At 35.5% G+C, this 136,975-nt stretch overlaps 13 protein-coding genes across 15 annotated transcripts; 5 read left to right on the top strand and 8 right to left on the bottom strand.

Moving 5' to 3' along the window:
* The first annotated feature begins 517 nt into the window (after positions 1-517).
* LOC115964056 (protein NUCLEAR FUSION DEFECTIVE 2) lies at positions 518-2,022 on the top strand. Its single transcript, XM_031083346.1, has 3 exons — positions 518-705; positions 847-941; positions 1,374-2,022. Exons 1-3 carry the CDS (start codon positions 637-639, stop codon positions 1,783-1,785), a joined length of 576 nt encoding a protein of 191 aa, XP_030939206.1. The 5' UTR covers positions 518-636; the 3' UTR covers positions 1,786-2,022.
* Positions 2,023-6,855: 4,833 nt separating this feature from the next.
* LOC115964111 lies at positions 6,856-7,917 on the top strand. Its single transcript, XM_031083436.1, has one exon. The coding sequence runs from the start codon at positions 6,928-6,930 to the stop codon at positions 7,513-7,515; it is 588 nt and encodes a 195-aa protein (XP_030939296.1). The 5' UTR covers positions 6,856-6,927; the 3' UTR covers positions 7,516-7,917.
* Positions 7,918-14,747: 6,830 nt separating this feature from the next.
* On the bottom strand, positions 14,748-21,413 carry LOC115963412 (RNA-dependent RNA polymerase 2). Its single transcript, XM_031082407.1, has 4 exons — positions 20,756-21,413; positions 16,807-18,704; positions 15,753-15,903; positions 14,748-15,647 (listed from the first exon to the last, which is right to left on the bottom strand). Exons 1-4 carry the CDS (start codon positions 21,284-21,286, stop codon positions 14,865-14,867), a joined length of 3,363 nt encoding a protein of 1,120 aa, XP_030938267.1. The 5' UTR covers positions 21,287-21,413; the 3' UTR covers positions 14,748-14,864.
* A 19,638-nt stretch (positions 21,414-41,051) lies between these two features.
* LOC115965587 (RING-H2 finger protein ATL46-like) lies at positions 41,052-42,948 on the bottom strand. The gene is made up of 2 exons (XM_031084844.1): positions 42,714-42,948; positions 41,052-42,472 (listed from the first exon to the last, which is right to left on the bottom strand). Exon 2 carries the CDS (start codon positions 42,361-42,363, stop codon positions 41,239-41,241), a length of 1,125 nt encoding a protein of 374 aa, XP_030940704.1. The 5' UTR covers positions 42,364-42,472; positions 42,714-42,948; the 3' UTR covers positions 41,052-41,238.
* Positions 42,949-48,863: 5,915 nt separating this feature from the next.
* On the bottom strand, positions 48,864-51,661 carry LOC115964368 (probable inactive receptor kinase At2g26730). Its single transcript, XM_031083695.1, has 2 exons — positions 50,362-51,661; positions 48,864-49,471 (listed from the first exon to the last, which is right to left on the bottom strand). The coding sequence occupies exons 1-2, from the start codon at positions 51,659-51,661 to the stop codon at positions 48,864-48,866; spliced, it is 1,908 nt and encodes a 635-aa protein (XP_030939555.1).
* Positions 51,662-58,380: 6,719 nt separating this feature from the next.
* LOC115965589 (germin-like protein subfamily T member 1) lies at positions 58,381-59,158 on the top strand. The gene has a single exon (XM_031084847.1). The coding sequence runs from the start codon at positions 58,432-58,434 to the stop codon at positions 59,098-59,100; it is 669 nt and encodes a 222-aa protein (XP_030940707.1). The 5' UTR covers positions 58,381-58,431; the 3' UTR covers positions 59,101-59,158.
* A 6,475-nt stretch (positions 59,159-65,633) lies between these two features.
* LOC115965590 (ubiquitin-conjugating enzyme E2-23 kDa-like) lies at positions 65,634-70,538 on the bottom strand. Its single transcript, XM_031084848.1, has 8 exons — positions 70,378-70,538; positions 68,576-68,689; positions 68,350-68,423; positions 68,087-68,166; positions 67,470-67,584; positions 67,140-67,192; positions 66,744-66,872; positions 65,634-65,993 (listed from the first exon to the last, which is right to left on the bottom strand). The coding sequence occupies exons 3-8, from the start codon at positions 68,391-68,393 to the stop codon at positions 65,863-65,865; spliced, it is 552 nt and encodes a 183-aa protein (XP_030940708.1). The 5' UTR covers positions 68,394-68,423; positions 68,576-68,689; positions 70,378-70,538; the 3' UTR covers positions 65,634-65,862.
* A 6,075-nt stretch (positions 70,539-76,613) lies between these two features.
* LOC115964365 lies at positions 76,614-77,111 on the bottom strand. Its single transcript, XM_031083694.1, has one exon. It carries the CDS (start codon positions 77,109-77,111, stop codon positions 76,614-76,616), a length of 498 nt encoding a protein of 165 aa, XP_030939554.1.
* Positions 77,112-83,240: 6,129 nt separating this feature from the next.
* On the bottom strand, positions 83,241-101,639 carry LOC115965588 (protein RICE SALT SENSITIVE 3-like). 2 transcript variants are annotated; one of them, XM_031084846.1, is made up of 8 exons: positions 101,467-101,639; positions 101,279-101,332; positions 101,016-101,177; positions 100,806-100,911; positions 100,661-100,699; positions 93,181-93,237; positions 92,616-93,090; positions 83,241-83,395 (listed from the first exon to the last, which is right to left on the bottom strand). In XM_031084846.1, exons 1-7 carry the CDS (start codon positions 101,601-101,603, stop codon positions 92,650-92,652), a joined length of 996 nt encoding a protein of 331 aa, XP_030940706.1. In that variant the 5' UTR covers positions 101,604-101,639; the 3' UTR covers positions 83,241-83,395; positions 92,616-92,649. The 2 variants fall into 2 exon arrangements, with proteins under 2 accessions (XP_030940706.1, XP_030940705.1); XM_031084845.1 differs by lacking the exon at positions 83,241-83,395 and having other exon boundaries at positions 92,507-93,090.
* A 5,938-nt stretch (positions 101,640-107,577) lies between these two features.
* LOC115965591 (RING-H2 finger protein ATL48-like) lies at positions 107,578-111,773 on the bottom strand. Its single transcript, XM_031084849.1, has 2 exons — positions 111,445-111,773; positions 107,578-108,127 (listed from the first exon to the last, which is right to left on the bottom strand). Exons 1-2 carry the CDS (start codon positions 111,527-111,529, stop codon positions 107,955-107,957), a joined length of 258 nt encoding a protein of 85 aa, XP_030940709.1. The 5' UTR covers positions 111,530-111,773; the 3' UTR covers positions 107,578-107,954.
* A 3,601-nt stretch (positions 111,774-115,374) lies between these two features.
* LOC115965933 (WAT1-related protein At4g15540-like) lies at positions 115,375-117,889 on the top strand. 2 transcript variants are annotated; one of them, XM_031085250.1, is made up of 7 exons: positions 115,375-115,673; positions 115,784-115,837; positions 115,942-116,058; positions 116,422-116,677; positions 116,784-116,942; positions 117,041-117,192; positions 117,595-117,889. In XM_031085250.1, exons 1-7 carry the CDS (start codon positions 115,483-115,485, stop codon positions 117,743-117,745), a joined length of 1,080 nt encoding a protein of 359 aa, XP_030941110.1. In that variant the 5' UTR covers positions 115,375-115,482; the 3' UTR covers positions 117,746-117,889. The 2 variants fall into 2 exon arrangements, with proteins under 2 accessions (XP_030941110.1, XP_030941108.1); XM_031085248.1 differs by having other exon boundaries at positions 115,376-115,673; positions 115,775-115,837.
* A 5,234-nt stretch (positions 117,890-123,123) lies between these two features.
* Positions 123,124-124,055, top strand: LOC115965912. Its single transcript, XM_031085221.1, has 2 exons — positions 123,124-123,300; positions 123,410-124,055. Exon 2 carries the CDS (start codon positions 123,428-123,430, stop codon positions 123,965-123,967), a length of 540 nt encoding a protein of 179 aa, XP_030941081.1. The 5' UTR covers positions 123,124-123,300; positions 123,410-123,427; the 3' UTR covers positions 123,968-124,055.
* A 629-nt stretch (positions 124,056-124,684) lies between these two features.
* LOC115964364 lies at positions 124,685-127,119 on the bottom strand. The gene is made up of 4 exons (XM_031083693.1): positions 126,802-127,119; positions 125,246-126,211; positions 124,924-125,151; positions 124,685-124,852 (listed from the first exon to the last, which is right to left on the bottom strand). Exons 1-4 carry the CDS (start codon positions 127,117-127,119, stop codon positions 124,748-124,750), a joined length of 1,617 nt encoding a protein of 538 aa, XP_030939553.1. The 3' UTR covers positions 124,685-124,747.
* Positions 127,120-136,975: the final 9,856 nt, after the last annotated feature.

Below are 136,975 nucleotides of genomic sequence, written 5' to 3'. Positions count from 1 at the left end.
CTTATTTACTAATTTGTGAAATGGTGAGATGACATGTTAGTTTTGGAGGGTGTAATACATCTAGTTTTTATTTTTTATTTTTTTTAGCTACCATTTCATTAAGGCTAAACATAAACAAAGGCAATACAACAATTACGCCTACAAGCTTCCAAAACAGGAGGTAAATTACAATAATAGAGCAATAGCAAGTTTAACAGCATAATGAGCTACTGAGATTAGGGATCTCCCAACCTAGCAAAATTCATAACCAACAGAAGATTAACTTAAATCATAAGCATTACAAATAATAGAAGAGATGGACTAGTCATTGTGTGTGTGTTACACGATTCTAGACTATCTAGTTCTTGTTGAAACTTCATTATAATGCATTGAGAGATAGAGAAAGAGGCTAATAGCTTAAGGAGAAAGGAGTTAAAAAAAAAAAAGGTCTTGAGTCTCTTGACTTTGGTGTAAGACAATCAAGACACAAATAACTTAGGGGGGAAGGAGTCTCTTTTTTTTTTTTTTTTTTTTAAATAAAAAAATAGAAAAAGGTCTTGAGTCTCTTGACTTGGGGCAGTGAAGACACTTTCACAGAACACTAAGGTAGTCCAAAACAAACAAACATCCTTTGGAAAAAAAGAAAAAAAGAAGAAGATGAATTCTGGTCGCTTCGCTTTCACTCTCTCGGTCATTCTCTTCTTCACGATCATTCTCAATATTCAGGTACCTACTCAATTTCCAAAAACATATTTATTGAAATCTTTCTAGAATTATATATTACTAATATATAACTTTTTCTGGGCAACCAAACGGAGAGTAAGCAAAGCAAAAATAGTTTTGTGTAACATTTTGTTTTGTGTGCAGAAGAGCCACGCAGCAAATGAAGTCCATGACCGGATCTTCAAACCCACATCATCGCCATTTTCAACTGCGCTCGAAACCCTTCAGAAGCAAATTGGGTATAACCCTTTTTCGTTCCCGATTCTCGAATCTTTGTCTTCTACATTTGTTTTACTTCATTTTTGGGTTTTCTGATATAAAGAAATGGAAAATGGAAAATTTTGTACAATCATGTAGATGATCAAGAATTTTGAAAACTTTGTGTTATTCTATTCTCTCATGCTTATCAATTGGTCTTAGACTCTTAGTTTTATCATGCTTGTTCTATACATTCATATAATTTTTCAATGCCAAAATACACTGTTGGTCCCCAAAATTTAGAGGTTGAAGTTTAAAGTGATCGCTTTTTCTATCGTGTAATTTTTGGAAATGTTGCTTGCCAATGGCGTCGCGTAATGATGGAGATTATTGGTCCCTTTTCTCATTTAGCATTTCTTATATTTTCTGATTAACCAATTGGGTTCTTACAGTGTTGCTTTCTCTATCTGTAGCTACGATTTCCAGAACATTGGTCTTCTTCGTCGTGCCATGACGCATGGCTCTTTCTCTGAAGAGAACAACCGAGCATTGAGCATTCTGGGTGGGAATGTGATTGAAACATCGGCCTCTCTCCGGTTACTTGGAAAAGACATTGATATTTCTTCAAAAGATCTGAACCGTCGCTTGTCAGAGATCTCCAAAGTGGAATCTTCATGCACTAGTGATGGGATGCGGTTGGGGTTGCAGAAGGTGGTCAGGGTATCTCCCAAGACTAATTCTTCTGCCCCTGGAGTGGTTTGCAGTGCTTTCCGAGCGATGTTTGGTGCTATTGCTCTTGATATTGGGAAGTCAGACGATGCTGGAGACATTTTCTGGAATGTTCATGGTGGTGATGTTGGAGTTGGAGATGCTCTGGCTTGGTAAGTTGGCCTTTCTGTTAGTGTGGTATTAGAAGTTATATGCTAAACTACTATTAGTTTTTATGATTGTAGTCATGGTGGAAGAACCTTTGGTATGTTGCTTGTATCTTAGTTAAGCTAACTCTAGATATGCTTCTGAGAAAAGCTTCTTTGGGCCCTGGGTCTGTAAGGTGTGCTCCATATTTGAGTATGTGGTAGAATGTAAATTGATAAGTTGGAGTGCATTTTTATTCTGGTTTCAGTATCTTTTATCTTATTCTTATCATCTTATGTTTGGATTATTTATGATTTAAAAATTGCTCTTTTTCAATTACTTCAAAGGTTTGCTGGAGTTATTTTGAGAAAATATGTAGGAAAAATGTGTGCTACTGGCTTGGGAATACTCATGCAGAATTTTCATGCCATATAACCTAAATGCAGTTATGCAGATGAACTGCCATTTCCTATTGCATGATTCAATGAAAATGTAATACTCCTATAAGGATAAGTTTCTGATAGAATTCTACTTGTAGAAACCAATGAGAGCCAGAACAAGATAAAGTAGCACTTGTGCATACATACATCTATGTGTTTTTGTCTAAATTTGATTTCTTCATATTTAACACATGAAGATTGACGCATTTATTCTGTTAAGAGTATGGTGAGAGAATGAGCTAAGTTCACATGGGCTTAAAGTCATGTCAGAACTACGATGAATGACTTGAAATCCCCAGTTTCCCCCCGTTCTCTTAATCTTATTTATATAATGTCCTGTAGACCTGTGTTCATGATCAATTCTTCTCTCTCTCTCTCTCTCTCTCTCTCTCTCTCCTTTTTCCCCCTTGTTTTCAGACTAGTCCCTATGGTGGGAACCAAATGAATTTGTAATGAATTTCCAAATCGGTCACAAGAATGTTGTAAACGTTTTTGGTTTTCCCTTGGAGATGGAACAGCTTATGCTTGTCTATAGTAAATGAGATAAGTGAGTTTCATGTAAGATGTGGTTGAGATTTGTAATAGAAATTGTATGTCAAGTTTACCTCAAGCACTTGCAGTATATAAAGTCAAATAGTACATTTGTTTCTCTTCCACAATTGTGCTGTTTCAGATCATCACTTACATAATCCTTCATATTGAGGTAGTGGCAACAATCTTGTATGGTTGTACATATGCTTCCTCGCCTACCTCCTTCAATTATTAGAGGATAGGTAAAGTCCTCTGCAGTCTTTGCAATCTTTGAAGCCTACTTAGTTACATGATAAATCTTTAATCTTGGTTCTTTCTGTCCAATTGAAGTCCGGGAAATTCACGCAAAGTTTGCATCATTTAGATGATGGTATCAACCACTATTAATATTCCACATCCTAATTCCTCTTGAAACATAGTTGTCCAGAAATTCGACCATTAGTGCAGTGTTAATGGGCTTCTGAAAGGTTAGGCCTACATGTTTTCATGGGCTTAAAAATATCATACTCCCATCTGGTAGAATTCAGTTGCTGACTTTGATAAGTTGGGTTCATCAAAATAACAAAATACATCAGCCAAGCAAATCACATGTTTGAGTTTCTTTGTTTTGCAGTTAATCATGTTGTTTTTCTGTTCTTTCATCTTCATTTGCCAAACATTAGGATGGTTGCTACCTCTTTGAGTTGTAGTTTCATGGCTCCATGGCCGGAGGTGAGGTGGCCAGACTATTAAGCATAGCACCCAAGCGACCTGCATCATTTCAAAACAAATGATAAGTCCTTGGTTATATGTGTTTACTATTCAAAGCTGTATTATTTCAAACAAAGAAATCACTTCACAAATTTTTTCGCCATGACCATGAAGAGTGGTGTTATTTTAGTACTTATATCAATGTTTCAGTCTCCATCCTCGTTGTCCTATCCATATAAGAAAAGTTAGATACCAAAAATATCAAGGAAGACTCCCCTATAACTATAAGACAGATGGATATTGAAATATCTAAAGAAGTTGAAATTTCGTTTTCATCTAAAGAAATGTTGACATAAAATTTACGATAAACAATTGAAGTCTTATAGACTGTAAGGGGAAATACATATCTCTACGAAAATCTAAAGTAGTGCAAGCACTTGAAAATGACCAGATGATACCTGAACTAATAAAATATCTTGACCTCAAATGAGAGGTCAAAGATATGAATCATACCTACCCTAAAACCCAGTTAATAGATGCATGATGTTTAGCCCAAAAAAAGAAAAAAAAAAAGAAGTTAATAGATGCATGATGATAAAGCCATAACTAGGATAAATAAATATGTTTGCAGAGGGTTTGTAAGAAAGTTGCTTTCTAATTACAATTTATCATTTTAACAAAGTTCAAATCTAATAAGAGATTGTCATATCAATTTTTTACTTAATACTTAATATATCTTACCGCATTTAATAACACTTTTTTTTTTTTTTTTAATAATGAATGAAAACTTTTTATTACAAAAGGAACTACAAAATACAAGAGTCCTTAACAGGAGCATCCACCAAAGGGGATAGGCAACATGTTACATCAAAGGACCCCACAAAATTACAAGATAGATTCCATTTTGCTAGACTATGAGCTACACCATTCGTACATCTTGGAACCCAAGTGAAAGAAACACTGAAATTGCAAGGAAAGCAGGGAAAATTCCTGCATTATAGAGTTGATTCTCCACGGCATGCTGGCTGTTGGGGAGAAAATAAGAAGTGAGAGCATCTCCAATAAACTCTTTAAAGTCATGTTTGGAGAGCAAACCCACAAAAATCAGTTCCAACAACCAGGAGCATCCACCAAAGGGGATAGGCAACATGTTACATCAAAGGACCCCACAAAATTACAAGATAGATTCCATTTTGCTAGACTATGAGCTACACCATTCGTACATCTTGGAACCCAAGTGAAAGAAACACTGAAATTGCAAGGAAAGCAGGGAAAATTCCTGCATTATAGAGTTGATTCTCCACGGCATGCTGGCTGTTGGGGAGAAAATAAGAAGTGAGAGCATCTCCAATAAACTCTTTAAAGTCATGTTTGGAGAGCAAACCCACAAAAATCAGTTCCAACAACCTCTCCAAAATCTAAAAAATAGAATAGATTAGCCATAGTACTCTCCACACATGAAGATAATAACATGAAGAATTATTATCGCTCTCCAAATGAATTTTTATGACTAAAATATCAGCCTCTTCTCTCCACTAATTAAAATATTCAACTACTCTCTCTTTTTCTATGCACATTAAGAATAAAGAATAAATAAAGAAAGAACAAATAAATGATGAGAAATTAATATTCAAACGTGATAGAGAACAGATAGGGACGGTTTGAAAATGTATTAGAATAAGTACAAATCAGTGTAAAAATTTGACTAGGCTACTAGAAATGCCTCGAGTCTCCTTAAAAAAAATGATAAATTCAACACCTCCATCAACTAATAAAATTCATTACCTATCTTAGAGCATCTCCAACCGGTTTTGCTATCCTAGTTTATTTTACCATCTTAAAAAGTTACTTTATCAATTATAACATATCATTTTACAATACACCCAACATCTCAAAATTCTATTATTTTACCATTTTATTAAAATATTCTATTTTATTCCTTTATTTATTTATTATTTCTCTTTTTCTATTCGTTTTCCTCTCTTTCTCCCTCAACCTCTAGCACCGGTTCAGCCACACACATAGACCCATGATACACCGATCCACCTATCCAAACCCATCACCACACACACACACACACACAAACACAAACCATCAACTGAGCCACACACGCACAAACCATTAAACCAATCAGAGCCAGCAACAGTCACCACTTGGAGTAGAGTTGGACGATCTTGGAATCGTTGCGGATGAGAGCGAACGGACCACCAAATGGGGCTCAGGCGACTTTGTTGCGATTGAGATCGATGTGCCTCCACTGCATCGAGTGGTAGAGTTCCGGTTTCCAGAAATAACGGTCGCCGATGAGTTGCCACTCTGAGAGGTTTGGTTCATGAGAGTTTCGTTTTCATCAGAGAGGTTTGGTTCATGAGATTGGGCGTTTGATCGGAGAGATTTGGTTCATGAGAATTTCATCTTGTTGGTATTATTTTGTTCTTTTGATTTGATGCTTTTGATCTGATAGAAGAAGAAGGCAACAGTGAGCTAATATTTTCTATTAAAATATTATTATAATTTTTACAATCTTGCTACAGTACCATCTTAGAAGTAGGATGGTACTGTAGCAATGTTGTAAAATTTTTTACAATTGACAGAATATGCAAGGTCGACTGCGGATCATTTTAAGAGTTGGATGGTAAAATATATCAAGATATAGGATATGCAAGGCCAGCTGCGGATGCTTTTAGAGTCTCAACTTGTGTCTTAAAAGCTAAAGGCCTTGTAACTGAATTGACAATTTCTCATGCACAAAATGTTTAGGGATCTAAGAAAGAAAGGGTTCGAGGTGCAGAGTTAATAATATATTGTAATTATTTCTCAAAAAAAAAAAACTTCTGCCTTAAAAGGACGGCTAACAACACCTCAGTAGTTTTTTAATTAAAACATGAAATATAGCATTTATTAAGATATCATGTATGATAAGATATATCCATATTTTAATAATATCTTTATTGCAAGGTGTAAATCCATTATTGAATTTAATATATTTAACAAACTATTTAGCAAATAATTAATTTAATAATAATAATGTGCCTAACAGGAAACGCTCCTACCTCGTTTGATTGGGTAGGTAGCAGCGCTGCGCCGCTGTCATATTCCTGATTAGAATTTGTAGGGCCCATTTAAAAAAGTAGACCCAACCTGGCCTACCACACCAAAATTTCCTTCCAATTACACCAAAGCCATGGGACCCACCACCACATTTATTCACTCCTCTTTTATTTGACCAAGTCCACCCAACTCGCAAAACAGTGAAAACACCCAATCATTTACTACACTTCACAACGGCACCAATCACCGAAATTACCAAAACACCCTCCTCCATCACTCTACTAGATAAACTTGTATTACCTGCTACTCCCGGTCTCTCTTCTTGACTACCGGTATTTCCCGGTCACCGCCATTGCCGTTACAATCTTCATGTTTTTCTGAAACCGTATATAAAACCCAGGCCTCAGAGAAATAAGAGAGAGAAAGAGAGAAAGAGAGAGATATCTAGGGTTTGTAGAAAATGGTTGCAGAAACGTCTCACAGTCACAGAGACATTGAAACGAACAGTGAGGATGTAACCAACACACTGATGGGAAACAATCGGTGTTGTTGCTTCCCTTCAATCTTTACTCCGTCATCGCGAAGATCCTCCGCCGTCGGATTATCCTGGTGGGAACGGGTCGGGTCGAGCGACGATAAGTGGTGGTCCGGAGGCTTTCGCGCCTTGAAGAAAGTCCGGGAGTGGTCGGAGATCGTCGCCGGACCGAGATGGAAGACGTTCATTCGCAGATTCAATCGGAGCAAGAGCGGAGGCGGAAGCGGCGGCGGCGGCGGCGTTGGTAGTTATAATCGGCACGGAAAATTCCAATACGATCCGTTGAGTTACGCGCTGAACTTCGACGAAGGCCCGGGGCAGAACGGTAATCTGGACGAAGACGACGATTACCACTTGTTTCGGAACTTCTCGACCCGGTACGCTTCGGTACCGGGTCAGTTGCCGGCGAAATCGGCGAATTCTTCATCATCTTCGACTTCGTCCACGTCGACGAAGTTGTTATCGACGCCGCCGCCTTTGGATTCCGGTAGACACGTGGTAGTATCGACGTAATATGCGGCGTGAACAGCGCAGGTGCTGAGCTGGATGGTGTTGGATGATGACAAGATTACGTAGCGGCGGCAATTACTTTTTTATTTATTTATTTGATATTTAATATTTTATTGTTTGATATTTTATAGATACTTTTTTTGATATATATATATATTAATAAAGAAAAAAAAAATTATGAATGATGCGTGTGTGATTAGGATTAGTGAAACAAAAGGATTGGTTTTGCAAATGGCATTTGCCATTAATTTGGTTAGGTAAAAGGTTGGGTTGTCTTTGTGACGAAAGGTGTAAAGGTGTTGGGTGTACATTTCTATGATATATGAACATATGAGGTTGTCTTATGTTTGAAAAAAGTCAAATAATCCAATAACAATGTTACCTTGCAGATGGGTTTTTGTAAAATTATACTATGTTTTTGTATGTGGATAAGGTATATCATGCTTCGAGTATGCATATCTGAACTCTCACGGACTCATTTATGTATGGACATTACGCGTTGTGAAAAAACAGAAGAAACATAATATCTTTTTGCTTGTTGTAGGTTCTTATAGAAAACACATTAATGTATGGATTTTATGTGTTGTGAGAGAGCAGAAGAAACATAATATCCTCTTGCTCCTCGTTGTATGTTCTTATAGAAGACTCATTAATGTATGGATTTTAAGTGTTGTGAGAGAGCAAAAGAAACATAATACGTTTTGGACAAAATTTAGCTACAAAATTGTTTGTTATCTAAATAAATATTACTACACATTTTGAAAATTTAATTGTTAAATTATATTTTCATCAAGCAGGAAAAAAATACCTTTGAGATGAAAAAATCCACCATGAATCCCTGAACCTTTCCAAGTCCAACTTTTCCAAGTTAATTAAGTTGGAGAAGGCACGCATTCCTCCAGCAGTAATTGCATCACACTTTTTAAAACTCAATGATGTCAAGTTTGAAAGACCTACAGGACAAGGTTACAACGATTATCCTCGTTAACCAACAAAGAACCCAATCTTTAGAAATGTTAAACTGATCCAAAAGATCATTCAAGTGATGATAGTTGAAATTGAAGTGACAAATGACAAAGACAAGGTTGTGTGATTCTCTTTATGCTCTTAATACACATGTCAAATTTTGTGTCAATCAAATATTATTTACTAATTTTAAACTACAAAAACTTTCAATTTAAATAATTTATTGATGGCATAAATATTGATATTTAATTTTCTAAAACTTTTTTAAGGAGAATATAAGAAGAAAATGTAATTCAATAGTGAATTTGTCAAAATTCATCTCCAATAAAAATATGTTGAGCAAAATTATAACAAATTTTGTAACTAAACTTTTTTCATATCTTTTTGTTTGTTGTAGGTTCATAATAACTTTTTGCTTGTTGGTAGTTCTTATGTAGCTTCCAACGCAATTTTCATTTTTCTTTTTTCCATTTTTTTTTTTTTTTTTTGTGTTTTTGCTATGAATTGTGATGTAAATGTGATGCAATTCTTTAGTGAGCTAAATTGTATAGTTCTTTTTCACACTACTTTCCGCGAAAGAAAATTTGTACCATATATCCCTTTTATCCTAATTTAAATGTGTTTTGCTTGACGTTACAAAAAGAAAGTGTCTTGCTTTTTACTTTTCGGATGTTTTAAGATAAATATTTGTTCTCTCCAACCAATGGATAAAAAAGAAGTAAAACGAGGAACATTCCTTTCCCCCTCTACAAAGGCTTCTACAAATGTAAAGACTTGATTTTTTTTTTTTTCATTTCCTTAAACTATTCTTCTTTTTTTAACTTCTTCTATTTTTATTTATTAGTGTTATATATTTTATTTGTAGTTAGTTTAAACCTAAGAAGTCTTAGGCATTAAAAAAGAAGTTCAGTGTAGGCTGAATGCTAGACTAAAATTTAGTTATTTTGTTATGAATGAATTTACAACAATTAGTCTATTTAAAATTTATATTCAATCTCTTTTACTCTTTGACTTCCCAAAAAAATTAATAGTCAATCTCAAACTCTTGTGACTAAAAAATGTTATTGTTGTTGTATTCGTATTATTTAAAAAAATAAAGAAGATTATATGAAGGTTTTTATTTGAAGCTTTCTCCACTTCTAGCATGGTGTTAAGAAGATTCTTTAAAAAAAAAAAGTGTTTTAGACTGGTGTAGGTTGAATGCTAGACTAAAATTAAGTTATTTTGTTATAAATGAATTTACTACAATTAGTCTATTTAAAATTTATATATAGTCAATCTCTTTTACTCTTTGAGTTCCCAAAAAGATTAATAGTCAATCTCAAACTCTTGTGCCTAAAAATGTTATTGTTGTATTTGTATTATTTAGAAAAATAAAGAAGATTATATGTAGGTTTTTATTTGAAACTTTCTCCACTTCTAGCATGGTGTTAAGAAGATTCTTAAAAAAAAAAAGTGTTTTAGACTGGTGTAGGTTGAATGCTAGACTAAAATTTAGTTATTTTGTTATGAATGAATTTACTACAATTAGTCTATTTTAAAATTTATAGTCAATCTCTTTTACTCGTTCACTTCCCAAAAAAATTAGTAGTCAATCTCAAACTCTTGTGACTAAAAATGTTATTGTTGTATTCGTATTGTTTAGAAAAATAAAGAAGATTATATGAAGGTTTTTATCCGAAGCTTTCTCCACTTCTAACATGGTGTTAAGAAGATTCTTAAAAAAAAAAAGGTGTTTTGGACTATTTTATTTTTCATTAATAATCTTGTTATTTATAATCAAGACACATATCTTGGGTGTGATGAACTACCGATCTATGCGAAAGAACAATTAATAATGGCCATCTGAATAGTTCAAACTTTCAACTTTTTTCTTGAATTTTATGAAAGACTTGCACAATTTTTGTATCTTTCTTACTTTTGTCTTATGTACAGTCTGAATAATACTGTAATTCGTATTTCTTTGTCACGTCTTTGTTATGTTACGTCACTTTAAAGTTCGTATTCTTTAGGTCCTACAACAAATGAAAGTTTGTGAAGATACTATGTTGAAGAATGATAAAGTAATGGGTGTGAGTGTTAGCAAGGGCAAAAAAAACCCAAGAAGCCCCTCTCTCTCACCCAAAATGACAAATGCCCCATGGATTGAGAATGTATCTACTACATCAGCCATATGTAATATGCTGTTTACAAACTTTTGGATCTCACATATGAGCATCTTCCATTTAACATCTTTTCCTTCTCACACTCAAAAAGACAAACACCTCCTCAATAGAGAACTTCTGAAAATAATAAGGTCGACAATTGTGAGAGGCATGTTGCATTGATCGGATGCTTGAGAAAATAATTAATCTTGCTAGGTTTAGTATTGGCAAATTCCATGACAATGTAAATCGTTAAGTGTGTCTGTAATAAGTTCATTAAAGTTCAAGACAATTTGTACAAGATGCAGCTCAATAAAGACAATGTTCAATTGTCCTTAGATAGAGGCTCAATTGCCCCTCTATCGAGGCTTGAATGATCAACATTCGATTGCCACTCAATCAAGACTGGACGTTTCAGTTGTGAATGCAAATGAGTAATTTGTGAAGCACTCAAATAATCGGAGAGTTCAAAGGTTTGGAGTAGTAGAATGTTTTTACTATAAGTTATCTACTAGGATTGTAGGGTTAAGGTTAGAGGTTTTAACCTCAATTGTAACAACTTCTCTTGATTACAATGGATAGCTTATTTAGTGGGTTTTCCTTTGGAGTTTGGAGTGTTCTCTATTGGTTTTCTACTTTGTTTAGTTTGTTATTGTATCGTTGTCTCATATTTATTGTGGTTGATTGATTTGCAATTGATGACGCCTCATGCCTATGCTACTTTAAATTGATTACAACTTTATTGGTTAAATTGGCATAATTTGACTTAATCTATAAAATTCACTGTATAATATACAACTGGGGTATAAATTACCTAACATTTATCATACCTTTTAATACTTTTACAATAAATTTTTTAATTTACTTTTAAATTTTATTTTTAATTATTTTATCTTATTAAGATATATTATGCATATCTCCTTACATATCTGTGTTTAAAATTTTGTTTTGACAGTTACCATCTCAATGTGATTCAAAGAGCATGCTTAACCAATTGAATATGTTATAAAGGATGTTGAATATTTTTTTCCCCAACTTCATATTGTGAAACAGATATACTTTTATTCTGATTCTAAAAAAAAGTTATACTTTTATTTAATTTTTTTTTAATATAATTTTGTTATATCGATTATTTTTTCACAATTATTTTTGTTCAATTTTGTCAATTATAACTAAAATTCTACTTCACGACTCAGTTTAATTCTACACATCCATGATCTACCTCAGACTAATTTTGAGAGATTTTAATGTTTATTTTATTTCATAAATATATATTTAGTATTACAAACTTTCATTTAATGTGAAACAAAAAAAAGAAAAAAAAAAGATAATATTTTCAAAGTTAAAATAACTTTGTGGAATATTGTTAACTACAAAATATTTTTTATAACCATTAAGTTGTTAAATTATTACTGATTTTTATAACTACAAAATATTTTATAACTAATGCTAATACTATTTTATTATCTATAATTCAAATGTCACAATTCCTAATGAGAAAACAGTTATGCCTCTAGACTGATTACTTTGTGATGAATGGGTGTTTAAAAGCAACTCAATGCAGATGAACTAACGCAGAACTGAGCTGATTTTGAATTCTAGACGGGTCATAGTTCAACAGAGTAGTGAGGAAAGCTTGGAGGAAATACTGTGAAAAAAAAAAAAAAAAAAGACTTCTAGACGGGTCATAGTTCAACAGAGTAGTGAGTTTTGATGGGCAGACTTGACTACCCTGGCCACAGTCTCTTTCTTTTTTGGGGTCCATCCTGTAACCAGGATTTTGAGAATATTTTGTGTGTCAGCTATGGAAAATGGCCGACATTAAAGTGGCTAGAGGATTCTAATCTTCTTTTTTCTTTGTTAGAGAGAAAGAGGATTCTAATCTAGATGTACTATAACTACAAACTTTTAAAATTAAATGTTTCATCCCCTTTTTTCTTTTCTTTTTTTCCTTTTATCTTTCTTTTTTAGGAAAAAAAAAAAAAAAAACTATCATTCACGTAAGTGAAACATTTACGTCCGAGAAACATTTACGTCAAAGAACAAAACTTCTAAGCAGGAGGAGAAAGATTTTCCATCCAAGTTACATCATTAAAGATATATTTAACAAACTTAATTAAAAAGTGCGCTATTGAATTATCAGATCGATTGACACATGAGAAAAAGCTATCGTGAAGACCGGCATCAATGTCTTTATTTCTTGCAAAATATTTGTTCACATTACATAATTGACTACATATGCACAGCTAGACATCAGTTGCTTGTTTTTAATGTTATCAACATTGCAGTGTCACGCAAATTTTTTTAATATTTTTTTTATTAACAAGATGTCACAGAATTTTTATTTTTCTTTCCCTTTTAGATATCTGTTTTTGAAACTTTATTATAGTTTTTTGGATGATGGTGGTCTATAAAGGTGGTGAATGATGAAGAGGATGTGTGTAGGATAAAGTATTTTTTTATTTGTATTTTTTTAATATATGGAGGTAGAAGACAAACTTTTCTTTGTTGTGTGTTGAGGGAGTTTATTCTATGGGGATAAATTAAATAATGGCCCTAAACTTATCTTAAAAAGAACTATTCTTGAATTTCTTTGTTTGTTAATAAAGATATACAGATACGAATCTAATTTTATGTTATTCTTGAATTGGGCTATTGTGGGTATTTGGATGTTTTAGAAGCATCTTCCATTTACAAATTAGAAAAGAAAGAAATTTAAAATAAATAAATTTAGTATTTTTTTTATGTGAATAATAAATGTAGTAGTTATATCAAAGATATACAACTCCTTGGGAGTAAAATAGTACTAAGTCTTCATGGATTGAACATATGCCCTCCCAAATAAGAGAGTATGGAATTACCTTTGACCCAAATACTCCTTGATTAAAGCATTTATAATTCGAGTATATAATTGTGTAAAAGTCAAGGGCCTCTATTTATTATTATTTTTTATTTAAGGGAGGATAAGGGGAGAGAAAAGAGCCCGTGGTATGAGTACTGGAGACATAGGAAGGTGCCAATTGGATTGTAATCTCATTGTGTTAATGACATTTTTTTTTTTTTTGGTTGTTGTTGTTGTTGTTGTTGTTGTTTACATCAAAGTACCGAATGTGAGATTTGAACCCAAATTTTTTGTAGTAGAATTAGATAATTTTATTGAGTTACAAAACTTTTAACATTATTAAATGAAACTACCTAAACCAATGAAACGGACAACTAGTCCCCCCACCTCCACCTCCCCCAAAAAATAATAAATAAATAAAAAAAATTCATAGGTGCTGTGACTGCTGTCATCTTCAAAGTAATCTGATTTCCAGCCTTAGTTTTCTCAAATACAACCTACACGCAATATACACTTCACTATAACTTTTTCTTGCTTGTACAGTTGTACGTAATCATTATATTTTTTGCCGCAGATTACATCACCAAAAGGGCACATCTGTTGGGTCTGGCTTAGGCCAACCTCAATTCCTAACAAGCACCATTTTCCCTAAAATATATAGTACAAGGTTTGACTAGTACGGTGGATATAAGAAGGAAAAATATAATTTAATTGTAGATTTATTAAAATTCAAATCTAATAAAGTTTGGTTACAAATTTGGTTAGAGTCTTAGTCCTTAACTCATAATATGAAAATGAAGGAAAATGGGGCAGCCTGAGGCATTCTCAGCAAGACAAATTTGTATGATATATGCACACAAGGCATAAAAGGCAGATATACATGATTGTTCAAAATATAAGATATAACCTCTGCATATGACCTCTAACAGGGCCAAAATGTCACAGTAGTACCGTTCACTGAAATATATATCAATCTATCTCTGTTTCGAAAATATATAAAGATCTATCACTTTTTAGGTACTTGAGTTCTATAGAAAAATTTTGTGGCAATTTTGAAGGTAATTTTTTCAGAGAACTCAAATTATACGACAAACTCGAGTTTCACATGAATTTAAAAAAGATGATAGATCCCTACATTTTCAAAATAATGGTAGATTGATATATATTTCGGTAAACAGTAATATTTGGCCAATTTGGCCCTTCTAATGATCATTGGTAGTTTATATCAATGGCCTAAGGCGCATATTTGGGTAACAATCTAAACTTGGGTCATTGCTCATAGGTCATGCTGAAAGAGTCAACTACAAGGGGAAAGTACTTTCCCAATCAATCCAGATTTATACAACAATTCATTATCCTGCAAGGGGTACAACATGAATAAATTCCTGAACACAAACTGGCTACATATGATCTGTTTTTATGCGAACTTTTCTGCCATTCACATTTTTAATGTTCAATAAATAATCACCTACGATCCATGGAAAGCTCAAGTAATTAAGGCCTTCCCGGCAATAAGTAGGGTGATAAGTAACATGATACCATGCTGAGGCCATCTGCTGACGCTCATGCATTTTGCAGCAATCTTCAAACCATTCTTTAGTATCTCTTTGTAGCCTCTTCACTGAGAGCAGAATCCGATCCCTCAAATCACCATATCTCCTGTTATCACGCTGCAAATATGCTGCACGTTTCCGCAGATTACCCGTCAGCAATTCATCCTCACTCTCAGCATCATAATATTTCATTAAGGTACTCATTTTCTCTGTATACTGGTCTTTATGTCTTTCTGCAGTTTCAAGGAAGGCCTCAAAACCGTCCACTTCAAGATCATTATCATAAGCTTCTTTAGCAAACTTCTCCAACCAGACCAAGTTTGGCCTTTCTTGCACTGCTGACTCAACAAAGGCATGGTAGAGCTTCCCCAATACGCTGTTGGAGGTATACATGGGCTTGTCTAGCCTCTCCATGAAATCTGGAAACTCCTTTGGTTTCAGAACCCTAGGCATTTCAGCTGGTGCACCAGTCTTTGCAAAGTCAACGGCCATTGAGTGAAGGTTTGCCAACTCTAGACATTTTTGACTTCGGGCTTTATCTGACTCACGGTCAGCATGAACTAAATGTGCGGTAGAGATGGCACCCAAAGTATCATTGATCATGTAATCAACAAAAAACTTTTGGATTTCCTGCAAGTTCACCAAGACTATGAGAAGAGCAATAAATAAATCACAAAAATATAATTAAACTTCTATTTCAACTCTAAAGGGTAAAACTAAGTTTAGAAAATATACCTCTAAGGTCACATCATGATCCATTTTCCGAGGTCTTCTCCCTGTGTAGTCCATTGGGGGCTCAGTTTGACAGGGGATCAGATCTTTGTCCCAGCTTATGAAGAACTGGTCTCCATCAAGATCACCACCAGAGCATTCATTTGGATGTGGCCTGTGGACACAAATTCTTGACACCATTATTATCTGTTTAAGAACTAACCATCTCTTCATGCCCTATTATGTGTTGTTATAACACACAGCTCAAGACATTGTTGTAGGAAATGACTGCCCAGTGCAGTTAAGTGACTAAACAGAATGAGATGTTAACTGCAAGTAAAGGTGGTTAGACAGAATGAAATGAAAATTTCCATTTCCTGGCAAGGGAAAGTGGGTTTCATAAGTAGCTGCTAACCAGGATGCTAACTAAAAATGCTCCTGTGAGAAGGCATTAGATTGTCACAATCACTAATGAAATGAAAATTTCCTTTTCCTAGCAAGGGAAACTGGGTTTCAAGAGTAGTTGCTAACCAGGATACTATTAAAATTGCTCCTGAGAGAAGGCATTAGATTGTCGCAATCACTAATGACATAAAGTGTAAATGCATCATCTAAAAAAACAAAAAGGAAGTAGTAAAAATAGTAGTAAACTCAGATCAATAATTTTCTTTAACAACAATAATAAACAAGGGAGAACTCCATGAGGAAAGGAATACAGATTTTCCACTAAAACCAAGTCAATATTAACATATCCCTAATATGAAATTAACAGCCTAACTTCACTACACAGTGACATGCCCAAATGTAAACTCTACAGTTCATATGCCGATAGTACCTGTTAACCTGATCTTGTAATTTATAACAATCTGAGGACCTAAATACTTTAGGATAGTCAAATTCGGAAGAGGAGTTTTTCATGATATTGTCAAATCATTGTGGTAAAATAAAGGTTGAGCAATGCAATGGTTCTAATAATTACACCTCACTAATGTACCATATCTGGTGCAGCCATAATAATTGCTGACTCTAATCCAAATATGTAAATTAAAAACAATTAATCTAGAGATGCGAAGTATACCGTTGTCCTTTCTGAGGGAAGATAAGGCAATCCACCAGACCCTTCTCCTCTAATTCCACTTCATAGATAGCCTCAAGAACTCTGATGTCTCCTGGGTGAAGACAAGGGTTTTTGGTCACAACAACCTTCCCTACTACTATACATGTTGTCTCATCCACCTTCCGGAAGAAACTCTGATCCTCAGATTGTAGTTCTGCTTTTGTCATGGTAATGCGGACATACACTTGGCCATAATTTAAAATACCGGTTTCATCCAGGCAACCAATCAGGATTCGACCCTTTGGGACAAATATTCGACATCTACTTTTCAAATCAGACAAGAGGTTCTCATAATGTGCTTGAAGCATCATTGAGAGATAAGGTTCCTGATTTGGCTCATAACCCTGAAGCAGCATTTTTACCAGAATGTTTCTAGAATCTGATCCATTCAATATCTGTAAGACCTTTATAGCTGCCTCTCTATTGGTCAACATTTTGCCCAGCAGACACAGTTGTTCCTTTTGCATTGCCTCAAATGCTTCGTCCTTTACTCCCAAGGTAGACAGGAGGGTAATAATCTCTCGATTCAAATAGCAGGGCATGGAATCACTCCATTTAGTGACATTAAGCATCCTGTTCTTTGATTCAAATTTTTCCATACTTTTACGCAGAGATAGCTTCCGGTAGGAATTACGGTCAACAGCAACAACACCTTTAAATCCACCATATCGAATTTGAAACGCTGAAGGGGTTTTATTTAATCCACACTTTTGAGCAACTAGCCAAGCAAAAGACTGAGAAATTTTTCCAATGCCATCTGAGAAGCAGTACTCAATATCATCCGTGATCACTTTGATATCAGGAATAATCTCTACATCTTGTCCAGGGACCTCAAGTGTTTGCATAGAGGAACTGAACAACTGACCCATCCTTGCTGCACATTTAGATACACTGCGAATCTTGTTGAAACACCCCATCCATTCTCTAATATCTTCTGCTTTTACTTTGTCATTAGAAGCAAACATCCAAACAGAATTTGATCGCAGTTGACTAGCAGAAAAAGCTAAAAACTGAAATCTTTTAGCTCCAATCACAACCCCATCTCGAAGAACAGTCAATATGCGATGATATATTCCAGTTCTAAAAGGTTTGGCAAAAATACCTCGCTGGACACTTGTGGAAATGGCATTTGCAGGAAGCTTACTCCAATCCTCTTCAACAAAAGTAACTCTCATAAAATCTGAAGCATATGTTGCAAAATTCTTCACCACATAATTAGAAGTTTCAAACTCAGGTCCCAAGCAATAAATCTTTGACGGGGTAATTAGTGCTCTATGACAACTCATTACATTTTGATCTTTTAATCTATTGTAGGAAGAGGGGGGAACACTCTTACGGTTTCTTTCTTGGATATGAAATTGAGTCTTTACAAATGGTACAGGCTCATAACAAGTGGAATTTAGCTTGTGCAACTTCTGAAGAACCATAAGAGCAGTTTCAACATCTTTCTTGCTAAGTATCTCAATCAGATCAGTACCTGCAGCAAGGCTAATTTTCTGGGTATGGACAAGGGAATTGAGTTGGAAAAGGATCTCATATGCTAAGTTAGAGGCCAATTTGTATTTCACAAGTGGAACTATCTCAGATTTTGAAGAGAATTCCTCTCCATCCTCTAAAATTAGATCATTCATATCTTCTCTATAATGGGGGAAACTTGTAAAAAAATCTGAACTCGTTAATCCTTCAATTTCCCAACAAAATGAAGTTGAGTGTCCAATTGACTTTTTACTAGAAAAGTCTATCGTGCGAACCCAACGAAAGTCAAAATCTTCCTTGCAGAAATTGTACCGATCAGCACTAAATTTTGAAGTTATATCAGGTCCAGAAATTTTCTGATAGATCCTTGGTCCATACTTGAGCTGAGAGAGTAGATTAGTACAGTTTTGAGTCAGAGTATTCTAAAGCCAGAAACCAATCAACAGGAGTAAGTAATGTCAGAAGATAGCTATAGTTATTGAAAAATGGTAATTTCATCCAAGTGTTCTATGCTACAAACTCCCAGTCCCCACTTATTCCCTCTTTTACAACCCCAAGCAAATGATATTACAAGGTTTGAGTAAAACATCCTTATAAAGTTGCCAGTGTTCATGCATCATCACAGAGACTTTACCAATATAAACACCTAAGAGGGAATTTAATCATTACCAAGCTCATTATGCCTTTACTAATTCATTTGTGAAGCTATCTGCAATAGAGTCAAAACATATACTATTTATAAATAAACTCTATAAATTCATCAATACAAACCTATCCTTGAATCCTAATCAACAAGATAAATTTAGTTAAACTCACTATCGTCTCCACCTCTATGGATTAACTATCAACTTAACTTAATAAAGAATCTTCGAAAAGGTTGTCAGTTACATCATGCAGGTAATTTACTGATGCATTCATTATTTAGTAGAATAAAAAGGAAAAAAAAATCCAGAAACTCCTATAACAAAGGAAAGAAAATTTTTTCAATTTTCATAAATCTTTTGAAACAAAGGGGGCAGGGAACTACCAGAAGGGATAGGCTGCATTATTATGCAAGTATCTACTTCTTGCTTAGCACAAAAATGTGACACAAGCTTTGGCAGCAATTGCAATCATCCATATTGGGTTCACATTCAACTGAATCTACCCAATAATCCTTTATTCCACAATGTAAATCAACTCACAGCCTATTGATCATACATTCTCAAGAGAACCAGGCTAGACAAGACATTTGTCACAAGACACGACAAAAGAATAATAACAGAAATTGAAATGAAAGTGTACTTATTGCACCTCTTCCCTAGAATGTCCCAAATTAAAAACATCTTCTATCCTACATTGTACACCAAGATAGCAGCAAACACAATCAGACAAGGTAACATCAACAAAACCCAAACCAAAAGAAATATCTCAGCATACATATCAGACACTGCCACTCAACAAATTTGAGACAAATCTCAAAACTTTTATTTTGAATTCAAGGAAAACATTGACAGATAAATTGGCAAAATCTTTGTTTTTTTGTTTTAATAAGTACTTGAAAAGGAAAAACAGAAATGTTCCCCGTAAACAAGAAGTGTGGTAGGGAGGCTACAAACATATACCAAGAAATTACTCCAAACTAGAAAAAGAGTGACTGCTTAAAGCAGCCGTCCAATCATACAAAGAATGTACAAACAAATATTTTATCTCCAACAACGACCTTTCAACCCTTTCAAATGTACGTTGACTGATGTTCCCAAATAGTCCACATAATACATAATGGAATCTTCCTATTTTGTAAATTCTCGGGTTGAAAACAACCCCTCTTCCTCCACCAAAATCTCAAAGCTTTTCAATTCGATTTTAAACAGGCTTTTACCACCCATGTTTGGGAAAAAGAAGCAAATTTGAGAGACTACTGCCTCTCCACCCAAGGATCTCCCAATTTAGCTGTTTAACAACAACAAGGGTGATCCATTAAAGGTGCTGATGTTTCCCTAGGGGAAAGCTTTTCGCCAATCAGAGTTTCCCGAAAGCCATAAATCAACCCAATGTACCAATAACATAACATAATTCAATCAACAGATACACTAGCAGAAACCATTAACACCCTATCTAGCTCTGTAACTAAACTAGAGAGTAATAAAAGGCATAAAATTGTTCTCTATTCTCTCATTCTTATTCCTACAAACAATCCAAGACAGACCAAACAATCAATCAAAACTTGCTTCTGTTCATATTTAAAAAAAAAATAATAATAATAATAAAAATAACACACACACACACACAAAAGCTCCAACACATTCATCATTCTTATTACTACAAACAATCAAAACTTGTTTCTTTTCCTACGAAAAACAAACAACAAAATCAGCACAAGCTACAACACATTCATCATAAAACAACAAAGACATACCAAAAAAGCAAGAAAAACAAAAGTAAAAAATCAAACCTTTAAGACCAAGGCATCGCCATCACCATCAGCAAAATGACTCCGAAAAGTATCCAAAACATCATGAAACATAATCTCAAGTTTATAACACTCCCCACCTTGCCAAACCCAGAACTCGACCCTTTCTCTCTCGGGCATAACCCAGACCCTCACACCCTCCCAAGAATCCAACACACTCATGCAACCCTCTCGAGCTATAAAACCCACATGCAAAACACAGTTATCTAGGCGGTGCTTTGGGTTCACGGGGCGTGGGACGATGTCGTCGTAGGTTGTCTCGGAGAGTCTGAGAGTTTGGGACTTGAAGGTGAGAGTGACAGACATGGCCTTGGACTTGGCCTCGAGAGTGGTGAACTGGATTCGACCGAAGCTTCGGGGCTTCCATTGCTTGTGCTCGGTGGAGATTTCGAGGGCGAAGATGGAGTCACCGCCGAGCTGGGATTCGAGGAAGTGACGGAGGTCGTGGGCTGTGATTGTTTGAGGAAGGTTTGAGACCCCAACTGTGGGTCTCTCCGCCGCAACAACACTCATTGGTTTGCTCTGCTTAGTTGCGAATACTGAGAGTATCTAAGCAGTGAAGTAAAGAGTAAAGAGCGAAGAGAGAGAATCTAAAGAGACAGACCCAAGTTTGGGAGCTTTAAACGAGAAAACAGGAAAAAGTTTCGCCCAACACTTGTCTGTGGTGGTTTTTTGTTTTTTTGTTTTTTTTTTTTTTAAATAAAAATCATTTGTCCTTTCCCTTCTTGGAATAAGAATTTTTTTTTTAAGAGACAGTGCGTGGGTTAACATTTTCCATAACTTAATAAACAATAACGAGTGAGAGAAAAAAAAAATTAGGGTCCTTTGGTATGTGTGTTTAAAAAATAGTTTTTAATTTTTTTGAAAATATATGTGGATGAAAAGTGTGTGAAAATACGTATAATATTGTTTAAAAACTAAAAACATGTGTTTGAATTCACGTGCTGAGACCTTATTTTACAAAATGGTATTATAAGAAATTTGTGTGAATCCCACAAATAAAGGTCTCATAAGACACCTTCACCTGGAGGCTAAAGAGACTACTCTTTATATTCTCATTTTCTAAAGGAAGGACTAATAAATTATACTCATCGCAATGAGGCTTTTTTTTTGGGGGGGGGTATGTAATCATAATTTTTTATTTATTCATCCTTTTTCGTGCACTAAAAATCTGTGATGAATTTGAATTTGTTGAATGTCTAGAGTAATTTTTTAAATTTTTTTAAAAAAAATGATAAAAGATGAGGAGGAAAATATGTGTGTCTGTTTAAATTTCAAAAATGATAAGAGATAAGGAGATTACAATGTAATTTTAGAGTGTGCCCATTTATATTTAAAAAATAATAAGAGATGAGAAGAAAAATATGATTCTTCTCTTTTAAATTTCAAAAATGATAAGAGATAAAGATATTGTAAACTGCTAAGAATATGAGTTTAGTAGGAGGTTTTAAATTATGTGCCTTTATTTTATGAATCTGTCCGCCTTCCATAAATGGCTTGGGTTAAAATGGCTTAAAAACCCCTTAAACAGTAATATAAATATAGAAGTTGGATAAGGAATTTAGAATGGTATTTAGGGAAAAATGCCCACATGCCCCTATACCTTCAACTACCGGCCAAAACACTCCATGAATTATTATGTTAGCAAATTTACTGTGTAAACTATACATACTTATCAAATCTGTATTTCAGTTAGTCTAACGTTAAAACATTAACAGAATAAGGGTCTATTTGGATACTGCTTATTTGCTGAAAACTGAAAATTTATTGCTGAAAATACTGTAACAAAATAATTTTTTAAAGATATAAATGGTCATATAGACCATATACCCCTCCTGTCATGCACACTCAATCCCCCTCGTACAGCATTGGTCATATAGACCATATACCACCCCATGGTCACTCCATGTCATTCATGCCCACTCTTGGACTGCATATAGATCCCATGACTACAGGCCTCACTCACATTTCATCTGTTACATCATCCTCCCCCGCAGTTGTAGGATCTTCAATTGTTGGGAGTCAAGCAAAACAGCCAGATGTAAGAATGAGCAGGTAGTTGGGTTACAGTCATCCCCACAAGGTCGACCTAAATGCACAACAAAAGCACCTCCTTGTGGGACAGGTGGTCACAAAGTAGGACACAAGGCTGGCCCCACGGTATGACAAGTCATTTAATGTAATGAATATTGAGTAACTGCTGTTATAGTTGGTATTAGAATTCATGTAATCCATTGTTTGGTTGTAACTCCATCTTTGCAGCAACTCGAGGAGCCTCACTAAGGAGATGCAGTACCCCTTCCCCCACATACCAGACACTATACGAGACAGCATAAAAGTAAAATGTATTAGGATCAACACCCCATCTGAATGTGTATGTAAATTTTGTTATTGGGTTTTCAATTTATTTATTTTAGGCTATATGTAATATATTGGATGACTTTGACCTTTTGACCATCATTGGGAGAGGGGCCTTTGGAGAGGTTAGAGATGTGGATATTTTATAAACTACATACAAGCTTCGTTGTCAAGATCTTCCCCAAAACAGTCTTCGTCTTCGTCTTCAACTACTGGAACTGTAGAGGATTCACCTCGATGTGTACAAAATTGATCTTCATATCTATTTCCAGGTTCGCTCTCAATTGTTGTTGGTGTCTCTTGAAAAGGGGGTGTATAGCCTCCCAATGTGGTGCATCGATCATCTAGGACTGCAAACTGTAGAGATGTAGTTGTTTGTATAATTTCCTCTACGCCGACTTCCGCACGCGGCTCCAAAGTGACGTACAACTCAAAATTTGCTACTTGTTCCCATTTCTACATCTTACTAAACATGAATTTCACATGTTTGTCCTCTGTTATCGCCATATATTTGTAATTAATGCATTAATTGAGGACTTCATGTGGAGAACGGAAAGAAATACGTATGTCATGCAAAGCAAGGTTCACTTGCAACTCTTCCATAATTTTTACTTTCAAATCATTCAAGGTCTTTAGCTTACGGCATATCATCATATAGTAGCACTGGATACCCGGACCTTGAAATGAGAATCCATCATAAGGGTTGACATTGCTAAGGGGTCCACCGTAGTATATATTTATATGGATCATTGTCAACCTATAGATCATCAAGTGCAATGGTGTTAATGACAAATTTATATTGCTCAATCAACATCAATCACAAAACTTTGCGTATGAAATGCCAACAATACTAACCTCAACCAAATTTGCATATACTCACCTCAGGTCACATACAAAAATAGTCATTACCAATTTCATATTCTTTTAAAATTCCAAATCATTCTAGGGGCATGACTTTCAAAACCCATTCAAATAAGTTATGATGAACAAAAATATTATATACCAACCAGTTATCCATTGAAATCTCTGTTACAAATCTTAAATAAATATATCTTGAAATAATTTATGGTAAAAAGACTACAAATACTATCTTAGGTATCAAACTCATAATCCATTTTGTGGTGGGACAATTTTTGGAGCCCAAACCCAATCGTGTGAAGTTTTGATCCAAAAAGCCCAACACAATAAATATAGTAGAGTATGGGTTTAAGAACTAAGGTTAGATAAGTTGGACAAAGACTTGCATGGGACAAAGGTACACATGAGCAAGAACACAAACTATTACGTTGAAAAATCTTCTAGTCCGAGGAGATTCAAAGTTATATTTGTGTATACAGACCAGTGCATTAGAATTTCTTTGCATGCTACAGTCTTCTTGCCTTTTCTTTTCTTTTTTTATCCCCCTCTCTTTTGGGGGTTTCTATACATTATATAAACCCTCTTTGCCATCTGGGCTTTACACTTGTTGATCATCCAAACTTCTATTTGAGCACCCATCCCATCAAACACCTCTTTCAGTTCTTTGTGAGTTACGGTGGCCTAGGCAACACTGTTCAGGAGTCTTCTCCACATTAATGCGGCCAGGAAGGTTGTTGTAGTGCATTCAATGTGGTGGTGATAGCTTTTACTGAGATATTTTGTATTTCCACCCATTTCACGTATTTAGGGGATGAGCTTTAGTGGTTTGGATGTACTTTTGCTCCGGGTTTTCAGTGTCCGAGGAGGAATTCCTCCTCGGACCTTTTTTCTTTATCTCCCGTGATAAGGCTTAAAACGTGAATCGCCCAGAGCCCAACTCGTTATTTTGGGCCGTAGCCCCCACACATTTCATATCCATGATAAAGACCTAAAAGTACTAAATATTCCTAACAATTGATCACAATATTTAGTACTAAATGTTCCCAATAATTAATCATAATATTAATTTTATAAAAAAACTTAGCATATTATCACAATATTTACACTAACAAACAAAACAAAGCAAATATTCCTGTGGGGCCCAAATGATTTATGGGCCAAGCCCATCTACTCGGGGAGAATCCGAAGGCCCAAGCCGAGGAGGGCTATGGCCCAAGCTCGACAAGATAGCCTATGGATACCGCCGAGGACAGTTCAGTCCTCGGCAGACCCAAAGTTCCCCCCTAGAAAAGGGGTAAAGAAGGTATAGGACGGAAACTTGGAGGAAAGATCTAAAATATCCTGGGAAAGCTGCTGTTACTGCCATTTAATGCTCTGAACCTGACAGAGCCGCATTCTTTGGCTTTTACAACCATCCCTAACGACTTTGAGTATGGACTGATAGGACAAGTATCAATCTTGGAAAGTTTAACCCTACGCGTGGACGAAGGACAGTGGACGCGAGCTAGTATAAAAGGAAAAGTAAGTAATCTATGGAGGGGGTTGGGAAAAATGGCCAAAAACCAGAGCCTCCCAGCCCACCTCCAGGAGAAAGACTCCAGGGATGAAGGAAAACTTAAACTCGTACGAACATCGCGAAAAACCCACCGCCTGTCAACCAGGGCCTAACCTTCCAAACCCACACTCTACAAATGATATTGTTAGGGGCCTTTTTACGTGCGAACCCGACACTGTTACGGTCTGCCACGAATCGCGTCCTTACAATTGGCGCCGTCTGTGGGAAAGGCTTGTGTGTTGGTATAGGATGTGGGTCGATAGAGTTTCTTCGTTATTTCTAACCGTTGGTTATAGAGTTCTAGTATAAAGTTCTGCTAGGGGCTACGTTTCTTGACCAGAGGCTTGGCTGAGGAGCTAACTCCCTTAAAGCCAAGGTCTCCCGTAAAGAGCAAACTAGGCACTTGATAGCGTTAATCGTATGGATAAACTCTAGGGGCTTGGTTGAGGAACTAACTCCCCTAAAGCCAAGATCCCACACAAAGAGAAAACTAGGTTTTGGACAGAACCAGGGCATTGTATGGTCCACGGACTCAAGCCTATGGGGAAACCAACTACTTTGATGATGGAAAACTAGGTTTTTGACAGAACTAAGGCATTGCATGGTCCACGGACTCAAGCCTATGGGGAAACCAACTACCTGGATGATGGAAAACTAGGTTTTGGACAGAACCAGGGCATTGTATGGTCCACGGACTCAAGCCTATGGGGAAACCAACTACTTTGATGATGGAAAACTAGGTTTTGGACAGAACCAAGGCATTGCATGGTCCACGGACTCAAGCCTATGGGGAAACCAACTACCTGGATGATGGAAAACTAGGTTTTGGACAGAACCAGGGCATTGTATGGTCCACGGACTCAAGCCTATGGGGAAACCAACTACGTGGATGATGGAAAACTAGGTTTTGGACAGAACCAGGGCATTGTATGGTCCACGGACTCAAGCCTATGGGGAAACCAACTACCTGGATGATGGAAAACTAGGTTTTGGACAGAACCAGGGCATTGTATTGGTCCCACGGACCAAGCCCTATGGGGAAACCAACTACTTGGGATGATGGAAAACTAGGTTTGGACAGAAACCCAAGGCATTGCAATGGTTCCTCGGAACTCAAGCCATGGGGAAACCAACTACTTGGATGAATGAAAATCTAGGTTTTTGGATAGAACCAAGGCATTGCATGGTCCGTTCCAAGCCTATGGGGGAAACCACTACTTGGAATGATGGAAAACTAGGTTTTGGACAGAACAGGGCTTGTAAAGTTTCCATCGACTCAAGGGCCTATGGGAACCAACTACTTGGATATGGAACTAGGTTTATTGGGGACGAACCAGGGCCATTGTATGGTCCACGGACTCAAGCCTATGGGGAAACCACTCCTGGATATGGTAGGTTTTGGACAGAACCAGGGCATTGTAAAGTCCTCGGACTCAAGCCTATGGGGAAACCAACTACTTGGATGATGGAAAACTAGGTTTTGGACAGAACCAAGGCATTGTATGGTCCTCGGACTCAAGCCTATGGGGAAACCAACTACTTGGATGATGGAAAACTAGGTTTTGGACAGAACCAGGGCATTGTATGGTCCTCGGACTCAAGCCTATGGGGAAACCAACTACTTGGATGATGGAAAACTAGGTTTTGGACAGAACCAGGGCATTGTATGGTCCTCAGACTCAAGCCTATGGGGAAACCAACTACTTGGATGATGGAAAACTAGGTTTTGGACAGAACCAAGGCATTGTATGGTCCTCGGACTCAAGCCTATGGGGAAACCAACTACTTGAATGATGGAAAACTAGGTTTTGGACAGAACCAGGGCATTGTATGGTCCTCGGACTCAAGCCTATGGGGAAACCAACTACTTGGAGGAGGAAAGCTAAGTTTTGGACATTGGTCTAGCGTGCATCGCGCAGCACTCAGCAGTTATCCCGGTTAGTTCTAAGAGTTTAATTTACTAAGGATTACCATTGTTATACTTGATAATACTTGTGAGTTTAAACCAATAGGAATCTGTGTTAAAGCATTTTTCTGCCCGGAGTATCATCAAGGGCAAGCTTATATTTAATATTCATGCATAAAGTAGTCGTTACGGAGAAGAAAGATATGTATAGAGAGATAGACACATATTTTATTAAGACAAAGGAACAGTACAGTGTACAATGAAAAGCTGAAACAAAGCCTACACTGAAGCTAACTACGTATGTAACGAAAAATACAAGAGAGTAAAGATAAAGCCGAGGAGGTAGCACAGAGGAGAAGTTGGCTACTGCCTCGAGACCTTATTCCTCCTCAATGCCTTTGCACGCCCATAACTCAGGCAGCAAAAGAACCCGACTCGGGGCCTGCATCGGTGGAGAAAAGGTGCAGGGAACCTGACCTCAGGCTAACACCATCTACAGAAAGGGTGCAGGGAGCCGGAAGTTGGGGAGCCCCCGCAAAAATTTGCCTGCCACAGGGCAGACGGCGCTGATCGCGGAAATTCCTTTTTCTGACCTACCAAAAATCTGGCATGACCAGAACCTGCTTCGGATTTTGACTAAAAGAAAGAGGAATACCATCTTCCTCCTGTCAAGACGGAGGACTGGCTTGAATCTGTGCCATCCTTGTCCGTACCATATCACCTTGAGGATTCGGTGCCTTTGGAGCGTGCGGAGACCTTTCATCCCCATCCGCGCCTCAAACGTCTTGCTTTGAGGCAGTGGCACTAGAAAGAGAGATCGCGGATATGGAAGAAATATGGTTCTGAAGGGAACAGGAGAGGTCATGTGCAAGGGAAGTGATCCTCTATCCCATTTATACCCAGAAGTAAACCGGTGGCATTTAATTCACGCAGCGTCCCAAGGAACGCTACAGACAAAACGTCTCTGGCTCGATTTCCAACGTCGTCTGCAACCCTGAGGTTAAAGGAGTCTCGAGAAGGCGCACCTCGAACACTGGGACGCCAAAAAGTACCGCGTGATCAAAGACTATGGAAATACCTCTTAATTTGTGGGCCCAGTAAATTCGCGGCCCAGACCGGTTCAGCATATGGGCCCAGGGACAGAACCAAGGCATTGCATGGTCCTCGGACTCAAGCCTATGGGGAAACCAAGTACAAAAAAGAAAAAATCACAAGTTTTGGACAGAACCAAGGCATTGCATGGTCCTCGGACTCAAGCCTATGGGGAAACCAAGTACAAAAAGAAAAAATCACAAGTTTTGGACAGAACCAAGGCATTGCAGTTTATGGGGAAACCAAGTACAAAAAAGGAAAAATCACAAGTTTTGGACAGCAAGGCATTGCATGGTCCTCGGACTCAAGCCTATGGGGAAACCAAGTACAAAAAAGAAAAAATCACAAGTTTTGGACAGAACCAAGGCATTGCATGGTCCTCGGACTCAAGCCTATGGGGAAACCAAGTACAAAAAAGGAAAAATCACAAGTTTTGGACAGAACCAAGGCCTTGTATGGTCCTCGGACCCAGGCCAATGGGGAAACCAAATACTTGGACAAGGAAAGGTTTGAATTTTGTAAGATGGGTTACTTGATAAAAATGTCAGGTCACTTCATCCACGGCTTAAACACCATAAAAAGGTTAAGACCAATAAAGTTGTGAGGAAGGTGATGAAACGCCCCAGCATTTAGTCGTATAAGAAGGTTGCTCATTTGGTGGGTGATATATCTTCAAATGGTTATTCCTCACATGGCATCAAACCTTCGTTTTACTCCTCGGCTAGTATGGGGTAAGTATTACTTTTCACTGATCGGCCTTATTGTGCCAAGCGTTTCTGTTAAAGTTATGGCGACATCTTTTTATTATCAAGTATTTTGGTCTTAGTCGTCATTGATTTGGATGTCATATTATTGTGCCGAGTAGCGTTTGTCAATAAAAAAAAAAAGAAAAGGCATAGAGACAAAACATGCGAGATAAAATAACAGCAATTTTTATTAATACGAAAAATTATTACAACGTACAAAGAGGGGCTCAGACGAGCCTATACAAAATGAGAACTGCCTAAGCAACAATTACATCCGTAGTACATATAAGTAAACTATCAGGCGTCTTTTAAACTCGTCTTCAAAGTCCCTCCAATCTCTGTCTCAATACTGCTCATATTACGATAAGAACCTGCTTTAAAAAAAAAAAGAAGAAGAAAAAATGGCGGAGAAGGAAATAGTAAGGAAGAAATCAATGAAGAAGATGGAAGAGATGAATGAAGAAGATGGAGGACATGAGTAAAGAAGGAGGAGAAGAAGAGAGAAGAGATGAAAAGAAAGAAAAAGGAGCAAAAGAGGGAGAAGTGAAAGCACCAGGATGGATCTGGTGCTGGGAAGACTAAGAAAGGGAGACGGAGGATAACCCCAGTGAAGGAAGAGAGGAAGAAGTAGAGACACTTAGTCTCTGCATCGATTCTGACTCCCAACACACTAGAGCCATACTAGGTATGCTTATAGGAGAGCGGTTGGTACTGATGATAGGTGTTCTCGACTCAGTCACGCCGAAAGTTGGGCGTAACAAGTCCCTGCTTCGGATTTTGACTGAAAGAAGGGTGAGGTTGATTCTGAGTCTTCGCCATCCCTGTCCCGATCGAGTCATAATGAGCTTTATTGGAACATGGCGTTTATGGGAGGGGTTTGGCTTCTGCATCACTCGTTGTTATGATAAAGTATACTACGATTTAGTTTGTGAACCAGTGGGTAAAACGAACCCTAGGGGAGGCCAAGTATTTCAAATCTCAGAAGGATGAAAAGGAATTCTTTACGAAAACGATAACCTCCTCCTTTCCTTCTTATACAGAGGGTGGAGCGAGAGACATTTAATAGGTTCAGATCTCTAAAGGAATCTGCCAACGCCAGCATGCCGGTTCCGTTTCTCCACCCCATCAAAACAAACCGCCGAATTAAAGTAGTCTCGTAAATAGTGGTCATTAAAAGCACGTTTTGGGAAACCCAAACGATAAGAGCGCATCAAGCGCGAAGTCAAAAACTGTCTCATAGACCGGCACATTTCCTGGACAGATGAAGAGCCGCCAGCATTATTAATGGGCCAAATTGATTGGGCCGTAGGAAGAGGTTCGGCATCACCAAAACCCCCCTTTCCAACCAAGAGGTTGGACAGCCGGGTTTTGAGGGGCTATTGTGGGGCCCAAATGATTTATGGGCCAGGCCCATCTACCCGGGGAGAATCCGAAGGCCCAAGCCGAGGAGGGCTATGGCCCAAACTCGACAAGATAGCCTATGGATACCGCCGAGGACAGTTCAGTCCTCGGCAGACCCAAAGTTCCCCCCCTAGAAAAGGGGTAAAGAAGGTATAGGACGAAAACTTGGAGGAAAGATCTAAAATATCCTGGGAAAGCTGCTGTTACTGCCATTTAATGCTCTGAACCTGACAGAGCCGCATTCTTTGGCTTTTACAACCATCCCTAACGACTTTGAGTATGGACTGATGGGACAAGTATCAATCTTGGAAAGTTTAACCCTACGCGTGGACGAAGGACAGTGGACGCGAGCTAGTATAAAAGGAAAAGTAAGTAATCTATGGAGGGGGTTGGGAAAAATGGCCAAAAACCAGAGCCTCCCAGCCCACCTCCAGGAGAAAGACTCCAGGGGTGAAGGAAAACTTAAACTCGTACGAACACCGCGAAAAACCCACCGCCTGTCAACCAGGGCCTAGCCTTCCAAACCCACGCTCTACAAATGATATTGTTAGGGGCCTTTTTACGTGCGAACCCGACACTGTTACGGTCCGCCACGAATCGCGTCCTTACAATTCCCATATGTTGTAATAACATAATTAATCACAATATTTGGTACTAAATATTCCCAATAATCACAATATTAATTTTTTTTAAAACTTAGCAAATAATTTAATCACAATATTTACACTAACAAAAAAAAAATTCCCAATATGTTGTAATTTAATCACAATATTTAGTACTGAATATTCCCAATAATTAATCATAATATTACTAGTCATTATAGATATTTTTTCTTAAGTAGATTCATGATCTTATATAAATGTGTCCAAATATTCAGACATTGGTTTGGCGGTAAGTAATCAAGTTCATCATTCAATTGAGCACTAATGTCAAAACTCAAATAGCTTCACTTGTCATGATTAAATGCAAGCTATCAAAATAAAAGGACTGAACAAAACCAATTTCAAGATATGACTAGTTTTTTGGACATAACATGAGTAATTTGAGGGTGATTACACTTTTTATAATTAATCATAATATTAATTTCAAAAAAAAAAAAAAAACTAGCAAATAATCACAATATTGTAAAAACATTACCTGAGATAAGTGTTGTGTGAGATGAGTGTTGTGTGAGACAGTTTAGGAAAGTTGTGAGTGAAGAGAATATATTAAGAACTAAAGGTGTGAGAGTTGAAGAGATAGGTAAGGAGGAAAACAGGTCCCAGCTGAGACCCACGGCAACACGTGGAGGGCTTGGGACCATTCATAGAAATCGAGTCCAGTAGGCTTGATTTCCATCTCAGTACCCACGTGACCAGAAACTGTTGATGTTGTGGGATGAGACTAGTAAATCGAGTCCAGTAGACTCAATTTCTATGAACAAAAACCAAGTCCATCGGACTCGATTTCTATGTACAAAAACCGAGTTCAATGAACTCGATTTCTGGGCGTACGTGGACACTTTGTCCACCTTAGCTGTTGGCAAAATAGGAAACTCGAGTACAATATACTCGATTTATAACCTGAAAATCGAGTCCTCTAGACTCAAATTGTTAGAAACCAAATATGTTTGAAATGTTACCTAACTAATAATATAGTTTGGGTCTTATAGTTATTTAAAAAAAAAATAAAAAATAAAAAATAAAAACCCCAACTTACCCCCTAAACTAATAGAATAAAAGCATGTGAGATGCAGTGTACTTAAAAGCTAACTAAACCACACACTCGATAGAAAGCTGTGTGAGGAGAGACTAGAGATCTGACCGGCAGAGAAAAGAGAGAGAGAGAGGCGATAAAACCAGAGCCACTTCAGAGAGTCTTCCGGTCGTCTCGCCACCCTTGTACTGGCGGCACTTTGGTGGTTTAGCCATGCCGTTCACCACCCACCACCTGGAATTTTTTTTTCCTCTCTTATTGCTATTTAAATCCACAAAGAACTTTTTTTCCATCTCCATGTGCGAATTTCTATAGTAGAAATTATTTGTTTGGTTTAATTTTTGGGTTGGGTCTCTGTGAATTTTTTTTTTTTCTCCATAAGCCATTCACTGGCTGTTCGATTAAATGCCTGAGAGACATATGGCTACTGCTCTAATGGTTTAACCAATGAAGCCTGAAACTGGCTACATGCATCGGTGGGTGTGCAAAATATGCGCCTAATGTCAATGCTGTAATTGTCAAATATGGAACTCTAATAATTTTTTATAGTAATCTTACTTCCATAGATTAATTTTTTACCATGGAAAAAGGAATCAGTCGACGACATTATGCATCCTTCAAACCAGACTTGATAAATGCCAAAACGTGTACTCAGAGTTGGGTCTCTACTGAACTCAAGTTCATGGTTGAACTTCTCTGGGTTTTGGGGAAATGCAGGAAGACTTCAAATTGGTAGACGAATGAATTCAGTATTGAGTGCATTTGGCTCTTGTGGCTGATACTTTTTTTTGTTACTTTTCCTGAAAGGTTTACTTTCCCTACGAATTGCATATGTACTATAGCTTCTCAGTGTATTTCCATATTGGCATCCTATTATGTACTGTAACTTCTCAGTGTATTCCTTAGTGGCATCCTATTCACATTTTGGTGTTGTACTCCAATGTAGTAGCTTTAGAATCACAGCATTGTATTCTATGTTTTATCTCCTGCTTGACAACAGTGTTTTTACAGTCTTATACGCCCACAAAATATTTTTTTAAAATTACTGCTATTATTTATTTGATTTTGTACATTTCTAAATTGTTGCTGTTATCTGCAGAGATTTCTGAATATCTTTACATAGTCACAGCCGAGTCTTTCATAATGGCTGAGGCTTGATTAATAATCAAGTGGTAACACAACATGTACCCATCATATATGATCTTGAGAGGATAAAAAGCAAGGTTGTACATTGCATTTCTTATTGGAATGGAGGGTCCAAATATGAGGTGAAGTATATTTATGGTGGAAGATATGTGGGGATTTGAATGAGAGGACTTGTGATTGTGGGAGATGGGGATTGAGTGGAATCCCATGTTTTCATGCTGCTTCTGCAATAATTGAGCATGGAGAGCAACTTGAGACTTATGTAGACAACACTAGTGGAAGCAAAAAGAATAAGGGAAAGGCTAAGATTCTAGTGGTAGCAAGATAAATAATTTTTTAGTTCAATATTTTGTTTACAGATGGAGCCGGTATACTTTTGTTTTTCAATATTGCTAGAAAAGTGTAATTATTGATTCATTGAGTGTTATTTTTTAGCAAACAATATACTATTTGTAAACACTCATTCTTATTTCAATCCATGGGAGATTGAGACATATTCAGTTTTTGGTGTTTATGGTATGATATTAGTACATTACAAATTTGAATTACTCTAATAACAAGATTTATTTTCTTTTTTCTTTTCTATAGGGATGTAAGGAATTAAAAGTTTATTTATTTATAATAAAGAAATTAAAGAGCCTTAGAGTTATTGCATAAAGTTCAATTCAGACAAGGACTTCATCATCCTTTATTCCAATGCAAAAACAATGGCTTCAAATCTGTTTTAAATTATCTCACATTCTCAGGCTGTCCATCGAGCATGCAAGGCTTAAACTTGGTTAGCAGGAAAAGTCTTAAGCCAAAAAATATTATTTAATAATTGATATCAAAGCTGTAAGGATTCCAATTGTCATTGGGAAGATGATTAACGGCTAATTAAAATTAATTAGATTCACATGCCACTCTCAAATCTTGTGTCCCCATGCATTTAAAAAACTTGAATGCTTTTCTTTGAGGGACACCCCAATATTTTTATTCCCACACTATGAAAAGAAATAATTAAGTTACATAGCCTGCCACCATTCAATCATTCATAAAAATTGCTCTGCTTGCATGATTACACGTAAATAATAACATGGCCACCTGAAAGTTACATGAAATTATATAAAAGTGGCAATTGGGCAAAAGAATATTAAATTCTTCGTAATTTTAAGACCAAATCAAGAAAATAGAAAAGTCTGAAAGAAATTGAAACGTATATTTACAATATTCAGAATTTACAGGAGGCAAGGAGTATAAAGTACAATATGTTTTAAGTACAAAAACAGACTGTTATAACTAAGCATCAAAGTTCACAAGGTACAAAAACCAGCAAGTTCACAAAGAACATAAGTACATCACTAAATTATCAACTCCTAACCCCTGATGCTCCTTAATCTCTTTAATATCTTATTCAATACGATTTTGGTAATGTAGAATCTAATATAGTCTGCTGCAGGTGATCCATCATATCAGATAATGTAGGTTGAGTAGCCTAAGCACTGGATGTAGACAATTTTGAGGGTGGTACATTTAGCATAAAAGGTGGATTTGCAGGGAGAAAAAGTAGACATTCATCCATGGCTACAATACAAAATTAACAAGAAGATTAATAGAAAGAGTCAAAGAGCTGGGGAAAAAAAGAACAATATAGAAATAGGGAAAAAATACACTGAACTCCTCATCCATAAGCTAAACTATTCCCTTAAAGCTAGTATTTTTACCAGTCTACTTATTTAAATAAAACAATATGAAGAATATAATTCATTGCAAATGGTCAATAAAGAGTCAAATGATTAGTAGCTAGATTGCCAATACATCAAACAATATACACACCATGCTGAAAAATCACTTATCAGCAAGCTTGATAAATTGCAATCTAAATTGTGTTTTCCTTCTCTCTTGTTCCACCAGCTGAAAAGAGACCAGAAAGGAAGAAAATGAGTTAGCAATTGAAGGCGTTGAAAATTAAAATGAAGTCTTTAGCCCACAAAAATTACTAGAAACACATCAAAATAAACTTGAATGCAGTAAAAGGACAATTCCTCTCTTCTTGAATGAGGTCTCCAAATAGAATAGAACATAAATTTTAGCATCTAGCCCAGATTCTATAAATAATTATTACAGTTTTGAAAAGACACCTAAATATTCATTTCTTGCTTTTGGAGTGTGTAGAATATTTCAACCTTGAACTAGTCCTAACTTTTTAGATCCAATCCTGAACAACACTCAATGACCCCGAAGGTGGAATCTAAAATCTAATTTTAACAACTTGGAATTGAGTTCTTAAAATAATGCATCGTCTTATGATCTGCAAAATTGACGCAAAATAATCTAAAACAATAATTCTAGCCAATACTAAGTGTGAGGAAGCAGCCACCATGTCCTCTAAGTCTAAGATGATGCAGTAGCCATATCTCACGTAGGCATTTCATCAAATAGTTGTATAGCATACTCAAAAGCAATAATAAAATACACGTTCACTAAATACTGGCCACATAGGCATCAATTGCAAAACAATATAAAAAATATAATTCATTCATCTGATATATATATATATATATATATATATTAATTTCAAGCCCCAAATTTAATGATTGTTTCATTTGTAAATTCCATTAATTTATATGAAACAAACAAAGCAAAAACCTATCCCTAAAAACTAAACCAAACCAAGAAATTTGCACATGGAGATCAGAAAAATAAAGAGTTCTTTGTGGATTTAAACTTAGGCCTCGTTTGGGAGGAGAGAATGGAATGGAATGGAAATGAATGAAAAGAATAATTTTAGAATATTCTTCCCTTCCCTTATTTGGGAATTTTAATGGAGGGAATGGAAAGCTCATTTCCTTGTTTGAGCGTTTAAGTGGGAGGGAATGAAATGGGTAGGAGGGTACACTCATTCCTCTCTATTCCCTTAAAACCTCAAATTTTCATTCCCCCCAAAATTGGGAGGAATGGAAGGAAATGAAATTAGATTTAATAATTTTTTTATTAAAACTCCCAAAATACCCTTATATATTCAACCCTTTATTTTAAAATAGGGGTCTAATAGTAACATTGTCATAAAATGATTCCATTTCATTCCTTCCATGTTGCTCCCAAACAAGATTACTTATATTCCATTCATTTTCATTCCTTTATTTTAAAGCATCCAATCAAGGTTACTTAATTCCATTCCATTCCATTCTTTTCCATTCATTTCCCTTACTTAAATACATTACATTCATTTTCATTCCCTTATGATCATTCCATTCCATTCCACTCCCTTATGAACTCCCAAATGGAACCTTAGGAAAAAAAAAAAAAAAAAAAAAAACGAGGTTCTGGGTATTGAACGGTGCAGTGGAACCACCAAGGCACCGCCGGGACAAAGTTGGCGAGATGGCAAAGAGAAGCTCTGCGGTGGCTCTGGTTCTACCGCCTCTCTCTCTCTCTCTCTCTCTTTTGCCGATCTAAGGTCTCTCCTCTCTCTTTTTTCTACCGTGCAATTGAATTTGTTTTGTAAGGAAGTGGGGAACACATGCATCTTACATGCTTATTTTGTTAGTGTTTTTATGTTAGACTGAAGTACTAATTTGACAAGTATTTATAGTTTAAGAAGTAAATTTGCTAATATAATAGTTCATGGGGTGTTTTGGCTGGTGGTTGGAAGTTTAGGGAGTGCGTGGGCATTTTTCCCTGGTATTTAATTGTATATGTGCACTCCCAATCCGTAGTTACTGGGCCAATTGTATGGTTGGGCTCACAAATTACTTCTTTTTGTGGGTTTATGAATATCCTACAATGGGAAGTTCCCTAAGACAAAGATTAAGGCTCCTATGGATGGCTAATCAAACTGACCGAACACCCTAATTCCTGAGTGTCCTTCTTCTCTCTCTCTTCTTTAGTTTTTCTCTCTTCAGTGTCTAGCCCCTTTTTTCTCCTACCTTTCCTCTATTTATAGCCTTCCTTTAGTGGGTCAGCAATGATTGCTTTCTAACAATCCTCGTGCGGGTGGGGCCTGTTTGTATTATTCCTGACAGAGGTGGACCCCGCTTTAGAAACAGGAATTTGAATATTGGAACTGGTGCTAGACGCCAAATGGTGCTTGGCGGCGATATTCCCTAAGGTACTACCGAGGTATTCCGGGATGCATTCGAGCAATAATGACACAAGGTTTGAATAGGCTTCAGCCTAACCTGCTGTGCATTTCGCACCAACTAGTCCCATCAATGATGGGCCTATGACCGCACAGCGTACAGCCTTGGGCCCAACAACAATGGGCCTGTAGCCGCATACCGTACATTATTTTTTTTTTCTTCATAATAAATTCGATAATTACATTGCGAGAGGGATCTGAACTTTAAACATCTTCGTTAGAAATACCATAAAGTACTTTTTATCTGATAAGTGTATCATATCATCTACACTTATTTTTAATCACTCAAATTGGAAGAAGTTAGAGGGGAAGGGTTCTAGTATATTAATTTTTTAAAAAATTTTACCCTTAACCTTTTCTTTCTTCTTAAACTTACTAACTATAAACTACAACCTAATTATGTTGATCAAATTACTCATCAAGTTTTCTCTTGCTATGAATTCTTCATTTGAGCGCCATCAGTATTCCCATTAGCCTAGTTAAAACATCATTTAGTCTCATTAGCCTAGTTAAAACATCATTTAGTCAAAAAAAATAAGTAAACTCCCTCAAAACTCTCATACTTTAAGCTCAATATTTTGTCTGAAAAACTTGACAATGTACAGCGTGTTAAATTACAATTATTGAGCATTGTTCACTCAATACACCACTCTTTTTTCTTTTTCTTTTTTAATTTTTTTTTTTTTAATTTCCATTCTCTAACACTCTCTTTCCCTTCATTTGTGAATCTCTCTGTCCACAACCCGCGAGGATCTGTAGGCATTTTTCTTCCAACTCTTCAAACTCTCAAATCTCGTAGCAAACTCACAATCACTCCAATCACTCATCCTAAACCATAGCCATTAATCTAAGTTTCAAAGTAAATCACAATCACTCTTAAAACTCACAGAAAAATCACAATCGTAGGCGTTGTGCTTGTATATAAATAGAATAGAGGGAGAGATATTGATGCTGATGTATATGCATGTAACTTGTAAGTCTAAGTTTGTTAAAATGGTAAAAGTGAGGTTTTTAGACCAACTTTGACTAAAATTGGATTGAGGCTTATTTGAATGATGTAATTGCAAAACATTGTGGTACTCTCTCTTGTTAAATTTATGGTACTTAAAACTATTACTCTAATTAAGTTTATGGGTTCTTCCCACAGCAAATTATTTGCAAATAATAAGTAAAGCTAAAAATTTTATGTCTAATTTATTAAGTGCAATGTGCCAATGTCCCTAAGAAACAGCAGATTTTGTTCTAGATTGTAAAGAATCTTATAAACTCAAGCGAATCCATAGTGTTAGACTTACATATGTACAGGAAGAATATCTAGCTACTACCCATTGGTTATGTTAGGATTGTATTTGATGGTATTTTGACTTCAGTAGTCCGTACATTGTTATCATTAAAAATCATGGTATAGTAACTCTCCTACTCCAACCAACAGTTGAATTGCGATGTGGGATTCACGTCAGTAGTGACTTAAATTAGACTCAATTGCAAATTTATTAGCTTTTTAAATGTACTCAACGATGGTCCAATTGTAGCCTTCAAGTCTTCATAATACGTGAAATTATATGCTGTTGGGTATATGTTTCGAGAAATTAATATAACATATTTAGGCTTATAATTTTTTGTTAAGTGATGTAGCCTTAATTGAAGTTTTTCTAACAAGTGACATTCACTTGTTACATCAGAGCCCATGAAAGTCCCTTGCGCAATTGGAGTAAAACAAAGTGTATGTACATTGAATCCACACAAGTGTGCCTCGCATATCCATGGATGAGCATACAAGCCTGGTATGTGGTTTCAAAAATTGGCTTATATGTTATATTAATTAACATTGACAAGTGACAAATAGATTGGCATCAGATTAAGATATATATTTAAAGAGAGACATCAAATTAATCTTTCTTGACTCAGCGAAGGATAGCTAACTATGTCTAGCAAAGTTGGGGCCTCTGTGAATGAGCTAGAAAAGCTCCACTGATACACCAAAGTAAGGCTTCTGCATATATCATTTTTGTTCTGGAAAATACGAACATATAAACAGTAAAGGCATGCTCTTCTAGTGAATATGCACAAAGAAAATAATCAATGCGATTTTTTTTCAGTTGACATCATGCTGCCCAGGTTCCTCCCCATTATATCTTGTTCATTACTTATCAATGAGGTTGCCTGAGAAGAAAGTACCTGACATGAACAATGCTAATGCATTACAACAACATTGTATTGTCTATCTTTTATGCTGCTTATTAGACCAGTTCTCTTGTCATAAAATGTGATTTTGGCAGACCCTAACGGTATTTATTAAGTTTTGGCCATCATAATTTCTGTACTTCTTGTCATACAGGTCCCTCTATTGTTTTGGTGACCATTATTTGTAACATTTTGTTGTAAAATAGCAAAATTTCCTACAAAACCTCTACAAGTTGAATTTCTCTGATCTTTTCTGTAATATTTGCAAGAAATGTAAAGATGAGGTGGGGGGATTAGGATTTCTGGACTTTCTTTCTTGCAAGATGTAATGACTCCTACACTCAGATACTCATTGTAATATAGCGGAACAAAGAGAACTAAGGATGAGAAATAGAAGATACTGGAAAAACCCACCAATACTATCTGTATGAAGCAGAGGCCCAGCCTGAGAGAGAGAGAGAGAGAGAGAGAGCAAAGTTATCATGACCATAAATCTTTCTTACCACTTTCAAGATCTCCCCCTCCTATATCTAATTACAAACAGGAGGACTATAGTTCAAAGGATGAGTTTTTTAGTCATAAAGACAAGGGAAAGAATTCCCAAGCCTCAAAAGCATGATGGAAAAGCAACTGTCAATCATGCTTCCTTTCATTAGCACTTTCACTAAAAGGAAAAACTCTATACACACAACACAACGATACAAACATGAATCTAGCCTCCCTAAATGATTAACCACATACCCAAAATTTCAACCAATTCATATCTTCATGTTGCATTAGATTTTTAGCATAAACATATGAGAAAAAAAAATGTAGGCAAAGCATAGAAAGTTGTAGGTGATAATAGTAAATAAGCCTGTTTTCAAAGGACTGTCTTGACTATTCATTCTCGAAAAGCAAAAGTTTATGCTTAATTAATTGACAGGTTGCAATTAACACCATCTTTGCTAATCTTATTCATGGAATTGTCTTTGACTGAATGCTGCCTAATAAGATAACAAAATGGAAGAGTGGAGAAAAGTAATTATTCAGGTGAAGATCTAAATCACGTGTGTCTCGCTTTTGGGAGCCAAAGACAATTCTAGCTTTAAGAAGGTCCAACGACATCTGAAATGTTAAACAAAAGAGGGCCTTAACTTTCACAAGCTCATTTTTCTACATGCCCCAAAAAATTTACAGAAAAAATAATAATAATAATAAACCAACCTTCTCTAACAATCTTTAATTTCATTACTGCAACATACTGTCCTTGAAACTTTTGGCAAAAGATGAGAAAATTTTTAAATAAGAGTTATATCTTTACATTATAACTAGAAATGAGAAAAACAGAACACAACATTACTAGCTTATACGTGTGTGATTGATTAATCAAGAGAGAACACAAAAAATTTAGTCATGCACCTTCTATACAGCATGAGTTTCATCATTATTAATTGGGAGACTTGCATTAAGAGAAGGCAACAAATCCATACGATTGTTCGAAGAACTTGGAAATCTGCTCTTCTTTGACCAAAGCCAGATCTTGGATACGGAGAAGCTCTCACCTTTGGTGTGGCCAATGATTTTCTTTCCCTCCACATCCCCGGTATCTGAAAAATTTGCAAGGTATCCTCTTTCATTGACATGATTCACATTACTACCTCCATCACCAACACCACTACTATCAGATAATGCCACTTGTAGATTTGAATCATCGACCACATACTGATATGTGCCCATTGAATAACATCTTCTAGCATCCAAATTACAGCTACTTGTTTCCCCTTCTCTCCTTCCACTACCTACCCCATCATCATGTAAGCTTCTGAACTTCCCAAGTCTCACAGAAAATACCCTCTTTTCGCAAACAGCTTCCTCTATATTTATTGGGTTCTGACTACTAGAAGACCTATTCTCTCCATTACTAGGAAACCTATTTGATTGCTCCCTGGAAACAGCAAAATTAAGTGCTGGAATTTCCATAGAATTGCCAGAGGCCGATAGAGTCCCTCTACAAAGAGGGCATGTTGAGTTTGAAAGAAGCCATACATCTATACACTCAGTATGAAAAGCATGACTACACGTTGGAAGCAACCTTAGCTTGTCAAGGTCAGAAAATTCACATAAACAAACAGCACAATCAGATGGCTCCCTCAAACCCATTATATCTTTGTAGTAGAATACTGGTAGAGCATCAATGAAAGCTTGGTCTAGACCTGAGTCATGTAAGCGAAAGAGTTGTTGAAGCTGTCTTTGGAAAGTATGGGAGCCAGAGGTTTCCGGGTATCTATTTGATTGAAAAACAGCTGAAGAAGATGGCACTTTCATACAAAATCTTACAAGTAAATGGAGAAGACCATAGATGAAGAAGATTACTGCTAGAATTACTATAAGCAAAAGAAGTACTGGACTAATTCTGTTGAAAGATGATGTTGGGGTTGCTTCTGTCTCATAGTTAGTACTAAAATATGGAGCAGAGAGAGATGACTGAGGAGGTGGGTATACCAAACTACCATCTTTTTGCTTGATTTCAAATGGAATTTTATACATTTTTGACAGATGGGTACGCTCGAAATCAAATCTTTCTCATAAGTTTCTTGAGCTTAGTCACTTAATCTTTGAAAAGCGCATTGCTTTCAACAACAAGAGACATTCTTTCCTGCATTGAGACCATAGAAGAAAAAAAAGGGAATGCAAGCTAGAAGATATTACAAAGCTAGAATTATGCTATGCTATTGACAACCAGCAAATTCTCTCAGATTTAAGAGGAAAATAAATGCTTTCAGATGGGATTTTGCTGCTATTACATGAAAGCTGAATGATGAAATTATCAAGATTAGAAAGAAGAAGATGGGTTTTTTGGAGAAGCGAGGAAATGTTAAAAGTTGCAGAGTATCTACCTTTTAAGGAGAGTACACTAGAAACCATAGAACTGCAGTGTTTTTTGTTGGTGAAGATGAGATGTTCTTGTTTTGAATTCTTTTTGCGCCACATAATAAGTCCCAAGAGGAAGGGTTTTTTTTTTTATTGGTAGTTTTAATAGTACAAGCCACAAGGGAAGGTGCTGGGTAGGTGAGGTTGATAGTGCCTGTTGAGAGTGGATTGGATAGTAGGAGCCCATAGTGATGATAGCAAAGCTAACATGCTCTAAACTTAGATTTTCCTTATTCTCTCTCTAGGATGGCAAAAATACGAATACCCCAACCCATCGTGCACCACTTGACTGTTTGGTGTGTGTTTTCAAAACTAGTTGTTTAAAGCTTTGTTTGTTTTGTTGTAAAACGTTTTTATTTCATTAAAATATTTTCAGTTATTTTGTGTAACATGTAAAAATTTTCAACCAAAATGATTGCTTCGACAATCAGACTGGCGACCGAGTTACCAGATGGTGGGGGGGGAGGGAACCATGGTGTGTTTTTATAAATATTTTTCCCAAGTTTTTCTTACAATATTTTACAAAGGTGTTTACCAAATTTTACAATGAAATAAATACAGTAAAATGGTCAAAATATTTTATGTAAAACATTTTATTGTGAAACAAACGAAGTGTTAGTGTTTAGAGAATTTATTCTCAAAAAAAAAAAAAAAATTGTTTTCTAGTGTTTTTCCACCCCAAAACACAAGTTGAATTTGTTTGTTACATTGTTTTCTTGTCTAGTTGTTTTTTTCCTTCCCATTCTTCTATTTCATTTTTTTCCTCAATTTTGCCAAGGCCATGGCAACCCCGTGGGCACACTGCGAAGGACATGACATGCATATGGGCATGCTGCCAAGGCCATAGTAGCCCTATAGGCATGTTGCTAATGCCATGGCATGCCCTAGGGGCATGCTGCTACCAAGGCCAAATAACCTCTCTCTCATCTAGTTGCTTTTTCCCTCCCTTTTTTCTATTTCATTTTTTTCTCAATTCCTTTTCTCTTCCAATAAAAAATCTCCACCAGACATCACCACCTGAATCCTATGTAGGTTGAAAACCATATCCACCACCACCAAACCCAAATTTAGGCTAAATTTGATTGGATCCAAGAGAAAAATTGTGTCTCAAAGTGATTGGACTATTTTAGAACTTTCATTATATTCTTCTTCTCTGTTAGCCTAATACCTAACAATTAGAAAAGTTTGTTTTAATTCTTTTATTATTCATTCTCATTTTTTACAAATAATTTAGTAATGTCTTTCTATTACGATTACATGGTTACAAAGGAGAATACAATTTTAAAACTTTCTATCTTACTTAGTAGTGCAAACTAATAAATTAAAAAAAAAACGATAATAGTGGCTAAGCTAATTTATGCCTAGAACATCGTGTCTAAAAACATTTGTTACATCCATTAATAAAATATCCTACAGATGACATATATCGTCTCAAAAGAACATCATAGTTTACACCTCAACCTGATCACTCTCAATATTATGAAATAAATTGATGCTAATAATTAATGTTTAATTCATGTTATAAAATGTTGAATCACCATTCGAATAATATCTTCTTCTTTTTTTCTCTATCTTAAAGTGAAATAGAACTTTCATAAAATTTATTTTATTTACTGATATATGTTGATAAGAACAACATTATCTTTTAGTATTTCCTTGTGATATGATTGTCAGAAGAAACCTTTTTCATAGTTCTCATTTTTACCTCTTGACTAAAAAGACCAATCCATCCCCTCTCCCCTTGTGAGTGTTTGATTCTTTTTATATATATATAAAATCATGATTTCAAAAGATTAATCTATTAACTTTTTCTCTTTTATGAATATCAAAGACCAAGTATAACAAAAAACAATACACACACACACACACACACACACACACATATATATATATATAAAGATCAAGATTAAAGTATAACAAAGGACAAGGCAATTTAAATAGACACATTAGCCAACCACTTAGGAAAAGAGATCTAGGATTTAATTTTCGCCTATATTAAAAATTGAGATTTCTTAGTTTGATGACAGAGAGCTATTATTAGGAGCAGACGCTATATATGTTAAAACTCTAAAAAAAATTAAAAAAAAAAAAAAACACTTAGGAAAGGAAAAAGATACGTCCCAATAGTGAAAGGAATGGAAAAAGGAAATTGTTTAAAACATAGCGATTGGAATTTACTAACCTACCATTGTCTTCAAATGTAGCTATTATTGTTCCCCCCCCCCAAAAAAAAAAAAAAAAAAACTGTAGCTATTATTGTTGTCGAATACATTATAAATTAGAGATTACCAAAACCAAAATAGTTGGAGTCTTGGAGATAACCAATTTAGGTCTAAAAATAAATTGAGAGATTTCTACATTAAACACTTCAATTATAATTTCAAATCCTTTTATAATGGGGAAATTATCATAATATCTTTTTTTAAACTATTTTTTTGCAAAGGAAAACAGTCAATTTTATTAAATCATCCAATTAAGGATATGATCTTAAACCTTGATCTAGATCAAGGCTTAAAATCATATCCTCTCTCTCTCTCTCTCTCTAAGGAAAAAGTTTACCTTTAAGGTTGCGTTTGTTTCGATGGTAAAGGAAATCCGGAAGATATTTTACACCCTTGAGGATGTTTGGATGCACATGAAAATTCAATCAAATTGAAAACCAATTTCAATTGACCGTAAAATAGGCACCCCAACTTTGTAAAACCAATTACATACTCATTTTACCTTCAAATGATTTCCAGCCTCACTTATAACTCAATAACCCCAAAAGAGAGAGAGAGAGAGAGAGAGAGAGAGCACCAGAGGAATCAGACCGCCGTGCAAGTTATGGTCGTCATGCAAGCTTCGTCCATCATCCACAGAGAGAGAGCACCAGAGGAATCAGACCGCCGTGCAAGTTATGGTCGTCATGCAAGCTCCGTCCATCATCCACCGTCTACCTGCAAGCTCCGTCCACCATCTGCCGTCTGCCATGCAAGCTCCATCCACCGTCCCTCTTCTCTTCCTCCTTCATTCTCTCTCTTTTCCTCTGACCAACCATGGCCGAATCTTCAACTGCATGTCACCGATCTACAACCCACCACCCATCACCCACCCCCGCCGTCGCTTCCGCCTCTAGATCAAACCACCGATCTCGTCGCCCAAAGCCCCAAGCTTGATATTGATCTTGACAACTGATCTGGCCGCCATCGATCACCAACCCACTCCACTCCACCCCTAAAACCCACCTGATCTAGTTGCTGCCGTCCTCCATCCACTCCAATCCTCTTTTTCCCTCGTTCTCTCTCTTTCCCGATTTGACGAGTTTGTGAATAAAAAATGTTTTTATTTTGATTTTTGGTTGTGTTAAGCGTTATTTTGAAATTTTCTGTTATAAAATTTGTTTGGGAGCTAAGAAAATGTGAAAATTTTGTAGGAAAATAGCATTTTCAGAATGTTACCAAATACTAGATATCGTTTTCCGGACTATTTTCCATTGTAGAACCAAACACTCGGATTTCATTTTCCTTATAGGAATTCACTTTCCCCTGCATTCATTTTACACTCGGAAAATGATTTATATCGAACCAAACACAGCCTAAATCAGTCCGATGAATCATCCTCTAAATCAGTCCGTTAAATCATCCTTCAACTCACTACGTGGTAGTTGAAAAGATCATTCACGTGTAGGACTTTTAGTCATATGAACTTTTTATGAGTCATGCGACTTGTTTAAATAATACAAATAAATAGTTTTATAAATTACCACCTAATCGGTTAGAGGAAATTCCTATAAACTTGTTTGGTAAAACTTTATCCTAACTCCTAACTATAAGCAAGTATGTGGGGCTATGATTCACAAGGCACAATCCATGAAGCTGCTTTTGGTCTAATTATTAACTAGAAATAATAACCAAACAAGTCTATGCTTCTTCTTTTTGAACCTTTCTTGCGTCACTCATTTTAAGATATAGATGAGTACATGTATTAGTAAAAAGTTAAATGATGTTGACCACATTGCAAGGGAAAATTAGGAATGATTAACAGGTCCACCATTACACACACAATTCGATTGTTCACAGTAGTCTTTGTGACTTCTTTGTTTACCAGAAAATTATCAAAATAATTACCCAGCAATGATGATTTCCTGTATCATTTCTTGCCACTAGCAGATTTTTCCATCAATCCTGGCATGACTTCAGTTTATGAGCCATTCTTGATGGAAAAATCTTGACCAGGAAAAAGGAAAAAGGCATTTTTGATTTGATTAACCATGAGGTATAATTAATAAAAGATTAGCAGAGTTAATAATGATGATGATTTATTAAGGAACAAGACATTTTAAGACTTAAGTAATGGCTACAAAGTAATTCACTCATGCTGAAAAGAACCCTAGCAGTCGGTGTTAGATAATGCCTTATTTTTGGCTCATAAAGAATGAAATAAATTTTAGATTAAATTATAAATTACATCCTCTAAATTTGGTTTGTTTTCAATTTAATCCTTTAGATTTTTTTTTCTAGTCCTTTAATTTCCATTTGTTGTCAATTCAGTCTTTTAATTCACTCTCATTAAGTGGATTGTTGTTAAGTGCTAAAAAAAATAAAAAGCAGCTTTGATATTTTTGAATTTTTTTTTCCAAAAAAAAAATTCATAATAGAAAAATGAATTTGACTTGATTTTCAAACTGATGGAAGAATACAAAGAAGAGGAAAAAAAATTGGTTGTTGTTAATTTTCTTTATGCTTTGGTCCCTTTCATCTACTAAGGGTTCAATATCTTTTATTAGGATTTTTTTTTCAGTTTTTTTTTTTTTTTTTTTTTTTTTTTTTTTTTTTTTTTTTTTTTAAAGAAACAACATATTTGGATTAAACGAGCTATCTTTTAAAATCTTCATTATTTTTACCTTCTTATTAAAAAATTATTTTTAATTTTTTAAAAATTAAAAAATTAAAAAATTATATATATATATATATATATATATTAGTCAATCGCCTTAATATAGATATAGATAAGTGATTATAAGTCTGCTATATACCGACATTAATTTCTCATCAAAATTTTTTTTAACTATTTACCGACATTAATTTTAGCCGTGAGCTTCTCAAAAAAAAAAAAAAAAAATTAGCCATGACACTTCGTGTGGACAAAACGATATATATGATGGGATGAGAGAAAGAAGTTAAAAAATCTCAAAGGTGGACAAAACTTGATGGTGGGGTCCCAGAGTGTTTTTTCTTGCACGCATGGCATTTCACACACCCATGATAGATCGCACTCAAAGTTGGTGGTGATTATATATATGTAACCATGTTAGTTTTTTTGATGGCTTTGACAATTCTGTGAGATTTTCCCTACCAAGATGATTTTGTTTGGTTATTGGCTTTTTAGTTCTAGACTCAAACCTCCAAAATGTAATCATGCTCTATGACTAGCTAGTTTGGTATATGTAATCCATGAGTAATTAGGACCAATAAATGTTTTTAAACACCAACTAAATGGTTTTCAATTATGTGATATATGTAATGTAATCCATGAGCAATGTGTAATGTAGAGGTCTAAAACACAATCTTTTCTGTACATAAAGTTGTCTTCTACTATGAGTACTTTTTATGAATCCTTAAATCACTAATCACACATTTATGCATGTAACTTGTTGATCTGTATTACATAAACCCTCTAGAAGATCACAGTTTAGACTGAGACAGTGCAAGTGTTAACACAGATCTAACACATGTTAGAATTTGTTCACCAAAAGATATGTCTTAAAAGTTAAAAATTTCTTAAATTCTTCTACCATTTTCTTTGTTTGAAGAATTCTATCATTTTCAAATATACTTGATTTTATTTGTTTTTGCCATGGGAATTGAAATTTCCTCTAATATTGTAGGTTCTAGTTTTGGTATAAACCCAACTAGCACCACTGCATATTGATGAAAAGTTAAAAGCATAAAAGATGAGCATTGCCATGAGATGAATATTAATTTTAGCAAATGGCAAATAAAGTTCATTCATAAAATTATATTCATATGTTTAAGTTCAAGAAAAGAATTGTTCTCCATGCAAAGGGATACAGCTTCGCTTGAAACTATGTATTTATTCGGATATAGGGATAAATAGAAAATTTCTGAGTCCTTTCACAGTTGATGGCCCATATATATCCCTGAAGTATCAAAGGAGATTGAACTCTCTTCTTCCTGTTTTAATGTATTTAATGTTACCGCAATATGGTTCATGCTTGGCCTTTCATTTGGGGAAGGATTTATGCAATTCAATGCTACGTGCAACAAGTTCACCATCCTTTCTTCTCTAGCACCTTCTGAGAGCAAAGCTTTGTTAAAGACTTCAACAGTCCATTCCTCTCTAACTACTGAATGCACCCTTGTAGCCAAATCAGTCCCATTGTTCTGGACCAGCTTCCCCGTCAGCAGCTCAAGAAGAATCACACCAAAGGCATAAACATCCAGCTTGAAAGTGTCATGTGTATTGACTCCACTCGGATTATTGTTTTTGAAACTAATGGTTCGGGAAAGATATGGTTGTTCTTCTTTGTCAGCCTCCATTAGACCATATTCACTGATGCACGCATTCATGTTTCTGTCAAACAAAATGTTGGTGGACTTTAGGTTGCCATGAGCAATCTTATCCTCATGCAGCTCCTTGTACATGTATGCCAAGGCCTTGGCAATGCTCGCTGCAACACTTAGTCTGCTTCCCCAGTCAAATTTATGGCCATTTTGTAATTCTGCAGATAAAAAAATGATGCAAATATAGTTACTTGTGCATTTTTTTTGTTTCTGAAAATTTATCTTGTACCTTGTTTTTCCAAGTCAAAATGGGTGTTTAGAGTCTCTAGACCCTGTGAAGAATAAATGGGAGAAAGGAACTGCTAAAAGAAACTAAGGGGTGGATGCAACATTCAACAAATCCCTAGCAGTCTAGAATTTAAAACAGGTTTCATGGCTAGTCAATCTGACGTTGAGTCTAAAATGTTTTTTCAGTTGCACGATTATTGGGATGGTCTCACAATCATCGTCTCCTAGTAAAAATGCAAATCCTAGTCATTCAAGCTCGCTGGCATAGGCTTCTGTCTATGTGTGCATTCTGTTAGAATACAATAGGCTACACTTTATAGAGCATGGTTTTGTATAATATCATAGGCTATAGTGATTCAGTTACCATATTAAGCCTATTGTATTTCTATTTGTATTAGGGTTATAATTATCTACTGCATTTTTATTCTGCATTTCTAATTACACTCTAGGGGTTCATTGTTACACACAAAGCACAACAATAAAGATTAGCTGTTTGGAGCTTTCTGTTGTGGATGTAATCAGCTAAAACTGAATCACATTAATTTTGTGATTTTTTTTTTCTCTTTACTTCTTCCTAATATATTCTTATTCTAAGATAATATCAGGGCATTGTCTCACCTTTTACAAAACCTTCTTTGGTCTCTTATTCTACTCATATTATGCATGTTTTAGTACAAACTAACAGCTGCAAATTTCCCACTTATTTATTGGGGAAAAGAAAGAGGGATGGAGAGGGTGTTTTTTGTTGTGGGGGGGGAGGGGGGGGGGGGGCGGCGCGTGGTGTGGGGTGGCTAGCTATATATTGAGAATGAGAACTTACCATGGAGAAGCTGGAAGAGGCTGCCTTTCTGCTGATATTCGTAGACCAAAAGCTTCTCTTGATTGGAGCAATAAAATGCAACTGGTGGCAATATATTTGGATGCCTCACTTGGTCCATCTTCTGCAGCCTACTATGGAATTCTTCTTCAGAAATTCCCCAATCCTTGATCCTCTTTACAGCCAAAACGACCCCACTATTAAGCACGACTTTATAGAGGCTTCCATGCTTTCCTCTCCCAAGCAATTCAGCTGGAGCTTTAAGCAAGTCCTCAAATTGCAGTTCCTTTGCCAATGGACTCGTGAGAACTAAAAGTGTAGATGGAGTGACTGCACTTTCAAGAGATGTCATTGATAAATCTGACCTGTTTACACCAAACCCAGACTCATTGGAGGATTCACTAGGCTTGTCATCGACAATAATATTCTTTTCAACATCACCCTTTTCTTTTTTAGGCTTGTTTTTGGGAATAAATTTGAGGGCTAATGAGAGCACTATAACCACACCTAGAATTATGTAGCCTAAGTATATAAAAAACCCTTTATATGATGGTGTTGAGTCCTCTGCAGATGGTAAAGGAGCAGGAGAAGGTGGACAAGCAGTTGACAGTTGTTCTCCACATAATTCTGAATTACCAAAAAAGCTATCTGCAGTCAAATGGCCTTGGAGATACAGAATTGGACCGCTGAAATTGTTGTTGGTGACATTAAATTCATATTTTTTGAAGTTTTCAAAATCAAAATTTGGTATTTTCCCACTCAAATGATTGTTCTGGGCTAAGAAGGTTACCAGGCCTGAAATCCTAGGCAGATCAGGAAGCTCACCATTGAAGTTATTGTCAGATATATCAAGCCTCTTCAAGTTAACCAATTGTGAGAGAGAATTAGGAAGGCTACCAGAGAACTTGTTTCCACTTAAATACAAATGAGTTAGCTCCTTGCATTGTCCTATCTCTTCTGGTATTGATCCACTTATTTGGTTCTGCTTCAGACTGAGGATAGTAAGAGAATTTACCATGCAAATAGAACCGGCATCAAAAACTCCAGTGAGATTGTACCCATCAAGTGCTATTTTCCCCACAGACACATTCTCTGGATAGTTGCAATACACTCCCGCCCATTGGCCACTGCAAGGATCTGAACTCATGTTCCAACCCCAGTTGATATTTCTTTGTGAACTTCCTGGTGAAAGTTTGTCCATAAATTGAACTAGCGCCTGCTTCACATCCTCATCTAATGAAATTGACATTGGAGTGATGAGAATGATTAAAATGGGGAGTAACCAGATGGAAATTCGATCCATCTTTCGATGAACAAGTATGATTTTTTTTTTTTTGGGGTACAAATTGCTACTTTGTTTTCCTGTCAATAATGTGGATTTGGTTATTTGTAAAAGAAGAAAAAAGTAACAAGGTTGATGTTCCTTTTTTTCTTCTAAACAACAAGGTAAATGTTGTTTGTTAAATCACTAATGATTTGCAATTTTCTGATATTAATATGTAGTTTGTAAGACCGTATGTGACAACCAATAGGTACTTGTGGAAAAGAGCCAAAAGCCACAGAGTTAACCTTTTAAACAATTAGGAGTCGGCAGCTTGAAATGGTCACATTTTGAATGCAATGTCCTTGTTGGCTTCTCATAGACTTGAATGTTTACTGGTGCTACTAACATATTAATCGTCATATCTTTATGTATGCAAAGAGACCAGCCAAAAAGAACAGTAACTTGTATTCAAGAGCTACATTCCAATTGTTCTAAAGGGGTTCTTACTAAAACAGACTAGATGAATTCGATTGGCTTCTCCTCTCCTTCTTGGAAAAGATTGGAAAAGGTAAATATCAAAGAAATGGCTACTTCAATTGAGCAAACAAATTTGGAATAAAGAATCTAAGAGAGGCACTTGTCAGAATGGTAAAATCTTTGTTCCAACTGCGATAACAGACAAAATCAAAAAATTGCCTACTTCTGCTTATTATATTTTGCATGCAAATGACTTAAAATTATAGATTGATGATTATAATTGGTACCTCTGTGAATCCACAGGGACAAAAAAATGACAAAAACAGCTCAAACTGTAATTTAGAATGGGAAAAGTTAACAAATGCACTAAGAAAACCTTTTTATGAAATAATTTAAAAAAAAAAAAAAAAAACAACTGAATTTCTTGACATACTTTAATATTTTTCATCAAAGTAGTATTAAAACTTTCTTAAAATAATCTATTAACAAATACCACTTTTTTTTTTTTTTTTTTGAGAAAACATTAACAAATGCTCTAAGAGCCTCTGTTAACTGGATCTATTTAAAAATTAGGCCATAACAACTCTTTGCTCTTGTAAAAGCTGGCCACATTCGACCAAAGAAAACCTTTCAAATCTCACTCCACTCCACATATATGAACTATTGGGCACCACTAAAAGTTCTTTTTGTCACAAATTAATTGCAGCAATCTCTCTGCTGAAAAAGGTGTCCTATTTATCTCAGTAAGATTATCTTTCTACCCTTTATTATTTATTAATCAATATAAAGTTCATGTATTGGTGTGCCATGGCTCCAACATTATGTTATGTGAGAGTGATACCAGTAGTTATCACTCGCTTTTTTTTCGTTTTTTTCCAATACGTGGGATAGGTGTGTCATGAACTCATGCGTCCCAATTCCAAGTTGTTTAACAAAATGGCTCATGCCCTATTAACATTCACTATTAATTTACTCTGTCATCAATTATTTGAATCATTACTGCTCATGGATGACTTTATAAATTATGTTGTCATAAAATATTTTGTTACATAATTATGTATTTGACCCAACACACAAGAAAGGGTTAAGGTGTTGAGATCTGATATCCGCTAGAGGAAAGAAAACAAGATTCTTTTTAATTGATATAGGATTTTCTATATTTGCATAAGCCTTGTAGCTTGACCAGTATTTTATGATGTTTCTAACAAAGATTTTTAGGATTTAAATCTCCTCTCTCCTGTTGTAACTATTGAATTTTATAATAACAATAATACTTTCATTTACAGCTTAAAAGCTAATTTAAAGGTTTTGAAAATGCTTTTAATTTCCTAAAATACTTGAACTTGCATGTGATGTAATAGACCTCACACACACATGTATAAAAAAGCTCCTACCTACTAAGTAATAGACCTTTCACATTTATAGTATTATTAAAAGCATAATGAATTGAATCTTTTTATATTTTCTAAGGTTTAGATCCATTAAGTTTTGTGCAAATATACTTAACACATATTCAGAATTTAGAGTATATAATTGGAAGGACAATTTGCATAAAATTAAAGTGTTTAAATTTTGATAAATGCTACATCCACAATATTTTCACAACAAATTTTAAGTAGCAAGCTATTATTGTTGGATAAAAAATTGATGTCAGTGGTGGCTCAGATTAAAACCAGTAATAACTTGTTATTTAAAATTTGATATGAAAAAAATAGGCGAAAACACCATTTTAGTCCCTACATTTTGGGGTCATAGTCAATATGGCCCCTACATTTTGATAGAAGTCAATTTGGTCCCTGTTATTTTTAACTTGCAACCAATTTGGTCCCTACCGTTAAATTGCTAACAGAAAATGTCTATGTGGCAAACGGTTTGCATTGTTGGCGCACACGTGACTATAATAATAATTTAAAATCAAATAATTAAACATTAAAAAAGCCACCTCAGCATTTTAATAAGAATGAAAAGGCCATGTCAAATAATAAAAAGCTGAAAAAATTAATTGAAAAAAAATCAAATAAAATGAATTAAAAAAGAATCAATTTCTTTTCTTTTCTTTTTGTATTCATTCACTTTCTTAGCTACCAAACATTATACCCAGCAAGCAACTAAGTAATCTGAAAACTTTGAAGCTTTATCGGTGCTTCGGTCCACTTTTCGGAGCGCATAGTTTGAAAACTTGAAGCTTTATCTGTGCTTCGATGATTGGGATAAGCTAAAAGAATGAACACCGTGCTTGAGAATTGTTTATCTTTTGAAAACCCTTGAATCGTTCTGATCTGAAAGTTCAAACAACTGTTATTGTGATCGGAGGAGTGGGTTTGTTGTTGCATCGGTACTTGTGATTCATCATGACTCCTATTTGTTGAAGAAGAGAAAATCTAAGTGGTCAGTATTGTAACAATGAGATTTGTATAATATTAAACCTAAGTTGAGCTTTATAACAGTAATATGATCATAACACAAATGCTTCTTGTTAGATCTGTGAATAGTTTTGATAACTGTGTGAATGTGTGATTTGTGTCTTGTTTCTTGCTTGCTGGGTATCATGTTTGGAAGTTAAGAAAGTGAAAGAATGCAAAAGAAAAAAAAAAATTGAAGTTTTTTTAAAAATCCATTTTCTTTGATTTTTTTTTTTTCATTCAAATAATTTTTTCAAAATATGTTATCCAATGTGGCCTTTTTTCTTTCATTAAAAATGCTTAGGTGGCTTTTTCAATGTTTAATTATTTGATTTTATATTATTATTATAGCCACGCGTGTGTCAAGAATGCAAACCATTTGCCACGTAGATATTTTCTGTTAGCAATTTAACTGTAGGGACCGAATTGGTTGCAAGTTGAAAATAACAGGGATCAAATTGATTGCTATCAAAGTGTAGGGACTAAATTGATTATGACCCCAAAATGTAGGGACCAAAATGATGTTTTCGCCAAAAAAAATATTATAAACGTAACATTTCTCTTGAATTTAGACACTTAACATCAAATAGTAGGTCAATTGACATTGAAAAAAGAAAAATGTCAATTAGAATCACACTTGTACAATTAAAATTAGATTCTTGATTGAATTTTCTCTGAGCTCTAACTCTTAAATATAGTATATATAAAATAAATTTTGCACCGGATAAGGTTGTTTAGCTTAAATCATGGGCCTACCGATAAGCTTGATCAGTTCAGGCATGGTGGGTTGGGCCTAATTTCATTTGGACATTTATAGTGGAGTGGGCCTAAATTAATTTGGACCTAAATTTCTTGATCACTGGCCCAAAGAATTTGACGCTAAAAAGTTTTTCTTCTTTTTTAACACTAGGCACTTCTTAAAAGTGGCTAATCAAGTCATCCAAAGTACTTAAGTGTATGTGTTTAACGGTTAGTTTGTTTCTTAAAATAAAAGAATAAAAAAAAAATCATCCAAAGGAGCCCGCAGTTACAACTTACAACCTTTGTTACTTTGGATAACAGTGTGACTTTATTATTTTTATTAATAACTTGATAATTGAGGGGTAAGGGAAATTTAAACCTTAAACATTTTTGTTGCAAAATTAAGAAGTGTCAATTGAGTTATAAAACTCTTAGCAACAATGTGAGATTTTAAATTTGTTTTTTTTGATAAATTTTAAATTTTGTTAATTTGAACAACTGTTATCATAAGTAAAAAAAACCTCAAAACTTCATACTTTCTAAGCTTTAATTAACTATTAACAAGATTGATTCATCCACAATCTTATACTTTTGATTCTCAAATTCTTCTACTCTCACCCTCTCCATTGTCATACCCTTGAGAGGATCTTTAGCCAAATCCTTACCTCACCATATTCATATCAGTGAGAAGGTTATTTGGTGCTTCGGAAGCAGTTCAGAGAGTACCAATTTATTTGGTTGTTGCAATGGGCTTCTTGCGGGATCCGGAAAGCTAAAGAAGACACAATTAGGCTTAACCTTGTTGGAGTAAGAAGTTTGGAGGGTTTAGGCGCATCAGGCAGATTAGGCGCATCAGGCAGATTAGGCTTTAAGGGTTTATTGAGATTCATGTATCCCAACTAATTTTTTAGTGGATCATTTTACCGCTTGGAGGGCGGCGGAGAGGTTCTTCGCCGAGTTTTTCGGTTTCCTCTTTGATAACACGTGCCGGTGTTATCTTATGTTTGCATCTCTGACCCTTACTCTTTGCTTTTAATTACTGTTGTGTTGTGATTAAATTATGACTTAGAGTTATTTGCTTGTTTGGATATAGCTTGTACGTATCATTCTGCACATATATTGAGTATAAGCTTGTGTTGGTAATTTTGAAATTGAAGGTCTAAACATTCACTAGTATTTTACACACCAAGTGAACTTTCACAGCCATTCAGGTTGTGAGCTTTGACAATATTCCCTCATTGCTTGTGATCCAAATATCATTCCAGAAGCATCAAATGGTTGTGCACCAAGCCTAAACACTAAATCAATTCGTTACCAAAGTCATACAGCATATAATTCCAAAAGTCTTCTTTTTGGATCTGTGATACAATTAAAAAAAAAACGATATTCTTTTCACAAGAGGATAACTTAATATTCAAAGCAAATTCTTAGGAGCCTATCCACCAAAAAACCAATGAGTAAGAAAAAACTGACAAGTGTGATTTGGCCCTTGGGAATAAAATACAAGCCAACATTACAAGTTGAACCTAAAGATATAGATATGATAGATGTCCATGTACTAAGGGTATTTGATTTAAAGTATTGAAAGGGATAAATGAAATTGGGGTGGAAGAGTGCACTGATGTCGAAGGGTGGCACCAAATGGTGAGAGGGGTTGGCATAATCATGCACAACAAACCATGCTGTATCTGCATGTATCAGCATAGAATTTCTAAGGAAACACACAATCATGTAGTTACTGCTCATTGAAAATAGGCTCAAGGTTGAAGGAGTCAATGAATTGAAACTGCAAAAGAACCAGGGCCCCATTCACGTTAAGTTATTGAATTGTTTACAGCCATCTACTTCAAGATTAGTTCCGAAGACTCTATTTTAAATTATTGTTTTATTCATCTGACTCTGTCAAAAATAGACAAATGTTCTAGACCATGAAAAAGCTTTAGAAAATAACTAAGGCTGCGTTTGCTTCAGTGTAAAATATTTTTCAAGTGTAAAATATTTTCAGGTAAAAATATTTTTTTGGAAAAGAAAATATTTTCAAGTATTTGGCTACATTATAAAAATTGTTTTAGAAAATGTTTTCAGGTGTTTGGTTGCATTCTAAAAATGCTATTTTCTATTAGTTTCTCACATTTTCTCAGCCATTTTCTCAGCTTCCAAACAAATTTTATAATAGAAAATTTCAGTATATACAGTTAACAACACAAAAATCCATTAGCTCCATTCATTCACAAGCTGAACTCAGTCAAACTGAGAGAGAGGGAGGAAGAAAGAGTGAGAGATTGAGGGAAAGAGAGATAGATCGGGCAAGAGATGGAGATCAGGTCAACGAGATCGGTCTTCAGCAGCGACAACGAGATCGGTCTTGGGTGGGTCGAGAACGAGATCGGTCTTGGGTGGATCGGGTATTGTAGAGGGTGGGTTTGAGAGAAGTATTTCGCCGGCGATGTGGGAGCGACGGATTGGAGATGTTGGAGGAGAGATGGGCTTCGCCGGCGTGAGGGGGGACCTCGGATCAGCGTTTGCGTGTGGGGTGGAGCTATGTTTCTCTCTCGTTGGTGCGTGGGGTGGAGCTGTGAGCTCTCATTGTGGGTGGATCGACGGCGCTCGTCGGACTATGGGTGGAGCTCAGTCACAACTGAGCTTGGAGAGTACCAGTGATGTCTATGAGGAGTGTGTGTGAGAAGTTTCGAGAGTGTGTGAGAAGTGTAAATCATTTGAAGGTAAAATAAGAACGAAAATAGTTTTACGGGCGAGAAGGGTTATTTACAGTCAACGGGGAAAATAATTTCTGTTTAACTCAATTTTCTGTAGGTACCAAACACACAACCTGGTGTAAAATAATTTCTTGAAATCCTTTTTAGACGAAACAAACGCAGCCTAAGACTTTCCATTTTTCTATCTCTATCAAAGCTAATTGATCCTTTGACAGTTTCCAAGAGGGACACGATTTGCTAATACAAAATTTAAAAGATAATTTGATCACAGCCCGCCATCTTCAGTGGACTTTGTTGCTGCTTGTGTCACTACCTATGTCTCAGCATCAGCAAAACTAAGAAGTCATTGGGGTTTTCACATAGAAAGAGTTATATATAGAACCACGATCTTCATTCTTCAACCACAAAACCAACCAAAAACTCATCTTTTTACCATCTTGTACTCTCTAAAGAACAGGAGTCTCTAGCAGCCATGATGAAATCATCAAACTCACCCCTCTACCTGCTATCTTGCCTTCTAATGTTACTGCTTCTCCCGGTGCCTTCCCTATCAGCTGACCCCGATTCGTTACAGGACTTTTGTGTTGCAGATTTGAATGCATCCATATCAATCAATGGATTTCCTTGCATACCTGCCTCAAAAGTTAGTGCAAGTGATTTTTTCTATGATCTGAGCAAAGAGGGTATCACTAACACATCGAACTTAAACTTCAGTGTCACTCCTGCAAATGTCCTTTCATTTCCTGCTGTCAACACTCTTGGGATTGCAATGAACCGTGTAGACTTTGGCCCTGGAGGACTTAATCCACCACACTCTCACCCTCGTGCAACTGAGATGGGTTTGGTTCTTGACGGGAGCATACTTGTGGGGTTTGTGACAACTTCCAATGTGTATTACTCTAAGGTTTTGACTCCTGGAGAGGTCTTTGTCATTCCTAGGGGACTTGTACACTTCCAAAAGAATGTTGGAAACGGGAAAGGCATTGTCTTCACTTCTTTCAATAGTCAAATGCCAGGGGTTGTGATTTCCTCAACAACTCTCTTTGGTTCACAACCCCCAATGCCTAATGAAGTGTTAACTCAGGCGTTCCAAGTAGACGATGCTGTTGTCAATAGCATTAAATCCAAATTTGGTTCTTAAGCCATGGCCTTCCTGATAAGGTCACTTAGATTTGAATATTGTGTAATAATACTTTTGAGATTACCTGCCTCCCTTTGTTGGGCTGTGTTATTCAGGTTATCAGTGTATGTTGTTTTGATTATTGATTGATTTATAAAACTTTGTTATTTTAATGATTGATTTTATGATACCTATGTTGTTATCTTTATAGATGAATTTTATTATAAATGTTTTCACTTGTGAGTTGAAGTATTGAGTTCTAAATAACACAACTGAATCTCCCTCACTGTAACAAAAAAAACAAAAAAAAAAAAAACAAAAAACAAAAAAACCTTGAAGGATATACCTCTGAATCCGGATACAATAATCTAAAAGTGTCCTGTATCAAACCCCACATACAATGATGGCAAATTGTCAAGGAGTATTTATAGCTCAAACTCATTTCCATTTAGTTTCATTTTAAGGGGAGAGTAATGATTCAAATTGGCTTTAATGGCTTCTCTCAAAAAAATAAAAAATAAATCGTCTCCTATGGCATTTGTTAATTGCTCTTTTCTGTACTTCAACATTAGTTCTATTTTAATGACTCCAAAATTTTGCATTATTTGAATTTATTTCATCGCCATTATTGAAGCATGAATTTGTACCAATTAGTAATATATTTAAGAAGGAAAAAGAAATTTTGCAAAGCAAAATTCTCTCATTACAAAGTTTGGCCTGAAATTGTATCAATTAGTAACATATTGTAACAATGAATCAGGAATTCCAAAGTAAGTTCCAAAAAGTAGAATTACGAACTAATTTAACCTAGGAGATTCTGTCTGCATACTAATACAATTAACTAAAGTGTATCCATTAAGATGATACATAAAAAGATTAATGTATTTTCTACATATGATTTCATATTAAAATTTTAGGACATTAAAAGAGACTAGGAAACACACTTCAGCATTAAACATGGAGAAACCTACAACACAACTGCCCTTTGATTATAAATGATTAAGTACTAATTAGTTGAGTTCCCGCACGAAGTGCGGTACAACTTATTATTAGTTTTCTTCAATATTTCGATAAGTTTTGCCAAAAATCTTGTAACTTAACTGATTGGCACCTCAATTTCCAATATAAATATTCAAGATTCAGATCCACACCCCCAACTATCAATGTATAAAAAAGATATATTCAATAAATTTGATTGTAAAAAATTGTAATTTTTAGTTATTTTATATATGTGTGTGTGTGTATTTAAAAATTGAAAATTGAATGATATAGTAGCTAACATAGATAGGCATGTTTCATGCCTACTAAAAAATGCATATATCTTTTATTTTATTTTTTTTATTATTATTTTTTTTTACATTCTTGATTGTGTTTTACTAAAAATATTTTCCCTTTTTTGTTGGACATGGTTTCAATTGTTGCAAAAACAACTAAATTTGAGTAAAAATGTCATATTTCAAATCAATTGTTTCTCACATAAAAAAAATAAATAAATAAACCAATTGTTTCTCATATAAATCTTAGAAAGATGATACTAAAATTTCATTATGCTTAAAACAATTAATATAACAAAATAAACATATTTATTATATTAGTAATTTTTCTAATTACATAGAATACATACTATAGTGTTAGTTCCACACAAATACATACACACGCGCGCGCACACACACAAAGGAGTTAGGAAATTTAAAGGTGTGGGGACACAAGCCCAAATATATATTGGGCTTTGGGCCTTGTCCGAGAAGGCACAATGGTCCGAGAATAGATCAATATCATGAAAGACGTAATACTTCAAACTTCATGAGCAAACTATGACTATAGAGGCTGGGAAAGGTTGTCTGAGGAGGAATATCCCCTCGGCTAAACGCAACGAAGATCAAGATGTGCCTCCTATCATCCAAGGTGACGATCCAGGAGGTTCTATGGATAAAGACATGCACTATGAATGTATGGGAAGGATGGGAGTTAGGAAATATCTAAGGAAAGACTGCTGCCACCGCATTAAATGCTCTGCAGCTAACTTTCTGACTGCATTAATGTGGAGAAGATCCATGAATAGTATTGCCTTGGCTACCCCAACTCACAGAGGACTTGAGAGGGTGTCCGATGGGACAAGCACTTAAGTAGTGGCTTAGATGATCAACAAGTGGAGGGCTAAGATCATCCAAAGGGAACTATATAATGTAAGAGACCCTCCATGGAAAGGGGATCGAGAAATTAAGAGAAAAACACTGTAGCAATTTGGAACAAAATTTGTAATCAAACATATAAGAATTAATCTCCTCAAACTGTGCCGATGACGATTTTCTTTAGTTTAAATCAATCTATCTCCCTATTCTTGTCATTTGAGCCCACTTTACTTGTTGTTCAACTCATTTTTGCCCAGTTTTCCAACCCACTCTCTACAAATTCATTGTTTTGGATTTTTTGGGCCTAGGTTCATCCATCTTTTGGGCTAGGGACTCAAACCTAGTCCTTACAAAAGGATTAAGATTAATTTTAGTGAATTCACAATTATTTTTTTTATGGCTTTTGTGACAATTGTTGTCAAAACAACTAAACATGATTCTAAATTTATTATTATTACTCCAATTAAAAATTATTTTCTTTATAGAGTTTGTAAAAATTATTTTCTATATAAATTCATTTAATATAAATAATTAATGCACATCAATAGATAAGTAATATATGCATTTACTCTATTGGCTAATTTAATGAACTAATACTTTAATATAATCCCCCTCAAAAAAAAAAAAAAAACTTTAATATAAATGCAAACTTTGTCGAAGTAGAAAACTAAATAAAGAGAACTTCAAGGAATATGTCACATGGCACAACCTCATACTCTCCAACATAAGGTCTCTGCTTTTAATACTTTACAATTTAATTTGAAATCATTTTTATGTATATTAAGACCTACATATAATAGTTAATTTGTTGTGTAATATTTATGTTTGCCCACAATATTGTTGAATACTTTGAAACTTGATTTTCTTAATTCATATTTTATTAAAAAATATTGTATAACACTATAAGACTATAACATATTATAGTATTTATCGTTAAAAATAGATTTAATTTTTTAAACCGATTAAATGATTTTGAAATATATAAATAAGAATTTAAAGCATAAAATACTTGTATATCCTAAAATTACATAATTTTAAGCAATCTTCCAAACATTTCCTCAACCACTCTATTCTTATAACCAAATATGGGGACCTTAATTGCAAACACCCAATTCATTATCTCAATGAAATTAGGGAAATTATTTGTAGGTATTGACATAAAGGGAACGTGATAAAATAAAGAGAAATTGGCTAAAAACACATCCATTTATCATTTATTTTTATTTTTATTACTATAGCTTATATTGCACAAAATAGCAGTAAAAAAACTTACAAAGAAACCTATGAATTATGAGTTCTAACACAAAATAAATATAAAAAAAGCTAACTTCATAAATAATCAATTAAAATGTTTCTGTTTCTTTTTCTTTAGCTCTAAAACCAAATACATTTATGACATTCCCAAACCAAAATCCTAAACACCTAAAGACTCAAAGCGAATTAGAACCTTCACAAAATCCACAACGTTCGACTTCAACATCAAAACCATAAGCTACCGTCATTGAATAAAAAATGCAAGTCCCCTTCCTTGGCCATGGTCTACTCATACGGGTTAGGATCAAATGATACCACAATGTTGAGTTATGTAGGTGTCATTGGAAGGTTGAAGGTAATTGACATCGCTTTTTTTTTTTTCCTGATGATTGTATTTGAGATGAAATGTCATGAAGGGTCGTAGGCATGTGTATATAAAAGAGAAAAAGTGAAAATGGTGGATGGAAATGCAAAGAGTTTTTTGTATGTGGGAGAGAGAAGAAGTCTTGAAACATTGAACCAAATTAAATAAATAGTAGTCTTAAAACATTGAATAAAAAATTTAACAAAAAGTAGTCTTGAAACATTGAACCAAAGAAAATAAAGATGCTATATTTTTAAATTTGTTCTAATCTTTAATGTAGTTTAAGAGTATTTCAATTCTTTTCATAAAATATGTCACATGGCAGAACCTCATACTCTCCTACACGAGAACTTTACTTTTATATATATATTAATGATTGATTGATTGATTGATTAAACTAGTAAGTTTCTTGTGCGATGCATGGATATTGTTGTAGTATCTTACATAAGATAGTTTGGAATATGTTGTATATATATTATAATATAATTGTTATAGAATTTTATTAATAATGAGTTCATCATAAAAAGCAACAATTATAAATTATATACACATATCCATTATAATTATTCAATTGAATGAATGAGAAATAAATAAATAAACTTTGGAGGAATATTATAGAATATGTTTTTCTCATTCTCCTTAATTCTAAAACAAAATACACATCCCAAACACCCACAATCAATTACATCATTTAAAAAATCTACGAATCCACAACATCCAACATTAACATAAAAATCGTAATTGTTGTTGCCACTCAATATAAAATGCAAGCTCCCCTTCCTTGGTTCTAGCCAACTCATACGAGTTAAGATTAGATGAAATAATAATGTTAGAGCTAGGTAAGTGTAGACAAAAGATTGAAGGTAAATGACATCGTTTTTGGTCTGTGTGTATTTGATATTGAATGACATGAAGGGCTACGTATAGGTGTATATATATATATATATATATATAAAGGGGTAAAAGTGCAAAATGTGAAAATAGTGAATTAAAATGCAAAGAGTTTTGTATGTATGTATGAGGAATAAAAAATCTTAAAAGATTGAATCAAAGGATACAAAGAATATTTATTTATTTATTTTAATTAAAAAAAGTCTTGAAACATTGAACCAAATAAAAAAAATCAATATTTAATTTATTCTTCTCTCTGATGTGGCACTTGAGAATATTTCAATTACTTTTTTATAAGATATGTCACTTGGTAGAACCTCATACACTTTTACATGACGTCTCTGCTTTTATATATATTTTTACATGAGGCCTCTGCTTATGTATATAAATATATATATATATATATATATTGATTGATACTCAAAATATATATACAAAAACTATAGACACTTGCAACAATCAAGCTGACATTTCCTTTAATACATCTAGTCACAAGAAATTATAAAACCCAACCACACCAATGCAATGACACAAAAACATTGTCATATTTCCTTACAGGTTACAACAAATCAGTAACAAAATTGACACTTGACATTTACTTTAATCAACCATATCAAACAATAGTATAGTCTTTGGTAAAACTTACATTCGGATTTTGGGTCATTTGGATCACATTCCTCAATTTTTATAGATAGTGATCCCACACACAAAACAGTGCTATAGTGAATGACCATAAATTGTGGGAGCCAACATCTATCTCAATTACATATATATAAATTCACCACAATTACTGACCAAATTTTAAATGAAAACAAATATTATTAAGTTTCTACAGCATATTCATTCTACTCCTTGGTTCCTAGTTCCTTTCTTTTCTGTTTTGAAGACAGGAGCCTTAAACTCATTTCTCTATTAGGATTTTATTTTTGTAAATATGAATGTAAATTTTGTCTTACAATAGTCTGTTGGGATGCTTTTTTAAATTGGGATGAGCCAACTTCATCTCATCTCTTCTTTCTTAAGTTCTTGTCCCTAAAGATAGGATGAGTGAGCCCTATCTTATTTCTTAATAGATTTATATTTAATCATTGAAAAATGAAACAAATGTTAAATGCATACTAATGACATAAATGCATGAAAAATTCAAACAAAACCTATCTCGATTTTCAGCATATGTAAACTAAAAAGCATCAAATACAAAGTGAAGTTTAAACCACTTAAAAAGATCAAAGTCATGGTGCACCCAAACCAAACAAAACAAAAATGCAAGTACCCAATTAACTAAATCAAGTTAACCTTGTAACTCTCAAATATAAAGTTTCACAAAGGTATCAAATGTTAATCACTAATAAAGTTTCATATTATAAAAAACATTTCTACCAAAAATAAAAAATTATAACAAACATGCCTCAAATTTCAATGAAGGTACGTTTGTTCCTTAATAGCAAAAACATTTTATTTAATCATTAAGCCAAATCACATAACACACACCAAACCACTTATCTACAAGGTTCAAACATCATGTTAAAATTGAAAGTCATCCATTTAGAGCTAGAGTGTCATTCCCCCAAATCTCAAGGAGATTTGTGCAATTTACCCAAAAATTTAAGCACGCACAAAATTGGGTAATAGCAACTTTAAAAGACAAAAACCTAAAACACGCTTTTAATCCTTAAAGTTTAGAGTTTGTTTTATTTTGGCCATTTATGCTTCAAAATTTTTATAAGCTGGCAAAAGAATCAATAAATAATTAGTTAAATAAATTAATAAAACAAGAAATAGAACATGTACTTAAAAGAGCTGAGTATCTTGTCAATTCCTTCTGGTTCTCAGATGAGAATTTCAGATTATAGCAGGCCAAATAATCAATAAATAAATAATTAATTTAAATTAATTAAAAAAGAAATAGAACATGTAGTAAAAAGAATTGATTAACTTGTCAAGTCCTGTTTCTTTGTTTCTAATTGATCCCTTGTACCTTTAAATATCAGTACGGGCGTTACAATAGTTGTCATGATTCTACAAGCAAATACAATATAGTCATACAACTAGTAACAATTGAACAGGTAAACATATTATAAGGTCCAACTGCTACTGCTATAAGGGCCTTTTAAAATCAGAGAATGAAGCCATTGTGGTTCATTATGGGTCAGCATGTCCAGCAATTTCATCATCACTAGAACCACTTTCCTCATCACTGATGTCCTCATCACTATCCACTTCGGCTGTGGAATTGGTGAGATGCTCCTTCTTTGCGTATCGATCACAGTATTCTGAGTCCACAAATAATAGTAGAAAAACTTATATTTTGCAGTTCCAGATATGACATCTCATCCCACTAGCAGCAAGAGTCAGTAAAAAGTTTCCGCCTCCCTTTTTTTCTCTTTATCAATTTTACTACTAGTAATTGTTAAGAAACTATCTCAAAAAAATATATATTCTAATAACACTTAAATAGCTAAGGTTTTCCATGTCTACTATTCTTTGAAGTATTTGGTAAAAACTTAATACAACAACCACTAAGCATTAGTCCCAATATTTCCTCAACTGTAACGACCCAAACTAACCAAAGTCGATCACACATATTCTTTTCTCTGTCCACTATTCTTCGAAGCTTAATGTGGGAAACAATTCAATATTGAAGTATTTGGAATTGAAAATAAAGTGGAAGAAAACCTAAGAATTTTTAGAAGAAATTTGAATCTGGGCCTCAGGAAGAAATTAATGACACCCCTCTTAATGGGCATTCCTTAGAATATTTGCAGTCAAATCATCTTAATGGGGTTTCCTCTTATACCATCTAAACAAACAAGATATACTAGATAGTCCTAAATCATCTTATTGACCTAAATTCATTTCACATACAGGGAACCTTCTAGCAACCTACCCTCTGTGTCACTGCTGAGCAAGTTCCCAATTTGTGAAATTTCAGTAAGTGGTTGAGATTTTTCCTTGAAGCTGGTTTGCTTCAAAACTCATCAATATAAAAAAGGAAGGAAGATTAGGTAGGAATCAAATTTCACCTTTTACTTTCTGATCATACTGCTTTCGATCCTTCATCATCAATGATGCAGCATCACCATTGAGTGGGTCAGAAGGATTTGGATAAAGCAACAGCTGTGGAAGGAAAACTTCAAACACGTTTAACAGATCTGTTCAAGAAAAAATGGGTATATTATGTGAGGAATCCAAGTGAATCCAAAAGGTTGAGAGAGAGAGTTTGATGATTTGTGCAAGAAAGTAAAGAATACAAAAACATTATACATGATCATTGTAACAAATTCTGATAGGGGAGGGGGGAAATATGAACTCTGACACATTAAAAACATGAATAAAGACACCTATAAAAAAAGAACCTACACAACTGTTGAAGTCTTTTTTTACTAAAAAAAGAATTAGAATTGATAATTGATAATTACCAAACATTGGACTCCAAGATTGATTAATAACATCCAAGCACACAGAACCAGATCTGCAATTAATGAAATAAAAAACCAAAGTCAGCTTTCTTGACAACAAATTTAAGAGGATTGCCTGCAATGAATTTTGACTGCTCATGAAAAAAGTCAGCAAAGTAATCATATTGTCCTTGCTTGATGCTTCTCAAAAAGCAATGGCAAGCCAAAGTGTTTTTAGAATCTAATGAAAAATTTTCATATGACCAAATCTGCCAGATAGCAGTTAAACAATCCCAGGGCAGAAGAGTTTTTGATAAAAGTTAGGTTTGTTTTAAGGTATAAGTTGCTCACAGCTCATCAACATTTGGGTGGTATATCTTGTTCACAAAACCAATAGAAGGAGACTTGTATGGATAAGCATCAGGAAGTTCGACTCGGATTTTCCAAACCCCGCCTTCATAAAGGCCTGAAACCATCACAATCATATAAAATAAAGGATATGATATCAACCAAAACAAAGAAAAATAAGGATCAAAAGTATATTCAAAATTTGAATTAGATTATAATTTTTCCATTATCCTTTAAGCATCATGTAACCCTTGTTTGTTTACAGACATCAATTACAGGATTAAGTGTAACTGGACAAGGAAAGCATCTTAGGGATAACTGGTGATATAGATATTAAGGACCTTTAGCAATTTATGAAGTAATGGATCTATTTTATCTGTTGTAATATTTAAAATTAAACAGACCATAATGTTTTCAGACAGCCAAATCAATATTTTTTTTGGGATTGATCGGCATGTAATATTTCTGAATTTATTCATAGAATTCAATATTAAAATGCACCCAAAAAATAACTGGCCCTGTGCAGGGGGGTGGAGGAGGAGGGAGATCATAGCCATCAAAACAATTGCAAAAGTGCAATACATGAAGGTGAAACAGAAGCATGAGAGTAAGAACAGTACTTTCTTTTGGACCATGGAATTCCACATTGAATTCATTGAGTCCATCATTTATTGTCTCCACAATGTAATCACTCATCATCCTGGACAAGGACAACATGAACACATGTGAGATGTGCCAGAAAGAAAGTCATCACTAATAACTTCAGCATGTGAAAATGCAATTGCAATCCTGAAACAGAACTCATGATACAAGGCCAACTTGGTCAAACTAAAGAGCATATAAATAAAACATTCACACAGAGATGTCACAGTCAACAACTTACAACTTCATGACATCCATCTCTCTCCTCTTGCTTGGAGAAGACATTTTAATTTTTATAAACTAAAATTCCACAACCTGCAAGATCCATCAAAAGAACTTATTTCTTTCAAATTATTACTTAAATAATTAAATTCAATACAAACGAACAAACCTTTGTGTTCAGGAATATTCAGAAATACAAAATGATTGGAGATAAAATAGTTCAACATACAAGAATAAGCACATACCGTCTTTGCAGAAACTCACAAGATGTACTATGAGATAGAAAAGCAGAATACCAAAGTATCAGAAACCTCAAATTTTACTTAACAACCAAAACGAGGAAAAAGGAAGTTGCATATCTGTTGATCCAAAGAAAAAAAAAAGGTCAGTAAATGAAGACTTCTTGCAACAACGTTAGTCAAATCTGCCTAAAACAGAAAGTTGCATCAATAAAATGTGACATCACAAATTCCACCATTAACACCTCCATTTTGTTAACTTTTCAAGTTATGACAACGTTATGCTCAGAAGGATAACTAAAGCACATCTTTAAGGACATCACCATTAAAGCACAAAGTAGAGGTAAGTAATGTCTAAATAGAAAACAAGAAAATAACACAAATCTAACACTAAATAGAAAGAAAATTTAAGACAATGGTAATTAAACCATTAATGAGTCAGCAATGGATGTGTATAACATATGCAAGCAATGGAAACCAATTTCATAGACCTATTATATCATGAAAGAATTAAAGAGTAAGAGAAATAGAGAAAAAATTCACACAATACGATTAAAATGCAACCTAATCCAATTCTAACTCCAGTCATTTCAAAGAAATGGACCTTTTGTATAAGCTAAAAATACAGCTTCTGGATCATATTTCTTCAAAGGCTTCATTGCAGCCACTCAGCCAAGAAAACACTACTAGTCCTAGCCTTCTAGGAAAACCACATACTCCACCATAAAATCTTTTAAATCTTTAGTGCATTAAATCTCGGTGGAACCTGTAGCAGGCCCCATTTAAAGCGATCTTAGATTGTCGAAGCCTTCTGTTAGCTCAATCATAAACTTGAAAGCCTTCACACATTTTAGAAGGACAAATATTTGTACCATCATACAATCTAAAGCCACTGCCCTTCAAATGTCTCCATCTCAAGCTCAAACTAATTACCTTTCTTTATAAAAGAAAGCACCTATGCTATTATATTGTTCAAAAGCTCTATATTAGCATATTTATGTTGTCTTTTTAGCACAACAATTTAGCCCCTAAGCTACAAGCTGATACATTAGCACAGATTATATGTCAAGGATAAACAAACTTCATGAATCAACAAGTGAATTATTATTTAGGTTTCTAATAAAGACCATCACAATGGGGCTGTAAAACAACACCAAAAATATTCCGAAGGGCAAAAACATTCAGGTAAGACAAGTACTGTCAGCAAATTACAAAATCTATGATAGTGCTCACAAGCACTTATGATCATTTTAAACGAAAAGGTTAAATATGTAACCATGACCTGCTCAATTTCCCACTTTTTTTTTTTTAGAAATTATTTCCCACTAAAATTAGAAAGAACACTAACGATACAATCTTTACTCTCCAAATTAACAATTAAAAAAACAATGGGTCATCAACAAATGATAAAAAAAAAGCAATGCACAGTGTTTGATCCACAATGCAACCACTCAATCCACAACCACTTGCACCATTTTCCAGTCATAGAAACTACATGAGACCAACAGCAAAACTGTGAAATCTTTATACAAAAACCAGTTCAAATTTCTCATATTCCATCACTTGCTCAGCAAACAAATAGAGCATCATTGAAGAACATACAAAATTAAAAAATAAAATTGTGGAATTATTTAAAGCCAAAAAAGTTTCATAACTTTTTACACAAAATGAATTGATGACAAGATCTAAGAACTACCTAGGTAACCAAATTGAGAGAGAAACAATGTAAACATATATTTGAGGTCCATTTGATTGAATCCTTATTAAAAGTGAGAGAAAAATACAAAATGAAAACTGGTGTGTCTTACAATTGCCAGTGAATTTCACGGGTTGACGCTTGAGTTCCTGATCGGACCAGAGAAAAAACCCAGAAACTAAAATGGAAAGAGAGATTGGGGAAACTCAAAAAAGTGAAATTTGACGAAGAAAAATGAAAATATACGTAACTGAAGGATAAAGAAAGAGAGAGAGAGAGAGAATGTTATTTATATATACATTGAAGGAGACAAGAGAGAGAGAAAGCGTAGGAGATGGGTGTGTGAGAGTTTCGACGTGTTCAGAGGCACGTGTTAGAAAGTCCGGTTTGCACGTGGCAAGCTAATTTGTGGTAGTCTGATTTGTGGCGGTGATTAATTAAGCAAAAAAAAAAAAAAAAGAGTTACTGTTTACAATATTTTTTTAACAAATTTGAGATAGAAAACTGTTATTGGTAAATAAAAAAGTAATTTTAATAACGGGTTTATATTAGAACTAGTATCAACTTACTATTTAAAATTTTTTGTGAAATTATTGTGAATGTTGCATTACTAGTAGAATAAAATAATTGTCCCTATAAATTAGGACTAGATTTTGGTCTTGCTGCTTTGCATATTGCACTATGACCTCATCTTATCTCCTTTTCAATCTCTTTATCTCTAATCTACACATTAATCCTTTCTTGATGCATTTGGGGCTAAAAAAATAGCTTCAATTTTTAAAAAAAAAAAATTTGTGGTTTGTTAAGAAATTGCAGCTGAACTAACACTTCCTAATATTTAGGGCGTAAACGTTTAAGATTCAAATTCATTCTCCCTAATAACTAAATTATTATAAAAATTTATGATTTAAAAAAATACAATTTCAAACTATTGAAACAAACGAAACCTAGTTTTCTTGTAAATTTTTACTATTATTTAGCTTATTTATAAGTGTAGGGTCACAATTTGGAGCCTAAACTCAAGAGGTATGGGGTCTTGGTCCAAGGAGCCCAAAAACAATGAATTTGTAGAGAGTGAGCCATAGAACTAGGTCTTAGCGAGTTGGACAACGGGCAATATTGGGCTATGCAACGATTAAACGCAAATAAAACATGTTGACATCCATAGATTTTCAGTTTGAGGAGGTAAAATGAATATATATTGATCACCGTTTGAGTATTATGGCAGTTTAGATTGCTACAATATTCTCTTCTTCTTTTTTTTCGTGTTCTTCCTCATGGGGACTCCTCATATTATATAGTCTTCTTGAAACCATCGTGGTCCTACATTTGTCGATCATCTGGATCCCTACTTGAGTACTTGTCTCATCCGACACCCCCTTTCAGCCTTCTGTGAGTTGTGGTGGCCAAGACAGCACTGTTCATAGGTCCTCTCCACATTAATGCGGCCAGAAAAGTAGCTGCAATGCATTTAATGCGGTAGCAGCAACCTCTCCTAGGATATTTGCGTTTCCTTCTTCCCTGTGGGTTTGTGAGTTACGTCTTTATTGCTAATGCCTATTGGGGGGGGGGTCCTTTTGATTGCCAAAGTGCATGTTTGAACTATATTCATCATGTCCGATGAGGCATTCCTCCTCGGATCGTCCTCCAAATGCCCCTTGCCTATGAGAGCTAAGTTGAAAATTCCTTTAGCAACCATTTCCTCTCCTCAGACTTTGCTAATTATCCCGGGTAGGGCTCAAAGCCCACTACATGATTTGGAGTCTTTGCCCCTACAATAGCCCCTCAAAATTCTGGTTTTTCCCTCTTATCCGAGGAGAAAAAAGAGGGATTTTGATATTTAAAGGATAAGTCACTCCAATTCTTTGATTCACACATGTGGGGAGCACCATCTCACACGCCTCATAACTGCTACTGACGCTTCGTAGCCCACAAGGCACCATTAATTGCACTAGGCAGCTCTATGTCCCTTCGCATCCAACGATGAGGCGCTAAATCAACGGCAGATATTCTTCTAAAATTTTGAGCAGGAGTAGTCCCGTTTATTTTCCCTCGCTATATAAGGCTTCTGAGGGAGATCACTTTCCCCTTTTTTTAGAAAAGAAATTCAAGCGTTCCAGAGAATTTCAGTGCCTCCTCTCACAAAATATTCCAAGTCCCTAAGTTCCATAGCTGATTCTGTAAGGATTCCCTGCGGATCTTTTGAAAGTTTGAGAGACTTAGAATACGCACTCCCTTAAGTTTTCATTTCCCCATATTCCCTTCCTTTTTTTTCTTTTTTTGTTCTCCTCGGCCTTCTTTCATTTATAAACATTTCTCTATGCCCTTTCGGGTTATCTGGATGGGTAAGTTTAAGAACCTAGTAGATTCTCCGGTCGGTATAGAGGGTTTTAGGGCCAGGTACCACATCTCGCAAGGAGTGGGTTTAGAGTATTGCCCTTCGGACAAAATTCTAACCAACAGAGAAACGAGGCAGGTCGTCATTCCTATGATCGCTTTCATAGAAGGAGAGATGACCATTCCTATGGGTAGGATAACTAGAGATTACTTGCGTAGCCATAGGTTGGCCCCCCACCAGTGCGCCGCTAATATGTTCCGAATCCTAGGGTACGTAGATGCTTTGAATGACCAGATGAACCTCGGCCTCTCATGGCACGATGTTGTTCACTTGTACGAGTGCCATTGCCTTTCCGGGACGTATTACCTAAAATCCAGGTCCGACGAGGTGAGTCTGATATCTTGCCTTCCCAAGTCCAACAAAGGCTTGAAGGACGATTATCTAGTCGTTTCCGAGAAATGGCACGACAGTCTTCACTGCCCAGTTAGGGCAGGAACACCAGGTGGGACACTCTAGGATCAGGTCCCTTGGTGAGGATCTTAGTCTTTTGAGCTTTCCTCTTACTTGTTTTGGTCTTAGTTTTGGTCACTTATTCTCTCAGACTGATGTAACCTTTCCTTTGGATGTTTTGCAGACAAAGTACACACCACTCCGAGGATCAGTCTGGTCAACATCCAAGCTCTTAACCACCTCTTAAAGTCGGAGATCTTTGTGAGCGAGGACAGGCAGTTGTGGGCCGCTCACCTCATTTTGGACTATGAGCCTCTATCCTATGCATTCGTGGACGTGGGCTAGGCGATAAGGGCTGGGAGTCCTTGATTGGCTCGTATTGACGTTTCTAAACCGAGATTCCTAGCTCAAAGCTGAAATCGATCACTTCCGCTTCAACGAAGAGGGTGAAGTGTCAACAAGGCTCGTAGAACTTTCAAACTCCGGCTCGAATCTTGATCACTTCTCGGCAGCTCACTCCCCGAGACTAATAGTTGCTCGGATCGATACCAGCTAAGAGACTGAAGAAGAAGGCATGGATTTAAAGCCGAGATCTGATCTATAAGGCCTTATGTCCAACAGGAACAAAGGACAATCTTCCAAAGATGCCCCTAAGGAGCAAGCTCCTGTTAGCCTTCCTCCTGCACCTCCACCTCCTCCTCCCACTGACCCCGGACTACAACCCATTCCAAACTTAAGGAGGAAAAGGCTAGTCGATGAACTGGAAGAGGGTGAGGTCGGACCTCAGAAGGCCAAACAACAAAAGAAAGGCAAAGAGCATAAAGATAAAAGGACAAAGTCCATAGACAGTTGAGATGAGGCTGCACACAGGAGGGGGCAGCACACCTGGTCTTCTCGGCTCAAATTGGACGACGTTCCCATCCCTTAGGACGCGACACTTTGGGAATCCTAGCGGGGGCAGGCGACGTATCTTGCCGAGGCTCTGCAGCAGCCCCTCCTCTTGCCTCGTGACATGGATGGGCTTAGGACTATGAGGTAATCGGACTTCTTCATGTCGTTAAAGAGGGATATCGCCATGGTAAAATGAAAACTCTCCATTGTTCAAATTCCTGATTCTATGTTCATTTATTTGTCGTCTATGTTTTGATGATTCTTCCACTATTATTCGGGTTACCCAGCAAATTTACATGGCCAAAGAGTGGGTTAAGAACTCCCGAGAGGAAGTGAACGCTGAGGTTCAGTCCCGCCTCGTAGCTGAGAAAGTTGTCAGAGCCCTTAGGCTGGAGAAAGAGAGCGTAAATGAGAAAGTCAAAGAGGCCATTAAGGCCCAGGACAGCACTGAAGTGGGCCTTAAGACCACAACGAGGCAGGCTGAGGACATGCGCCAGCAGCTACACATAACAGAAATAAACCTGGCCACTGAGAAGCAAGCGGTCCGAGACCTGAAGACGCAGCTACAGCAGGCTAAGGAGGCGGCTCGGGTGGCCAGGGAAGCAGCTAAGGCTGCGATGGCAACCTCTTACGAGCGTGGGGTGAAGGACACCGAGGCCAGGTTGACCGAGGAGGTGGTTGTGGTTTGCAGGGACTATTGCACCGAGTCCTAGGGAGTAGCAATGGACCGGGCGGGAGTTCCTACAGACTCCGAGCTTAGGAGGATCGAGAGTACCTTCTTCCCAGAGGATATTCGAGAGATTCCTGATTCGGACCCTCCTTCTAAGAAGCTCCTTTCTGCCCAGGCCGCCGTTCCTGACCCCATCGTTCTTGGGGGGGAAGGAGTGGATGAGGAGGCTCAGCCACCAACAAAGGACAAGTCATCCAAGGACGCCCTCACAATTAGAGATGTTGTCTTGCGGGCCAAGGATGCTGAGTCTAAATCCAAAGCTGAAGGTGATCATCCCGAGACTGCTGACCCCGTAAAAAGTCCAATAAAAAGCAAGGCTTAGAACTTTAGGCGTAGGGTTTTCTTTTGTTGTTGTTTCGTTTTGTTTTTCATTTCTTTGGCTTTTGCCAATTGTTTCGTTTTGTTTTTCATTTCTTTGGCTTTTGCCAATGCCTGTAAGATAACTTCTCTTCAAGTTTAATGAATGATCTAATTTCCTCTTCTTTGGTCTTTATTTTTACTGTTTTAACTTTATTGTCATCATGAATGAGCCCGAACTGTGCTGCTAGATTTCTAATGGTAATTCATTATTCGTAGTTCAAGAAATATAGCTAAGTATGAACAAGAGAAAAAGATTCTTCACTCGTGATACGAAATGATTCTTACATAGTGGATATGGGACCTGAGGGACGTAAGAGATATCCCTCGTGTCTTGCATTCTGCCTAAGTAATTAATTTCCCCTAAACCTGTGGTTCGAGAAGCCACGCAGTACTCAGATTCTGTTTAATACTTGAGCAAACATACAAAGTGATTAATTTCCCCTAAGCCTGTGGTTCAAGGAGCCACGCAGGACTTAGGTTCTATTCAATACTTAGATAAATGTACGAAGTGATTAATTTTCCCTGAACCTATGGTCCAAGGAGCCACGCAGGACTTAGGTTCTGTTCAATACTTGAGCAAACGTATGAAATGATTAATTTCCCCTGAGCCTGTGGTCCGAGGAGCCATGCAGGACTTAGGTTATGTTCAATACTTTGATAAATGTACGAAGTGATTAATTTTCCCTGAGCCTGTGGTCCGAGGAGCCACGCAGGACGTAGGTTCTGTTTAATACTTGGATAAATATACAGAGTGATTAATTTCCCCTAAGCCTGTGGTCCGAGGAGCCACACAGGACTTAGGTTCTGTTTAATACTTGGATAAATGTACGGAGTGATTAATTTCCCCTGAGCCTGTGGTCCGAGGAGTCACGCAGGACTTAGGTTCTGTTTAATACTTGGATAAATGTACGAAGTGATTAACCACGCAGGAATTAGGTTCTGTTTAATGCTTGAATTGATAAATGAGAAACAAGAAGCGCAAGGGCTTTTCGCAATAGAAGGATTTATCAAGAATGGGAACTTTCATTAATAATAGTACCTTTTCAGGTTATTTACATTCTAAGGGCGTGATACTACATGCTCATCCAAATTTTATAAAAAGTATGCCCCTATGCCAGACACTCAGGGTAAAAAACTTATTTGATAGCCCCTGCTTTCTTAAGTTTCATCACCTCCTCCTTGACTTCGTTAGCATGCTCTTTCAACGGATGCCGAGGAGGTTGCTTCTTAGGCGTAACGGATGGGTTAACGTTAAGGTGGTGGCATATGAAGTCCAGATTAACCCCCGAGGCCTCATAAGCATCCCATGCAAACACGTCCACATTTTCCCTGGGAAAATCGATTAGTTTTTCTTTTTCTTGGGGAGGTAATTCCGAGCCGACTTGAAAGAACCTTCTCGGATCAATGCCCACAGAAACCTTTTCCAGATCCTCGCAATTTGCCTCCTCGGCTGATCCCCTACCGAGCATTGCTGGGGCTGTTGATTGCTATAAGCCGCTCTCAGTAGAGGTCGAGGGCTCGGCACTGGGTTGTCGTGAGATGGCAGACACCATGCACTGTCTGGCCATGGTTTGGTCCTCTATAACTTCTTTGACCCGACTTGACCCTCCGACGGGTACTTCACCTTTTGGTGCAGGGTAGAAAAAATAGCCCCTAGGGCATGAAGCCAAGGCCTAGCTACAATAGCTGTGTAGGGTGAATAGGCGTCCATCACAATGAAGTCCACCTCCACTACGTCTGAGCCTATTTGTATGAGCAGTCTGATCTGGCCCCTTAGAGTAACAGTCTTCCCTTCAAAGCGTACCAGAAGGGAATCGTATGCCGTTAAATCTTCGGGTTTCAAATTCAGCCCCTTGTATAGGTCGAGGTACATTACTTCCACAGCGCTGCCCTGATTGACTAACACTCTCTTCACATCATATCCCCCAATCCTGAGCATGACGATCAGAGCATCATCGTGGGGTTGGATGGTTCCAACCTTATCTTCATCCGAGAAGCCCAACATAGGTGAGGCCATCCTCTTGGCCTTCTTAGACTCCCGATCATCACTTTCAGCGAGAAGCCGAGCTACAGACATTACTCTGGAAGGACAAGAGCCGATCCTTCCCGAGGCGGCTAGAATGACATTTATTGTGCCTATAAGTGGTCTCAAGGAGGTGTCCCTTCATGTCTCAACATTCGTCTGTCCTTGTCAGCCACTGGAGTGATGTAGAAGATGACTCAACTTTCCCTCTCAGACCAGCTGGTCCAAATGGTTCTTCAGGTTTCTGCAGTCTTCGGTGGTATGCCCCTTTTCTTGGTGGTACTGATAGTATAGGTTCTGGTTGCGCTTCATGGGGTCTCCTATCATCCTATTTGGCTATTTGAAGAACGGCTCATTCCTAATTTTCTCCAAAACCTGATGTATTGGATCTCGGAACACGACGTGGACTGCCTGCGCACTGGCAGATCCGGATTGCTTTGTGTAATCTCTCCTCGGTCGGTTGTTGTTGTTAAATCGATCCGACCTAAAGTCCCTCCTTTCCTGAAGGACAACCTTCGCTTTACCCTTACCCAACTTTTGGTCCTCTTCAATCCTCTTGTACTTGTCGATTCGGTCCATGAGCTGGCGCAGGCTGGTGACCGGTTTCCCAGTCAAGGATTTTCTTAAACCATGCTCAGTCGGCAGGCCTCTCTTGAAGGTACTGATGGCGACGTCATCATAATTTCCCTCTATCTCATTATACATCTCCCAATACCTATCCGAGTAGGCCTTTAGGGTCTCCCCTTCTCGCATGGATAAAGACAGAAGGGAATCCAAGGGATGAGGAACCCTGCTGCTCGTGATGAAGTGAGAGCCAAAGGCCTAGGTCAGCTGCTTAAAGGAATTTATGGAGTTCGACCTGAGACCATCAAACCATCTCATCGCCATTGGTCCCAAACTAGATGGAAATACTTTGCACATCAGAACTTCGTCTTTGGAATGGATGGCCATCCTCTGGTTGAACTGACTAACGTGTTGTACGGGGTCTGTTCGACCGTTATATATGGTGAAAGTAAGTTGATGGAATCACCGAAGAAGCTCAGCCCCCTCTATCTTGCGTGTGAAGGGTGACTTGGACATTTGATCCAAGGCTTTGCTCATGGCGTCGTTCACTAAGCCCTTACAGGACGGACTCCTGTGACTGCATTTGTGATTTTGTTCTTCCTCATAGGAGAAGGTTTCACTTGGTGGAGTTCTTGACCTTCGCCTATATTCGTCGTCCTCTTCATCACTAGTGTCTGGGCTGGAGGGGGGACACTTCCACTGCGCTTGACGCAACTTCCTCTTTAAGTCGTCAATCTCCCGCTGTAGAGCTCTGTTATCGTCTTGCTCTTGGGATACATGACTTTTCCCCCTTAAACGGCTTTTGCTTGTATGGGTGGTACGTACACTACCCTCTCGTCGCTTGTCTTAATCTCTTTCCCGCTCGAGGTTAAGAAAGTTGTCCTGCCGTTGAGAGTCTGCAGGCTTCGTTCGGTGTGGACATGATCCCACCATATTTAACCGTTGCATTTACTGAGGCACAAGCCCTTCCCACAAACGGAGCCAATTGTAGGGTCACAATTTGGAGGCCAAGCCCAAGAGGTATGGGGTCTTGATCCAAGGAGTCCAGAAACAATGAATTTGTAGAGAGTTGGCCGTAAAACTAGGTCTTAGCGAGTTGGACAACGGGCAGTATTGGGCTATGCAACGATTAAACGCAAATAAAACATGTTGACATCCATAGATTTTCAATCCGAGGAGGTAAAATGAATATATATTGATCACCGTTTGAGTATTATGGCAGTTTAGATTGCTACAATATTCTCTTCTTCTTTTTTTCCGTGCTTTTCCTCATGGGGACTCCCTATATTATATAGTCTTCTTGAAGCGATCTTGGTCCTACACTTATCGATCATCTGAATCCCTACTTGAGTACTTATCCCATCGGACACCCCCTTTCAGCCTTCTGTGAGTTGTGGTGGCCAAGGCATCTGAATCCCTACTTGAATACTTGTCCCATCAGACACCCCCCTTCAGCCTTCTGTGAGTTGTGGTGGTCAAGGCAGCACTGTTCACAGGTCTTCTCCACATTAATGTGGCCAGAAAAGTAACTACAACGCATTTAATACTGTAGCAGCAGCCTCTCCTAGGATATTTTACGTTTCCTTCTTCCCTGCGAGTTTGTGAGTCACGTCTCTATTGCTAATGCCTATTAGGAGGGTCCTTCTGATTGCCAAAGTGTATGTTTGAGCTATATTCATCACGTTTGAAGAGACATCATCACGTTTGAAGAGACATTCCTCCTTGAATCGTCCTCCAAATGCCCCTTGCCTATGAGAGCTAAGTTGAATATTCCTTTAGCAACCATTTCCTCTCCTCGGACTTTGCTAATCATCCCGGGTGGGGCCCAAAGCCCACTACATGATTTGGAGTCTTTGCCCCTACAATAAGCATTATAAGTAAATTAATCAAAGCATGTGTTTAATAAATCTTTTTTTAATACAAAGATAGTAATATTTTTAGATTGTAACTGTGAGTAGTTGTGGTTTAAGTATAATCTAATGAAAATAGTATACAAGCAATGGAAAATACATGATAATGCAACATGTAGTGCATGACAGTACGAACATACTACTTAGACTACGTGTGTATTTGAATACCGTTTATTTTGCTAAAAACTGAAAACTAAAAAAAATAAAAATAAAAATTTATGGTTACTGTTCACACAAAAAATACTTTTCATTTGCCTTAATGTACTATTCATGGGACGTGCAAGAGGCGCTAGTCCTTAAATAATAATAAAAATTAAAAAAAAAAAAAGTAAACTCCTTGGACACAGACGTCAATTCAAACGGAGCCACATGTTTTCTTTGACCAAATTAAGGATGCGTTTTATGCACCACAACGACGGTTACAAGGTAATAAAAATTAATATTATAAGAAATACAATAAAATGGAATGGAATACTTATTCAATTAATTTGCTTAGTAACACTAAAGAAATAATTTGAAAAAAAAAATTATCATTAACATTATCGTCTTTTTCAGGATTTATATCTCCATAAATAATGGTATGCTATCCCTTTTGTCAATATAAATAATATTTAGGTATTTTCAAAATACAAAGAATGGTAGTTCCTCCTCTCATATTCATGGTGGGGTCTACTCATTAAATTCATAGTAAAGTCTACCATGAATATGAGAATAAGGAATACCATTTATCAATACTTCGGAAATATCTAAGAATTTTCCTATCAATACTAGCTTTATTTTATTTTTACGCAAGTAAAACAAAGGTAGAGTTACTATTCTTTAATAAATTGATTCTCAAAACTATTGTGCTAAATCATTAAAATGCATTAATTTTTGTTATTATAGTTCTTGGTAGTTCCAAGGGGGGAAAATTTTCTCTTTCCTTGGAAAATTTTTTAGCTTTTAGTGTAAACTAGTGTGTAATATTGTGCTTATACATGGATACAGTTAGAATTACATTATTTAAATTATACATTTTTTTATAGAAAATGTTCAAATTATACACGGTATTAGCTTATACCTTTTTTATATCATACATTCTTAAAATATGTAATGGTTTCTAGCTATATATATATATATATATATAAAATTTAGAATTTAATTGGATTTAGATTTTTTGGATTTTTACCCAATAATTCACTTGCCACAAAAATTAAAAAATTAGATGGATACATGACACAAAATTAGACTCCAATTTAGAATCTAATTAAATTTGGACTCTTTAATTTTTACACTCAATAATTTACTTGGCACATAAATTAAAAATTAGATATATACATGGTGTACAATTGAGAATCCAATTAAAATCTAATTGGATTTTTTTTTTTTTTTTTTTTTTGAGTTTTGGCCTTCATATATATATTTGGAAAGAAGTTAACTACGCTAGATGATAACGACAATCCTACTTGTTAATATTCGCATACACTCAATCAAATTGCTACAGACAAATGATATCAAATCCGGATTTTAAAAAATAGAAAACAGAAAAGAAAAAAAAAAAAAAAGGTTATGGATTCTTGTTTGAATATCTTATTATATTAAAAAAAATGATAATAATGAAATCAACAACGTAAAGATAGTGAAAGAGACAAGAGCAACAAGAATTTTTAGAGAATTTTTAGGATGGTACTGTGAACTTGCTAGTGATAGCTAATATATACTGGAGGCCATTTGGGGAAATTTCTAAGAGTTGTTAGGGATGTCCACAGGTCGGTCTGGATTAGGTTTGTGTCCAACCTGTAACCGACTTGATGACATAGGGTTGTCGGAAAGAAGACTCGCCGCCGATCGAGAAAACCCACGGATCAAGTCGGATCGGACTCAATTGATCGGCAATCGAGTCGGTTGAAGCCAACAAAGATGCTGCCGAAGGTTCCAATCAGCGGCGATCTACATTTTTTCATCGGATCTTCGCCAAATTTGAGCAAAACCCACTGGATCTGGGCAAAATAACCTTAGATCTTTGCCGGATTTGAGCAAAACTCACCGAACCTTAGCCAAAAACCACTTGATTTTCATCGGAGTTGTTCAAAACCCACCAGATCTAAGCCATATTGGAGCAAAACCCATTAGATCGTAGTTGGATCTGAGCAAAAACGACGAGATTTGACCAAAAACTGCAAGATCTCCACCGGATTTGAGCGAAAACCACTATGTTTTTGCCGGATTAGGGTAGATCTAGCCTCTTTCAAGGGCTTAGCCGACCAAATCGGGTGGCTCAGCTTTTGGAGAAGGAGACCCTCCACCCGACTCGCCGGTGTCGGTTGTGGCACTCTGAGACCCACCGCCGACCACCTCTCTCCTCAAATCGAATGGTTTCAGTTTAGGTGGCTCCGGGTCAAGCGGATTAGTCGGTTCACAGTTGGGTTTGGACATGCCTAAGAGTTGTTACCTAGCTTAAAGAAAAATTATTAGGAACAAATACAAAAAAAAAAAAAAAAAAAAAAAAAACTATAACACCAATATTACCAAAAAAAAATGTTCACTAACTAATGTATCATAAGAATATGATTAATGTCAATTCAATAACATAATATATATAAATATTTGATTTTTTTTTTCTTTTGTAATTAATTATACATCTATTTGTAAATTTTATATTATAAAATTATAGTCTCTCTAGCATCATTCTAAATGTGATAGACATTATGGTAAGTAATAGTTATTCTTCATTTTAAAAGAATAATAACTAATCCTAAATCCTAACTATTGCTCATAAAAAAAAATATACAACTAAACAATTAAGAGAATAGTTATTCAATCCGTTACAGGTTTACAAGGTATATTAATTATAGTGTACCAAACAAGTCTTTGAGTGATCATTCATGAAAAAACATACACTTCTCTCCAAAGAGAAGGAATTTCAAGTTGACAAAGGAACCATCACATTCGTGGGATAGTAGAAAAAGACGAAGACCTCCTAGTAAATATATAAATTGCTTCAAAATCAAATGTGTACAATAATTTTGATTAAGATTTCACAATCAAATAAAGATACTATTCCAGCAACAATGTACCATGCACCCGCTAAGAAAAGAACTAAAGCACCAATAAAACAATAAAGAACTTCCATCTTGATCGATAGATTCGATACAATAGCTAGCAATATTGAGATTTGAGTAACAATAGAAGAAAAAAGAAAACATTATTATGCAAGATAATAATGCAAAGACAATAAAAAGATAGCTTCAAATACTCTGACAAAGAAGTCATTTTTGCTAGTGCAATCCGAGAATAGATTTCAATACATAAACTTGCAGCCTCAAACGCAGAATGTAGCTAGCTGTATGAACAAAAAGTCTATCGAGCTGAAGACCATGCCCACCAGGCACAATGCTCTTGAGCTTTTGGACTTTAATTCGAACTAACCTTTGCCTTCTTCTCCTCCTCAAACTCATTCTTTGGTTACATAAATACCTCCTTGGAGCTAAACCCATTATAACTCTGATGATCAGCAAGCTCAACAATTTCAATAAAATCTCATGCACGTACACACCCACATCAAGAGAAATAGACTATAGGGAATGGAAGTGAGTTAAGGGTTTTTTATATACAAAGTAAGTAAGATTGATCAGGTAAAAATTGAAAGTAGCCATGTGATAGCCTAACTGGCTATGGGTTTGATTTTGTGGAGAGAAATGTAACATGAGTCTAGCAGCGGCCCAGTTATTTGTTCCTATCCGAAAGAAGTCAATTTTTGAATCGGTTTGGAAGGGACTACTCACGTGTATGGCAGCTTTTGAATGCGTATATATGATTATTAGCCACTAGTTTTTCTGAGATCATGACAATATATCTGTCCTCGGAATCCTCGAATTCTGGCACCTGTCTTTCCGTGATCACATGCATGGAACTGAGATTATTAATTTGGTCCCCCACAATACATGAAGATCGAATCGATTAAATGGCTGACAAGATTTGAATGATCATGATACAACTCTATTGATCATTGTGTGCATATAAGACAGTATTTCATAAATTGCAACAAAGAAATGGATGAAGCTTGTGAGTCGTGTGTGTTAGGTTTTAAGTACTTAGGAACTAATGTATTAAAACTCTAATTTGTATTGTTGGCAAATCATAATCAAAAACAAGTTTTTAGTTTTGTTTTAGTCTTACTCAAAGTATGTGTTTTATGTAAAGTTGGAATCGAGTTTCTACAAAATTCATTGTGCAATTCGGTCATAATCAAAAACAAGTTTTTAGTCTTGTTTTAGTCTTGCTCAAAGTATGTGTTTTATGTAAAGTTGGAATCGAGCTTCTACAGAATTCATTATGCAATTCGGTTTGGCTTGATCGATCGAGAATTAGATTCAACCGATCAAAAGTCGTGCAAAATATTTTTTTTGCAAAATTTCCAACTCAGCCCTAAGTCCATATAACGTGTAGGGTTTTATGTTTTGCCCTAGATATAAAAGGGAAACCCTAGGCACGTTTTTCATGTGGCTCTATTTGTTGTGTGTGTGAATCTCTTGTGAGATCTGAGAGGTAGTTGCCTTCACACATGCTTAGGATTATCCAGAAGGAGATTTCATTGAGAGCTTGATGATCATTCAATTGCTGCACTAAAGAGTTTAAAGATACACATGCGGGAGTGCTTGTATTTGTTGGAAAATCCAAGAAAGAAGGAGTTTGTGGTCTCGGAGCTGTCACGTGGTTGGGTCAGTAAGTTTTCTACTGGTGGTTAGCAATAGGATGTTAGTGGTCTAAGTCGCTATTGTAAAACTTCGATTCTTTCATATTGGATTCAAGTTTACCTTGAGGATAGCTAGGTTAAATCCTCCCTAGATTTTTACTAGTGTGATTTCCTGGGTCATCATATTTTTGTGTTCTTTATATTCCACACTTTACATTGATATGATTATATGATTGTGTTAACCTAGATCTGAAATTTGGACTAAGTAATCACCTGGCTAATTAACTAGGTTAATCCAATTGTGTTTTAAAAGGTCTAAAAACGTACAAGTGGTATTAGAACTGGTAGCTCTCTTGTTGTAGATCTTTTGATCTCTGAGCTGATCCTTGACCCCTGTTGTCATGGATTCTTGGAAAATCTTTTTGCTTATATGTCAACTTGCCTACTTGTTGTTTTTGTCTCTTGTTGCTTTTGCTAAATCTTTCCTTGAGCATCTTGGTCTAATCACATGTGATGATAATTATTTGTGTTATACCGCTTTAACTGCCTTAAAAGCACGTGATTCTTGTCTTTGGTATTTGGATAGTGTGGGTGTTTGTTCTAGATTTCAATCTAATCCTAAGGTTTCTCATCTAAATGTTGTTAAACAAATCATAAAATATGTTGGTGGAACTTGTGATTATGGATTTTTTTTATAGCAAAGAGTTAAATTTGTCTCTTGCTAGATTCTCTGATTTTGATTGGGCCGGCAATACCGATGACAGAAAAAGTACCACTGGTGGGTGTTTTTATGTAGGAGCCAATCTTATTGCTTAGATGAGTAAAAAGCAAAATTCTATATCTTTGTCTACTGTAGAGGCAGAATATATTGCTACTGGAAGTTGTTGTTCATAGCTTTTTTGGATGAAAAAGCTTTTGAGTGATTATGGGATAGCACAAGACACCATGGTTGTTTATTGTGATAATTCTAGTGCTATAGATATTTCTAAGAACCCTGTTCAGCATTCTAAAGACTAAACACATAGAGATTAGATATTACTTTATAAGGGACTTGGTTAAAAGGAAAATTGTGGTTCTTGAGTATATCCCTACTGAACGTCAAAATTCTGACATCTTCACCAAACCTTTTGATAGAAGTAAGTTTGAGACACTTCGTTAAGTAATTGGTGTGATTCGGTGTCCCTAGTCATCTTTGGCTTTCTTGGTCCTTGAGGTTCTTTGCTCTACTCTTTGTGACCATTGTTCTTTGGTTTTTGTTTTCTTTGTTTCTAAGATTTGCATTGCATTGCATTCATACATTTCATTCTATGATGTTTTTTTTTTTTTTTTTTTCAAATAAATAAATAAAAAAAAGGAAAAATGAAGCAAATTATGTTTTTGTATTATCTTTTTTGTTTTTAAAAACAAGGTTGGTCAATTTATTTTCACATAACATGTCTTTGTACCTTGTTTAGCTTAGATGAGCTTATTTATTGCATTTTACTAGTTGAAGCTTTGAAGTGCATGTTGTGTGGGAAAAATGTTTATAGTTTTTGATCACCTTGTCTTGATCTTGAAGTCACATGTTTTTGACTGTCAAACTTGAACCTTTGGAGAAAGGCATAAATAACCATCTCACCACTGTTCACTAGCCAATCATGAACATCTTAGTGCATATCGTAAGATTTTGTGCTCAAAAAAGTATAGCACATGCACAAAAAGAAAATAAGGTGTAGCCTCGATTAAATTGCTTAAAATTGGTGTGTACATTATCCTAACTATTTTAATAAGTTTCTGCTAAATTAAAACTTGTGTGTACAATATGAGGCAAATAAAAAAACTTACATGATTGCAAGTTTATGATCTAAAAGATGTGGGAATTATATAATGTAACTCTTTAGGTGATAGTCTCTTTCAAACTCTATGTGACGAATTTTGTTGACTTTGTATTTGATTTCTATTCACATATCACCTCACTTGTATCTCAAGCTTTTGCTAGTTGCACACACTGCACAAGTTACTCTTTGCTAAACTTTTTACATGTTATTGTGTGTGTTTTTGGTTTAACCAACCAAGTTTGAAAATTCCTTGAATTTTATGCAAAACATATTTGATGTTTGAGATTTTAAGAGAATGGATTGAAAATCTTAATTTTGGAAAAACTGGGTTCAAAACATGTGTTTTTGAAAAGCATTTCATCTCATACTCATGCATGTGATTCATAAAATTCAATGCTTTGAGGAGCTTCTACATTATTTTGCTTTGTTTTTCAAAAAAAAAAAAAACTGATTTTTCTAGAATTTTGACTGATCAAAATTGTTTTTCGATCGATCAAAATTGCGATTAAAAATGTTCGTGAGTCTCTGTTTGTTTCAATTGATGCTCGATTAGTGTTGGATCAATCGAAGCATTTTCGACCGATCGAATCTATTTTTCGATCGATTGAAAATTGTGTAGATAATTTTTTTTTTTAACTGATTTTCACGTGTTCAAACGCACTTTTTCAAAAGTTTTTCAACTTTTTTCTCTCTCTATACAACTCGGTAAAGGCTCCAATCTGATTTTTTGTCGTTTTCCACCATTCTTTTTGTAAGGTTTTTCTCTCCCAAGGCTGGCAACACCTTTATACCCTTCCTTTTGCATTTATTTTCACTTTTCATGCATCAAATCATGCATTATTTGGGAAATTTTGAACCTATGAAATTTTTGGGGTTTTTGATGAATTAAGCCTTTTCTTTCACAATTGATCAATGGGTTTTTGTTGGGGGATGTTATAAACACGATCTTTGGTATTTAATTTGATCAATTTGATGTATTGTGAGAAATTCAAAATTCTATGCTTGAAACTACCCGATTTGGGGATTTTATTCAAATTGAGTTTAATTGATGAGATTGGCTTATTGGATTGATTAATTTGATCATTATAAACTGTTTTCTAACTTGTGTGATGATCAATTGGTCAATTTAGTACAAATTGAACAAGTGGTTTTTCAAAATTTTGGGGTTTTTGTTATAAACTCTATGCTCAAGCCAATTTTGTGATTCTAAACTTAAATTGAACTTGTTGTCACTGCATTAGAGCATGCATCATGACATTTATCTGTTCATACATCATATAGATTGTTATTTCTATATTTTTTTTGTGCTAACTTGCAATCTGCCCTTGGTTTTTTTTTTTTTTTTTGTTCTCTCCCTTGTGTCTTTGTCTTTACCCTAACACCATGCCTAGGAAGACTAGAGCCCATAGGACATCCCCCTCTTCTTCTGCTCCTTCCTCTGTGAGAACTTTGTTTCGGAGTGAGAAAAGCCAAGAGTTGTATGAGACACTAAACCTTAAGAGAAAGATTTGGGCTGAGCATAAGGTTTTGTTAGATGAGCTAGAACCTGCCATTAGCGCAAACTTTGAGCGTCAGGGCTAGTTGCCACTTTTGGATATTGATTATCCTCCTCCAGCTACCCTGATTAGAGAGTTCTACTCGAACCTCTTTATCTACGTCTATGATTCCAACACTTTAGTCAAGAGTTGGATACGAGGTGTAGAGTTCACCATTACTCCTAGTGTAGTGGCTGATGCTCTTGGGGTACCTGTGGTCTGGCATCCTGTTTACCCTTAAGATGAGTTTTCTCCCCTAGACGACATCATGTCTTACATCACTGGTACTTCTATCCGATGGGGTTTTGATCCTCGGATCATTTCTGCTGAGCTCACTGAGACTACCTATCTTTTCTTTAGGATAGCATGTCATTCCTTGTGGCCTATCTCTCATCTGCACACCATTCCTTTGGAGCGATGTGCAATTTTGTATGCTCTTGTTACGGATGCTCATATTAGTTTTCCTCATTTGTTTCTTCGTTCTTTGAACGAAGTTCATAGGAGTTCCTCTACCGCTCATGCTCTTTTTCATCTTGTTTTCATTCATAGGATTTTGTTGTTTTTAGGTTTAGATAACTTCCCCGCTTTTGAGCCCGTACACATTATTGCTCCCATAAGTGCCACTTTTCTTAGGCAGAAGGTTGCTCAGATGAGAGAGAGCTTTAAACGCCCTCGAGTTGAGCCTTCTGGTACCGTACCCCCTCTTTCTTCCACAGGTACTACTTCTGGTGAGGCGTCTGTTGATCATGTTGGTGCTGCTGCTGCTGCTATTCCTCCACCATCTACTTCGTATGACTTTGACATTCGTTGTACTTTGGAGATTGTCATGACTGTTCAAGCAGCTCATGGTCAGATTTTGGTGGACATGCTTGATGAGCTCCGTGCTTTGAGAGCAAATTGGGCGTATCTTAGACGTTCGCCTTCGCCACCTCCTTTTGATGATAGATTCTAATTGCCTTTTGGCATTCCGTCACAAAAATGGGGAGTACTTTTGGACACTTGTAAAGGATTTTTGTAGTTAGGGGGAGAGATTTTGTTTGTTGGAGCTTGTGGAGTTTAGATTGTATCTAGGTGCTTCACTGTGTATGTATCCTTTTTGACTCTTGATGTATTGTTTTTAGGCTATTCATGTTATGGGGAGATACATTGTTATCTGTGTTTCTTGTTTCACTACTCATTGATTCATATTTATGAGTTATTCATGATATATGTCTTTGTTTTATGTTTTGTGAAATCAAGAATTTATTTTTATTTTACTTGTATTTTCCACACATGCGTTGATTTAGTCGTGCTGCTGTCTACACTTGCAACTGATGAATAGTAGTTAGGTTGGATTATTTTGTAATGGGCATTATTTTTGTAAAGGGTTTTTACTTGTAACTTTGAGTATTGTGTTTGTGTTTTGTCACGAATTGCCAAAGAGGGGGGGGGGGTTTGTTAGGTTCTAAGTACTTAGGAACTAATGTATTAAAACTCTAATTTGTATTGTTGGCAAACCATAATCAAAACAGGTTTTTAGTCTTGTTTTAGTCTTGCTCAATGTGTTTTATGTAAAGTTGGAATCGAACTGCTGCAGAATTTAATGTGCAATTCGGTCTGGCTTGATCGATCGAGAATTAGACTCGATCGATTGAAAGTCGTGCAAAATGTTTTTTCTGCAAAATTTCCAGCTCAGCCCTAAGCCCATATGACGTGTAGAGTTTTATGTTTTTCCCTAAATATAAAAGGGAAACCCTAGCCACGTTTTTTATGTGGCTTTATTTGCTGTGTGTGTGAATCTCTTGTGAGATCTGAGAGGTGGTTGCCTTCACACATGCTTAGGATTATCAAGAAAGAGATTTCATTGAGAGCTTGATGATCATTCAGTTGCTGCACTAAAGAGCTTAAAGATACACATGCGAGAGTGCTTGTACTTGCTGGAGAATCCAAGAAAGAAGGAGTCCATAGTCTTGGAGCTGTCACGTGGTCGTGTCAGTAAGTTTTCTACTGGTGGGTAGCAATAGGATGTTAGTGGTCTAAATCGCTATTGTAAAACTTCGAATCTTTCATATTGGATTCAAGTTTACCTTGAGGATAGCTAGGTTAAATCTTCCCTAGATTTTTACCGGTGTGGTTTCCTGGGTCATCATATCTTTGTATTCTTTATATTCCGCACTTTACATTGATATGATTATATGATTGTGTTAACCTAGATCTGAAATTTGGACTAAGTAATCACTTGGCTAATTAACTAAGTTAATCCAATTGTGTTTTAAGGGGTCTAAAAACGTATAGTGTGACACTAATCTTTCTATCGGTTTGGAAAAAACAACTTCAGCACAACATTTTAGTTTTCAATAATTTTATCTTCTTCTTTTATGGTCTGTTAGTGAGGCCATTTCTCTACAATTCTTATTCTTAATCACCTTAAAGGATTGAGTTTAAAAATGGCAATGTAAGTTTATCTTGGCCCAAGAGAATGAGCTCAAACATGTTCATGTATTGAGATAGGGAAATCTTTTTTCCTAGGGTGCTAATCTGCCCACCAAGTTATTCATTTCTAGTTAAAAAGGGAAAAAATGGATTCAGCTCAACAAAGCATGATCATTATGAGATAATATGTATTGAGTGTTGCAGTACACCATGATTTACTCGATGAGATAATAAGTAACAAGCTCTTTAAAACCAATTTAATTAGTTTATTTGTTGTTGTAACTTTTAATGTAGTACACATTGATTCTATCTAGTTCAGCTTTATCTCTGTTAATTAGAAAGTGGTAAACATGCATTTCTGTGGTTCATGCAGTCCTATAACGAATTTTCTTTGATATAATTTCAAGATAAATTTAGTTATTCCTTCCTCCTCGAATATGCTCGAAGCAGGCTATGCATGAGTTGAACTAATTTTCGGGTTTACTCAACTCAAACCCAACCTAACTATATTGGTTTTGCCGATAACACAAATTAACCACCAACTTAGTTGTTTCTAAAAATAAGTGAATAAAACAAACAGATAATTATGTGCATGATAAAGACACATGACGTACGTTTCAGGTTAATTTGGCTATGTAAGTTTAGTTTTAGATATGCCCTGCAAAAATAGAAAGTTTAGTTTTAGATATGAAACTAAATTTTAGTTAAACTCGTTTAGCTTATCAATCTTATGAAGAATAAGCTAAATAAGGAATTGACCCCTAATTAAAGAAATTTTGAAGTAGCCTACTCTTAAAATCTGCATTGATTTAATCATACCACAATGGATTAAGTAGCTACTTTATCCATTCTCCTTTCTCCAATGCTTAATTCTAATCTTGACATTATGCATAAACTCTTAAACATGGGCACTAGGTTTTACACAATAATTGGCAGAAAATCAAAGTCGCTGCAATAAATTCTAGATTTTGCTATATATAGGAAGATATATACTCTTGCATACATTATCTACTCTTTGATGAACTATAGGAAGAATGAAAATGGTAAAAGGTGCGATCAAAGTGGTTTTCCTATTTGGGCATTATCATAGTAGCATAAATTACAAGATATTATTCTTGCATACATCATCTACCCTTTGATGAATTTATTTGTGTTTTCCTTGTTCTTTGTAGATGTTACATTAAAAGTTCCTTGGGTGGATTTTCATTTACCTAAGAAACACAATTCCTTCCATATTAACTAGCTTATGGCCCCCTATAAAAAAAAAAAAAGCTTATGGCCAAGAGCTTAATTGTTCAACTTAATTATATCTCCTAGTGTTTCCAACAAAGATGTTAGGAAATATCTAGGATTTAAATCCCCCCCCCCCCCCCAAAATTGAAATTATTGAATTTATCAAAAACGAAGAAAAGAAGAAGAAGAAAAAAAAAAGTATATTTTCGGCCCTTTAAGTTTGAGATTATTTTCATTTTAGCTCTTTATGTTTCTAAATTTTCATTTTGACTCTTTATTTTTATGATGTAGTTTTCATTTAAACCCTTAATTGAAAACAACCCAAAACTTTAAGTGCTAAGAGTGTACTCTAGTTATTAAAAAAAAAAAACAGAAGTGTAATATATATATAAAACCTTTTAGTATACATAGAAGTGTAATAAATTCGAATTAGATGTATGAATTTGCACAAAATTAGAGTATAATTGGAAGCATCTTAACATAAAATTGGAGTACATTGAATTCAAATTTATTTATATTTTCTAAATTTAAATACATAAATTTGCATGTAAATATTATTAACAAAAATTAGAGTATAATTAGAAGCATCTTGACATAATTGGCTCACATTGAAAACTTAAAGGTAATTGCTCTAGCGATTGTAAGACGGTAAAAAGTTGTCCTTGTGGATGCAACAAATTTTCTTGGGAGAGGTTGCCACCTTAACGCCCGACAGTACTTTGAAGGATTAGTCTTAGGATAAAAACCTGGGGACACCTTGGGAGACCAAAAAAAAAAAAAAAAAAAGTTAGTTTTTTGCTTTTATTTTCCCCTACCATTTATGGATTCTAATAAGGTCTTGTAATAATGAAGCTTCCTTTTTTATTTTTTTTTTCTACAGCTTATTGTTCAACCAGTTTTGGATCTATTTGTGGGTCCCAGTTTTATGTTTATGTTCAAAAAGTTATGTCCAATTAACTATTTGTGGGTCTCACTTTATAATTTTTGTTTAAAAGTTAGGTCAATTAACTATTTGTGTGTCTCACTCTATTTTTTTATATTTTTTTTTTGCTACATTATTTTCAATAAAAAATCAATCAATTTATTTTATTTAACTTTTAACTTTATAAATAGTATTTTCAACAATAACAAAAAAAAAAACTTTCAGCAAAAAACTAAATAATTAGTTGTTCTCAAAGGAAAATCAAATACTGTTCTAGCAGCCAAATTTTTCCTAGCTTATAGTTCATGTATGTTTAACCAAGTTGGACGCAATATCTTTATCTTGTTTTCTACCGATTCTTCCATGAAAATTATGCTAAACTGCTAATAGTTTGACACAAGGTGAGAAATTTTCCACTTCCATTTGGACTCAAAAAGTAAAGATGGAAAAATTAAGAGTAATTAATATCAACTTAATCATGAAAACTTACGTTTCAGTCTTCTGCTATCTAATACATGAAACTTCTAATCCCACACGTGTTCTTTCTCTTCATTCATTCCCTTCTGTCTATCTACTTCCTTCCAGCTCCAACCAGCTCCAGTGGTTTGTGAGGGGATAGAAAACTCAAGTGGTGAATAATCATGCAAGTCATGAAGCAAAGGTGGGGATGGTGTTGGCACTACAGAAGGGAGTTTCGAGAGGAGCGCCTCGAGGCTGCTCATTGAAGGAGTAATCATCAGCTGTTGATTGAAGTTAATATTATAGAGATGTTCCATTGTTGATAAGGAAGAGTGAACTGTATGAGAAGGTGAAGTGTAATGTGGACTCCAATGGTTGAACTCGTGAAGCTTGAATGGTGTTGTTGGTGATGATGATGCTGGGTGAGGTAGGAGGAAACCAGGGACACCATGAAAATAACTGAATATATTTTGTACTTGAGCAACGTAGCTGGGGTCTTCTGCTACCTGAAATGCCATGAATGAGAGAGATGATGGATATTGATGTATGTTGAGTGAGTGTACAGACATATCTAGCTAGTTGGAGGGAATGAGAACCTTGTTAACAGCTCCCAATTGAAGAACACCTTCTTTTACTGCAATTAGAGAGATTGTCTGCAACATTTATGGAAAGGGTCATATGAATTAATATTTCAAATATTTTCTTGTGCGTAAATATGGTTTCCATTTTTAAGATTTTATTTCATTTACGTGACACTAACTTGGTGCACATCTTAAAATGTGTATTATTAATCGAAACCATTAAATAGTTCCATTTCCTGGTGAATGGAACTACTAAGACCATCACAAGCCCATGATTTTTTTTTTTAAGAAACAAACACACACGGGACATTAGTTGCACTTAATTGTAGTAACAAGTATCTCTCTCTCTCTCTCTCTCTCTCTCTGAGAATCTGTAAGAGGCAAACTCGCAAATATAATATGTTGGAATGAACATTCTACCGTGTATTTCATTTCATGAACCTCCAAATTCTTTCATGAACACGGGACTTGCCTTTTTTTTTTTTTTTTTTAATTATTATTATTATTTTCATATCAACATACGCTATTAGGCCTGTTCAAGACCCGACCGGCACTAACAAAACCAGCTGGTGCCAATCCAAACCAGCCACTTCAGGGCTCTACTATAGGTGTCTGGCGTGGTGGTCGGCGGTATTTTGGAGGTACCAAAGACAGCCAACATGATTAGCAGTTGCTGTTCTTACACTTTAAAAAGAACCTATAAAAAAATGTTGTTCGAGATTTCAGTTTAAAAAACTACCTATAATTATTTTTAAATATATGTAACACCTCAAGGTTTTGTTATCTATATAAAAGAAAAGCTATTGCTTAATTAAACTATGTCATTTTGGACTTGATATTAACATCAAGTCTAAAATGATGTTGTTTTAGTATCAGATTATTATAAAAATAAATAAATAAAATCATACAACTTCATTTTAACATATAAGCCACTAAGCTTTATACAAAGTCGTTTCAATTTGAACCATTAGGTTAGATTTATTTAGGTCATGTCAGACATTCACCCTCTCTCTTGTTAGCCTCCCTAAAACAAGTCTCCCCCTCTTCTCTCTCTCTCTCTCTCTCTCTCTCTCTCTCTCTCTCTCTCTCTCTCTCTCTCTCTCTCTCTCTTAACTTCCATCGTTTGCTCCCACAATCCTCTATTGCTAGATGCCATTCTCAAAGTTTCCCGTTCTCCTCTGTCCTCTTTGTCACAACTATTTTTAATTAAAATTTTCTATAAATGGTTTTGATACTCAATCCCTACTATGCTCCTCCTTGCAATGCTTTCTAACAGGTTCATTTGTGTATTCTATTTTCAACTGTTTTGTTTTTATTTTTTACTAGTCGCGGACCCGCGCGTTGCGCGTGATTATTTTTTTAATGATCGTGTTATATATGTATAAACAATATACTGTAGGATTCATGATAGAAGGTATTGTCTTGGAATTAGATGTGGAAAGGATAGAACTATAGTTGGCCTTGTAGTCAATCAAGAGTTGATCATCCGTCTTCCCAAGTTAGGAAATTTTAATTAACTTAAAATTAGTTAGAAAGAATTTTATAAATTCAAAGTTAGCGTCATGGTAGGTGAAAACTTTAGAGGACTGTAATTAAGTTGTTTCAAGTGTTTTTAATTAAATTTTTTTAAAAAAAAGATGTATTCCTTTAAAGATAGAGATTAGTATTATAAATAGGATGAGGAAATTTTATTGTATTATGGTTTTTGGAAACATAATTTCTACCAAACTCGGTTGGCTAATTTGTACATTTCCAAGTCAATTGAGCACATTATGCATGTTACATGTAATTCTTCATTTCCATATGGGTAAGGGCATTCACGATCCCAATGACCCACTCCATTTTTCTTGCATGCTTGGTTTTTTGGGATGCGAAATGATTTTGTTCCAAAAACTGTATGTCGAAGGATTTATCGATAGTTTTGTAGCAATTGTTTTCCATCTGGTTGGTTTAGAATTGACAATAGTAATTGTATTCCTTCATCATTTGATCCGCATAACAACGCAATTGCCAATCCATACTTTGCATTTTTGTCTCCTTCTATGTTTGCTTGAAGAAGGATTTGTTTTCCCACTTTAGTTTGATCTTGTACAAAATATTTGTGAGCTCCGACCCAAAATAGTGCTTGTTTGTTTCCAGCCCTAAAGCATTGATGAATGAGTTTTTCTTCATCGTTTCGAAGGAATAATGGATTTTGGAGTAGTCCAGTTAGATTGATGTGGTGAAGAACTTTTTTCCTTTTGGTTAGGTGATTGAATCGCTTGCAGCTGTTGTAAAGAAAAATGGAAAAAAAAATTAAGAAACTAATGCGCTAGAAAAAATGAATTGGTGACAAAACATGACAATAATCCTATATTAAGAATTATACTTGAACATTATTATTATCACAATTGCAATATTTTATTGAAGTTAAAAATAATTTTTGTTTTAGAAATAGAACAATGTTTATAGAATTGCGCAGTACTTCACAGTAAAAAGTTAATGAAAAGAGGAAATTTGAAGTTGTGATATAAAGACCAACATTGTTATGAGAAAGAAAATGTATGTATATATATATATATAGATATATACATTGTAATGAGGAAGAAAATATATCTATATATATATATATATATGTAACATCATTCATGTCATGATTTTGGAATACACCATCTATGTAACGTAGGGAAGTTTAATGTGAAGGGCCATAGTGATAAAGAAAAACTCTACATCTATTCAACCCGTAGGGAGTGTAAATTTTGTAATTATTTTTTAATTGTAATATTTGATTGATGAAACTATAAATATTTTACGTTTTAGAAATATAACGATGACTACAGAATTGTGCACTATGTCATAGTAAAAAGTTAATAAAAAGACGAAATATAAGATTTCAATATTTTGTGGCACAATTATGGATGTGATTGGTTGTGATTAGTAGGGAAAAAGTGGCGAGTTCATATGAAAGTAACAAACATGAGATTTGAATTTAAAGTTGTGTACCTGATTTTGATGTTGCCTAAAAATTTTGGTGATTGTCTTCCAACATTGGAAAATATTTCGAGCAATAAATCTGTTGGTAATTCATGTTGCATGCTCATTTTTGTGATTGTGGTGAGTGTATTTTTATGGTATTTTTGGTGTGTATTTTTTGGTTGTTTTGTTCTGTAATTTATAGTGTTTTGATTGTTGTATGGATGAGCGATTGTTGAAATTATTTGCAATTATTTATAATTAATTATTTGGGTTTTATTTTTGAATAGAAGCTTTCCATATACCCTTCTCTATAAGTCCTAAATCCTGTAAATTATGTTTGACTGTTCAATTGTCATTGGTTTTTTTTTTTTGCATATTTTATTTTTTCCATTTTTCTTATCATTGAGTTGAAGCACATCTTCATCTTATCTTTGTTTGAGTGGATAACTAATTTGAGTTGTCTTCCCATATTTTTTTGTTGGATTTTTTTTTAGATTTATGTAGTTTTGTTTAATGCTTTGGTACACTCCCTGTGTGTCTGGGTAACTGTTTTCTTTTGCTGTACCTTTGTTTTATTTTGAATAAAGTTTCCATTTACTGATTAAAGAAAAGTTATTTGTGAGAAAGTAGTGATAGCACCAATTGAGCATAAAAAGAGGAAGAGTCGTTTTAATGGTTTGAACATGTGCAACGTAGGCCAGTGGATGCGCCAATGTGAAAAAATGGAAGGAGTAGTGAAGGCTAAAGGGAGGCCAAATATGACAGGGAAATAGGGAAATGGTTCTAGATAGGGCCAAGTGGCATAAGAGGATCCAACTCCAATTAGTTGGGTGTAAGGCTGAGTTGAGTTTATTTGAATATGGGCATGAGCTTTTTGCCATGCTAGATTTGTTCTGTTTCATCATTGAGAATTTATGACTTATTAGTTAATCATTATTATTTTAAACTATCATTTTAATAATGGATTGTGCCTTGAAAATTGATCCACCTAGTTCAGAAAAAGTCTGTTTTATCAGCTTAGTGGGGAAGCCAACTTATACTTGATTTGTATCTGATATAATATGCAGCCAAAAGCCTGAATCAGTGATCCAATTGAAAGTTGGGCTCCGAACTAATGTATAAGCAGGAGAAAAACCCAGATGCTACAAATTGTATGCATGGAGGAATGAATATGGTCTCTTTATTGTTATTTTCTTCCCCAAGTATCCTTGTTTTAATTTGATATGGGAACAGCCTTTAGATACTCCTGTTCCCAGTTCTGGTTGCTTCTGTTTGTGTTTACATTCATCATTGTCTGCCTCACAATAGCATGATCGCCCTTAGCTACTTCCTCATAATGTTTCCTATCCCATGCTATGAAGTTGAATATACTTTCTGCCATTGTTTTTAATAAATGTTAAATGGTATGGTTGTGGGATTAATGACATGTAATTGTGTACATCAACTTATTCATATATTCAGGTGGTTCTGTTTTTACTCAACTTATTCATATGTTCAGGTGGCTTTTGCTCTGCCGGCCATCAACTTTTAGTATATAATGTTGGGACTGGAGATAGAGCAACATTGGAGCTCAGGGCTAGCTAGGTTGGGTTAGATTGTTGGTTTGGGTATATCCGAGAGGCATGTGTTTGTTGGAGATATGAATAAGAAAGCCAGAGAAAAATACCATGGGTTAAATTTAGCTCTCTAAGAGTCAAAAAGCTGTGTATTATTGAAGGAAAATATAATATAATGCCTTGGAGAGCTACAGTGGCTTTCTGGATTTAGAGAGCCGCTGTAGCAGTTGGATTTTCTACAAAGCTTCAAGTGAGGTATGTAGAAAATGAAGAGGAAGAGCCTCAAGCATGGCTGTTGAAGATGCTATAACGCCACAGTAACTGAACCAAAATTTTGCCTCATTTCCAAGTATAATATAAAATATTATAAATTCAAAATTGAAGGAAAAATATAATATAAATTATGACATGGACCTTAAAAATATAAAAAAATTGTAAGTCAATAAGATACTAATTCAAAATATATAACAATAATAACATTTTAGTGTTGTAATATGTTTATTTACTTTTGCTGCCATGGAGTGAAATCTCCTAGATTCTTTCTCAGCACTCAGCAGGATCGTCTGTTAAGAAAAGTTTGTAGTAGTAGGTAGACCTTGTACATTCTATAGAAGAATAACTCGGTGGAGTAGTAATTTTGACTTCCTTCGCAAAACAAAGCACCACATGTCCAATAGGTGTGACACTGACACCATTCCCAGCCGCCACAGATGAACTGCTGATAAGCCTGTCTGTTTCCAAATAAACTAAGATAAAATAAAATACTTTTTTGGGCAGTAAAATTATAGCACTATTGAAATGACATTCAGGCAATCTTACAAGCACATCAATGGCATGCCAAGGATGCTCAAATAATATAAACACAAAAACAAATAAAAAATAAAATAAAATAAAATAAAAGCATCTCATATCAATATAAATAGAGCATAAAAGTTTTGCATCCAAAAAAAAAAAAAATTGAAACAGAGAATAAAAGTTTTGCACCCAAAAAAAGAATTGAGATGTAGAGATACCTCAACCAAAGCAGGGAGGTTCTGTCAACATTTATAAACCACGTGGAAAGGAATAAAGGGAGGAAGGAAATCAGATAGGCAACCGTTACTGAGAAACAATAGAGCAAGATGGTGGGTAGCTTTCAAACTCTCTGTCTTCTCAAGCAATACCTGAAGACTTCAACGTTTTCTTTTTCTTTTTCTTTTTCCCTTTAAGCTTCCCTTTACGTTACATATTTCAAAACCCTGGAAGCAAAACCCTAAACGCTTCCCTTTTCTTTTATTTCTTTTTTTTTTTTTCTTCCAAACCGGCTTGCTTCAAGAATGTACGTTTTTTTTATTTCAAGAATGTACGTTTTTTTAATTTTGATTTCCTTCCCTTTTTTGTTTTCCTTTTTGCTCCCTTTAATCTCCCCTCTACGTTACATATTTAAAACCCAATCCTCCATTTAAGCTTTCCTTTTTTTTTTCTTTTCCTTCCAAACCGGCCTGCTTCAAGAATGTACGTTTTTTCTATTTCAAGAATGAACGTTTTTTTAATTTTGATTTCCTTCCCTTTTTTGTTTTCCTTTTTGCTCCCTTTAATCTTCCCTCTACGTTACATATTTAAAACCCAATCCTCCCTTTAAGCTTTCCTTTTTTTTTTTTTTTTTTTTACAAATTAAGCATTGCGTTTGCGACATTAACACTAACAAATAATAGAAATCTCCTAATTTTTTTTTCGTTTGCTTTTATAATCCCATTGTTGGGAAATGAGGATTTTTGTTTTCCTTTTTGCTCCCTTTAATCTCCCCTCTACGTTACATATTTAAAACCCAATCCTCCATTTAAGCTTTCCTTTTTTTTTTTTTTTCCTTCCAAACCGGCCTGCTTCAAGAATGTACGTTTTTTCTATTTCAAGAATGAACGTTTTTTTAATTTTGATTTCCTTCCCTTTTTTGTTTTCCTTTTTGCTCCCTTTAATCTCCCCTCTACGTTACATATTTAAAACCCAATCCTCCCTTTAAGCTTTCCTTTTCTTTTTTTGTTTTTTTTTTTTTTTTCAAACCGGCATGAATGTTACATATCTTCAAAACCCTGAACGTAATATTATCCTCACTTTAAGCCTCATTATTATTTTTTAGTTTATTTTTTCCTTTAAGGTGAACTAAAAAGGCTTTGGGTTGGGCTTCATAGTGGAAATCAATATATAAAAGGTGGGCTGGATTAATCATACAAATTTATATTGAAGTAGTGGGTTGGGATTTATATTGATGAGATTTATAGGGCTGTAAATTAGAAGAACCATTTAAAAATTGAAGGAAGAATATTTTTTTTAAATAACAAAATGACGTGGCAGCTGATGTGGCGCAACGTGGGAGCAGCAGAATTAAACTCTACGCTTCAGCTTTTAGTAATATATTGATGGGTTGGGTTTTGTCTTTATTATTTGTTTTTACTTTTTTTGTGATTTGAAATGGGATGTTTTTGAGAGAAAGATTGTGAATTTGTTTGTCTTTTTTTGTGTGGAATATTTGGGTTTTCAATGACTATGATATGGTTTAGGGTGTTGACTACACTGTGTCTAGTTTCAGAGAAAATTGAAGAATAACCGAACTAACTACATCGAACCATTACGGTTCACCACACCTTATATAGACCGATTTTCACCCCTCCACAAGTGAGGTACAGTTAGGCACGAGAGAAAACTACCTGGTAGCCGGTAAGTGTAGTGTAAAATATATATATATATATATATATATATATATATATAATAAAAAACTGGTTGCGCCACACAGTGTACAAACCTAGCCATTATTTATTTTGTGTGACGAATAGGTACAATAATTAGCTGTAAGTCCAAGGACTCCATGAACACCAACACCGTCACAGCAAATATCAATAACGATGATTATGATGATAAATGTTGCGTCGATGCACAAAAAGAGTACCAAGAAGGTTAGTAGGTGACTACTAGATAACATAGAGGAAAAGTGATGGTTGTACTCAAACCTTTATACCAGATTGAAACTGAGCTTTCCATGTCCTTGGCTGATACAAAAAGAAATGCAGTTCAAGATAGTCTCATGCATTTAGTAACGATGGATGGATCAAAGCTTTTGAGTATCCAAGAAGGCATGCATCAAGAAGAACTCACCCAGTCTCCTATGCTTTTCCATGCAGATGAGTTGTGTTCTTGAACACTGAATTCTTTGTGAAACCATCTATGAGTACTGTTATCTGCAGCAACTTGTCCAATCAAACTGCAAAGAGAAAATTGGCTTTTTAAAAAATTTAATTCGTTTGATTTTGAAAATCCTAACAAAGTGAGACATATACATGCACACGATGGTTGTTTAAATCTTACCCTTCTCCAAAGTTGTAAATTTCATGGGACATCTTGAAAAAGAGCTCAGGTTGCAGTCCAAGTTGAGGATCAAAGTTTTTGTGAACATATGAGGCGGTCCCAGAATCAAAGTCAGCTATTGGTTCAACAAAGTTGCAGAAGCTATCCTCCCATGCCAGCATCCTGAACATATTGGCCGTGAAGCTTTACTTTAGTGCCTTATATATTGCATAAGAAAGTGCACAAACTAAAAAGGAGAGAAGAGTGTAACTTTGACTGAGTACCAGTTCCTCTTATTTATTCTTGATCTGTTTTTTGCTACTCCTTGGAATCCCCAACTGTTAAAAATACACAAGGGTTTAAAAGCAAAGAATATGAAAAAGCCTTGTAATTAATTTGGAATCATGATCATATTATCGTTTTTGTCTTCCTGGTAGAGACAAAACTCACTTTTGAATGTGGTGATGCTTACTTGGGTGGAGGATAATTTCTAGGTAAGATTCTCCAAAAGACTGCATAAACCCATTGAGAGTTCTCTTGTATACACAAGCTTCTCAATGTGTGTTGAAGGAGATGAGTGATAGGTATTGGAGCTAAGTATTCCTCCATCAAGCCTCAAATATTGATACCTCTCTGTCGTTTGTGTCTAAAGAGGAAATTCTATTATCAAAAGGACTTCTACATTTATATCTCAACATTTTTGTCTCTTTGAGCTATCCCTGTTCATTTCCTCCCTAGTGAACTTTCCCTTCATCATTTTCATTTCTTCATCATGTAGAGAAAGAATATCGTGTGGTAAATTCGTTGAGGATAAGGGCATTTACTATCTGGTGTCAGTAATCTTATGTATTTTTATAATTATGCATATGTTATTATTGTTTGTATTGAAGGGAAGGTGATCACACCAAAATAATGATGCACCCTCTCACACAAGATTTCATATTCATGTCTCCTAGAGAATTGGTTTTAACTTCCATGCATCTAGTTTCTTTAGCAAAGGGATGTGACTTTATTGGGTATTGATTCTCACACATTCTTTATTGTACATCATCTATACATATTATCTATTTCACATTTTAAATATGAACATAAAAAATTTGATTATTGTGCATGAAATTATAAACGTTGTGTGTATAGAAAGTATACATTAATGAGTATAAGAGAGTAATTATGGATTTTTATTTTATGTTACAAGGATATATCCAGTGGCGAAGCCATATTTTATTTGCAGGGATGCCAATTCATAAAATTACATATATTTTTTAATTTTTAATTTTGTAAAAATTAGAAGGAGGAGAAATTTTTAAAAGTTAGGATAGGATGGCCCTTCCCTTCCTTCGTTTGCTAGTAAATATATCACACTTCTCTCACATTGGATTTTATCTTCTCTTTGGACGCTTCCTACTTCTTAATTACGTTGATGGGATTGGGATGCAAAGGATTAAGCTTGATCATATGCTCAGGGTGACATTTTAGTTATAGAACCAAGGTTTGGGAGTACTAATGCAAGACAATGAACTCTCCAAAGGGAACTTGATGTTTGAGGAAACAAAAAGAACAAAATGATAGGACTTAGGAATCACTATTTCACTACCAAAGTAATGAAAACAGAACCTAGGAATCATTACCTAGGATAACTTGGAATCACACCAAGCATGAGATAAAGAGAAGAACCCAAACTTCATTAGCCGATGATAGTCCACAATAGTAAGTCCTGGGACGACCTTTAATTTAATAGGCTCGTGAAATTACATCAAACATAGAAATATAAATAGACTCAAATGAGATTACATAAGTTATGGAAATAAAATCAAATCCCTCCAATAACATTAATCAACGTCAATCACCATAAATCAGGTCTAACGAAATTAATCAAACATTAACAGTTCCAATATGGTATTTGCACCAGAAACTCTATACAGCAACACCATCAAATTGACCCATCACAGAGTCTATTTTCTCCCCCATTTTTTTTCCTTGGAAGCTGCTTACCTCAAAGCCTTGCAAAAGCAAATGTAGACACATATAGGGGTGTCCAACCCACCCACCCAACCCAACCCGCCACCACCCGATCCGACTGCTCTGGTGGTCGGACATGGGTCCCAACCCCAACGGGACGGTTAAGGGTCTCCTCTTTTAAAACCCATAAAACTTGACCCACCCACAATACATCGATTTCGGCAACTTTTCAAACATTCTAGACTAGATCCGATGAGATCTCGTCAAAATCTAATACAAATCCTTCAAGATTCAATAAGTTCTCGTTGTTATCCAACGAAATCTAAGTCATATCTCAATGGATCCAGCCAAATCTCGGCCCAAGTGACAAAGTCCAAAACAAACTAATACAACCAAACACTTGACAAGACTCAAACCGGCCAATCTAACAAGTCTTCCAAGTCAATTTCGGATTACGTTTTTATCCACCCGAAGTTTTCGATTTGATTTCGGATTGGCACAAACCCGTCCCATGAACAGCCCTAGATGCATGTATTTGCAAGAATAATATTAAAATCCAAATCAAGTTTATAGTAGAGAGAGAGAGAGAGAGAGAGAGAGAGAATAATATATGTATAGAATCTTTCAGAGATTAGATAACTTGTAAGGTAGGCGGGGCCCTGTTGAAAGAAAATGAACTTTGCCTAGTGCCAAAAGAAAAGCGTGACAGACCATTATTTGATTTCACACTGACAAGCCAATAGGCATCAGCAAAGAAAGTAAACTTACTGACAGTAAAATTTCTAAGGTAAAAGAGCCTATCATATCAAATTTGTCTTACATCTCTTGATAATGACAGGCATTACTATTCAGCCCACGAGAGAAAGAAAGAATCAAAAAGACAACGCCTGTGTAAAAGTTTGTCACTTCTATTCTCAGAACAAAAAAAAAAAAAAGGTTGTCACTTCTTTTTAATCAATCTATCATAATGTGGAATATCAGTTCCTGTAGTTCTGCCTTCTGCGTATGACCCTTTTTTTATTTTTTAATGAGAGCATACGAGCAACTTGGGTGAACAGAAGTGTGATTTGAGCTGCAATTATATGAGGGCACTGAGCAATGTTTGTTTGCAGGAGTGGTGGCCAACCAAGAAAACTAATAGGTGAACTTTCTAGGGAAAAACAAACAAAACAAAAGTGATTGATGCATTTGATATGCACACAATTATACTAAACATCAACAAGAAGTCTATTCTTAAATAGTTTGCAAGGAACCGTGCAGGTGCGATGCTTCTCACCACATGCAAACAAGGGAATAATTATTTGTCGGATTTGTTATATTTGTGACTTAGTAGAGGGGGGGGGGAAAGTAAAAAACTATTCATGGCAATGAAATTGCATTAGATGACAATATATTTGATCAGGATGGTAAGATTTAATTAGCAGGCCCATCCGAATGTCTCTGTAATGGATTTGTTATCACTTATCATTATAAAATTGTACTTGTGTTACTAGGAATTGGATAAATTGTTTAGCTTTTGAATCAATCTTATTTATTTTTAGCGTATAAAGATGTGTTTCTTTTAATTTGAATGTCATGTTTATCTTATAAAATCATTTATTTATATAGGTTGATGTTGAATAAGAAGGAAAACAAATTACTCTTTTTATGTTTTGATTTGTTCATTGTAAGGTGCTACACATAATTATTAGGGTCAAAGCTGCTCAATGCGTAAATTATCCAGAACTTGACTCTTATACCAATTAGGGTTGTCTAACCCTCCCGCCCCAACCAATTTTATCCAACTCGAAAACCAACCAACCCAATCCTATGGCAGACAGTGGCAAAGCCGATTTCAACCAACCCGACCAATCTCTATCATCTAGATAGTGGAGATCCCACAGTTCCATTACTATCTCATGTAGTAGTTATTGATGTAACCACAAGTATCTCTGAATCTACAAACTCTTCTATTTTTGTATCTGTTGCACATGAATGTCCACTCAAGACTTCAAGAACACCTTTCTAAGGTTTAGACTCACAACTTAGTTGTAGACTAGTTGCAACAACTTTACTTTTGTTATCAAAGAATAATACTAGGGACACAATCTTTATCACAACTTTTGCCACAACTTGCTCACGTGACAAGTCGTGAGTGGTGGAGTTGTGAACTCACCACTTTTACTCCACCACTCGTGACTTGCCATGTGAGCAAGTTGTAGCAAAAATTGTGTCCCTAACATTTTCCGTTACCAAAAGTTGAAATCACCAAGCTTCTAATTGCTCAACATGTGAATTATCCATAACTTGGCTCTAACACCACCATCAAGCTTAGCTTCTAGCCACTCAATGTTTGAACACCAAGCTTAGCATCTGGTACTCGATGAGTGATATTGGTATTTGTGGCACACTTCACAGCATAAAACAAAACTTGGTTTTATCAAAGGAAACCAATGTTGAAAGTGATATTTCACTCAATAATAATAATATTTTCTAGCCTACTTTTCCAACATCAAACCATAAAATAAATGATATTATAAGATAAACATAACATAAAAAATTTATTTTAAAAAAAAAAGCTCATATTTGTTCATAGACTAATGAAACAATTTATCCATCCTTATTTAATTTATTTACCCAACTCCTAATAACAAAAATAAAACTATAAAACAAGAAAAAGACACTTGAGTTCCAGTTTGCTAGAGTCTCAAGTTAGTCTCAAGTATATACATAAAATAAAAGAACAAAGGTTTGTTTAGGAGAAAAACCCTTCAAACTCCTCATATATCATTTTATTGGATGTGAATTTTGAAAATCTAACCGTTGAATTGCATGTTCCTTATATTCTTAACATGCATATCAAATTTTGTTCAAATAAGATGTTATTTACTATTTGATCAATAAACTTATTTCTTATACACAATTTTATATTACAAAAACTGAATATTTAAACATTTAATTGATGACATAGCAATTGATTTTTTATCTTTTTAAAATTTTGCAAGCATGAAGGGTATAATAAGAATATGCAACATAACGATTAGATTTTCAAAATTCACGTTCAATATAAAAATATACGAGAACTTTGAAAGATTTCTCTCCAAACCTTTTTCCAAAGTCACATAACAATAACTATAGCGATAGCCTTGTTTATTACCACTAAGATAAAATTAAAGGACCGCTTCAACCCTGAAGTCACTAACTGGCATGGTATCCAATATTAATGTGTTCAGATACATAAAAGTTGCAGTTCTTTTAGCTGACCCTTAATCACCTCAAAGGGCAAAAATATGTGACCAGTTCAAATTAGTTAGGCCATCCCACTGGACCACAAGTTTCAAGATATGGAGCCCAAAGTGGACCTTCGATTAGTGTGCTTCCGTGAAATGAGCATCAAAGATTTCACTCAGATTTCAAATAAGTCGTAGTCCTATACAACAGTGATGATGACCGATGATAATGCGGGAACATGGCAATCATCCAAGGTCCTTTTGTAAAACATGAAAATCTATGATTTGCAGCTATTGTGTGGTTGGACACACACAAGTGGTACAATCGTCAAGCAGGTACACTTCAAAAGAAATGCTAAACTGCAGTTGGGGTGATTCATATATATTGAACATTGGCAAACAAACAAGATATAGGCCCCGGCCCATGACAGGCTTCTTTTTGAGTTTAGTGGTTGACATGGTAACACCAGAGCCCTTCAGCTGTGTACTAGTGTTTGAGGGGCAAGCTCTTCAACCTCAAAACTTGACCAGTGAAGATCTACGGCAACCATGATACATGAAGGACCGACATGGGGTACTAAACCCAGCACCTAATCCATTCACTATTAACATGTGACGAAATTTGTCATATGAGAGCCTTGCTTCCTTTTTCCTTTTTCCTTTTTTCACATAATACTAAATCTCACTAATTAAATTTAAGATAAAACTCACCATTCATGTGTGAGAAGATAACATTGCTCCCAAAGTTTTAAATAATTTTCCATAAGAAAGACTGCAAAAGCCTTTTTTGATCATATAAAATCATATATACCTCGTCAAAATTGCTTAATACAGAACATCTCCAATGTTATGAATTTTTTAAAATGCTCTCATTTGAAGTTCCTTATTCAAATTCTAACCTGGTGGAGTTCAACTAAAGATACTTGCACTACTTCATCTAGGACAATTGCTATATTCAAGTACTAGTTATTCATGCAATAATTATCTTTGTAGAAAAAATCAAACAATTTAGGGATAATTACACTCTTTCACCCTAAACTATACCCTATTTTACAATTTACCCTCCAAAGTATCAAAATGCACACTTGACCCCCTAAATTCATAACCCTATAACACTTAACCCCCTACCATCTACTTTGGTGTTAAGTATACCAGAATTTAGCAATAAAAAACCAATTTACCCTCTATCGGCTGTTTTGGAAAGAGGGGTAAATTGGTATTTTAATGCTAATTTTCATTAGACATAAACCCAAAACAGACAGCAAAAGATTAAGTGTTACAAGGTTATAACTTTAGAGGGATAATCGTGCATTTCGATAGTTCATGGGACAAAATGTATAATGAGGTATAATTTAGAGTGAAAAAGTGAAAATTTTCCAAAAATCTGAGCCAACTTCTTTTCCATCTCATCTAGATTCCAAAATATATGGTATATTGCAAACTTCCTAAAAACCATTCAAATTACCAAATATTGTCTTATTTTCTGAAGACCTCATCTCAGCCATGCTTTATATTATAGCAATCGAGTGAGCAAAGATAGAATCTAGAATCAGTTGTACATGGATGGAATGCCGCGAGCTTATTTAGTTACTCATCAGACATAGACTAATAGCACTCATTCTGGATCTCTCTGTAAGGTTATTTTATTCACCATAGCTAATATATTGGCATAAAATTGCATTTCAAATTTGCGTCAAATGAAGTTGTAGAATAACATTGACTGTTGCTGACAGACAAAATCACCATCAGCTGGAGAGCTGGGGAGGTAGGAATCAAGAGCAGTTTACAGGGTCTATTTAGATCCCCAAGGACTCTCCCCATAGTAGTAGGCAGTACCAACCATAAGTGCTACTGTAGCACCTTGGGCAACCACACGAGCTCTCATTAGCACCTGACCCAACTGAGAATTGCCTCTTCTGAAACTGACTAAGCCAGCTGTGAGCACACCAGCTGTCATAAGTGCACCTGAAATATTTTCATCCATCAAACAAACAGATATTAGGGGTGTGTTTGGATAGAACTTATTTTGCTGAAACTGAAAACTGAAAACTGAAAACATTGTAACAAAATAATTTTTAAATGTGTAAATAGTACTGTGGGACCCATTTTTAATGAAAAAATTGATAAAAAATAAAATTTGTGGGTCCGTAAACAGTGCACATATGCACAGTTCACGGGAGAAAGCCAACATTTGCTGTTACTGTTCAATGAACAGTAACCGCAAAACTCAAAAAATGCATGAAAAAAAAAAAAAAAGAAAAAAAAAGAAAGAACCAAAACGCAACGCAGCTTATAAGTGAACCCAAACACACACTAATAAGTATTCATCGGGGAGAAAAAATAAAACATTTTAGGTAGTGATGAAAGGAAAGTGTGACATAAATGTTGAACTTCAGAAAGTCAGCTTATAAAACCAACAACACACAGCTCAAGAATTACATTTTAAAAACCAAAGCCAGGTAAAATTTATTTATCTTACCCCCGAAAAAAATCTGTGATGGTAAGTAAACATTAAAAGACCAACAAACATTGGAGAAAGAGAATCAACCAACAATCTAAAACGTATAACACTTAAAGTGAAGGGTTCCAACAAGCAAAGATTATGAAACCAGCAATCCAAAGACATAACTAAACCCTTGAAAATCCAGTTGCTAAAAAATTCATTAAGAGGTCAGGTTCATGCCAGGTAACAATGAAGTCCAGTTGAAAACCCAGCCATAATCAGTCCAACACAGTTGTACTACTGAATTTAAATGATATATTTGGTAACTAGCCCCAAATGCATTCAGTTTGTGTTAGAATTGAAATTAGAGTAGCAAAAAGTTAAAGAAAGCATAACATTATTTCAGCCTGTTAATAATGTGGATTAACCTGACTCCATTTATTAGCAAATCATTAATAGTGAGAGGATTTAGGTCAAATCTTGCTACCTATAGAAAATGATACTTCCCATGAAAAGTAGGGGTAGAGAAAAAAAGGGGGGAGAGGAGACAAAAAACTCATAATATTCCTAGCCTACACTCCACGAAAAAGAGTCTTCAGGTTGGAAGTTGGTAAAAGCAACAGTTACCATTACATTTTTATGTCCAATTTACCATCCAAGATATGCATTGTACTGAATATCAAAGCCATTTTGCAAACCTAAGTGATCTATGTTTAGAGTAACATTCATAGACCTGAACAAATTGGGGAAGTCTTCCATTAGGTTACCATTACCACCCTAAATGTCTTTCTAAAATTCACCTTCGAGATCAACTTTGAAGTTTGAAACACCACCCTTTATGAAATTGGTTAAAACATTTTGACATAGCTTCCAAATGGCCAACCCCCATAGCTTCCTTGAAGCTCCTTGGAAATCATTCCTCATCATATAACCATATTTCAATGCTAGAATAAAACCCCACAATCTGTCATTAACCAATCTCCAGAGCATTTCATTGCAAAAGCTTGAATCTTAGAGAAGCAATCAGAGGGTAAAAAAAAAAGATTAGTGGTATCCATGAAGCCCAACAAAGCTTCCAATTCCCAATCATGGACAGCCCTGAAAAAACATACATCCCCATGAAGGACCCCATTAATGAACATAAATTCAGCCACACTTGCCTCCTTATCTCAGCAGATTCTAAATAATGATGTATTTGGTAACTAACCCCAAATGCATTCAGTTTGTGTTAGAATTGACATTAGAGTAGCAAAAAATTAAAGAAAGCATAACATTATTTCAACCTGTTAATAATATGGATTAACCTGACTCCATTTCTTAGCAAATCATTCTAGTGAGCAGATTTATGCCAAATCTTGCTACCTATAGAAAATGATACTTCCCAAGAAAAGAATGGTAGGAAGCGGCGGAGTGGGGTGTTTAAAGAGGAGACAAAAAAAAAAAAAACCAAAATATTCCTAGCCTGCACTCCATAAAAAAAGAGTCTTTGAGTTGGAAGTTGGTAAAAGAGACAGTTATCTTGTTACATTTTCGTGTCCAACTTACCATCCAGGATATGCAGTGTACTGAATATCAAGCCATTTTGCAAACCAAAGTGATCTATGATTAAAGTAACATTCATAGTCCTGAACAAATTGGGGAAGTATTCCATTAGGTTACCATTACCAACCAAAATATCTTTCTAAAATTCACCTTCGAGACCAACTTTGAAGTTTGAAATTCTACCCTTTATGAAATTGATTAAAAAATTTTGATATAGCTTCCAAATGGCTAACCCCACAGCTTCTTTGAAGCTCTTTGGAAATCATTCCTCATCATACAACCATATTTCAACGCTAGAATAAACCCCCACAAACCGTCATTAACCAATCTCCAGAGCATTTCATTGTAAAAGCAATCAGAGGGTAAAAAAACAGACTGCCACTGTCCTTAGGCAAGGAAATGGAACCCTGATGTACAACATAATACTTATAGGGATAAGATAAAAATTGAAAGAAAATATTAGAAGACAAGAGAGAGAGAGACGAGCATTGCGGATCAAGATAATAGCAAACTAGCTGACCTAGGAAGCACGGATATGGGTATGGGTACAACACAGTGAGTCAGTGACACAAGCAATTTCTAAAAAATTATAACATAAAACGGCCGGTACGACACCGATATGACACGGATACAACACAGGAATGGAACCCTAAATGAAGTGTCCGTGCTTCCTAGAATGTGACATATGATTCAAACAGATACAATTCTCCACGAAGTATAGAGTTGCATGCACTCCAAAGCTCAGAGCAGTAAGCTTTCACAATGGAGTAAGACTATAATAATTAATAACAATGGCAAAGAAATAAGTCAATAGAGAACTCAACCAGTCAAAAGAAAACCATAGACAGATTACATAGAATACCACCGATTATACCCGAAAAATATCGACAAAATATTTTCCAAATGACCAAGAGCATTTCTAACATTAGAATTTAGAACAATCTAACAAATACACCCAAAACAAGACAAACCATCCCACACCCAGATAAAATTACCTCAATCTGCACCAATTCTATTAGACCCACAAACTGAGACTTTCTGGATACAATAAATCAGTTTTCCCCCAATATCTCATACAAAGCTATCTCTTTTTCCTCTTTTTAAGGAAACCCAGATGAACATAACCTAACCCAATCTCAAAAAGATCCCAAATTTAATAAAAGTCAAGACTTTACAATCACATACACATGTTAAGGTTCAAATCAAAGTACAATGAAACAACAACAACAACAACAACAACAATAATAACAAAGACAAAAATATATGGAAAATTAAGGAATCAAAAATGGGGTTTTACCAATAGGGACAAGAGGGTTCCTGATACGCTTCCTCTGCTCAAAAAACTCTTCCAAATTGGGCTCAGTCGCACCCACCTTCTCCATGTTAGTATAGTTATAAAAAATAAAAATAAAAATTTTAAAAAAATATTAGGAATTTAGAGAAAATGGATCAGATTCAGACCACACATAGACAGGAACAAAGGAGAGGCTGCAAAATGCCTTTAAATTTCAACAGGTTGGTGTTGGAGTTGGAGTTGGTGTGGGAGATTGGAATTCGGAGCGGTGGGGATTGTGATATTTTCAATACGGGTCTGGATGGTCCATGTTGGGATTGGATTTTCGGGTTCTAACTTTGAACAGACACCTGTGACCTGTTGGGCTTGGATGGGCTAACTGGCTAAGTTCATGTAATTATCGGGTAAAAGTTAATCGATGCCCCCAAGAACATTAAAATAGAAAATTTTTTTTTTTCTCAAAAAAAAATATAGAAAATATTTTTAGAAATTTTTTATGAAAAAATAAAAGTGATATTAAAACTTTTTAAAAATGATCTATTAATAAATGTCATAAAGGCACTCAGTAACCGAGCTCTTACTTATAGTCTCTACTCCTGATGATTGCTCTTGATCATCAAACTAAGATACCAATTGGTTTTTGAGTGTAAACGGGGATCGAACTCAAAATATTTTATTTGATGACAAGAGACTTACCAATTAAATTAACTAAAACCTAAGGTTGGAAGCAATTTTAAATGGGGTTCAATAATGGATTAGAAGTTGGTTTAATATGGGTTTGAAGTAGTTTTAATAGGTTATAGGTAATTTAAATTGGGGGACACTTGTAGGAAATTAGAACATTAGAAATCTAATTGGAATAGTGGCAGTTTCACAAAAGATCTATATTTATAAATTATACATTGAGTTGAGTTCAAGTTACACCTAGTGTAACTCTAAATAATATTACACCACTTAATAACTTATTATTAGATGCGAATTTTGACAAATCTACCGTTGGATTATATTATATTCATATACTCTCCATACTTGCAAAATTTCACAATGATCAAAGATTAATAGTCATGTTATCAATCATTTTTTTTTTAATTCAAGTTTTTGTAGTTTAAAATAATTCATAAAATATGAGTTTATGGATCACAAGGTAAATAATATCCTATTATCATGAAAATTGGCATACATGTTAAGCACATATAGAACATGTAATTCAACGGTGGGATTCTTAAAATATGAATTTTATAATAAATTATTGAGTAGTGTAACATTACTTAGAGTTACACCAAGTGCAACTTGAACTTCTCTCTTATACATTAGTCTCATTGCACGCACTAGCTTTGCGTGTGCGATGAGACTTTTTTTTTTTGGTGGATTTAGTAAAATAATATTTAAAAATGAGATAAAAATAGTGTCCTAATTTTTAGGATTTTTCTCTACATAAGAGTTTATAAAAGTTTGAAAGCCTAAAACTTAAGAACTTTTTAAAAATAGTAAATTACTCTTTTAACCGATTTGTATTTTTAAATTTAAAATTATCTAGCTAAAATATATTAGTATTTTAAAGAGTTTAAGAATTTGTGTGAGGATATTTTAGTATGCAAAATAATAAAACTCAAATAGGGAATCCTTTTATTAGTAGTATAGATGATACATATTTAATTAATTAATAAAATTTAAATTATAAAAATGTTATAAAATAAGCCTAATTTAATTAAATTTGTTTATAGAAAATCAAATTTGATTTAATCAAAAAATTTAATTTTTGATTGCTTTATCCAAAAATATAATGAGTTCTAATTAGTAACTTCTCTCTCCTAGCCTCCTTTCTCTTTCGCAAATCAATTATTTATTATCATTGACCTACGGTTGACCAATAGCTGATGGGCATTTACTGAACATCAACTTTCTACTTAACGGCATTTTTTACTCACACCTGTCAGTATTCCATTTAATTTTCGTGTAGATTCCAAATAGATCAAAAAATATAAATTTTTTTTCTATTTGGATACGTTTGTTAATTAAAGTTTTGGTTCATATAATTATTTATAATTACAAAAAATATTAATGATTTTTCGTACAAATCAAAAATAGAAAGTGATTTCTGACTCATTTTTAGGATTGCAACTAAATATTGGAAAACAAGTAAGTTTTCCACACAAAATTAAAACATTTTTTGAGAAAAAAATGTGATATGTCGAAATAAATAAAGCATATATGTGGAACCTAAAATTAAGATTTTTAAGACCAAACAAATTTGGCCATCCAACTCTAGCTCATAAAGCTTGGCTGTTTAAATTTGCCTCTGCATCCACCCAATGGTCCTCTCCCCCAAAAGGCTGGGTTAAATTCAACTTTGACACTTATATTACCCAAATAGCTCATACCTCTCCACAATTGTCCATGACTCTAATGGCCAAATTCTCTCAACTTGCATTGCTAAGGAATTGCCTCACTCACTTGGGCTGAAGCCAAAGTTGCTATTGGGTGTTTTATAAAGAAGTTGATGAGTCGATTCCTCAAGATGTTCCGCCTTCTTTGGGGCTTAGGCCTCTCCCCTTTTAATAATACTAGTGTGTAGTTTCATGTATATGCATTGGTACAATTAAAACAATTACAATTATATGGTTTAAATTATGCATTTTCTTAGAAGATGTTTAAATTATATATGGTATTAGTTTACACTTTTTTAAAACCATATATTTTCTAAAATATGTAATGGTTTCTCATTATATGTATATATAATTTAGAATTTAATTGTTTTTAGACTTTTCGATTTTTGTACTCAATAATTCATTTGCCACAAAAATTAAAAATTTAAATAGACATGTAGCAGAAAATTGGACTCAAGAAAATTGGATTCCAATTGAAATCCAATTTAGAATCTAATTTGATTTTGACTCTTCAATTTTTACAATCAAAAATTCACTTTGCACAAAATTAAAAATTAAATGGGATACGTGGTGCAAAATTAAAAATCCAATTAAAATATAATTAAATTTTCTCTGAGTTTTGACTATATATATATATATATAATATAGATTATCTAGAATTATTCAAAAAAAAAAAAAAACCAGTAATTCTTCAATTAGGCACTAACTCCTCTTTTATCTATAACTTATAATATATATAAAATCAAAGAATTTGGCTTTTTTTTTTTTTTGAGAAACAAACACACACACACATACACAAGGGAGAGAGAAAGAGGTTCTAACACAAAGACACATCACGAATTTGGCTTTTTGTTAATCTTGTAATATAATGACATTTAATTTTAAAGAAATGCTATATCTAAAATATTTTAACAATAAATTATAAGTGGCAGGTTGTTACTATCTGTTACTAATGGATAAAAAAATAATTTTAAAGATGGGTTCAAATTAAAATCAGTAAAAATTTACTACTTTAGATTTTTTGTAAAAATATTATGAAGGTAATACTTCCCTAAATTTTAAGGTCTTACAATTTTAGACTTCACTATTTTAATATATATATATATATATATATATTTAGTTGAATTTAAATTCTATAGAGATTCTCTATAGCATTTCACATAATTACACTCTTCATTGGAATATTGTCAAATTATTTTTCTAAAGCAGATAATTTCATAATATAAAGACACATTTATAATAAATACTTATTATTGGCTATCCTAATCATCAAAGTTTATAATTAAAAAAAAAAAGTACTAGTTGAACCTTTTTTTTGAGAAACATGTGCTAGTTGAACTTAATGCACGAATTTCAATCTCATTTAATAAATGCTAAACATGCTCCCTCCTTTTCAAATGTCTAAAGAAACATTTTATTTTATACAAACATTTATTTTATCCTAGTACCAACCAATTGTCGGTGTGTAAAATAAATTCCAATACGTAACTGATTAACATATATTGTTGTTATTGCGGGTGATTATTAAAAATAAATACAGTAAAATATTTGTCTTATGCTGGAACTTCTGCCATCCACAAATGGAACTGGGGAATCCCAAAAAAACACCCAGCGTTTGGACTTTGGAGATGGACTGACAGAAACAGAGTGAGAGATGGGGATTAGATCCTCTTTGTTGGGTCTGCTCCCATTTGCAGCCATGGTGATGATTGAGTGCCTGGATGTGGGTTTGACCACACTCAGCAAAGCAGCCATGTCCAGAGGGATGAGCAACTATGTCTTTGTTGTCTACTCAAACGCTCTTGCCACTCTCATCCTCTTTCCCTCTTCTTTTATCATCAACAGGTCATCATCTCCTTGTTCATTACTCAGTAACAAAGCCTCTGACTTTCTTTCTTTCTATCTTTCATTGACACTAAAGTTAAGTTTTTTCCTTTTGTTTTCAGGAACAGCAGGCCTCCACTGACAATCTCTCTCCTCTGTAAATTCTTCCTTCTTAGCCTTGCTGGGTATGTAATTTACTTTATAAGAGCTCCACTTGATGAATTAAGAACTGGGTTTGATTGGTTTTTTCAGTTTAAGGAGAATCTGTTACCTCTTTTGGGTTTTGCAGGATAACAGTAATGCAGAATTGTGTATTCATTGGCGTGAGCTACAGCTCTCCTGCACTTGCATCTGCTATTGGAAATTCAGTCCCAGCATTCACTTTCTTGTTTGCTGTCATCTGCAGGTTCTTTTCTTCTCCTTATTGTTTTATTCACTGTAGTAGAGAAAGAGGAAACTGGAAAGTGCTTGCCCTTCAAGAAATTAAGGGCTAAAGGCATAATATAAGAAGAATTTATGATAAACCATCTGATCACAATAGCGAAATTTATGACTTGGCTCTAACAACATCAGAAACTGAAAGATTTGAATGAATATACTGAATGAGTTACATAGTTGAGATAAGATTTCCAGTTTTACTAAATCTGAGGGACTCTTATGGTGAAGGGTCTTTCTTATGGGAATTAAAGGGCTTACAAGTGAAGTTACAACTTAAGAATTTTTGTATGTAATTTATTGTGTGTTTGTTTGTTTTTGAATGATAATTAAGGCTTGAAAAGGTCGATTTGAGAAGCTCAAGAAGCCAGATCAAGATCTTGGGCACCCTGGTATCAATCTCAGGAGCATTGATTATTATCTTTTACAAGGGTCCGCGAATTGGCGCTACGCCAAATCAAGTCTCTAATAACTCTCATCGGTCGCAACCATTTCTATCCACTATGTTTGCAACAACAAATAATTGGATCATTGGAGGTTTTTTCCTTGCGACTGCTTCTTTGTCTCTTTCAGTGTGGACTACTGCTCAGGTAATATCTCCAATAAAAAGAACACTTTGGAGCTATACTTCTCTTTTTTCATTCATAATCTGTGTGTAACTGGAACTGATTTTAATTCCGAGTACTAAATTTGAAGGCAGCAATTCTAAAAGGTTACCCTTCAGAGATGACCATAGTCTCCTTCTATAGCTTCTTTGGGACAATCCAATGTGCAATGGTTTCTTTAATTGCAGAAAGAGATCCAAATAAGTGGAAATTAAGCCCTGGTATTGAGCTGGTCTCCATCGTCTATTCAGTAAGCACTTAGGAAACTGTAATGATCTTTTGAGATTGTCTCTGCATGGCACCCTGTTTACTAGAACATCTTATTTAGCAGTTTTTCATTTTGTGTAGGCTGTTTTTGGAAGTGTGGTGACATTTAGTGTAGTAACGTGGTGCATACATAAGAAAGGGCCTTTGTTTGTCACCATGTTCAAGCCCTTGAGTATCGCTATTGCTGCTTTTATGGGTGTCATCTTCCTTGGCGACACACTCCATATTGGAAGGTAATGTTTTCTCTTTCTGGTCATGATCCATTATGTTTTGTTGTGCTGCCAATATTACCAATTGAGTACGCTACTTATCTAGCCTAATTAAGCAAGTTTAAATGTAAATTGTGCTGTATCAATTAGTGTGCATACTGCATCTTGTCCTGTTGTGTAGTTGGATACCACATGGAAAACCAAAAACAAGAAGGATATTATCACTGCCTTTTGTCTTTCATTTCTGCAAAACATTCTTCTAAGCTAAATGGGAAAGAAAATCATTTTATAGAAGTGCATTTCACAGCTTGTTGGGTAGAATAGCTGTATGAAATATTAATACATGGATGTTGTGGTGCAAGAGCAAAATGCTAAGAACACCCTTAAAAGTACTCAATACTAATCAAGTTTGTTAGTCTGTTGCAGTGTAATCGGAGCAGCTGTCATTGTTGCAGGATTTTATGCAGTGTTATGGGCACAATCCAAAGAAGAGGAAAATGGTAAATTCCATGAAGTTGATAGGCTACACTCACCCTCCCAGCAGACCCCTCTCTTGGAGAGCCAGACACATGAATAATAAATAGTTGAACTTATTATATGGTGAACATATTCAAGAATCAAAGGGAATGCAGATGTAATTATATAATACTAGGCTTTCACCTCACATTTATATCAATATTGTGGGGTCCAATAATTTGTGGCCCTAGCCCATTTTGTTTTACATTGGGGCCCAAGGCCCTAGTCGAGGAAGTGTGTAGCCGAGGATAGGTAATAAAATTCCAAATAATCGTGAGACACAGTCAAGGATGATTCTGTCCTCGGCATATCCGAGGTCCCCCTGGAAGGAGGGGCAAAAGCGGTCTAGGAACAGTTTGGGAAAAAATCTAAAATATCTATGTCAATAGAGAATGAGACGCTGGATAGTATAACGACCAAGGACAAAGGAAAGGCTGCCATTACTGTCATTCAAAACTTTACACCTGACAGAGTCATACTTTTCAACTTTTTCAATCACCCCCAACCACTCTAGGTATGGGCTGATGGGACAAGTATCAGTCCTGGAAAGTCGAACCTACACGTGGACGTTGGATGAGGCATACAAGCCAATATAAAAGGGGAAGTAAGCGGTCTAGAAGAGGGCTGGGAAAAATGGCCAAAACTAGAGCCTCCCAGCCCGCCTCCAGGAGAAAGACTCCTAGAGCGAACACGATTTAATCATGTATGAATACCACGGAATACCACGGTCATGTGACCAAGGCCTAACTTTTCAAACCCACGCTCTATAAATGATATTGTTTGGGCCTTTTTACGTGCGAACCCAATGTTATCATGGGTCGTTACAAATCGTGTCCTTACAATTGGCGCCGTCTGTGGGAAAGGCTTGTGTGTTGGCACGAGCGGTAGGTCGAGACAGTCCCCTTATCATTTCTAAACAGCTGGTTGTATTGTTCTAGCGTAAAGTTCCACTAGGGGTTATGTTTCTTCACTAGGGGCTGCGCTTCGTAGCGTCAGCAGCATGATTGTCAAAATCGCGATCTAGATCGTAGGATCGCACGATTTTATGATTCTACCTCACCAAAACGATTAGAATCACACTAGGATCGTAAAAATGGTAGGATCGTGTAGGATCGTAGGATCGTATGGGATTCTATCGATCCTACCGATCCTACCAAAAACATAATTTTTTTGTTTTTTTTTTTTGGATAAATTTTTTGTTGTGATGAAGTTTTAAGGATTTTTATTTTTTCATGTTGTGATAGTATGAATTTTTATTTTTTATTTTATAAAATTATGTCAACCTAAGCAAATGTTTTCTAGTTTCTAGTTCACTTGTAATCAAAATGAAAGAATGTTTCATCATTTCTAAATGAAGAATTTGACTTGGCTTTGCTGCATTTTAAGTTATAATATTGTTAAATTTGTTTGATCAATATACTAATTTGTGTTCTAATATTACTAAAATATTTTTTTTATATATAATTTTATCAGTTATGCTTGTATTTGTATATAGATTGATTGATTTTTTTGAGTATACTCTTTAATTGTTGCTGAGTGGTATAACTTGAATAGTTGAGTGTGAAATTGTATCTTGATATCTTTTACAACTCTAGTATACAAATATATAATGTCTACATAGATGATTAAATGAATGATGATGATTAGGAATTTAGGACGGTGGTTATAAGAACCTTAGAATGAGAATAATTAAATATTCACGTTATATTAATATTCATCTTACTTTTGGATTTTATATTGTAGTTAGCTAGTTTCCATTTGCTAACTTATTTTAGATTTCAAATTTGGAACTTAGAACTTAAAAATATTTTCCTTATGTTTTGATAAATATTTTGGTATTTGGTTGCTAATTAAATATTTATTGAACTTTTTAGATACATTAAGTCAAAACTTAAATATATTTGTTTCGTTAGTATAGACTTAGCGATGTATGACATGCAAATTACATCATATGATGCAAATCTAGATTTTTTTTATGGATAAATTTATAATTTACGTAATTATTCAACATACAAAGTCACTATCAATGCGTTTTTTTACTTTAAATCTGAAAATATGTAGGATCTTACGATTCACAACCCGATCCTACGATCTACGATCTCACCTGCCTTCAACGATCCTACATAGGATCCCGATTTTTAGGGCTGTCCATCAGGAACCAAAAATCGACCCGCCCGTTCAAACCGTCCGGACCGACCCGAAAACCGGCCGATCCGACGCCGGTGACGGTCGGCGGCGGGTCTTCGCCACGAAGAACCGATTCAGGCGGATCGGATGACGGGTTTTCTTCTCCAAAACCCGATGAACCCGATCCGACCGCCGAATCCCGTGAAAGAAGACCGAATCTACCTAGAACCACTCAGATCCGGTGAAGATTTGGTAGTTTTTGGTTAGATCCGGCGATTTGATGGAAGTTTTCGCTCAAATCTGGGCTTGAGGTGGTGTTTTTGGCTTCGATCCCGTGGTTGTCACACAAATCCGAAGAAAAATCAACAGATTCGGCGAAGATCCAGTGAAGAACGGCGAAGATCCGTGAAGAACGGCGAAGATCCGGTGATGAGATGGAAGTTTTCATTCAAATCTGAGCTTGAGGTGGTCTTTCCTGCTTCGATCCCGTGGTTGTCGCACAGATCCGGCGAAGATCCAGAGAAGATTCGGCGAGATCCGGCGAATATTTGGCGATTTCCGGCGAAGATTCGGCGAAGATCTGGAGGGTAAAACTCACTCCGACTTCGACCGACCCGACCGTTGTGCACCGGATCCCGATCCGACTCGACCCGAGGTTGCCGGCGGTCGGCGGCGGGTCGTTCAACGTCCCACCCGATGTGAGCGGGTCGGTTCCGGGTTGGGCACAAACCCAACCCGGACCGACCCGTGGACACCCCTACCGATTTTGACAACCTTAGTCAGCAGTGCGGATGGTTCTAGGGGCTTGGCCGAGGAGCTAATCCCCCTAAACAAAGGTCCCGCGCCATAGCCGAGGGGTTAATTACCCCAACTACTTAGAAAGCAAGTTTTGAACAGAACCAAGGTATTGCATGGTCCTCGGACTCAAACCTATGGGGAAACCAACTACTTATCAAAAGCAAGTTTTGGACAGAACCAAGGTATTGCATGGTCCTCGAACTCAAACTTATGGGGAAACCAACTACTTATCGAAAGAACAGAATCAAGGTATTGCATGGTCCTCGAACTCAAACCTATGGGGAAACCAACTACTTATCAAAATCAAGTTTTTGACAGAACCAAGGTATTGCATGGTCCTCGGACTCAAACCTATGGGGAAATCAACTACTTATCAAAATCAAGTTTTGGACAAAATCAAGGTATTGCATGGTCCTCGGACTCAAACCTATGGGGAAACCAGCTACTTATCAAAATCAAGTTTTGGACAGAATCAAGGTATTGCATGGTCCTCGGACTCAAACCTATAGGGAAACCAACTACTTAAGAAAATTCTAAGTCGCTCAGTCCTCGGACCAAATACCAGAAAAGGTTAAGGCTGTGAAGGTTATTAGGAAGATGGCGAAATGCCTTATTACTCAGCGACTCGCAAGGGCTGTTCATTTTTGGGTTACATATCCTCGGATGATTACTTTTTACATAGCACCGAGCATTCAGCCATCACCTCATTCAGTTTGGGGCATACAACCCTTTTTCAGGTTGGTCTTATTATGCAAGATAGTTTCAATAAGTTCATAATATCATCTTTTTTCTTAGAAAGGGTTTCTTCCCTAAGTATCGTTTTTTCAGGTCGGCATTATTATGCCAGACAGCTTTAATAAGCTCATATTAACATATTTTTCTTTTTGCTTAGTAAGGGTTTCTGCCCTAAGTATCATTTGTTCAGATCGACACTATTGTGTTAGATAGTTTCAACAAGTGCAAAGTAAGGTCTTTTTATTAACAAGAATTTCGGCCCTAAGTATTGTTTAGAATATAAGAATAAAAAAAGGAAGTCATGTGGTAATACGTCTATTCACGGGATAATCATTTCAGAAAGAAGAAGTAGAATATACAAAATAAAGCAGTATTGACTTTTATTAATATAAAAAGGTATTACAGCGTACAATGAAGGGCTTAAACAAGCCTATACAGAAAACGAATTGCAAAAAAAAAAAAAAAAAAAACAACAACAACAACAAACAGACAAACGACCAGAAATCTTTTTAAGCTCTGCTCCGAAATCTTTCCAAATTCTGCCCCAGTAGCACCCATATTGAGAGGAGGACCTTCTTTGATAGATGAGGAGAAGAAGAGGAAGAAGTAAAAGCACCAAGATGGATCTGGTGATGAGAAAGAAGAAGAAGGGGAGGCAAAATGAGACACCAGTGAAAGAAGAGAGGAGGAAGCAAGGACACTTAGTCCCTGCCTCAGCCCTGACTCTTAACACGCTGGTGACATATTAGCTATGCTCGTAATAGAGCGGCTGGTACTAATAATGGGTGACCCAGGCTCAGTCGCACCAAAGGTTTGACGCGACGAGCCCCTGCTTCGGATTTTGGCTGAAGGAAGGATGAGAAGTATCTTGAGTCTCGGCCATCCCTGTCCTGACCGAGCCATTTTAAGTTTCAGAAGAACATGGCGTTTCTGGGAAGGGTATGGTCCCTTCATTCCCACTCCTATTTCGAACGTATCACAATTCAAGGTGTAAACTGGCAGATAAAGGAAACTCTGGGGGAGGCTAAGGGTTTCAGACTTTTAAAAGGATTAAAAGGTCTCTGGGTAAGAGAAGTAACCTCTTACTTTTCTTCTTATATGAAGGGCAAAACGGGAGGCATTCAATCTACCCAAATTTCCAAGAAAATCTGTAACCAAGAATATGCCCACTCCACTTCCCCACGCAGTCAATAACCGTCAAAATTAAATGGCCTCGTAAAGGGAAGTCATTAAAGGCGCGTTTCGGATAATGAAACGACAGGAACGCATCGTGAATGAATTCAAAGGAATGTCTCATAGTCTGAAGTCCGGAGCGTTTCCGGGATAGATGAAGGGACACCAACATTAATGGAGGGCAGAGCTAAACGAGCCGTAATAAAGGCTTGGCATTACCAAAACCCTCATCTCCAACCAAGAGGTCGGATAGCAGGATTTTGAGGGGCTATTGTGGGGTCCAATTATTTATGGCCCTGACCCATTTTTTTTTACATTGGGGCCCAAGGCCCTAGCTGAGGAAGTGTGTAACCGAGGATAGGTAATAAAATTTCAAATAATCGTGAGACATAGCCGAGGATGATTTTGTCCTCGGCATATCCGAGGTCCCCCTGGAAGGAGGGGCAAAAGCGGTCTAGGAACAGTTTGGGAAAAAATCTAAAGGGATAATTACACATAACCCACTTGTGGTTTGGACGAAAATCACTTTGTCTACCCGTGGTTTGAAAAGTATCACTTAACCCACCTGAGGTGTGTTTCCATCACTCTCCGTAACCCACCTCGGTCTCTGCCGTTACAAAAACACCTTTTAACCCCAAAACAGAACATAACGCGAATCAAAACTCCCAAAACTCAAACACTTTTCGAGAGAGACACCCAAGGTGCAATCAGGCTTGTTCTTCGTGGTTTGGAGCATGTGGAGAGGGAGAAAACACTTGTTTTGCATCATCGAACCTGGGCAAGGTATGTGTGATGTTTTTTCATCTGCATTTGGGTCTGTTCTTGATTTAGGGTTTCAGATTTTGTTCAAGTGTGAACTTACTATGTGAAAGTCTAAATTTGTACTTCTCAGGAATCGTGTTATGTTGAGATGTCTTCATCAAGTGGTAATTTCTCGGGTTCATGTGGACATATGTGCAATGAGCAGACTTGTGTTTTGAGAACAAGTTTGAGTTTGCACAATTTTAGGAGGAGGTTCTTGGGTTGTAGCCGTTATAAGGTTGGTCCTAAGTGTCCTTTCTTTGTTTGGATTGATAACCCAACCTGTCCTCGTGGGAATGAAACTGCACCTTTGGCTCTAGAGAAGATGTCTAGGCTTCAGACTGCTCTCCAACTTGCAAATGAGAGGCAAAGGACAGCTCTGGAAACGGCAGAAGAAGCTAGGCAAATGGCAGAAAAGGCTCTTGAAGAGGAAGCCAAAGCCAAGGAGAGGGAGAGAAAGGCTCGAGCTGTCTGTGCAAAAGCTAAGGAAAAAGCCATTCTTGCTGAAAAGAAGCAAAGAATGTGGAAGTCTGCATGTATTTTGTCATGGATCTTTTTTGTTATTGTTATGTTGTTGTGTTTTGGCTCAATTGAGTTCTCTGGAGTGAAGAGACCTAGATTGTTGCCCCTGAAGCAGTTAATTGGTTAGTAGAGATAGTTATGGCAATGGTGTTAATGAATTTGCATTGTAATAGCACTAGTCTACTGATGTAATGTTTTGATGTGTCAATGAATGAAGAATTGGTCAATTATTGAGTATTTTGTGCATATCATAACAATCATTCAATGGAAGAAGTAATTGTCAATTATCAATTTGGCTGTACATACCATAACAACCATTCCACAATAAAAACTTCCATACACTATATTAGAAAAATATACTTGGACACAATTTGTAATAGTAATAAATAAACTTCCATATAATTTGGCTGTGCATATCATAACAACCATTCCACAATAAAAACTTCCATACACTCTATTAGAAAAATATACTTGGACACAATTTGTAGTAGCAATAAATAAACTTCCATATAATTTGGTTGTGCATACCATTCCACAATAAAAACAATATACTTGGACACAATTTGTAGTAGCAATAAATAAACTTCCATATAATCTAGTTTGGACAAATATTTTTCCATACAAACTGTAATATCACAATTTCCATATAACAACCTGGAGTGTATTGTACCTTAATTACAAAAAAACACATTCCAAGGCCAGCAGAGATTGTTTTTTACACTAATTATTAATTACAAAAAAGCACATTCCAAGGCCAGTAGTGACTGTTTTTTACACTAATTGAGAATTACAAAAAGCCAACAGTGGTCTTCACAAAAAAAAAAAAACCAAAAAGGCCCACATGTTCCCACTAGCTTTACTCCCAATGCTGGCATGCGTACCTACTAGCTTCATTCATTTCTTGCCTTTACTCTTTCCTCTTTCCACCCACTGGATTCATTTTTGGTGGCCTTTGTGCAGCAAGCTGTCCTCTAGTCCTCACACCACCAGTGCTCCCACTTGCATGTGAAGGCTACAAAATAAAAAATAGATCCACTTGTTAAAAAATATCTCAAGCTACACAACCATCCAGGACTAAGTTACCTGTGAAGAACTTGGTAAGGTATCCCAGGTCTCCCTAGGTGTGTGAAACTCTGGTTGTGAGGAAGAGAACCATCCTGCTCTCTTGTGAGATGGCCTAGGTTGATTTCCTTGCTGTGAGGATGAAGGCTGAGTGGCAGACATCATGTTGTAGGTCTGGGTAGGCTGCTGGGATGGTGGCTGAGGTGCAGGCTGAGGTGCAGATCTAGGTGCAGGCACCCCTTCCCTTGCCTGCAACAAAACCCAGTTTCAATGCAGTGTCTATTGTAAGTTTAAAAACAAGTTTTTTTTTTCTTTTTTTGCCATTTAAATCCTAATTACTTACAACTTTTTCTCTTTGAAGTCTCTGTCTCCTCTGCCATGGTGTCTCCCCAGTGATGCCAGCCTTGCACCCTCTTGAGTTATGCCCTTCCTTTTTGCATTTCCCACATCTTACAGGTCTGTTCTGTCTACTTGCTTTGTAAGGGTTCCTAGGCTCATCAGAAGCCCTCTTTCTTTGCTTGGGTGATCTGCCTGGTGGTTTGTATATGTGAGGTGTCAGGGGAGCAGGCTGTCCAGTCTCAGCCCATTCTGATTGGCCAGGCATGAGAGGAAGTACCTCCTTGTATATCTCCATGTAAGTTTCTTTGAAGTAGCATGGGTGGGTATAGTCTTCTGGTGTCTCAATGTGTGTATAAATGGCTGTTATGGCATGTTTGCAGGGAATGCCATTTAAATCCCAAGACCTACAGCTACATGTCTTCTTCACCAAATCAACTACATGCCTCTCATACTGACTGCCTACCTCATAAAGGAAACTACCAACTGGGGTAGCACTAAATGCCTTACTTTCAACCTTCAATTTCTCCAACCTATCTTGTATGCTTGGACACAACTTTCCAGCATACTTCTGTATCCCTTCCCTTTTTGTGTAAAGCCTAGTCATAAGTCTAACCCTAATCCACTCCAACATTGCCAAGATAGGCTTGTCCCTAGACTTCAATATCATTGCATTAAAAGACTCACTCAAATTATTTACCAAACAATCTGTTAAGGCCCTAGGAGTGAAGTGTGACCTTGTCCACTGTGCAGGTGCAATGTTTGCAAGATACTCATATGCCTTTTCATCCAAATCCCTTACGTACTGCATGCATCTCTCAAACTCCCTTACTATTGTGGCAGCAGCACACCTCCACAATGCATCCTTCAACTCCAATCCCTTGTGATCAACTTTGAAATTGTTGTAGATGTGTTTCACACAGTATCTATGCTCCACGGTAGGGAATAGTGTCTCTATTGCAGGTATAAGCCCCTGTAAATAAGTAAACAAACAAAGAAAACAAGTTAGTTCAGCAAACAAAGTCAACTATTCAAGTGTAACTGAACAAAACAAAACTTGCATACCTTTCGCCTATTAGAAATGAAGACCAACTAAAGCTCCTCTGGCCTCCCTATATCATCAGCAAAAATTTTCAAAAACCATATCCAAGACTCCCTGGTTTCTTGTTCCACAACAGCCATGGCTACTGGAAAAATGTTGTCATTTGCATCCTTTACAGTGGCAGATAAGATTTGCCCACCAAATCTGTGCTTTATGTGACAACCATCTAAACCTATAAATGGCCTGCATCCACCTAAAAATCCTACCTTCTAAGTATTGAACCTAACATACATCCTCTTAAATTTTGGCTGGGAAGTCTCCTCAGTCATTTCTGTCTGCAGTATAACCCTACTCCCCTTGTCTACAGTGGTTATCATTTGTGCATAGTCCCTAAGGACACCATATTGCAGTTGCTCATCTCTATTTATCAAATCCTTTGCCTTTCTCTTTGACCTATACACTTGGTTTACACTTAGGTCAACAAATAAATTTTGCATCACATGGTTGTGTACACCACTCACCTCCCAATTTGGATTTTTGCTAAAATCCTCAATGAACCTCTTAGCAACATAAGCTGATGTTGCTTGGCTGTTTTTGAAAGACTTGGGACAAGTACAGTCATCAGTCAAGGTCTTAATTTGAAATGTTAGCTCTCCACTTATTTGAGATGCATAACATCTCCACCCACACCCATTCTTGCAGTGAACTGATATCTTGGTCTTTTCATTAAGCTTGAATTTGATGTCAATAGGTTTTTTGATTGCATACTCCCTCAAAGCAGCTCTGAACACCTTTACATTAGGGAACTTCATCTCCTTCTTTAGTACAACATTTCTCATGTCACTCTTAGCATTAAACTCTACTTACTCAGGTACCTGCTCATCATCAGACCCATCCATGCTTACCAGGTCATCCTCAAGGGCTGGCTCAGCCCACTCAGGGTCTGTGTGGGGTGCATTGCTTAATTCTGGGGCTGTGTGGGGTGCATTGCTTGATTATGGGGCTGTGTGGGGTGCATTGCTTGATTCTGGGTTTGTATTTGGAGCAGAACCTTGTGGAGTTGAGTTTTGAGCAGCAAATACATCATCACCAAAGCCATCCCCCTCTAGGCCTTCATTTAGCCAATCCTCATCATCATCTCCTTCAACATTCTGTTCTTCATCTCTTGCATCAATGTCAACATCCTCAACATCTTCTTCATCATCACTCTCATCATTATTCTCATCATCATTCTCATCATCTTTATCATCATCACTATCCAATTCTATTTCAACTCTTGCTGCATCACCACTTACATCACCACCTGCATCACCACCTACACCATCTGCCACTCCCCCTGCATCAGGATACTCAACTGCCAATGGCTCCACATCTATGTCAGTATAGATTATGATTTTTTCAGCATACCATGCCTTATGAAGGTTAGTCATGTTTACGACATCTGTATCTGTTTCTATGTCTCTTAAATCATGTTGTAGATCACCATCAGGAATTAAATACTTATATCTACTGTGTTCCTTAGGAGCACCAACTAGATGGCATAAATCCCGAATTTCAAAGTAACTCAACTTGTCAGGGTCAATCTCTGTCAGTAAACGTACAGACCCACCCACATATTGTATGGTTGGCTCCTCTACAAAATATTCCCCAACATGAATTTCAAGGTCAAATGTGAAGTCACCCATCTGCAATTAAAATAAGTATTTTGTTTACACACACTGACATGCAGAAAGTGACAAGAAGCCAAAAGAGACAACAAGCCAACAAATTGACAACAACACACGGACAAAGGACCACATAAAGCACATGCAAAACCAGATTCCCAACAAATTCATAGGGACCACACTACCCACACTTCACAAACAAGTGCAATCATTGACAAATAAACTTGATTCCTTCAGGTATATGCATTATAGAAACAACCATAGCAAAATGCATATTCTAAGCGATTCTACACATAAATAGCAAAATGCTAAATTAACATACAAAAAAAATTTTACTGTGCAGATGAACAGCAAAACCTAACTACGTGGGTGGGTCACCATAAAAAAATGACATCAAGAACCCAAATGCAGATGAAAAAACATCACACATACCTTGCCCAGGTTCGATGATGCAAAACAAGTGTTTTCTCCCTCTCCACACGCTCCAAACCACGAAGAACAAGCCTGATTGCACCTTGGGTGTCTCTCTCGAAAAGTGTTTGAGTTTTGGGGGTTTTGATTCGCGTTATGTTCTGTTTTGGGGTTAAAAGGTGTTTTTGTAACGGCAGAGACCGAGGTGGGTTACGGAGAGTGACGGAAACACACCTCAGGTGGGTTAAGTGATACTTTTCAAACCACGAGTAGGCAAAGTGATTTTCGCCCAAACCACAGGTGGGTTATGTGTAATTATCCCAAATCTAAAATATCTATGTCAATAGAGAATGAGACGCTGGATAGTATAACGACCAAGGACAAAGGGAAGGCTGCCATTACTGCCATTCAAAACTCTGCACCTGACAGAGTCATACTTTTCAACTTTTTCAACCACCTCTAACCACTCTAGGTATGGGCTGATGAGACAAGTATCAGTCCTGGAAAGTCGAACCTACACGTGGACGTTGGATGAGGCATACAAGCCAATATAAAAGGGGAAGTAAGCGGTCTAGAAGAGGCTGGGAAAAATGGCCAAAACCAGAGCCTCCCAGCCCGCCTCCAAGAGAAAGACTCCTAGAGCGAACACGATTTAATCATGTATGAGCGCCACGGAATACCACAGTCATGTGACCAAGGCCTAGCCTTTCAAACCCACGCTCTATAAATGATATTGTTTGGACCTTTTTACGTGCGAACCCAACGTTATCATGGGTCGTTACAAATCGTGTCCTTACAAATATATATCTAAAAGTTGAAGCGTAGTATTTATTGTTGTTACGCTCTAATTGTGCCACATCACTGGAGCCACATTAGCGTCCACGTTATTATCTTTCTTTCATTCCAGTTTTTCTATAATTGTTTTTAACATTTATTTTTTTAATATTTACACTTCTCCAACCTTTCTTTCTCCTTTACCGTTTCATTTCCTCACTACTTCTCCAACTTTTTTCTCTCCTTTAGCTTTTCATCTCCCCACTATCCTCTACATTAATATAATTTTTCCTATTTTTCTCCATCTTCCTTTATTTTTGTCTTTTCTTATTCACATTCTCTTACTATAAATTTGTCATTATCTCTTTCATTTTATACATAGTTTTTCCTCACAAAAAAAAAAAAAAAAATGGTTCTCTCTATCTCTCTCAATATTTTTTGTGGATTTTTTTTTTAAATTTTCTTGCAACTCTGCTTTAGGTTGATAATTTTTTATATTCTTCAAAACTCTATTTTGGGTTAATGCAATTTAGTTTTGTTTTTTAAATTGTTGTTGTTGGTTTTTTTTTTTTTTTTTCCTTTAATTGTTAAATATTATCCTATTGCGTTATAAAGAATTAAATATAACATATAAAAATATAATATTATTTTATTATATAGCATGATTTGGATAACTTGGTATTTATTTTATTATATAGCATGATTTTTTATAGTGCTCAATTTAGATGTTAAACTATGAAACTTTACTAATTTTTGTTTTTTTTTTAATCTTTTGTGGTGGACAAAGTACTCTTAATAGTTGTATTAGAAGTATTCTATAATGCCATTTATTTAGAAAAAGACAAACGGATGGATATATATTATTTTAATTTTATTATTATTATTATTTTATAACAATGCATATATAAAAATTTAATTCTTAGATTTTGCTAATAATTGTTTATTTGATAATATATTTTGGGTAGACGAAATTACAATTTCTGCAAAGAAAATAACCTTAATAGATTATTAACAACGAATTGTTTTCCTAATTGGTTCAATTAATAATTGTTATGTTTTATTAATTTTTTTAGTTACGTTTTTCAATGTTTTGGATTGTAGGCAGAAAAAATAAGGTTTGAGAAAATTTGTTTAAAACTAAAAAAATAATTTCCAAATTTTATATTCTTTTTAAGGGGTAATTACAGGAAACTCACCTGTGATTTGGCTTGAATTCACATTGTCTATCTGTGATTTGAAAAGTGTCACTTTGTCTAATTAAGGTTCACTCTGTTAAGGCTTTGTAACCTAACTCTGTTGAAAATAGAGGTAAATATGTATTTTTGCTCACATTTTATGTCTCTCCTCCTAAAACATAGAAAAACTAAAAAAAATAAGTGAAAAGAAGATCAAACACAAAGAGATAGAGACAGAGAGTAACATCTAAAATTGAAATGGAAATGAAATTGCATGATAGTTTTTAAAACCACGACTGGGTTTTAGTTGATCTGATTGAGATAGCAAGTGTAAATGCAAGGTTGAGTTGCTAAGGCATTACCAAATTTTGTTTTACTAATAGCACTTTTAGATATTCTTTTCTCTTATTTTTTTAGTTTTTCTATGTTTTAGAATGAGGGAGACATAAAAAGCGAGCAAAAATACATATTTATTCATGTTTTTAATAGAGATAGGTTATGGAACCTTAGCAGAGTGAACCTCAGCTAGGTAAAGTAATACTTTTCAAACCATGAGTAGGGAATATGAATTTGGGCCAAACCACATGTGAGTTTAGTGCAATTACCCCTCTTTTTAATGATTCACAAAATGTTATAAATAAATTTTATTAAAAAATGAATAGTTTCGTTAACTTGCCTTTTGAATTTCTGAAAAATCTGAAAAAATTTGTATTATTTTTATTTAGATACGACAAAATTTATATTTATGATTTATGATTGTTCCTATATTACATTTATGATTGTTCCTATAATAAATAAAAATATGATAACGAAATACATTACTCATTGTTAAATTAATTTAAATTGTAAATTTTTTTTAATAAAATCACCATAAAAATAATTATTACGTGCAATATGCAGGTTCGTGGCTAGTTTTTGCTTAGAGCATTTGCAGCAGTGTAGCTATATCGCTATATTTTAGCTACACTGCTGCTAAAATGATGCTCCAGCAGGGGAGTTAAATCTAAAAATTTTAGCTCCACTACTACAGTGCACATCTAAAAATAGATGTGCACTGTTCATGAGGAGCAAAAAAAAAAAAAAAATTATTTTAATCACCCGGTGGATTAAAATAATGCCTCTCATTCTCTCTCTCTCTCATCTCTGAACATCACTTACTCTTTCACTCCGGCCAGCCTCTCACTCTCTCACTCCGATCTCTCACTCTCTCAACTCCGATCACCCAAGCCGCCACTCTGTCACTCCGATCTCTCACTCTCTCAACTCCGATCACCCAAGCCGCCAATTCACCCCTTTTGTTGACCCAGCTCGCCAACGTGATCAGTGCTTGTTCGTCGTGGGTTTTTTTTTTTTTTTTTTTTTTTTTTTTTTTTTTTTTTTTTTTTTTTTTTTTTTTTTTTTTTTTTTCTGTTGTGGATTGTGGTGGTGGTTGTGGTGTGGTTGTGGCCGTGGCCGTGGCTGAGGAAAAAGATTGGAGATTTGGGTTTTTTTTTTTTCCCCTGCTGTGGACTGTGGTGGTGGTGGTGGTGGCCGTGGTTGAGGAAAAAGATTGGAGATTTGGGTTTTTTTTTTTTTTTTTGCTGTGGACTACTGGTGGTGGTTGTGGCTATGGAAAAAGATTGGAGATTTGGTTTTTTTTTTTTAATTTTTTTAATTTTTTAATTTTTTTTTTATTCCTACTGTGGACCGGTGGTGGTGGTGGTGGTTGTGGTTGTGGCTGTGGCTGATGGTAGAGGTGTTTGTGGTTGGTTTTTTTGGATAGTGGGATATATTATTTTATTGTAGTGGTTATATTATTTTATTGTGATGTTTATATTATTTTATTGTGTTGAAAGCTAAAATAGATCCACTGCTGCAGCATGTGTGTAGGTAAAATAGATAAAGTAAGTTTTGGTGGTGATAAATAGCTAAAATTATAGATCCACTACTGTGGATGCTCTTACAATTTAAACAGAAACCAGTACTTGTCAGGCATGGTGAGTTGAGCCCATTGTTTGGGAATAATACTTAACAAATAGAAGGTCCTGTTTGGTAGCCCATTTCAAGCAATTTTTTGAGCATTTTAAATACACTTACACACATTTTCATACACTTTTTCACCCACATATATATCAAAAACACCCAACCAACATTACTCAAACTCCTCTACCAAACACCCCAAACTTTTTTAACCTTGTATCGATATTAAAACCAAAAACAGAAAAGAAAATCAATTTTTTCTCCTGAATGAAAAATCAATCACATATGCAATATGAATATACGATTGTCTAAACAGATTTAGCCCACTAAACCAATTTTTTTTTCCTAAATTCAAATGCTACAACCGCAATGTGAACAAATAACAACTGGAAACAAACTCATTAAAGTCATATACAACCAACAGATAAGCCAATCTAACCCTATAAGATCCTAAAGATAGAAAGCTCATAAACTTTGTGGATACATTCCTATATTCAATTATTCAAGCATGTTAGTACATAATGTGAACTATGTGTATGCAGCTCTGTCCTCATCTCCTTTGCTCTCATCTTTCAAACGACTAGCCCGTTCTCTCTCCCTCTTCCCAAATCTGACGAGCCTCTTCTCTAATCAGCTTCTTTAAGTTCCTTTCCCTTTCTTTTGCGCTAGTCCTTGTGGCACGCAGCTGATCCACAATTGTTGCCAATTCAGGTCCCATCTCTACCATTTTCTCCTCAATCTTCTTCCATTCTTCGACGTCAAACCTTGCCCTTGACAAACGGATGCACCAAACAATCTTCAATCTGTTCCTCAACAGAAACTTGATAAAGCCAAATATACGAAATTGGAGAGGTGGGAAATCATAATATCTGAAAAGCAACAATAGCCTCCATTGCATCCAATCAACATCCCAGTCATCACCTTCAGCCAGTATCTTAAACACATCATTCGCAATCTTAAAGCTTTCTGCCAGTTCAGTATGCACAAATGCTTCAAAGATCTTGTCTTGAAGCCAATGAGAACCAATGCTTAGAGCAGCAAGGCTCATAGTCTCATATTTTGGTTCCATTTGCATGATAGTCCCAGAAAAACCATAATTGGGTTCCACTTTCACCGCATCATTATCCTCCATAATCATATCAACATCATCAAGATTGCTCTCCTTATCCTCCTCAATCTTAAGTACAGCCTTTATCTCATCAGCCAATATCTCAACATCGTTACCAACCCCAAAGTTCTTGGGGTCAATCTTTCCCCATAGATATTTGGGCTCACCACCCAGATGTGCCATCTTGATCTTCCAAAACAATCTCACAAGTCAACAAACACTATGAGCAAAGTTTCGTTTCTTTCTCCCTAATTCCCTCTATTCTAATTTGAAAGCTTATTTATATTAGGCCTAGGTCGGTTTGGTTCCGTTGGATACTAATTACTAAAGGTGGATTTCCTTTTTCTGTTCGGAAAAGGAATTTATATAAATTTGTTTTTTTTCTTTAAACAAAAGGGATTACTTTATTTTTAAGAGTTAAAAAAAATGAACGGACCAAATTATTTAGAGTACCCAAAAGATTTTTTTTTTTTTTTTTTAAAAGGAGAAAAGAAAAGGGAATGATTTTTTTTTTTTTTTTTTTGGGTTTGGTTTCATTTGATTAATAAAACATAAATTCAATTTAGTTATCTAATTACAGTTAACTCAGCTAGTAAAATCTCTTGTAGTTAAATAAGAAATTTGGGGTTCAAATCCCATTTAAACCAAAAATCAATTATTTTCTTAGCCTGCTGCGAGTGGATGCAATAGATTTAAATTCTATTGTGTCTATAAAATTTTTTTTACCATTAGTGAAATATGCAAAATTTTTTTATTTAGTTTCTCGTAATAATTACCATTTATTATCAAACTAAAACGTCAATTAGTCAATTAAACAATTTTAAAGTCAATAAAATGTTGATAAGACATAAATGTATAAATGGAACACTAATAGAGAATTAAAGAGAATACGAGAGAAGAAGAAATGTTATTTTTGTCTTTTATCCTTACACTAGTTGTAGACCCCACGCGTTGCGTGTGATATTATTTTTAGGTGTTCTCATTAAATTTTTTTTTTTTGCAGTTTGGACTAATTTAATAAATAGTAATGTATTTCATAATCATATATTCATTTATTATTGGGACAAGCACAAATGTAGTATATATAATTTTTCTCATACCAAAATGAAAACTGTGGGGGCCAGTTAATCAATAATTATTAAAACCGTGTTAATTGAGCCTGTGGCCCATCCGAGGCCGTTAAACCATCCGAGGAGGTCCATGTAAGGTTATAAGGGAAACCAAATGAAAAGAGGAGTAGATATCACATGAGATGGGTCCAGTATTCGTCCAAGGATAAAATCCTTCTCGGCAATATGTGTTCGAGGACGACCTGAACGCCGTATTGTCACAAACACACTTCGAAGCTACATTACCACTAAAGGTGGGACATGGGGCCAAGGGTAAGAAAGAAAAGATAAACAAATATCTTTAACAACTGCTGCCTCCGCATTAATTGCCTCTCAACCAACTCTCTGACCGCATTAATGTGGAGGTGATGCCTGAACAGTGATGAAGCAGCCTTACAGCTGCTGGTTAGAGGTTCCAGGAGGTGTTGGATGGGACAGAAAGGGATCCCCCGAATCCAACCTACACGTGTGTGGTGAAGATGACACCAAGAGGGCAGTATATAACATGGAAGAATGCATTAAGAAAAGGGATCGGAACTTCTAAACAATCGAGGCTTAAAAGAAAATCTTGCGAGATAAAGAACTTAGCTTATTTCAAGAATAGATTGATCGTAATATTTGTATTAATCCATCTAGAAACGTTAAGTTTAATCGTTTTTCTTTTGAAGTTAATCTAGTTCTTTTATACCCACGCTCTACAAATTTATTGTTGGGGCCTTTAGCGTTCGAACCCAATACGAGTTAGGGATCGACACAAATTGAGTCCTTACAAAAACAATACAATATTTCTCAAGAATTCAAAAGGTAGCAAAAATACTAATTTTTTAATAAAAATTAATTATAACATTTTGTGTATCATTAAAAAAAAAAATATATATATATATATATATATAAATTTTGAAAATTACTTTTTTAGTTTTAAACAAACTTTTTCAAACCCAATTTTTTTTCTACTATACCATCAAAAACACCAAGAAACGTATCAAAAAAATTAATAAAATTCAACAAAACTAAAATTCAAATAAAAAAGAAAGGGAAAAATAAAACTCACATCAAAGTCAAACTCATTCTCCTAAATATGTAAAACATTTCAAACTTGATGTGATCAAGCCAACTATCCAATGCATAATGAAATTTAAAATTTTTAATAACGTTTTGAAGTAATGAAATAGAAATATGTCACTATTCCCAAGAAAAAGTATTGGTTATAGCTTTATACATAATAATTGTAACTTTTTTTTCTTAATTTAAAAAAAAAAAAAGTACAAGGGGAAAAAACTAGAGAAAATTTTTTTGAAAAAAGAAGAAGTATTGTTAATATTGTCATAATCTAATCTAACATTTCAAAAAAGAATATATAAATAAATAATTTTAAACTCAAAATTTAATTTGTTTTCTTAAAAATGTCAAATAATACACTAATGAGATAAGGAAGATGTGCAATACAAAATATTTGTAAATGCTTAAAACAATTACTCAAGCATCTAAAAAATCATATAATAAAGGCATAACAATTTGGTGCAAATTTTTTAAACAAAATATTTACAAATAATGAAAGGAAACTATACAAAGACCATCTTCTTCAAATGCACTAACTATTTTTCATCATATTGTCCTGGCTTTCTTGCTGTTTTCCAAATAAACTAAAACCTGACAACAACACAAATTATGGACATATTATAATATGATTTTTCCCAAAATTTGGTCAACAACATTAAAAGTGTAGGGACAAAATTTGGATTGGACCTAATATAGGATTGAGTTTAGCCCAATAAGCCCAAATAATGAATTTGTAGAGCGTGAATGAAAGAACTAGTTCTATCCAATAAGGAAGACAATAACAATTGTTGATTTGAGAGCATCAAACACAATTAAGATAAGAAAATCTGTCCTCGACACGGCCTGAGGAGCTATGTTATAATGTCTTATTGATGATCAAGATTACAAGAGTTCAAAGGACTATTACAAAGATTTCTTAGTTTTTCCGATCTCTCTCTTTTTTGGCCACCTTTTTATGCTATATACTATAATCTTGGTATCATCTCTACCATACACGTGTAGGTTAGATTCTAAGAACTCCTTCTTGTCCCATCCAACACCTCCCAGAACTCTCAACTAGCAGCTATAAGGCTGCTTAACCACTGTTCAGGTATCACCTCCACATTAATGCGGCCAGAGAGTTAGCTGGGATGCATTTAATGTGGAGGTAGCAGTTTTTGAAGATATTTGTTGTCTCCCTTTACTAATCCCTTATCCAATGTCTAACTTCTGATCGTGATGCAACCTCGAAGGATGTCCAGGATGATAAGACATTCTTACTGACCTTGAACCTCTGTTTCCGAGATGACTTTCCTCCTCAGACATATTTTGGACTATCACACACAATCTTTATTTTTTTTATCATACCATTCCCATAATAACCTTATTTGACCATCCTCGAATTAGTTAATATCCTCGGATTAGGCCATAGGCCCAATTCGTACAGCCTTTAATAG

Source organism: Quercus lobata, chromosome 10, assembly GCF_001633185.2.
Source record: "Quercus lobata isolate SW786 chromosome 10, ValleyOak3.0 Primary Assembly, whole genome shotgun sequence".
NCBI classification, from domain to species: domain Eukaryota; kingdom Viridiplantae; phylum Streptophyta; class Magnoliopsida; order Fagales; family Fagaceae; genus Quercus; species Quercus lobata.
The sequence above is the reverse complement of the archived record's forward strand: the minus strand, read 5'-3'. Positions and strand labels throughout refer to the sequence as shown.

Excerpts from the sequence above, each read along its gene's own strand:
- LOC115965933 (XM_031085248.1), top strand. The coding sequence starts at position 115,483 with ATGGGGATTAGATCCTCTTTGTTGGGTCTGCTCCCATTTGCAGCCATG. Across the intron at positions 116,059-116,421 it reads TTGTTTGCTGTCATCTGCAG|GCTTGAAAAGGTCGATTTGA; the intron begins GTTCTTTTCTTC and ends ATGATAATTAAG. Across the intron at positions 116,943-117,040 it reads TGGTCTCCATCGTCTATTCA|GCTGTTTTTGGAAGTGTGGT; the intron begins GTAAGCACTTAG and ends CATTTTGTGTAG.
- LOC115964368 (XM_031083695.1), bottom strand. The coding sequence starts at position 51,661 with ATGGATCGAATTTCCATCTGGTTACTCCCCATTTTAATCATTCTCATC. Across the intron at positions 49,472-50,361 it reads CCTCTTCCAGCTTCTCCATG|AATTACAAAATGGCCATAAA; the intron begins GTAAGTTCTCAT and ends TTTTATCTGCAG.
- LOC115965590 (XM_031084848.1), bottom strand. The coding sequence starts at position 68,393 with ATGTCTTCTCCAAGCAAGAGGAGAGAGATGGATGTCATGAAGTT. Across the intron at positions 68,167-68,349 it reads GAGATGGATGTCATGAAGTT|GATGATGAGTGATTACATTG; the intron begins GTAAGTTGTTGA and ends GTCCTTGTCCAG. Across the intron at positions 67,193-67,469 it reads CACCCAAATGTTGATGAGCT|ATCTGGTTCTGTGTGCTTGG; the intron begins GTGAGCAACTTA and ends CATTAATTGCAG.
- LOC115965587 (XM_031084844.1), bottom strand. The coding sequence starts at position 42,363 with ATGTATAAAATTCCATTTGAAATCAAGCAAAAAGATGGTAGTTTGGTA.
- LOC115965591 (XM_031084849.1), bottom strand. The coding sequence starts at position 111,529 with ATGGAGAAGGTGGGTGCGACTGAGCCCAATTTGGAAGAGTTTTTTGAG. Across the intron at positions 108,128-111,444 it reads GAACCCTCTTGTCCCTATTG|GTGCACTTATGACAGCTGGT; the intron begins GTAAAACCCCAT and ends AAAATATTTCAG.
- LOC115964365 (XM_031083694.1), bottom strand. The coding sequence starts at position 77,111 with ATGTCTGTAGCTCGGCTTCTCGCTGAAAGTGATGATCGGGAGTCTAAG.
- LOC115965589 (XM_031084847.1), top strand. The coding sequence starts at position 58,432 with ATGATGAAATCATCAAACTCACCCCTCTACCTGCTATCTTGCCTTCTA.
- LOC115964364 (XM_031083693.1), bottom strand. The coding sequence starts at position 127,119 with ATGAGAAATGTTGTACTAAAGAAGGAGATGAAGTTCCCTAATGTAAAG. Across the intron at positions 126,212-126,801 it reads GCAAAAATCCAAATTGGGAG|GGGCTTATACCTGCAATAGA; the intron begins GTGAGTGGTGTA and ends ACTTATTTACAG. Across the intron at positions 125,152-125,245 it reads GACTTCAAAGAGAAAAAGTT|GCAAGGGAAGGGGTGCCTGC; the intron begins GTAAGTAATTAG and ends GTTTTGTTGCAG.
- LOC115965912 (XM_031085221.1), top strand. The coding sequence starts at position 123,428 with ATGTCTTCATCAAGTGGTAATTTCTCGGGTTCATGTGGACATATGTGC.
- LOC115964056 (XM_031083346.1), top strand. The coding sequence starts at position 637 with ATGAATTCTGGTCGCTTCGCTTTCACTCTCTCGGTCATTCTCTTCTTC. Across the intron at positions 706-846 it reads CGATCATTCTCAATATTCAG|AAGAGCCACGCAGCAAATGA; the intron begins GTACCTACTCAA and ends TTTTGTGTGCAG. Across the intron at positions 942-1,373 it reads ACCCTTCAGAAGCAAATTGG|CTACGATTTCCAGAACATTG; the intron begins GTATAACCCTTT and ends CTCTATCTGTAG.
- LOC115963412 (XM_031082407.1), bottom strand. The coding sequence starts at position 21,286 with ATGAGTGTTGTTGCGGCGGAGAGACCCACAGTTGGGGTCTCAAACCTT. Across the intron at positions 18,705-20,755 it reads GCGATGCCTTGGTCTTAAAG|CTCAAGTATGGACCAAGGAT; the intron begins GTTTGATTTTTT and ends CTACTCTCTCAG. Across the intron at positions 15,648-15,752 it reads ATCATGATGTGACCTTAGAG|GAAATCCAAAAGTTTTTTGT; the intron begins GTATATTTTCTA and ends GTGAACTTGCAG.
- LOC115965588 (XM_031084846.1), bottom strand. The coding sequence starts at position 101,603 with ATGGAGGAATACTTAGCTCCAATACCTATCACTCATCTCCTTCAACAC. Across the intron at positions 93,238-100,660 it reads AGTTTCAATCTGGTATAAAG|ACAATCTCTCTAATTGCAGT; the intron begins GTTTGAGTACAA and ends TAAATGTTGCAG. Across the intron at positions 93,091-93,180 it reads AATTGGGAGCTGTTAACAAG|GTAGCAGAAGACCCCAGCTA; the intron begins GTTCTCATTCCC and ends ATGGCATTTCAG.
- LOC115964111 (XM_031083436.1), top strand. The coding sequence starts at position 6,928 with ATGGTTGCAGAAACGTCTCACAGTCACAGAGACATTGAAACGAACAGT.